Source organism: Anarhichas minor, unplaced genomic scaffold (assembly GCF_050575085.1).
Source record: "Anarhichas minor isolate MPS153535 unplaced genomic scaffold, ASM5057508v1 ptg000011l, whole genome shotgun sequence".
NCBI classification, from domain to species: domain Eukaryota; kingdom Metazoa; phylum Chordata; class Actinopteri; order Perciformes; family Anarhichadidae; genus Anarhichas; species Anarhichas minor.
This window is the reverse complement of record NW_027466457.1, coordinates 6,310,292-6,454,470: the sequence shown is the minus strand read 5'-3', so window position 1 is coordinate 6,454,470 and position 144,179 is coordinate 6,310,292. Positions and strand designations below refer to the sequence as shown.

Here is a 144,179-nt window from a genome sequence, read left to right as displayed (position 1 = left end):
TGTAAATGTTCTCATTCGGATATAAGACAATGGCTTTTATGTAAGATTATGCTGCTTGTTGGGCCAGCACTGAAAATCAAAAACACAGGCAGGTCTAGGAGCATAAAAGATGTTATTATTTCCACTCCCTTTACCTTGGCCAGTTTGAGTGTGCCTGAAGTCTGGTCAAACAGAAACTATTTAGTTTGATCTGAATCCAGCCCTGTAAGTGGATATGTGCTGTATCCAAAATCCACAACCGAAGACTAAAGGCAAATATCTCCTAGTGTCTTGTACTTTGGTTGTACTTTGTACTAGGATTCTGACTGAAACTCCATCACAAGGCCCCTTCAGGCTACTGATAGTCAATAGGCCTCTGTGCCATGTGTGATGTTATGCTGCAGGCCTAATTCTCTGCTTTGATAAAGCATTCAGTTACTACAGAATATATCAGTTTCAGTTTTTGACGTGTAGATCCTAAGTAAAATCCCCTTTTTTCTTTTTATGGTCATTGTTTTTCATCCTCAGTCTTCTTATACTGTGGTCATTTGTCATCGGGGGGGGGGGGGGGGGGGGGGGGGATCTGTCATAGAATTGAGATTGAGAAGTGAAATTTTGGTTTCTTTAGCTTTACCGGTGAAATGTCACAGCAGTCTTTTAACTTCATGCAGTAGCCCAAGGACACGAGAATAAAAGGCCATTAGATTGAACACATGCGCAATGTTCAGCACTTTGATATTTGAGTTTTGACGCAGGTTCCACCTGTGATTGACCCATTCACATGAGATTGTTGTCCCAAGTTAATCCCTTATTATTCCTGTTTATAAACTATTGGGTCTGCAAGTAGTTCCCGACACACTACTGGCAAATCATCAAGATGCAAAGAATGACATTACTGCTTGGTTTTCAAGTATCGGTCTTAGTTTTCAGTGCACGACTTGCTCTCTCTATTTTGCTCATTCGGTGCAATGTCTTTCTTTTTTCCTATTCATTTTAGATGACTCAGGCTGGCAGTTAAATGTATTTTAAATATCTATAACATTAAATTAAAGCAAAGCCTGTTTGGATGATGCACATTGACTCACTCACATTGACTGCCAACTGGTTTAACGTGCATCATCGTGTTGGCTGGAAAAAAGTCATGTCTAGTTGCCTCCAGGTACTCAGACTATCATAAAAATGTGTTTTGGATTTACAGAGAACTTTAATTCAATGTCATTGTAACTGTAGATTGCCCTGAGGATGCTATAAGTCAGTGAAATCAATCGTTTGCCAAATGTGATAAATTCTTAGACTTTTTGAAGCTTTTGAGGATGTTTCTCTTTTGCTGTGCTGCATATGTTGTAGCTTATTTTTACGTTATGGATAATCGTGGGAGTGTGAAATAAATCGGAGAGCTTACTTATGTAGCTACTGTGATTTTTATCAGAGGGTTATTATTGTTATTAGTGTATAATTTCACACAGAAACAAAGATGTTTAGACATCTGCTCTTTATTTCTGGACAAAAAGAGAAGAGCCCATACCCAAAGTGGAGTTGGGTTTATGGTTGTCTCAGCTTTTCTTGTAAAGGCAGCACAGTTGTCATTTTAACCCCTATTGGATGATGCAGCTGGATCCGTGCATGGTCTGTGTTGAACAGCAGCATTAATGAGCTTGACTGCCACTACAGTAATTGATGCAACTTTATCAAAGCTTTGAAACTGCACCCTCTTCTTACACAACTACTTGTCAAGTTGTGTCAAGACATGAAAACAAATTGCTCAGATCAGGTACAGCAATTGTGGCTATGTGGCATTCCCATTTATGACTTGATACTAGAAATACCCTATGTGGTGAAATTGTTTCCAGTCTTTGCAGTGACTCTACAGTAATTGTAGAGAAATGATGACAGACGGCATCCAGGACAGGATAGTAGAGCAGATACTCTATGTAAATAGACTATATGTACCAGATGTGTGTGTGCCCCATGTCAAGTCACGTCTAAAATACTTGACATGGACTAGCTCTCTAAAGACTTGAGACTTGGTTCAAAAAAACGTAAAACCGGTCTGTTGTGTAGTGTGTTAGTTAGATTACATTATATTAAAAGTTATAAGAAATATTCTAACCTTAAGAAAATGGAATTGGCTTATGGATCTAGGGATGAGTGTGCTTGTGTGAATGTGTAATTGTGCTGTACTGCGGCAGCATCATTGGACCTGTAGGGCTGAGTGAGAGTGTGGTGCCAAAATAATTTTAAAAAAAAGGAGTCCTCTGAAGTCATCTCTGCAGGCTCCTCCTGACAGTCGTCAGAAGTAATCCTTGCAGGTTGAGTCCTGTGTTGTCAAAAAATATCTTTTCAAAGGATGCATCATAGAGTGATTTTAGTAAACAGCGGACGTAATATGCACACGGGGCGTTAATATCACAAGGGCCTTCAACGACAGATGGTCAGAAACAAGAGTGACCAGGCTAGATCTCAGCATGCACCAGCTCAGAGCTTCTACTGTCTCTGTGTCAAATACTGTCGCATTCATGTGATGAGCCGTATTCAGACTCCACAGCACTGGGCTATTTCTAGCTCAGTATCTCACTCTTATTATTTTTACATGCTTCCACCCGAGATCTCCAGTTGGCTTGACATGACTTAATTGTGTTGACATTACTAAATACAAGAGCATCTTCATTTTTTGTGTACATTAGAACTGAAACAACTGGCAGCTATTTTGATAAGCAGTTATTGTTCAAGCAAGAATGCCACATAATCAATGGTTCCAGGTCTAAGCTGTGAGGATTATCTTTGGTTTTGGACTATTGGTGGTTCAAAAGAAGCGATTTAATGTTGCCAGGAAATGGGCTGGGTTTTTCCAACTCTCTTCTGACATTTTATTCACCTTATGATGCCCCGCCCATTTCCCCACTTCTAGTTCAAACGCAAATTTTTCTCTTTCTTCTGGTTTAGCGATAGTAGTGTAGTAAACAGTGAATGATATTTGGGAACATTCAGCTTGTCAAAATCAGTCAACTGCATAATTGTAACTGTGATGTTCACACACTAACTTACACCCTGAGCCTGCATATGAGAAAAACTGTTAAATGAGTCATTTTTAAATGTAATACAACAGACACATCAGTTTGTGTTGGTGCATGACCATTTCAGTATTTGATAAGTTACATGGGCACTAGGCAGTAAGTACTGTACAGTGGACATTTTAACTGTTTTACTGATTTATTTCATATATTCTTGATGTATTTATTCTTATGTATGTCAGGTTGATATGAAAAAAAACAAATCTCTCCAGACCTGAACATAGAGCTAAGCTGTTGATGCTCGTCCATTTGTTTTCTCCCTGTGAAAACATTGTCAACGATGATGTATCTCTGTGTGGTTGTACTGGATGCTGAGCTTGCTTTTAGTCTCTGTTTTACCTCTCAACTCTGTTCCAGAAGTATGAACAACCTGTTTGTCTGTGAGTGAGTGCACTATATTTTCAAACCGACGAAGAGGTTAGACTCAAGCCATGCGGTGCTTTTTGCTGCTCCATCTCAGCATAAATGCAAAGAAAAAGGTACAGTCTGTTTTCTGTATCTGCACTCAAATGAATATATCTGTATGTTAGCATCGCTGAACAGATCTGACATCCTTTGGTTTTATCTATCCACCATTCAGGTGCGTCTTAGTTCTACAGACTAAGCCACTGTAATTAATTGCATGATTCATGTTCGCTGTCTGAACTCATAATCTAGGGCTCTTTGACTGTCTTAGGTCTGCGTACACTGACTGCTGGTTTCCATGGCAGTGTTGATGCCCTTGGCGAGATCATGCAATGTTCAGCGGATAGATGTTCTAAAACTGAGACTTCAGAAATCATGTACACATTGTGATCATAGGGAACTCAAAGGTGGTCTCTCTGGTGTCTTTGGTGGCGATCCTGTAAAGGCAATATGTAGATTAAACTGTATTTACTATGTGAATACATTTTTATTGCTTACATCAGTAAAGATCAGCTTGTAAATCTCCCTGTTGCTGAACTGACTCATTGACTACTGAGTCCTGAAATCACATTTATATGGCAATTCTATTTGTGTCTGCACACTAATTTATCCTGGAGCTGCATGTACAACCAGATGCTGATCACTGGGTTAACACCATCGATAGTCTAGCACATTATCCAGTGCACATGTCTGACCTCCGGTATCATGTGCCCAAAATAATCTGTCCATTGTACTACATCAACTCTGTTCAGCACGCACCAACCAATCACATTCCCTGTAGCTGGCTGCGTGATTCTTCATTAATTAGAATGGCAGGATCAATGTCAAGCACGAGCCAGTGATCAGGCAAAACCCTATTCATCTGCTGGAAAATGTGTTCCAACAACATCCCTAGTATTGACCCGGTATCCAAGCTAGCCTGGAAGCTACGAGTGAACTTAGTATGTTGCAGTTCTCCATGGGACAAGACGGGGATGACGTGGTTAAGGCGGTGGAAGTATGAAGGGGGTGGTGAGTCGAGTATACTTTAGCACTTTACTCACTGACGTTCGCACCACTATGCTATGCTAGCCATTGAAGGTAATCTGAATGTATACACATGCTGCTTTCACTTTTTAATGATTGTAACAGTGAATCAAGACCTACCGAGTTTTACAGGAACAGTGTTGTTAATTAATGTCACTGTCTTGTGTCTCGATGGCCAGGTGATGGTTCACTTTTACATTGTAATCTGTAGGCTTTAGCTTCTATCTTTATCTTTCTGTTTTTGCTTTTGCTTTTTGCTTTGACACAGTTGGATATGTGCAGGTATAGAGAAATGAAGAGTTCAACCCTCACTGAGTCATCTGATTCTAGGTCTAAATGGGTCCTGTGCCTTGGCAACCGTCTGTAATTGTCATGTAATTCTTAACCCTTTCCAAGTCACTGATGGAGTATTTTCCTCCTTGTTCCCTGTCGTCTGGAGGTCTTGGCTGCTGCTCGTACTCAGGGGGATTTAAACTGTTGTTGTGGTTCCATGCTGTCCGTGGTGTGATGTGAGCAGTTGTCACATAGCTTTGCACCCTTTGAGGGGATTGCCACGCGACCCAGCAGCAGGCAGACATCCTCTGATCTGGTCTGTTTCTGGGCTGAGCTAAGTTTAGAGGCCTACAGAGAGGAGTGACCGGAGAGGATTTCAGGGCGAGGCACAGAAATGGAGGCCTCAACTGCTGCTGTATCTGCTGTGCCCTGTATGCTCTGGTCAGTGTATTATTAGGCCTGGCATGAGACTAAAGTTTGCACACACTGCATAATTCAACTTAGTGTCTGGCTAAACCTCAGTAAATTTAGCACTACTGTAAGTCTGTATGCGCCCTTCAAAAAAAGTAAACAGTCAAACTTCAGGAAAGTTTATGGACTCTGTTTGTCAAATTCACACGTTCACAAAATCAGGTGTATATTCAATCTAAACCTTTTTTTTTGTGTTGAGTAGCAATTGTGTGGTAATAGTTCTAAAGCCTTGTTTTATTTCATGAATGAACCGGAATAGGTCATAGTTTCTAAATCCGTTTCTAAATCCTCTAGAATGACTGTCACGTACTACATGGAGCTATTTTCAGCCCCTGTGCTTGCCATGCAGTAATAGGAGGGTACTATCTCATCAGTCATTCTCATGATGCATCAGAATCACATCTTTCTAGTCCCTTTAGAGTCCAGTGTGAAGGGGAGAGTAAAAACTATGGCGTCAGTGACAAATATTCAACTCAGAAAATAAAGCAAATGACCATTTCTTCAGCATTTTTCCATTAGTGAACACTATGCTGATCATTTTGTTACAGATCAAAACATGTCAAAGCATTAAGAAATTATGCGTAGTGACAATACAATGTACAATTCAGCTTTGTGGGTTGTTGGTAAAACTCCATGACAAGGCTTTAATACAACAATACATAATACATACTCAACCTGCTGATGATCATCAAACAATGTTGATACAACAACTTAACTGAGATTGAATCTATATTGCACACGAAGATAATATTGAGCAAATTGTTTTAAATTGATTTAAATATCATGACTTTGGCACATTATTTCTACACCTTTTCTATAGTTTTTTATGCATTCTGTTAAACTATATCTAGTATTCTCTCTTATACTCCTAGTTATTATAAATGAGTCTATATTTTGACCTTGTAGTTTTAAGAGGTTTTATTGTAACTCCTCAAATTGTTGACTTGTCAGCCAAAACATACCTCTCAGCAGAATCTAGCAATGTCAAACGTCAACAACAAACCTCATTTTCCCTCAAATGCAAATCCCACCTAAGCTAACGAGACTGAAGTATGTGCTTGTGCCTGCACCACTGTTAGCATGCTTCATATCCTAAATACTTCATGAAATGATTCAGGGTAGACTGATGATGAAGCCACTCTAAGGCCTATTGAAGCCCTCTGCACAGTCCTACATCTCTCTGCTGCTTCTGTGGCCTACTGTATTATTATTATGTCAGACTTCTGATTGTACCTCCTTAAGGCTGAGTGTATTCCTCAACTAATTTTTTTTAAATGGATCACTTTAATATATGAAGAAGTTAGACAGGTCCGTTGACCATTGCAACATGGCCGCAATTTAGTTTTTATGTGGATATAAGCTATGAAATGCATGAACCTGAGTATAAGATTTGATGATATAGAACTTATTGCTGTATTTAATCATATGCAAATTGACCGAACTGTGAAAATTGTTGTTACGCCCTCAGTTGATCAGCTAACTGCGTTAGAGGTGCACTTGCAAATCTAACTCTGCATATCAGAGTACTTTCTACAGATGCTTGTAATAAAACTCAGCTTTTGAGTCTTAGAGACTCATATTTCAGCATCATGGTACACAATAATACATAATAATACATAATGAATCTATTGTAACTTTTCAAATAGACAGTAAACGGATAGGAATCTTCCTAGGTGTTGATCATTGCCCCCTGTGATCTTCAACTTGAAATTGAGACGGCTGATTTGCTTTTTTTAAATTGGATTTACACCCTGTTGTTAGAAGTGCGGCAGACAGGCGCTTGCAGCAAATACACAGTCTTGCAATGTGCTTCCAGTTCACTGCTCCTGATATACCTGCTTTTTAAGTAGAAGCCCTCAAATGACCATTTCTCAAATAGTTGGCTGAGACAGAGACAGGAAAACAGAACATTGTGTAGTTTGAGAAGGAGCCCATCACTGAGCAGAGCAGGGGAAGGGTAGACTCTATTAAACGCATTCAAATGTCCAAAGAACAATGTGACACTAATGATAAATTATTGCTTTTTCCTAATGCCAGGACAGATATAATAGATTGACTTAAACTGTTACTCAACCTTTTGGATTATTGAGATAGATTACAGAATTAAAAAGATGGAAATGGTTGCAATCAATTTTCACATTTGCTTTTACTGGTTTTTTTCACCCATAAGTGTTCGTAATTTTTACATTTGAATACAAGTGAGATCAGCAGCTGATGGTTTAATTCAGTAGAAGATTACAGTATGTTGAATATACTATAGCTGTATAGAATAGTAGGACGGTGAACTTCATGTTTATTTGTTGGTAGTTTTGACATTTCACATCTGTTTCAATACAAGCTGGTCAAATTAGGATTTATTTTTACAAGAGAAACATTCCAATCAAACACACTGGAACTTGTACTCCACTCAGTCACATGGCTTCCGTCTAAATTTCTGCATCTTCTTTTTCCAAACCCGTAGACTCGGTGATCTGTTTGATGTTGCCCGGTTCAACCTTGCCAAGGGGGCCGGAGCTTTCTTTAGATCAAATCTAACAATGCCTATTGTGATACGCCTGCTTTGTCAACTCCGTGTGGTGACAAGATGAGTGTTTCTTGGGGGGACGAGAGGGGGACGCGAATAGAGAGGCGAAACATAATCGCTGCGTTGCCGGGGTAACGCAGAACACGATACTGCAGTGAGAGTCGGCAAACAAGGTGGCTGGTCAGGCGCCGCTGTAACAGAAAGAGCCCAAAGCGGTTACCTGTAGCCTCTCGGATCAGCAGCAGATGGGACGGATCTCAAAATCCTGTCGTGTCAGGGTTTTCCAGAGCAGTGTCACAGCTATTTTCAGTTCCGGTAATCCATATATGGGCAGAAGGAAATACTCCACATTGTACAGTCAGACTTTCTACACATTGATGTGAATATTTTCTGAACAAACGCTTTCCGTCTTCAAATTACCATCGCCCCAAAGTGTAATTTCTTCTCTCAGCCCTCCATCCTCTGAAACACCTGTTTCAACTGCTGACCAAAGAAAACCATATTCGGAAATGAGAACACGAGTGGCACCCGTCATTAACCCCGGCCCTCTCGCAGGGTAAGAGAAAAAAAAACCCTCATGTTTAAAGATTGCTGTCTTCAGTTAGCCTTACTCAAGCACGTGGTCAAATACCAAAGAGCTGCATGATGGGATCTTATGAATGTTCCACATTGCACAGAGCTTTATCTGAGCAGCCGCACCAGAGACCCTGGAGAAGGGTGCCACGGGCGGAGCTTTGTTATCTTTCAGCCGTAAGCGCTATATGCTGGGGATTAAGATCACTACTCCAAGACAAAGTAATAAGATGCAACTGCTGCTCTTCATCTTTTTACCGAACAGCGGCATCCTCACAGACTGCCCTTCTATGAACGAGATGGAGGTCAGAAATAAACTTCCATTAAAGGCTCATATCTTTCATGCAAATGATCCTCTATAATGGAAAAGGCTTTTTTAGTACTGCCAGTTCCCACTAAGAATCAAACCTCCACTTGACCCACTTGCCCCTTTGTAAAACTTTTGTAAGCTGTGACGTGTAGTGATGTGCACATGGATGAGGTCGGACTGGACAAGAGAGACGAGATGTTTACGCTAGAAAAGCTTGTTTATTCACAGAGGCCAGTGGAGTAGCTCTTTTTTAAAAACAAATGTTGAAGCCATCTCCTGATGGTGTATGTGTATACGGTTTGACATACAGTAGGTCATGTTTTTATGTTTTTAATTGACAAAAGCCAGAGTTGAATGATGACTGAAATCATCTGTTAAGACAGCTAACATGTATTACCAATGGTTAGCCTATTAGGGTCTGAAGCCAATTTGTCTAATGTTTTTTGTCTTTACTTTAAAATTTTTGCTATGAACAAATACCGATGTTATATGAGAGCATTCATTGATATCTTATCTGTTTGTGCAGCCTAATCTCTCAGGAATACGTGAAATGACCACGACTCTCATAACAGAGCGTTACCTGGTGGTGGCACATGTTCTAATGATGTGCTGGCACCACAGAAACTGTGCCAAATGTAGGCTTGATGTTGCTACAAAATGTCCCTTCTACATCCTCTATACTGCATGTGACACAGAGCTGTGAGAGTGTTTGCCATGATTTGGTTAATTATCCCTGCTGCTGTTCAGCTACTACAGAGGACAACAGCCAATCACCTTCGACCTTTTCATTTCAGAAGTAGTCTCTAGAGCCCACGTAGGGGGGAAGGGAACGAGGATGCCGTAGCTAAGTGTGATCAATCAACACCATGTATTACAGTTGACCAACTCGTCCTGCATGTGTGAAATTTGAATAATTCATTGACACCCAACCCTTCAGGGGATATTTTTAAAATTGGATTATGAAAATAGATGATTCTGTGGGTTTTGAGAACAACTATATGTCGGGTTATATACATTTTAATATGAGTTGTAAACAAAATCATAATTTGGTTAATTCTGTGTTTTCTTTTGAATTCCTCCAAACTATGTTTTTTATGATTAATTATGAATATAAGTATTAGTGCTATGAGTAATAGCAGTGTTAAAAGAAGTTTGGCCTTTGAGATTAAAATTTTCAATTTTGAATCAGCATTGGCATTGCTAGTAGAAGCTGCAGATTGAATACATACATTATATACACATCCTAAATATATTTCATGGAGCTGCTAAGGGATCTTTTGTCAGACACAATGAACATGTTGTAATGGGAACATCAGTCAAAGTGTTTTATTACCACATCTGTGCTTTTTTTATCTGATACTCATAAGTGGTTTGTCCAAATTCAACATCCGGTCGTGAAGCATATCTTCAACAATTTGTATTTGAAACCGCAGAAATGTCTTTTTGTGTTCTTTCAGAGCACCACGGTCTCATGTCAAGGTCACTCCCATGTCTCTCAATAGGCTACTTTCATTGTATTGTTTTCCTTTATGCCATGCAGTGCTTGAATCTATTTGCAGCAGTGAGACAGAGCAGCTTGTTGGGAAAGTAGAATGATAGTCTGTGTGCTGCAGCAATAATATTTCAAGGCTGTTGTCCCCTGCGGTCTTAAGGGGTTCAGCCAATTTGTGTTAGCAAAGGTCAGATCCATCTGGAGTGATGTTTACATTCTGGGGTATCCTCCTTCCTCAGGCGTCCATCCGATGAATAGTGTCACACACACTGGAAGTCACACAGCTTTGTCCGAGTACAGTCCGCATTCCAGCCAACCTACAATACTCGGTATGTGGGGAATTTTGTACGCTCCATTTTAAAATGAGAGGGAGACGGACAAAAGAGCAGTTGCATTGATTTTTCTGGTTCACTGTCACCCTCATTAGGGTCTTTGCTGCACATACAGTGCTCCTTTATTTTCTCCTGCTGTTTGGGTGTAGTGTGACTGAGATGATATTGTTACTGTTTTTTGTGAAGGTCACATCTGCAAGTTGTAATGGCGGATCTCTGTGTGGAGTTTTCTGGTCTTTGATCGAGTAAAACAACACTTGTTTTACTATTTACATTCATTATTTTCTCAAACACATTAAACGTTGCCACTCAACTTTTTTTTTGTAGCTTTCTTTTGCGTGGGTAACACGATGCACACGGAGTACAGATTGCAGATGTGAGTCGTCCATGGACATTAGGGTCAGGTTAGCTGGCCTTCAGGCCTTAAATTAAAGGTCTTTGTGGTCTGTCATTGCTGCCTTTCAGGGCAAAACATGCTGTGACAACCGTCGCTGTTCAAACTCACGCGTATAGAGCCAGTCAATGATGAATAAATACAGGAGACGATTTTAAAGATGCAACTAGCTAACTAGCTTCCAGAATTGCAGTATTTCCTCCTGACCGGTCAGCTTTAGTCAGAGTCTGGACTGGACATTCACCAGATCCCTGCCGAGCTGCAAGTTCATCACGGTTGAAGGATATGCAATACAGCAAGGTGTTCCTGATTTTGAGTTTGTTAGTGATCGCTTGTCAATAGTCTGCTTTTTAAAGTCATCCTTTTCATAAAATGACTTGTTATTTTTATTCAAAGTTTTAAAAGCATACCCAACTGAGTAGATTAATTTAAAAGCCCTTATATGAGTGAATTCATCGTTAAAACATGACTAGTGTACCAGATCTGGTCTTCATCAGAGTCTGCTTACCTGTTGTCGGTCTTAAACTGGACCAACAGTAGAAAACTGATACTTTGGCAGATTTACAGTAGAATACAGATGAGTTAGATTCTCTTCATCATTTATTGTGATGTTTGTTTGGACACATCAGTTGCTGGCTATGAACAACAGATCTTCATCTTTGTGTTAGTCGTTTATCTAATGGCGTGTGTAAATTATTTGTGTTGACACACAGTTTCAGAGAACACAGCTGCAGTCCATTTACACAATGCATTATGGTCTGTTTACTTCATCTATCAACTGCTGTGCCACTGAATACATAATACATTGCAGATGGAATAATTATCATTAGTAGTAGTAATAGGGAAAACAACAAGTAGTTGGGTTTGAACCTTACAAAAATATGTATTCCTTAGCGTGTTTAATCCCGGGCCACTTGGTAAGTTTGTCTTTCGTTAGGTGCTTCACAGGTCGCATACATTGGGTTTTGCTGTAAACGGTGACGATGGGGATCGCTGAGATTGGCTCCGAATCAAACCTATAGTAAATGCAAAATATAGACATTTCAAAGCTGCAGAGATGGATATCAATACTCCATTATTTGGCCCTCTAAGTGGCTCCTTTCAAAATACAAAAATTCAATGTTGATTAGAGCTGAAACGATAAAGCGATTAGTTGATTGACCGGAAATTAGAAATGGACAACAATTTTGATAGTTGATGATTTGTTCACGTATTTTTTAGCTACTCACGTGAAAGGTTTTGCTGCTTTTCTTGTTTCTTAAATGAAATTGAAATTGTAATTGTTAACTGATGTATTGACTAAATAATCTGCTAAATAATCAATAATGAAAATAATCATCAGCAGCAGCCCTGCTGTTAATATCAAGATCATGTAGAAGAATTTGAAAAATATGTAAATGGTCATACAATAATATTGCAGTGGGGGAAGTCCAAATGCACTGCACACAACAACTGGTTGTAACTGGCAGAGTAAACATTGTTATTTTCTTCTGTTTGAATGTATTTCAGCTTGGTTCAGAAATGTGTGTCCTTTTGACAGCATGTACTGTACGTGGGTATATGTTTGTATTTGTTAGGAAGCATTTAGATCATGTGGTTCTGACGAACCATTGTCGTGAGTATTGTAGTCCACGGCGGTGGTCAGTGGTGCGTCAGCGTGTAGGTGCTTAACAGCTGACCACTGGGAAAAGGCGACCGTTACATCCGTCCCATGATGGTCGGACTCCGCCTCCCAGATGTGCTCAAAGCATCGGCATAGCCACTCAGCAGTTTTTGACAGATTTGTTGTGACGGCTAAGTTTAAATATAATCATTGTCCCAACAACTTTCCATGTCCACTGACAACTATACTGCAAGAGATCTCAGATGACCTTTTGCAGAGGTTGAATAGCAGCATGCGTTTTGAGCAGTGGTATGCAAGCACTTGTCACGCAATTGAACTACCACAAAGAATAGACATTGTGTGGGCTCTCATGCTCTATAGACACACACACACAGCCTGTGCCCCAAAGGGATAAGCCACATTGAAGTGTACATCACATTATATCCATTCTGACAACACACCCCAGTGATCATACACAATTAAGAGCAGTTGATCTAATTATTTCAAAACGTCTGCCTGTAACCACTGAGGGCATTTTACAGTTACCAGATCATAAATATTAAATTTGGATTTGTGCGTGCACTGAAAACAGCTCAGCGGTGACAGAGAGAGTGCGGCTACAAGGAGCACCTCCCTTTTCTCCGTCCACTCCTCTCCCACCCTTCCACAGAAGCAGCCCATGATGTAATGTTCCTGCTGCTGATAGAGCAACCCCCTCTCCTGCTTTTTTTTTTATTTTTTATATTTCATTCCCCTCCCCTTCCGATTTGCTGCTGCCGCTGCTGCTCTCGCTGGTGGTGATAGTGGTTGTGGATGCGTGCGTGCGGTGCCGGTTCAGCTGCATCCCTGGGCATCTCTCGGGATCCCTGCAGAGCTCCTTTTCCTCTGTCACCACTCGACAGAGAGCCGCTCCTACAGAGCACTGCAAGACCTTGTCCTCTGCTGATAAAAAGGTAATCTTTCTGGGTCATGACAAAAGAAATTCATTGTAAAAAAAGAAAGGAAAAAGGGAGTAGAGAAGAGAAGAGGAGAGAGAGTGAATTAGGGAGTGATAGGCGGGAGGTTGACTGAGTGTCCAGTTGAGTAAATTGGTCTGGTCGCAGAAAGCTTCTTGTCGCCACGGTGCTGGTGCTGGATGCCATGGCAATTGCTCCCTCTGTGCGTGTGCATGTACTGTAGTATGATGTTGGTTTCCATGGTAAAGATGACACGGATCCCATGCTGGCTCAGAGGTAATTCAGCATGTGTCGTGGAAAGCTACAATTACATTTGGTTTCTCAACTCCTGTGCTTTTTTTTTTATTAGAGAAAACCGAAAGCTTTTTTTGTTAATACTCTTTTGAAAATATCACGTCACTGTTGTACTTTTTTGGTTATAAAGAAACAAACAATAGATTTCTTACTTCCTGAGAACATATGTCTCACTTTGATTCGTCTGCTCGACAAAAACTGGGCGTGTATAATGACATTCATGTAGCGAGATGAATGATGCGGCGCGTGTTATCTGCATGCAGATTTCTGAGTGCTCCAGAAATTGAACAGTGATTTGCGGTGCTTTACGTAGACGCTCAGCCAAACACTTTTCCTTCTTCGTCATTGTCTTTCAACGGGATGTGCAGTTCTAGCAAAGGACCACAGAGGGTTGGTTGTAAATATACAGTAGGTGATTTTTCAGGAGTTGTTTCGCCTTAACTCTTGCACAGTATGAGATGCTAACTTAATATTTCATGTCTCGTCTGCCCCACATGTAGATGGCCTTATAACTAATTTATCCTCAGGATTTTCCCCGTGTTTGAGTCATCACTCACTTCCACTTCCTTTTGTCTAATGCTCTCCATTCATCTCATTAGGCCATGTCCCACAGTACATTATAAGTATAACCTTTCTCTTTTGTTGTAATCATGTAGATGAACTAGTAAATCTCTAAATCACTATCTCATTAGCCCTTTGGGATTGGGATATATTCTGGAGAAGGCTCCCAGTTTGGATTAAGTCAAGGGAAACCATGTGGTACTTTTGGGGTTATTTTATGATTTCCCTGTAGGGAAGGGGTCATGTTTACAGTAAAGGTAATTGGTATTTGAGACTCAGCAGACACAGCATATTATCCCTGAGGTCATTACTCTTCTGCTGAAAATGGGTTATCTACCCACAGCCTGAATGTGACAGCTGAAACGTAAAGCACAAATATGTCATTTTCACTGAAAGACGAGGTATCGTCACCACACTGTGATTAAGTGATGAAACTGCCAATTGGCCATGATTGCGTTTGTCTTTAAACTCTTACCATCTAAGTAATCAATGATGTTAAATGTTGAATCTAAAATAATTGCAAACCGCTTCTTTTCTAGGTAAAGTGGTGAATCTGTTCTGATCAGCTTCGTTCTCTTTAAGTCCTAGTGGCTCCAAAAAGGTCCACTATATTGTAGAGAAATCGAATTAATTTTGTATATTCAATCAATATATATTGTTTTTGCCTGCAACTAACAATTATTTTCTTACGTGTTTAATAATTTAGTTTTTAGCACATCAGAAAACTGAAAAATGCCCACTGCCTTTTACAATTCCTCGAGGCCAAGACGACGCCATTAATGCCTCATTTTGACTGATCAAAAGCCTAATTTACTCTATTGTAAGAGACTAAAAAACAGAAGAAAATTCTCAAGTTTGAGTAGCTCGAACCAGCGAGTGTTTTTTACTTGCATAATAATTGAATATCAAAAATAGATGCTGATTTATTTACTGCCCACAGATTAAGCGATTAAAGTCTGATCCTTGCAGCTTTAATACATTTAATTCAGAAATTGTATACTGTCCAATGAAAACCACGTTCCTGCATCTTTCTTTATACTGCTTTTAGTTTTAGAAACAACTTATTGTGGTAAAAAAGATAAACATTAACAAACCCATTGGATTATCTAAAAAAGTCAAAGCTGAAGACCGCTTTCTTGTCTCATGGAAAGTTGCCATTGTGGAGATACATGGTTTATAGGCCCTTTGCGATAGAAGATAGATAAGACGGATGATATAGATAAAATAGATTAGAAGGATGGATAGATAGATAGATGTATAGACAGACAGACAGACATTAGCCTATGACATGAGCTTTGAGAATGTCATATCGACTTTGTTTCATTGGTGAATCCAATTTCTTGCCACTGGACCACAAACAATTGCTTGATTAATTCCCCACTCTGTTGCACAGATGATGACATGGTCGTTACTGTATGTGTGTGTGTGTGGGGGGGGGGGGGGGGAGGGGGACCTGTGGTAGAAAACGCTGGAAAGTTGAGCTGCTGCCATAGACATGGAGGGCCTCCTGAGGAGCATCCGAGCTGTTCTTCTTGCTCTGTCTGTTGAATGCCATTGGCTCTGGTTTGTCAAATTGTTAATCCAATAAATAGCTTGGCAGTCAAAGCCACTTCAAACATATTTCCTCGTCAAAAAGATAAACACAGATTATGAAAGTATTGAGGGGAAAAAACTGCCACGTCCAGAGCAAGCACCTGAAAGAGCGCATGCATTGATAAGTCACACTTCCAGCATGACAATGTATGATGATGTAGTAGACATGTGACTGGAATTACCGGGAACTGCAGCAACGGTTTTCAGACTAGTGAGTAATGGATAGTATGGTGACATATGAGCATGTATGCAACAGTGTAATGAAAGGACCAGGGGTGAGTCATGTAGATGGCTGAAAAGCTCTCACACACACTCCCCAGGGATTGTTCATTGGCATCACCTCCCTGCCAGAGGGCACTCATCCCACAAACCCTCTCTGCTGGAGAGCTACCGTGTCAGGAGTGGTGGAGTAATGCCTTTGCTTGTGTCATGCCGTGCCATCACATCTGCTTTTTTTTCCACAAACAAACAAAGCTTTGGAGGAAAAACCTCAACATCCCAAATATCAACACCAGACCATCTGAGAAGAGGGTGATTGATCATATGCTTGGTGTATTACACCACATCAGACATGCTGAACCAGTCACACTCAATGAGTCACTCACCTCAATTGTGGGTCACGCTGCCATCTCAGCTGGTACGTTTCCGGACAGCTTATTCACCTCAATTACAAACAGGAAAGATTCGAAATGTAGCCTGTTTATTTGTGACAGTTCTGGGTCAACCATTACAAACTTATGCTGTGCATCCAAGCCTTTTTCAAATCCCACACAAATAGATTTTTATTTAAGTGTAGATCCAGTAGTTTTAAAAGATGACAAACACGTCAGGCTGAATGTTGGTTAAAATCGGTATAAAGTGATGCACATTTGAGACATTTGATGGCACATTTATAAAACAAGTTTTGAGTTTGAGTCCAAAAAAGACGTGTGTGTTTGACATGGACAAAGTGTGCAAAAGTGGAAAAGGGCACCAAAAAAGCTTGTTTTCAAGTAGTTCTCCCTGTCATCAGAATCACTAGTGTCGTGTTTTTCAGTGGCCTCGTGTTACATTAAGACTGAGACTGAAAAATCAGGCCAAAGGACAAACGTAAGTGGTGTGAGGACAACTTGTGACTTTAGTATCAGTTTTGCTTTATTACTCTGGGATGTTTCTTTTAGACGGTAGCGCTGAACAGATGCTTGAACCAAGTGTCGACCATTGTTACAATGTATACTGACAACCTGTAAGATGCACAGCAGTGTTTTTGCGTAGATTTGATTAGCTTCACTTCTTGTTCACAGTGGTTTTAGAGCTGAAAACATTCTAAAATCTCAGTGTCGTTGCCCTTCTTTCCTACTAAAATAAAATATATACGAAAACGCTTTAGGTAGCCTAGCCGTGGAACGGCAAATGTGCATTTCCTTGCATGTTCCCCTTGATAATGTATAACTGCGAAGATAAAGGAAAAGAAGAGGGAAGATGTGAACTATGCTTTTGCCATTGGCCACATTTTTCTGTCTCATGAATCACACAAATTAGAGTGTTTCGACATGTTGAACAGTGCTGTGTTAAGGAACACATTACTGCTGTAAAACTGTCTAGATGACACAGTCAAACAGTGTAATGGCTGAACACAGAAGACATGGAGCTGAGAGTTAGGTGTCAGGGTTGTCTTCAGTGCTTCTGTCAGCCTTAGTGACTCTTAAGTAGCCAAGTGCTGCTATCCGGTGTGTTTCCATTAAGCTAATATGTGGAACACGAGGGCTTATCGCAGAGCTGTGATTCCTAAACTGTTCATTCATTTATATAGAATGACCTGTCGGCACTTCTGCCAGCTGTGTGTGAAACATCTTAATGAGAAACAATCAAACTTGCATTTTCATGTTGAAATGTTTCTGCGTTCATCAGGCTGGTGTCTGGGGTTCTTTTATACATTTCATTGATCATCATGTGTTTTATAGATCACCATCAATACTAAGAATATCCAAGCATACAAAAAAAACATTTCTATCAATTAAAAAAAATACAATTACAAAATACTGTTTGTACTTTTAGAAGATACCAATATTTACAACTGAAATACAAATGATCGTAAATACAAAGCATATAATAATAGCCCAGAATATTTTCTTTCATATGAATTTGTCATTTGGTAAAAAAAAGGTTTAATTTCATTCCCCAAAAAACACATTCTCTACACTTTCAACCTAATTTTCAGTAGTAAAAAATGGTAGTATACTCAAATGTCTTCCATTTCTCATCTTCCCAAAACATAATTTATAACCAGTTGCAACCAATGGACATTTCTGCTGTTTTTCTAATTGCCGTATATGACAGTGGGCTACACTTAGTGTAGAACTCGGGGAGAATGGAGGCAGTGAAAAGCGACATTTTGAGAACAGCGACATCAACAAGGTCACAAACAATGAGATGGCCGGTCTGTTTGACCGGACTGAGCCACGTGTCCCTTTAGCGTTCTATGGATTGTTTGCAAAAGGTCGTCTGCATGGCGGTGGCAGGTGGTCCAAGTCAACAAGAGGTGTGTCACCAGTCCGATGTGGCACGGGATATCTGACTGACATGGGCTGTAAATAAGACGTCCACTGAGTATCTTTCTTGTGGCAAAGTACGTCTCAGGTGACCGCAAGGAATCTTGACTCTGCTCAGATATACGGAGCCGACGTTCAGAATCCCAACACCTCAAACTTGGCATCGCGTCTCCCTCTTTAGCAGTTGCCTAAAGTGTATAATTAGAATCTGCTATTTTAGAAACCGGCGTCCCCGTCTCAACACCCCGCTGTCTTACGCCTCTCTCTACTTGCACTGGGAATATTTTTGGAGAAGGCATGTGAAGTTACTTGGTGACACTTCACTTTTAACAGGACTTTTATTTAACACTTTGGTGTACATTCATTGGAACATCAAGCATGCACGTCTGCTTTTTTCTCTATGATGCCATTAGAATACATGTTCAACATTTAATAACGATAGTTTTGATAATATCAAGGCACAAGTACCAAATAAATCTCAGCTTTTTTTGTAAAGAAAACATAAAGAGCAGTATGTGAGCTGAATTTCCACTTTACAATTCATGAAACGGCCCCCTGTGAGACCGTTTCATCACTTCTGTTTACTTTCAATGTCACGGCCTGAAAAGAAATTTCCTTGCCAATGTTGCAAGTATTATTTTAGAAGTACTTCATGGCCTATCTTTACACACCGGCTCTTATTTTCAACTTCGTATGCCTTTGATGTAGCCTGTAGTACATTGCCTCATTGTTGGATTTGTCATTGATAAAATACTAAAGCATCTGTTGTATTTCATGCCAGCAGGGTGGCAGTGTTGCAACACTGGGGATATATGATTAACTTGAAAATGAATGGAATATGCCTAATGGACGAGTACATCTTCATTCTTGAAACTAAAGGAAAAGGAGGAGTGCGTATATGTACCAAAAAGAACATTTTTCACAGATGTATCATTTGATTCATCAAAAAAGGCCACTGTGATGGTTAAAGCCTTAAATATGAAGTGATCTAGCAAATGTACAGCATGCAGTAGGTATTGCAGTAGGCTTATTCATTGTTTATTGAAAAATGAATGAATTAATGAATAAACATTGTATGACACAACAGTAAATAATTTCAATTTTAGGGTACAAATGGTAGGAGTATGAGAAGAAAGGGTACCATGTTGTACTTGGTTCGTGGCATATTCTCCTAAAGTTTTTTTTTAAACCCGGTAGTTACAGTTCAGGTCTACTCATTTCTGAGCATTTTGATCTTGATCGTTAAAGAAGTGAATGGTTTATGGATGGCCGCTGATAGCAGATTTGACGTTTTACGACGTGATTACTTTAGATTTTGTTAACTTCTCACTGATATTAAATGCACAGAAAGTGGTTAATTGATGACTGTGATTTGGGAAAGTCAGATTCTTTTTTTTCTGGTTGATTGAAGTTACTGGTAATTACAATCATTAAAGTCAGTCTTTATATGGACGCAAGCAGCTGGCTGAGAGTGAAACATCTGCAGTCCATCACAAGGCAACCAACTCCCATGAGAGCTAAGAAAACAAAGAGGCTATACTTTCAGCGTGATTAGGACTTTGTCTCATTTAGTTTCTGCTCACATTGTAAATCCAGCCACGTCATGGTACGTTGCATAAATATTTTTCTTGAGTAACCTCAAAATGTTGCTTTTGCATTAGGTGCCAATGCTTTCCCAATAGCGGACAGTCAGCAGTCTTGTGACCAGAAATTCCCAAGATACATCTGAAAGTTTTGTTAAGTTTTATTTATTTAACCAAGATTCACATTTGCATTCTCTTCATATAAGGACACTTGCTCTTTATTGCTCCTCTGCCATGAGCAGCGCTGCAATAGTCTCCTACTTGCGCCGTGTAACATGATTCTCTAAAACGTAATAATATTTCCACTGCTTCCTAAAAATATGAGGAATATTTAAACTTGCACAATGGTGGTTAAAGTCAAAAAGGAGTCACGCTCATCCTGTAGAAGAGCACCTCACTTCGACTCCCTCATGTCTCCCTCCCTCCCTCTGACAGTGTGTGATGGGAGGAGCTCCAGTGTGTTGAGTGTCCAGAGGCAGGCTGTAGTACGAGACTGTGTCAGAGGGAGAGTGTGGACCTGCGGACTCAGAGCTGTCATCTACCAGACCTTTAAACTCTGCTGTTTCTGTGGAATTTTTCTTCTGACACTTCCTGGAGGAGGAATCAGTCTGTCTGTGTCACCTAAAGGAAACCTTTTTTAGATCTAAAGGGGAGTTTTTGTTTTCTCGGCTGAGTGGGATTGAGTGTAAGTACTGCTGTTACAGAGACTACCCCTGTGTTCATTAACTGTGTGGTGCCGGGGCTTCATGAATCATTGATGTGAGAACGCTGCAGTGTTGGTTACCTATTGAAAACGTGCCTGTCATATCCCTGTTAGAGAATTATTGAGAAACCTTTTATGACTAAGCCTGCGTGGGGTTTGTTGTTAGTTTCTCTCTTTAAAGGGAAAAGTGGGTGTGAGCAGACACAAAACAGTCCTCCGCCCTCTCCAGTAGGTCTTTATCGCAAGGTGATAGCAGGGCAAGGGCATCATTAAAAACCCAGTCTGAGTCCAAGTTTCTGTATATGTGTGTGTGTGTGTGTGTGTTGTGCGTGTATTTGTGGATGATAATGTATGTGTAGGAGCAACCCTTGCATTTAGAGATGTTGGTCTTGGACTTGTTCTCTTTGGAAACACAGCTATTTACCTGGGTGTGTTCGTATTTTAAGGCTTGCTGGCTTGCGTCTGAGTGTCTCTAGTAATGCAGAAAAAAGAAACAGAGGATGGTTCTGACTCTTTAAACTGAGCCACCACTCATCAGGAGTGAGCCTGTGACCGGGAGGGGGGCCTCTTTCCACACATAGAAGTTAGTGAATGTGGCAGCCAGTGCACACACACACACACACGCTTTCCCAGCCTGGAAACTTTGTGTGGATCCACAGCAGTGTGGAAAAGCTGATGGGCGAGAACAAGAACATAATTATCCACACAAAGTCTTAATTGTCTTTGGTGCGTGTGGTTGTGAAAGCTGAGAGCCAGCACAGTCAAATTGTTGGGGAGGTTTTTAGGGGTTCATGGTGTGATGCTGGCAGCCACAAGACAGAAGCATCAGGTGTTATTGTGTGAAATTCAAATCTCTCACCCACGCGCTGCTGTCAGCACAATCGAGGCCAAATTGTCAGATGTGTGGGCGGTGTTAATGGACAAAAAAGCATTAATGGAAAAGTTTGTCAAAAGTCGATGAGGTCCATTTAAGATTTTTTTTTTTTTACTCGTCTTGATACGTTTTGACTGCGCACTGCCAAGTGCCTTTTACTTGAAAAGCTCTCAAGCTCCTTTCCCTGTGTCAATAGAGTTTGACAAAGCAGCTGTTATGTGAAGCAGAAGAAGAATAGTGTTATTTTCCATTTCTTTGGCGTGGGCTTAGGTTTTTAGTGTTTGATTAATTAAACACTACATGTTCTATTTGAAGATCAATCCTAGTCATGTTTTAAAACTTACAGTATAAAAACGTTTGCATGGAATAATAATTAGTTTTATATCTAAATTGACTGGATATATTTTCTTCTTCTCCCTAATTCACTAATTTATTATTTGAATTTCCTTTTGAGTCCAGAAAAGTGCTTTACAAATAAACACATTTTATTATTGCACTTTGTTACCTTTTGCTGTTATCAATACACACATTTGTAAACTTTTTTTTAGGATTTTTTAGGATTTTCTTCTATTTTAATCAGGTTGTTTTAATGCACATATTGAAAATGAGCAGACAACAGGAGGATGTAAACCCACCTTCAGACACATATCCTTAAATGATCAACAAACAATCAGAACTGGAATAAATAGGAGCTTTCATGCATTGTTTTATGTGGCTGATATTATTCCACAAGTAGGTGGAATATAATCAGCCGTGCTATCTCATCTGTGGCAGAGGGAGTTTTTGTTTTATGGCTTTGTATATGGAGATTTATCTGTCTGCTGGAGAAAAGCCGGTCTGTGCTGACCTTGGCCTGCTGTTTTCTTTTGGTTTGATCCACAAAGAAAACAGCTGGCAGTTGCATTCTGGATACCAGCGGCCTTGACAATGAACCGCCTGTATGATGCTGTCAGAAAAGCTTTGGCTCGTTGGTAAAGCACGGTGCCTGTAATATCAATACCTCCAATCCAGACTTCTTCAAAAAAATGTATCTCATACCATGGTGATAGTCACTTGCAGAGAAAGGCTGAGTATATCAGTGTTGCAGAGTTTAACTGGAACGCTGAAACATTCCTTTGCAGAGTGAACATTAATCTGATGCGGTGCTGTTCTACATCAAGTCTGCTGAAAGGAATACAAGCAAAAGGATGAAATGATGCGTCTGTGTTGTAAAGCTGCTCAAAGCAGTGAGCAACCTGTTGCAGATTACTAAATCTCTTCAGAGGAGAGAAGACAAAGAAGAAATAAATCTCAATGTTTTATCACAGCTGAATCCCCGATGCTGGCCCCATATGCACATGTTTCCATTTTGGCAGCAAATATCCCAAGGGCATTTTCTCAGCATTAGGCTACTCTGATCCTTCTCCTTCATCTGTTCAGGTTGACACTCTCCCCGTCATTGTGTGTGTGAGAGAGACATTGTCTTGATTTTCTTTCAAATGCTGTTTTGCCCTCCATATGGTTTAGTGTCACTAATGTTAGATTTCATGACAATAACACAGGTTTAAACAATATCGTTTTTTGTACATAACGGTATGTGTGTAATTACAGGCCAGAATGTATGTGACAGGAGCTCTGAATTGGATCTGATACTGTTATTTCTCTCATGAAATTCAAGGCCTGTTTTTAAACTCCAGCCAAAATATCGCATGCTTCCTTCCAAGACTAGAGCTATGCTTACTGCAGTAACACAACATGGGCCACATAAAAACAGCTACTCCTTAATCATATAGTGTAGTGTTGTCCCTAATTACTCTGCAGAACAGATACTGTATACAGGCTTGTAGAAAACCTGAATACCATAAGTAGAAAAGAAAGTTATTTTTAAAAATGTTGCTTAAAAAAAGGACAACATGTTACCATTTCTGCTATTTTTATTGATAATGTTTTACATCCTGTTTGTTATGTGAAAGTTGGGAATGGTCAGAATGACACTGACCAAGTAGTGTCCTTGGTCAGCACTATAAGGGATTTTTTTCCCTTGTTGGTTTAAAAGTTGAGATTCAAAGTTAATTTTATATCTCGGAAAGAGCGGTTGACACAATGATCCCAAAAGTCCATTTTGTTCTGAAGCTTTTGATGATATTGCATGATCTTCATGTCTTGTGATCTTATCTGACTCTGACTAAAATGAGTGACAAAGGGTTAATAGCTGAGGCAGAGGAGGAGTGGGCTGTGGAGTGGCCAGCCACTTGTAACCTAAAGGTTAAATACAGGCCTTCAGGGAGTCCTATTACTGTGTACTCACTGATGGGAACTCTGCAAACATGCATTCTAGGAGCACAGCGGGCTCCTCTGTTTATACCCAAACCACCACTGTGCCACGATGTGGGAAATGACTGTGGACATGGAATGAGGCCAGATCTCTGTATTTTCTCCAGTGTCTCACAAACCGTCAGACCCCGTATGAAACGTGCACCAAAACACGTCACATACGTATGAAGCGCTCCCGGATCTCGCCTTGTCCTCGCAGTGCCTTATTGTAACTGTACACAAGCCTGTGAAACATCTTTGGGAAACCATGTGTTTGCATCTACGTCAGCGATTCTTGTGTGATGGTGTGAGCGTCGCAAAATTGTCTTTTCTGGGTGTGTTTACATCACCCTCCTCCTCACACCTGTTCATCTTGCATGTTATATGTTCAACAATAAAGGTCTATTTCAATCCTCGTAGCTATGTGTACGTCTGCGCCCCTGACGGTGGACTTAAAGGATGACTATGGAGTGACACACACAGCAAACGTGCATCAGGTTGTTGTTAGCGGTCGGATATGTTTGTGTGCTTCCTGACATAAGTACGAGAGTAGGACTGATTAATGGGATCAGCCACCAACCGAGCCTTGTTTCGCAGCCTGTCCCTCCCCCACCGCTGTGATTTGATATCTCTGAGCATTCCGGGATGTGCCCTTTACTCTGCTAATGCTGCTACTGACCCCTTCAGAAATTCCTGCCGTTACCCTCTGATCAGATGTCTAATTGCCTCACTGAAAACAACCTGTGCTTTATTTGTCTATTAATGTATCATTCTGTACTAAGAAGTAGGTTGCAGTGAGATATTTGATGCACATTACTGGTTGAAACACTGGTTGTCACTCTTCTGACTGACGGACAAAGTTGTTCTTCTGTAACCTTGGACACAAATAGTGATGGGTGAGGCACGTGCTTCTCAGTCAGACATCCTTGCTGAAAGTTATGAAAGAGAAATGTGCAAATAAAGATGACAGGGGGGAGGAGTGATGCTGGTATTTAGTTATTTCATGCTCTGTTAAGATCCATGGGGGGGTGAATGTGTAGCTTTTATCCCTTAAGAACACTCCTCCCTTTAATGGTCTGGACGTATGTAATGTAACCTGCTCTGCGCTGTGTTCTGCTTGGTGTCCCCCCTTGTTGATGTATCCCAGAGTTGGAATGCTAAACACATTCATCGCCTCAAAGGCTTTGTCAGATATTACTTTTTTATGGCAAAGCAGAGAAAATCTGACTTTAGTTAGCCAGATGTTTAGTGTCTATGTGACACTTAAGGGTAGGGTTGAGCATTTTAAGTGATTTCTATTCGACTACTCGTAAAATGATTATCGAATACAAAAAAAAGCTACCATTTGCAGGTCATCAGAAGACTCTGTTGAACGATGGGTCTTCAACTCCTATCTCTGAATAACGGTTACATATGACTCCATGGTAAGAGATCTCCATGAGTCTGTAGCATGGACTGTGTATAAGATGTGGACGTAGTCGCTGTGACGTCAACCATTTGTTTTGTGGACTTGCCGTTTTGAAGTCTTGAGTTCTGCATTTTGGCCGTCGCCATCTTGGCTGTTTGCAACCAGAAATGGGGGTGGGAACGAAACCCTGAATAACACATTTTTAGGCGAACCAAAAAGGTTACAACTAACTAAAACACACTGTGAAAGGGTTAAAGCTGTAATGAAAACACAGACTCCAAGACAGGACAACGTCGGGGTAATGACCTGTCATCACTAGGTAGCTACTCCCTAAAGCATACTCTGCTATATCGTCTATTTTACTCAAAATGGGACCATAATTTACAAAATGAACATCATGCTGTATTGAAGAAGACTTGAAACTAGAGATGGCGACCATAAACTCACAGTCTCAAGTGATAAATCAAGTCATTTTCCCATATACTTCTATACATTCTGATTTATTTTTGCAACAAGAGAAGTGGCCCCCTGCTGGCTATTTGAAAGAATGCACGTTTAATGCACTTCCGCATTGGCTTCACTTTTCAGAACAGGAGGTTGTCTCCTGGTGAACAGCAATCGCTTCCTTGTCGGCACTTTGCAGATCAGCTCTCAGTTTCAGGTCAGCATACTTTTTCTGAAGTGCCCGTCGGGTCGTCGGTTTCCTTCACCTTTCATGTGTACAAATAAGTGTAACATCACGAATGTGGAGCGACTGTTGGAAAGAGTGCACCTTTATCCCCATTTTTAAGATATTAATTCTTTTTAATATCTTGTACAGATGGATCCTTGACACTGAAACATGATCTCTGTCCCTCAATGCGTTATACCTCTAGTCCAAGAGATGGAAATAGAGATAGAGTAAGGGGGTTAAATGTAACAGAGACCACAGGACAGCAGCAGCAGACTAAAAGCTTCCTGTGGCAGTACAGAGTGTAAGCCAGCCGTGGCAGACAGCCTGGCAGGGCAGATGTTTTAGGTGAGAGGCACAGTAGATAGCACCGTTTGAATAATTCATCAGATGGGATTGAAGATGTGATATATTAAGACACAGCACACAAGCCATCTTATGGCCTCTTTCAGCACTTTTTGTGCAGCGTGAGTGGCTGCAGGGCTCAGATCCCCGTGCATCTCTGCTTACTCTCTGGCAGTTATCCACCAGAGTCTGGCCAGTGGAGGAGACAGTTATAGATGTGCTGGCTCTTGGTCTAGCGAGGCCTCCAGACATCTGGAGGGGGTGAGCTTGCAGGTGCAGTTTAAGCTCACAGGAACTTAACGCTCCCCAATATGATTTCTTCTGTGGTCAATGGGTCTTACTGGTTTAGGTGACTGAATATATGTTATCTTGTCTGTCTCTACTTTGACAGGGAGTTTGTGCTGTGTATAAAATGATGATCTTACTGTGTTTCAGTTTCTTAACTTGACAATACTACATGAAGTTTACTTTGTGAAATAGAAATGTATAAATATTTGCTGTCAGTTCAGAGAAAAGCATTCAGTCTGTGTCCTCTTTACCTTGTGTTTAGTTGTGACGCAAGGAAAATAAGTTTTATTTATTCTGTCCCTGCTCATGGGTCAAGTCACTGACCTTACATCTTATAGTTTATAAATAATGTCATGAATCACTTGCCCCATAGTGATGTCAGAGCGCAGTATGAACTTCAGCGCAGCCTGTTGGGTTTGTGGGAATCGAGTTTCTTTGAGAAACATAAGAAAGTTAGAGGTTTACTGACATGACTTTAATATTTTCTTAAAACACTTAATCTTAAACAATGTTATACTGATACACTAAATGGGACTTTGGCCTTCTTGTGTTAAGACAGACTATGTCTAACCCTTTTGGTGTCTGAGGAGAGGTCACATGCTCTGATATCACAGTGGACACGCTCAGCTTTCGAATAACAGATCATTTCACCTCCATCTTTCCATGACATCAGCTCCATCTACACGCATCCAGCGATGGGGGCCTGGGCGCTGTATTGACCTGTCAGGAGATCGTATCTCAAACGCACATTACGTATAAACTTCAAGGTTCCTTTTTAAGTCACGAGTACCTTCATATCTTCCCAACTCTAAACTAGCGATTTGACACTAATAATGTCACAAACTGTGTTGTAATTTAGTCTTTGTTGTTATTTTTTACTTACAATTGTACTTCCCTAGGATGAACTAATTTATACCATGTGCACAGCGATTAACAAATCATGTGATATAGTATATCTGCCTGTATACCTGCAGCCAAGCACACTGAACTCTGTAATCTGATAGGTTGCTAATCCCCTTATTATGCTTGTCTGGTTAAATAGAACAGTCAGTCAGCCATTAAATCATCTAGCCTAGGGATCAATGTGGGCCCCATCATTTTGCTGTGTGCTAGGCCGTGTACAGCGTGATTGAAAAGGAAAATAGAAAAGGGCACAGTCAAAAATGTGAAGTACAAACATGTAAAATTTTATCTAAACTGAACAATGCTACCTTGACAAATTTGCCCTTGAGTGGCTGCATTAGCATCGTCTATAGAGTGATACTCTTGAGTGACAAGGGCTCGCCTCCCCCGTACGGTGTACCAGATACGCTGCCCTCATGGGTCAAAGCTGGTCGTCTTGGATGTTGGATGTCAATGATTGGAATTTACCCCCAATATCAGTGTGCTAAAGATTCACAAAATGGCTTGGATGACTGGGATACCAGGGCCTAAGTGACTCCTGAGGAGTTGGAGGGAGGAATGTGCAGCTCACTATTGATCTTTACTAAGTGAGGTCACTGCATGTGGGGGGCAGCTGCCCCACTCTCAGACCCCACATAAAGGGGACGGACTACCCACACAAAGATATTTTAATGTGGTTTATCTGCCAGAGAGGACTTGACTTGTGCTTGATATCAACTTTTTAGAAAATACTGAGGATTGTAGCCAGAGATGAGTAGCAGACAACAGGCATAGGAAAGCTAATTGTCTGCATTATATTTGTTTTTCATCATTTGTTTAGTTTATCTCATGGACTAGATTTAGCGAGTATCAGACAGCCAGTCTTTACATTATCAGCTTTTTTTATTTCCCTCAATGTTTTTAAAGAGCATTACATCTGAATCCATTGAAAGATGTCTTGTGTTTCTGAGTGCATTGTGACTATGAAGGAAGACTACGTTCAATGGTGAGAGTTGTGAATGCTTGAATGACGTTTCTGAAATATGCAAATAATCAAACCAAGCTAGAGAGATATCCAATACTATTTGGTAATATTAAAAAAACAACACAAATGAGTACAGATTTCACTTTGCTCGTTGTAGAATGCCAAGGCGCGCTCGGCATTTGCTCGAGTTAGGGGCATCGTTAATGAAAATGACTTTGAACACAACCGGATTAGCCTTGAAACAGTTCTCACAGGTGTCATTTTAAATGGGCCGTACAAAAGATGACTGAACCTGATTACATCTGCTGGGATGAACACACCACTCCCTGGGATATCATTGTTCCTTGCTTTTCATTTTCAAAAGGGTAAAAAAAAAATAAAACATGATAGCTGTCTGGAAATCATCCACATCGGTCTTTGACTAAACACTATTGTGTTCCAGTTGTACATGTTACACCTTGTTTGAAAAGCTATTCACATGGTATTCAAGAGGCAGTAAGGCGCATCATCAACATAATCCAAACAGCTCCTTATAGTTTTCAGCTGTCCAGCTTAATAGCCGATCCTACTTTTACGGACCCACAACTGATACCTGGGCCGATACCGAGTCCCGATCTGATACAAGTGTTTGATTAGTAAGCCTATGGCTCAGTGTGTGGATCCCAGTGTGGGGTCATTCTTTTATGTGTAAGGTAACATCAGGCTTGACTTAAACATTACTTCCCTAACTTTGTAAAACTAAACATAACTCATAAAGCATAGTTAGAAATATTGTTCTTAATCAAATTAGTTACCAGATCGGCCTAATGTCACGATTAATGATTAGCAACTTGAGTCGGTAGCAGACCGATATCCGGTATCTGTCTCTAGAAGGGCAATGGAGACATCGTTCATGAGTGGGTCCCTGTTTTGTTCATTCACATTTGTGCACACCAGCATGGTGTTGACGCAATACATAATCCTGCCAATGATGTCGCACTATTCCACTGATTTACCTCCCTTTTAATGCCTAAAATGAGCTTTGCAAGTGTTTCATTAGGAAGGAAACGCATCCATCCCATTTGTTAGATCTCGAGGATACACATAATGAGTTCGGGTGAGTAACACTGAATGTAAACAACTGTTTACATAACTCCACTGGACACCTCCGCAGTGAGACTTGGGAAACCTTGAGCTGCGAGTCACCCACTGGTTCGATCTTGAGGGTTACGATCTGCTTCTTAGACTCAAAAAACTCTTCAGTTGTATTTAAGTCGGGTCTGTGGTTTGCGCCGTTGATTGGCATGTAGAGAAGCAGAACTTCTGAGCCTTTTATCGGTCTCATGCAGTGATGGATGTGTGCAGCTCTTTGCCCAATGGCCTATAGCCTGAGCTGCCTAAGCCTCTAAGCTACTGGAATGCGTACAGCTTCTTGCTCTGGACTTCAAGGGAGAACAGCCACGCCACTTTGTTTACAGCCTTTCATGGATGCCACATCAGCATAATCAATTTCAAAGAGGATAAACATTTCAATGCATTGTTGTTGGTGATTGAATGGTCCGTACATTTACACGGGCCCAAATATTATTGTAGCACATTATCTATTAGACAATTCACCTGAAAAAAATAGCTAGAGTTCAACACTATTTGTGATATGAAATATTCTGAACCCGGGGATCGCTTAGCATTTTTAAGAAGTTATCATTAATATTCCTGTTCTTTTTTTTATTAATTTTTTTTCATGTATTTATCTAGCTAGTGATTAATTTCTAGTTCATGTGTTAAATACTGTCCTGATCAATTAAAAACTATAGAGTTATATATGGAGTAATTATTACACTTCTTCACATACAATTGTATTTAAATATAACCTCTGCATACCATAGTTGTGTATCATAAACGTATCTACTCTAACAAATGAAGATAGTGAAGGTAAACAAGAACAAGCGAGATAAAGTACCTCAGGCTGATGCCGTGTTATCAGCACTTGCTCTGTCAGGGTCAATATTTCACTCCAGTAAATGCAGACAGAGTTTTATGGCAAACAAGTGGAGACATTTAGAATGGGAGTGAGTGTTTCAACAGGCCTGACCTACTTACAGCAGCCAGAGCTGAAACAGCTCCTCACCTGTGTCTGGCAGACGCCAGGACACCTCGTAAAAACACAGGCCCTCTATCTTAAACAGTGCACTGCACAGTATTCTACTGTATTTTTATACGTGACATTGTACACTTTTATTACGTATTCATATTTCTCTCATAAAATATTTCGGTTTACTGCACTTGACTGCGTATACGATCACACTTTCTTTGGCTACACAACTTGCTATCAAGTGACTACTGTGTGTGACACCTCTGTTTAGTTGCAGCTAATGCTCACAGAAAGAGGACAGCATTCGTTCCATGTGTGTAATAGACAAGAGAAATGGAAAAATGGTTACATACTGTAATTTCATTGCAAGAGGTTCATATGTATATCTCATCACTGCCAGTCATAAATATAGTTTTGGTTTTCAGCAGAAGATTTTGACGTAGGAAAGCCCACAAAAATGTCACCGCGATCGTAATACTGCAGAATAGACAGACGTGAGACGGCGATTGTGAAGTTTGCTCATGAGCATTGCAGTGTTGAGAGCGGAGAGACTCTGCTCAGCTCCTGGAGATGATTTGAATTTTCCAGCAGCAGCTGAGATTGAGAGATTTAACCTGCATCAATTTGCAGGTGATGTCAGATTCATCCGCTTGTGGTGCAACATTGAGATTTTATTTTATTTTACATGTGCTTGGATGGGGATTAGCAGAATACATACCTATACTACAGATGCACCAATACAATACTGATATTGGGTAGCGGTCTGATACTGGCTCAAATAGCTGGATCGGGACAATAGGTCGATCTGGTATCGGATGCAATTATTTTAATAAATAACCATTCATTTACATTATATTTATGTTTTATATTTTGTTTTAAAAAGTTAGGAAAGCAAAGTTTAAGTAAAAGAATGACAGAGTGAGGCACACAGGTTATTAATTACACACCGGTAGACCCAAAGCCCAGGTACTGGTGTCGAGACTGAAAAAGTTGGATTGTTGCCTCCCTAACATATATTAATGCCTAAAACTATGTAACGAGTCATTCAGGAATAACAAGATGGAGCCACAACCTTAGCTCTTCAACTTTGTTACCAGTGAAATTATTTTTATTACATTTTATTTGTATTTAAGTTCAACAACAAATCCAGAAGTATTAAAAGTTTCAAGCTCTGGCATTGCTCGCAGAGCCCTTGTGTTCACCATTTTATATGTAATATTTACTGCAGTATAAATATTTATTCTAGTATAAACAATTGGGGTGAATGCAAATGTGACCCGCAGTATGGCTCTTGTTTTGCCGATCCAGCAAATGTCAGGATATATTATGTTGCCTAGAAGAAAGTATTTCTATGGGGCATACAGATCAGTTGCAGTTGTTGAATGTCAAAATCGTTCACCTTTCAGCTTTTGACCACTAAATTTGTAGACAATGTGGACAGATTTCTGTAAACTTCATATGCTCGGGAATCATGTAATGAGTCAATAGACTGAGTGTTAAAACGCTGCAGATATAGATGAAGAAAATTATCATTCCAGTAATTTACTAATGGCTTTTAAAATGTGTTGCCAACTCAGTATTAGTGTCTGAAAGGAGTATTATATGATGAAACCCAGGATACTCTCAAAGATGTAGGTGTTCCCTTTTCTCAGCAAAGGGTGTGACAACAGTGAAACAGACCATAGAAAAGAAATAGGGCATTTCAGCACGATCAACAGGGCAGGCTGCTTCCTAAAAGTGGATCAGCTTACACTGGATTGTTGAAAACTGAAAAGACTGCAGAGAGAGAGAGAGAAAAGTGCGATTTTCTGCCAGTTTATCCTAAATCCCTCAGTGTTTACCACGTTAAGGGGTTCATTAATGACAACACATGAATAGTTTTAATCCAGGTTTATGCCCTGTCTGATGTGTTTTGACAGGGAGATTTGGCTCGAGTGCGCAGGAATTAAAGGGCACAAAGCCAAGAGAGGCAAATGACTCACACACAAGCTCTCGTTGAATCTAGTATTTGCTATGTGAGATTAGTCACTCTCAGGTGATTTCCATCTTCATAGATGCATACAAGTACCAATAAATACATGTTGATTTGGATGAGGTGCCTAGAAATACTTATTATTACCGTTAGAAATGAAAAAGGGTTTCTTTGCCTTTTCATTTGCTTCTCTGTCCTTCTCTGCCCTTCGGATTGTTAATGCACTTTTCTGTCTGTCGCAGAGCCCCTGCTGCTCCTCTTTCACCCACTCCGGCCTTGATAGCGATAGCAGGCCCGACGACAGACCCTGCTCTGCCGCTACTTTACATTTCATCAGCAAGCTGCCTGTGCTGGCTCCACATCTGTTATGGAAATTTGCACAGAGGGGAAATGGAATGAAATAGAATATCATTTCAATTATTTTTCACTTCTGAAACCGGGTTGATTTAGGCTCTTGTAAAGGTTTCAAAGACAGAGGTGATGAAATATGCTCATCCACTTACACAGCCATATATTACTCTAATCTATCAATACATTCTTAGTGCCTGATAGCTTCAAATTTGGGACGTTTTAAGAAGTCAGCACTTGTGATGAAATTCACGACCTCTGACCGTGTGTCACAAGCCCCAAAGGAGAAGCAAGCTTGATGAATTTAACTCCCCTGAACTGTTGAGTTCAAAATGTCCCATATCTCTGTTCAATAGTTTAATAAGATTTTAATTAGGCAATTAAAAGTCTTTGGAATAGCATATGGTCATAATTACAGCTGTATGGTTCACTCAGGGATGAATGAGCCTTTAATTACTCTTAGCTGGGTCTGGGGATTGGACTTAATGGGTCGAGCAGGAAAAAGAAGGTAATTTTTCAGACTCCACAGTCATCTAATCAGAAATACAGACTTCTGAATTTACATTAACGTTGGAACCGGGTTGGGTTGCACCAGCTATTCGTGAATCCATTACTAAGTTTGTGCGTAAAGTCTTTCCTACAACAAACGTAAACAGGACACGGTTTTACGGGCGCAAAGAAATCTACGATTAGTAATATTCATGCAGTGTGAAGTGGTTAATTTGGTCATTGTGTCTAATGTTATTGGCATGGCATCTCGAAGAATTACGTGTTTTTGTTGAAATTGAATTAAAACTTCCCAGTTTACATCATTACAAAACATCATTTTATCAGGTGTCACTTAATATGTGTCGACTATATTTTAGATGACTTCTTTTACTTTTTACAAGTCATATCAGCAAACTAAAGTCTGTTTTAACAGTACGTTTATTTAGATGTAGAAATTACACCTGGAAGTTACTGGCAAACATAGTAGCATCTCTAGAAAATTGCTTGTTTTTTTGTTTTGTTTAGGAACGACTAAATTATTGTAATGTGAGAATACCTTGAAATGTAGGACGTGTGATTTGTCACACTGCCACTTTGACCCGATGATGTGGCAGAAGCGCTGTAACGTCTTACTCATAGATTGGTATCTTTAGATCTGGATGAGTAGTTTCAAAATAACCTGAGAGGCAGTCGGACCTGTGCAGAACTGTGTCAACACTGAACTCCCACACCGTTCACCTGGTGAATTAGCCAGCCAGTCCATATGTGTGGGCGTGCTCCTCCATTAAAGCCTCTCCTTGACAGATAATGTCCTCCACACCTCACATCTGCTCCTTCACACATCCGAGAGCCCTTCAGCAGCCTGGAGGTGTCAAGGGGGAACAAGAGGATCTGCTGATCACAGGTTGAAGGCCACAGCACGTGTCCTGGGTTGTCTGAGGGGGTGTGACGTAGGTGGCCAGCGTGTGTGCGTCTGTGTGTGTGTGTCTGTACAGGTGGTTTCCTGGGATGGCAGGCATGCCAAGAGGTCGTATTTATCAGTCAACACTTTTCCAGTCAACAGGCTGTGTGTGGAATCCAGGGAGCCTTGACCCTCCTAATCTACTCGGGTGGCAAACGCTAATGTTGGTGCCACCTGTTTCAGCAGTATATACGCAGTGCTGCTATATATAAGACTCAGAGTCTTATAAGTAGTGCTGTCATTGGTCAATCTCTGCCATTCAGTGGCATAGTGATACTGTTACTGTATACCAGGAGCTGTATTACAGGAAATGACTCGTAAAGGGTGCTGGGAATTTCCCTGTTCGGTGAAATATAAAACGCATTTCGTCTTTGTTGGCGTACTCTACTGTGAAAAAGGAAACGTCCAGTGGTATATTCTGGTATATGATATGCTCTTAACTTATTGCGATAGTTTTATACAGTTAATTGTACTTTGCATTGAACTTATTGTGCAAGCTTTCAGTTTCATTTTGATGCAGTTGACCATGTGTGGGAGTTTTACTCCTATTACAACCACATGTAACTCACTCCCTATTCCCAGCAGAGCCTCTCATTGCGTCATTTAATGTTTTCTTCCCCTCTTCAGATATTTATTTTCACTTCATGGACTGTCAATACTATTCGTTATATGGATGATGGGCTAGTGAGCAAATCAGTCAGTCAGTCAGAAAGGGACAACTTTTGTGTCACTTATTTCTCCATCCAAAAGCACAACATCCGGTTTCCATTCCTAATTTGTCACCCCCACACACACACTTACTGTCCAGATATGATAATTTAGGTGAGGGAAGCCCTGATTTGATGCTAATGTTAAAACCTTTTTCAATCATTACCCTGCACTTAGAGCAACATACGCTTTGTGAGCAGTGGTGAGTGCCTGTTGAACTTTCTTTGGCCCAGGTTTTGCCTCTCCAGCCACGTGCAGGCTGCCCTAACCCTCTGATTGATGGAGGTTGTTGGGGTTGGTCACAGCTTGACGGGAAACTCTGTGTACCTTCGTCAGAATTAAAGAAAAACTCACTCTCCATTGCATGTTCGGGAAAAGATATATGACGTATCTGTTTTTATTTGAAGTTGACAAAGTGTAATTTTATTATCTATTTGAGCATCTGTCAAAGCTAAGGTTCCTGTGACAAGAACTGATTTTAAATGACTAAAATCAAAGCTGTGCCTTTGATGTTTTATTGTCTGTGGTAAAAGTTAAGTTAATCATATGCAATGATTATGTCAAACTGATCTGATAAGGCAGATATGTTGCTGGAGGGGATATAGAAAGTAACCCTGGAAAGATTTAAGAGGAGATCATAGACGGAGAGATGGGAGAGTATCATCCATAGCCAGAGCACACTATCACATCTGTGTCGGGAGTGAAAGGGATGATTCAGTTTATGCATCATGCAGGAGAGAGCGGTGAAGTGCAGAGTTGCATATAGATTTCTGTGCTGTCAGAGGGGCCCTTGTTCTCTCACTCACGCTGAGTCGAGCTCTCTCCACGTATCTCGGTTGGATTCAGCTTGATGCATGCGGGCCTCTTTTTCTGACTGTCACACGAACCCCAGAATTAATGTTAGCTTTGCAAGTGGTGTCTCACTTTGAATTGTCCCACACAAAGGACGCTAATGATGCTTATGGCCACCCTCCTTGTCTATTGCATGTTCCAGACCACTGACATCACGTCGGCTGCTGGCAGGGGGCATTGTTCCAAAAATCTTCAGACAGTGACCGAATGTTTTAGAAGCAGAAGCTCGTAACCTCGTCTGCTTTTGTCGTCATGAACATTAAGACTCACATTCCCGCTGCTGTAGGTTGAAATTCTTCAATGCCCAGACATACTTGATTATATTTTGTTTTATACCTTTTACAAATCTGGACTGTGTACAAGTGATAAAAGGAATGATGGATTTTGATCCATTGGATCTCCGATTGACGTATTTAAAAAAAAAAGAAATTTCAGAGACATTAAATGAAACGTCCTAACTTAACTCAGAGGAATAAGACATAATTTGTCCTTAGCTTCACTAAGTGTTATTTGTCCTTTTGGAGACTAAATTGACAGAAGAGAGTATGTCTGCCTTTGTTTGTCAAATTCAAGTTCAATGTGTGTCTCTACTGCTGTAGAAATAACCCTCTTTCTGTCTTGTTCTCTGGCCTTTATCATGGCCTTCCTGCTCCTTCAAATGTCATCTTTCCAGCTCAGATTTGGAGAGCTCTGTGTTTGCAACAAGCGTCAGACTGCTTATTGACTAAGAGTCAGGAGCCCCGTGATAGAAACCGGGAATAGCTTGACTCACTACCTTTTCGCTATTGATTGCCATACCTCACATGAAACTGAATCTCCTGTTCGTTGCATTTAATGAGGAGCTCCCTCTGGCAGCTGTACTGGAGTGATTGCAGCTGTAACAGGGATGTCTATATTGACTTCCCCTTCACGTCTCACTACGTTCATTTAATCAGCATTATTGGTATAATAGTTGTCTTGTGGCTTTGTTCTGATGTCTTAAGAATTGTTGTCGAAGCTACAAAGGAGTTTGCAAGTGTCAACTTAGATTAAAAAAAAAACGAAATGTTAATCTGCAGTGATCTGTATTTATTTGAGGAAAACTGAATAGCAGGACAATACAAATATTTAACAAATTTCCTTTGTCTTTGGACAAAGGACATTCCTATTTCCAACTGCAAGCATTCAGAACTAAAGCCCCGTATGACCTGTGGGTGTCAAAACAACCAGTGGTATCAGTGGTTATTTTGTACAAACGCCATCTCACCGCTCAGTAATTATATTAAGGTTCAACCAAAGTAAACTGTGAGACAGAAACTCCTCTGTTTCCTATGATATGAGCTGTATTGGGGTGTCACACCTCTTCATTGTCTTTGAGCTCTAACAAAGATTTCCGAGAAATCTCTTCCCTTGCCTGCTCATTGCACAATACAGCAGGTACGTGCAGTTCAGATAAGATTTGGGAGTGTAAGGTTGTTTTGTCATAAGCCGACACTATCAAATGTCCTGACCTGAGCATTGTGCTCAAACACGTCCTGCAGCAAAGCTCATTCATGTAGTATATTCTGTTAATGATCACTCAAGTGATATATCTGTTCTGAAGAGAAACTAAAAGCAGCTCTACATGACCTCAGATCTGTAGATTGGAGAGGTCAAAGGTCATCTGGAGCCCCACGGATGTAAAGAGTTTGAATTAGTCCTTTTACACTCAAACTGTCAAATGTAATGTGGCATGATTGTTTTTTGTTTTGTTAAGAGAAAGACTCACAGCACACTGTCACTTTAAAAGACATGTGTTTAACACCTATTAGCTATTGTACAGGAGGGTGCTACAGTTGCGCCCATTATAAGGAACTATAGTTACCAACGATAATTGTCATTATCAATCTGTCAATATTCTTTGATTGATTAATGAATTGTTCACTGTACAAATTGTACATTATAGATTGCTAATATGTCTGAGGGGACATCCTCAAATGTTTGTTTTTGCTGGTTCAAAGCAGCAAAATTAAAACGATTCATCAATTATCAAAGTGGTTGCAGATGCATTTTCGACACATCAATCAATCCACTTATTCATCCAGATCAGCAAAGAACCCCACACATTTGCTTCTACAAAGCACTAATTTATTTGTTCCTTCATTCTTCACAGATCTCAGCTGAGACCCGGCGGTGCCGCGTACGCATGGAGGCTGATCGGTGGAGGCTTTCTGTCTTGTTCTGAGGTCTCAGCTCTTTATTCCAAACCAGCATCATCTTCTGCAGGCCCAAAGGAGTCACCACAGTGCATAGGCCTTCCATTCAAGGAGCCTTGAGCTGCGGAAAGAGAGAGAGGGAGAGAAAATAAACACGGCTTTAAAAAAGACGCTCTTCATGAATTCCCCAAAAACCTAAAAGGCAAATACTGCGAGTTGGCTGGCGGTCCTGAGGAGGCATGTGGACAATGAGTATGGCTTGGCTCTGTCTCCCAGCCTACACTGTCTTCCTTGTTGGTTGCTTTCATACAGCTGTCACGGAAAGCGATGTCACTCCACGCCTCACCTTCTCCTACAGTAAGTTTTGTTAACTTCTTGACTATAGAATTACCAAGACATTGCTTTAACGTACTACTACTGTATGGGATGTTTCTCTCACTATTTAGTCCCAAGCTTTTCTGGCACCATATGTAGGCCAGGCCTATAATTCTCTCAATCTCATTGGCCTGTTATTTATCAGTGAATAAAGGATGACTTGCCTTGGGTGGGGTGGGGGGTGGGGGGGCCTGGGACTTCAGTTGGGGCTTCGTGAGAACGTTTTGCACGAACAGCAGCATTTTGCAAACTTGCTTAGTCTTGGTCCGCGTAGTGAAGCTTCTACGAATCACATCTGGGAACTTGTATATAACTCCAACAGAAACAGCAGCTGTTTTCTAAACTATTTACTATTTAGTAGTTCTAGTATATAAGAAAGTAAACCGACCATTGTTTACTCTCACATCCTGCCTACAGCACTGATTATGTAGTTCCCAGTGGTGTCCCTGTTCATTAACTCTGTTCAGTGAAATGAATCAATACACTTCATATGTGTCCATTGTAAGAGCTAAAAGGATTTAGAGGGGTGAAATGGTGTTTGTCGACTCTACACCATAATGATTTAAAATCCATGTAAATCCGCACTGTGAATGGCAGCTCCAGCCGGGTGGCTCTGTTGCGTACCTACAGGTCAGACATAATTACAAAATGAACAGGCCTATTGTGCTGCGACTTACTTAGGGCAGTCTGACAGAGTCTCACAAGCACTGAGAGTTATTGCTCTTATATAAGATGACAGGATATCATTTCATCCAGCAATCTTACGAACATAACAAATATGATTGTCATATTTCACCCTTAAAATATGTTGGGGATATTGTTGAATTAGTCCTTTGTGCTGGGTTTCTGCGCAGTATGATTGGATGTGCTCTCTTGGTAGATGGTGCCATGGCCACTAGTGCCAAGTAGTGATTTTATCATCACTGATGTCATTATTCAAATGATGTACCAGTGCACTTGAGATGACAAGTTGGATTTTATACGTGTACTGTGCTTTAGTATCTCTATAGAAAGGTTTACAAAATGATGTATTATGAGATCAATGCAGGTTTTCAATGATTGAACTGCGGTTAGTGACTCACATTCATGCCTCATAAGAGTCTTATTGTCAGGATTGTGTTGACAGATATTTCTTACTAATCTATTATAGACGTGGTTAACATTTCCAGTGTGGGGCTGATTTTGAGCCAGGCAAGCATTCAAATAGGTTATCCATCTTGCCTGCCTGAGCCTGCGCCTTCCCTCATGTAGGACCTCTATACCAACAGGTAATCTCTCTCACCTGCCAACCTCAACAAAGCCCACAGCTCTGGCCCCAGCGGAGCGTTTCACAACAACACACCATCAGTCACTCACTGAAAAGAAGCTTCACGTTCACACTTCTCCCCGTTCTGATGGAAATATTTGCTTTTAGGGGGCGTGCAGCTGTTGCTAAACTCCACCGTAAAACATGCAAAACCTACATGTCAGAAGCCTAGAAGACCAGACTGTATAGATGTGCTATGGATTCAGTGTGAGGCTAAGCAAGGAAGGAGCTAACCAGACTTATTAACCAGAACAACCCTACATATTTCCACGGAGTGGTTGTATCAGGTCCTTCTGTCCTATCTTGACATGGTAAAGGGCTCAGGTACTTTAGATCTACTCGCTGACTTGTGAAGTAAGTCCGACAAAGGATATCTAAAAAGGCTGATCTCTTAGATTTTTAGCTTGATGTTTAAAATACCCGTTTTTAGGGTTTTCAATTGTGATGTAAAACAAAGAACGAGCTTCATCCTGCTGATGAAGGTTAGCTGGGCCCGGTGGTTGAAGTTGTCTTGATGTTTTAATGTCGGTTCTGCTACACTGACATTTTCCAGCCTCGCGCAGAAAGGCTTTGTCACATTGTGTTTACAGTATCAAAGCAGAAAGCAGAGCTGCGGGCCTGCGAGACCTGAACTTTATACAGCAGAAAGCGGCTGGCCTCGTCATGGTTTCTGGTCCCCTCTGTCCTATCGGGATGCCAGTTAGCTTGACGGTTTGCATGCCTTAACCTCAGTAGTGTAAGCGGGCTGGAGCTGCTTGGCTGCTTCTCATCCTGTAACACTTTCGTATCCCCTCCAATCCTCTCTTGCTCCCTCTGTCCCTTGGTCCCCGCCTCTGCCTTAATGAAGAGGGTAATCTACCATGAATAATGAATGGGGATTTGTATGTGTTATGGTGTGAACGCTTTTCTGGTTCTCATTATGCGCCTATCAGAACAGATCATGGGTTCAAGGAGTAGAGCCTACATCTGCTTTTCTCTCTGCTTTTGTTCCAGGCTTTAATGCAGACCATGAATGGCTTAGTGGGTTGGAACACTATTTAAAGGCACACCTAGAAGCTGTCTTTGCCTGTTGATCTGTTCAGCCTTCTGTTAGACATCATGCGTATGGGCAGTTGTCATTTAATTTGATTTAGGGGCCATACCCACAGCCACACTGGGACTAAAGCATTTTGAATTATTCAAAAGTTGTCCTGTCTATAGACCAGTCGAATCAACCACTTTCAAGTAATTCAAAATGACAACAGTGTCAAGTGAGATAACAGCTTTTCAATACTGTGTCAGTGCCACAGAGCTGAACAGCAGTTGTTAATGCCTTGGGCTCTTGAAAGTTGTGAGGGGCCTGTTTTTACTATTTTCGGACATTTGGTAGACCAAACAATTAATTAATAAAGAAAATAATTGGTTGATTGAAAATATTGGTCGGTGCAGCACTGACTGGAAAACAGCTAATGAAACCAACGTTTTCAATTTGTAATGTTAAACAGAAAACAAGAGCAAACATATATTTTCTGTCGATTTACTAATCAATTAATCAACCAATCATTTTGGTACTAGACTGTTATGTAGATTACGTTGAAATGAACAAGAAACTACATCCACTTTTCTTGGTTATTATCATCCTGTTTTATAGATTCAACCTGCATCAGAGTACTGTTAGGTGATTTATTAGTATTTAAACACACATCAGTAAGTACAACAGATGGTGTTTTTATGATGTTTTAATATGTAATACTCAGTAATGCACTGTTTGTGTGATGGACCAGCCTCCATCTCAGTGATTGTTGTCAATCCATCATAAGATGACAGATCATTGATCCTGATATTGCAGACGTTTATGACACCCACCTTGTCTAATCCACCAGGGAGCAGGATATAAATCAAACTCAGCAGATCCTGTGAAAGCACTCTCATTGTATATTAATTTTCAAGGTGTTGTGAGGACACTGTGTGTCTGCTCCTAATGTAAACACACAGCGTGGAGTCAGGTCAGAGGGCTGCTGTACAGTTAGAAACATGTCATGACCTCATGCACAGTCTCTTTGTTCTTGATGCTCCAGTCTTGTTCAGAGTAGGGGGTCATAGTGAGTTCCTGATAGACCAGCAGCTGGTTTACATTATTGTGGCTAATCCGGGGTCAGTTTATGTTGATCCCTGACCAACAGATTTTCATGGGAAAATAATTCTTTATAGCTGAGGTGCAGGCTCTTTTACAAAGTACAGGTTTAATAGATTTGGAGGAAGGTGTTTCATTTAAATGTTCACACATTATGACGTTTCAATCTCCTCATTACTGCTGTGTGGGTATATAATGCACATGCTTCATCTCTATACTGGAGGATTTTATAGGCATTTACAGTATGTGCAGCATTTACAATATGACTTTCCAGTCTCTGTCTCCTGAAGCTGTGTTCAAAATTGCCACCAATCTCAGCATCAGCATGGTGCAGCGGAGACAACATCCTGCTAACAAGCTGCAGTCCTACAAGTTACCAATACAAACAGCAGGCTCACAGCTTGCCTAATGAATCTCCTGGTGAATTGACCCTCTTGGCCTGTTGTCTTAATGCCTTCCAGATGCTTCAGTCTCTGTCCTTCAGCTTCCCAGGGCTCCTCTCCCACACAATTACCCATTCAGCAGCAGCTCTTAATAGCTAGTTTAAAATGACTTGGGGATAATTTAGTTAGCACTCCACTGTGGCCTGTTTTCTGTCTTGATGTCACCAGACAATGTAGTGGGAGTTCTGGCACTGACCCAGTGGGACTCCTGTTGGCACTGAGGCTTCCTGTCGCAGCGGTCATTGCTTCCTTCTCAGCAAAGGGTCATAATCACTTTTTCTCAAAGCAATTGGATTTACGATGAGGGGTTCATGTGTTCTGTCTCAAGCAAAGTCATTGAACAAGTACACAGTGGACACATGAAGACAAAGAAAAAGACATTTGGCCCTGGTGTCTCTTTGCTCTGCCCGAGCAGGTTCTTCCTTACTTCTCTAAAGTATCATTTCTGTCGTGTGTCTTTATTTTCACAAGCTTATTATAATATTCAGATGTCCCAGCTCAACTGTCCATCCTCGCTCCCTTTAACAATTTAAATATATGGTAACCTTTGACATCGGGAATCTCCTCAACACGATATCTCAGGAATGTCTTGAAATTCTTCTGATACAAGGATTTAATTTTTGAGTCTTTCTGTTAATGATTTCAGAACATTAATGATCAAGGTACAGACAATATTTTTTCTACATGACAAATTGATATTTCAATGTGTGTACAGATGATTCCTTTCTATTAAACTGCTTCCGATTAAAGTTAGATAAATTGCAAGGCGTCATCTCTTAGGTTTATTGGTTTAATGAAAAAATCAAGAAATGCTACATGTTGTTACGGAGCAGTTTATGCATCAGTTTATTTTCTCGCTTGCCAGCATTCCTCATATATTTCTATAGAGATGAGAATGTAGGTCATGTTGTCAGAAGACTGTAAATGGGGCATCTAACGTAAAGATGATCCATCATGAGTCTATTACATGCGCTTGATCTCAATATAGAGAGGCGGTCATTGTTTACAGGTGATCTACTTGTGAACTACGACCAACACTAATCTATATGAAATTACAAACTACTTTTTAATCGGGAGCTGTTTCAGATTTTAAATGTTGACAATAATTGTTGTGGCTCAGTCTGTCTCGTTTGCGAGGAGAAGTTTACTGATGAACAGATTTGTATCCAGTTGTACGAAGAGTTTGTTGCCACTCGTACACAGTATATTGTCACTGCATTCTATTGTAGTCTCGCAGCAAGTAAACAAGAACGGGTGCTTTAAATGAGGTATGCAGTCGTCTGATCTTCTGAGCATACAGCTGTAAGAGCCGATAAAGGCAGCTCCCTCATAAGGCAGGGCACTGATTGAATCAGCCTGTTATAGTTGCCCTACAATAGAAGGCACTTAGATCTCTGTCACCAAAGTACAAATTACTCCACAGTTCCCCTCTAGAGGGGATGTTCCAAGCATTTAATAATCCTTATACTTTTTTTGGGACACAGACCCATCAAGAAATCAGCTGTGAAAATGTAGAAGGATTCCTTTAAGCCCAATATAATTAATTTCCCCCTCTAAATAGATTAGCAAGCCAGTCTAGGCGAGTGTTTCAATCCATTTAGCAGTGTCATTTGCAGAAATTACTTTTAATTACATAATAATGGCAATGATCTCACATTGCTTCCAGCTGCCAGAGGTTGAACTACTGAGTGTGCAGTGTATGCACTTCAATAGAGGGTCAAAGAAGTGCTCTGAACCAAACAAAGCTGCTCTCTGTGGATCAGAGGTCTAGTAACGGTCAAACAGTGAGGTGTAAAGTCCCCCAGCTTGTGAAGTGTGAACAGAGGGTCGTATACCTGCTTAACCTTTGACCCGTGTTTCCATCAGTCAAGCAGAGACAGCGGAGAGGAGTTGAGTTGGTTCTTGTCTGTTCTTAAGTTACGTTCTGTGAGAAATGTAGAAATGTTGCATTAGTTACTTTAAAGATGTGTTCATCCAAACTACAAGACTATAGACTCATAGATAGACAAATATATGTAGGCTGTAGGCAATAGATTTTAAAACAAAACATAGCCCTGTAGATAACTGGAAAGTTGTATCAGCTCCCAAGCAACAATTGAGGGGGTGTTCAAAAAATTGAAAAGTTACAATAATATGTCTTTCTTGAAACAATGTCCCAGATACTAAGGACAATTCAAAGACCACTGGGACTTCTTCTTTTGTGGAAAAGAGTTCTGGTGAAAAATGTTGACAGCGAAGTCTGACTGTCCAATAAAGAGCGTTTGTTCCTGACTATAATTTTTAAATGCACCAAAGAATAAAAATCACTCACTAGTCAGGGTAAGTGAACGGATGGGTGATCAGTTAAAGGAAAAAGTATCTAAGTAAGATGTTGGGCCATCAACAGCTTCCTTGTGCCTCTGCATTGACTCACCAACTATCTGTTGCTCTACTAGAAAGATGAATAACTTTCTTCCAAAGATGCTCCCTAATTCTGTAATTTGATGATGGCGGTGGAGATCGCCATCTTTAAACTTCAGTCCAAAACCTCCCACACTGTACGTGTCCAGCTGAGTTGAGATCAGGTGACTGTGGAGCTCATAGCAAAAGTTTGAAATCATTTTCATACTCATCAAAGCATTCAGTGACCCCTCTAGTTCTGCATCGACCCATCTTACTGAACTTGCGTCAGTCAGCAGAATATAATCACTTCAATAATCTCTTGAAGACTTTCCACTTCCAAGAGTACTCACTCAACTAATATGCTCTCTCTCTCTCTATCTCTTGATCCTTCTCTATCTCTCTCTAAAAGAAAAACGTTACGCACTTATGTCACTTCATGCACCTAGTGTTCTGGCACTTGTGTCAGATGTAACAGGAGCAAAGGAAATTATTAGGAATTTAGTCTTTTTGTAATTTGTGTGAACTGACCCTTTAAACATGTCTGGAAACGTCCCTTTAATTGTAAATAACTCAAGCAGAAGTTTGAACCTAGTAGCCGTTTTGACATTCACAGAACTTATATCCTGTATGGTCACTGTGAAAAGGCTCATGTGACATCCTGAATGAAGCGGTGAACATCTATAGTAACAAAGCTTTCTAAATAAGTTCCCTGACAAGACAAAAAGCAAGACGGACAAGAGGTCTAACAGAGTGAAGATGAACTACGGTGTAGCGTTACTGTACGTTGTACCTCTTCAGTAGTTGACATGAAGGTGACTTGGCTGCCCTCTCTGGCACCCTGTCTCTGTGGCTGCAGTGGATAAAAGCTGCTCTTCCACTCTTAAGTGCTTCCTCTGAACCGTCCTGTCTGTTTCCCCTCTTTCTGATGCACCACAACATTTCTGGGGCTGCATTGTCATGAAATGGCCCCTCAGGAATAAAACAACAATGGAGGGGATTCTTTAAGAGACTGTGGCATATGTGGAGGGGAGAGTAGGACAAGTTCAAGAAGGGAACAATCATTAGCTTGTGATAGTGATATTGTTTTAGTCTTAACAGTCTGAACAGTGTTCGACCTCGTGCAGTTATTCTGTCTGGGGTTTGTGGTCTCAGGACTGTGTTGCTGCTTTTGACTACGGCTCATACGGTCCAGAACATATAAAAGTCAGCCAATGGACAATTCATAAGGCTGCAACAGAAATCCTCCTTGTTATATTCCCTGAGGAAGTTTGTGACTCTACATATATGTATATTATAGTGAAAACAGTTGTCCTAAAGCCCAAACTTTTTGTTTCATTATAATATAAATAGAGAAAAGCAGCAAATCCTCACATTTCAGAAGCTGGGACCAGTGAATGTTGGACATATTTGCTTGATAACTGACTTCATTGATGAATAGATCATCTCTCTTAATGGTATGTTCAATGTCAACATATTATGCTGCATTAATGCCGTCAAGACCTCAAATCACTTTTAAGTTACTGTTAAAAGTAAATATTGTTAAAGTTGAAGAAGCCAGTTAGCGTGTTTGAAACGTACGTGGCGTCTCAAACATGTGAAAGGTGAGACCAATGAAGGCCTCTCCCTCCATGACGATAAAATGAGTAAAGTATTGATGAGAGCAGCTTTAAAGATATTGCTGCAATTTGATGCTGTCACTTGACGACGGACCTGTTGATTCTTAGGTCCAATAGGTCCATACTGAAGATGATTTATGTTTTTCTGAAGTTGTGAATGGAAAGCTTTGTGCGGTTGCAAACCCTCCTGGATCTCTTTAATGATACTCAATTAGGGGCGCTATTGTTTTTCTTAGTCGGCTGTGGTCGTTAAGTATGACAGTGGTAATCTGGCTCCAAAGTGTGTTGATATCCACCTCTGTTGAAATCCCTCAAAGCTCTTGTTTTGGTTCAGGCTTTGGCCTTTGTCTCTCTCTTTGTAAATGTCTGAAGACTCGGTGGGTATAGGGGACGAAACGGCGCTCCATTTATCCTGCGATGATAGTGAAAAGGAGAGAGAATTGTCCCAATGCGTCCATGTACCGTACAGTACAGTACACCGGAGCCTCTCGTGGTTTTACTGACGGATTTAACTACAGTATGGCTGTTGCCAAGGCGATTGACTGCTATTAACACAATGTTTTCCCGAGGGAGAAGAAGTCTCAACCTCCTGTACCTCTGAGGTGAGGTTACATCAGGTCACACGTACTGCAGGGAATAGACCACATGGTGCGCTTATTATACAACTTAATGACACCTTACCCTCTCTGGACTGGATTAGTTTATGGCAGGAAGTGCTATAATTGTAATTATTACAACCAGCACCTCTGGTTGTAATCCAGTTTGAATCTTTCAGGCCTGTGATTCTGGAAAGTGAAAATACTTCTGACAATAGTAAACTGACTTTCGCTTCTTATAATGATGCTTTATCTCTTTTTTTTTTTTGCATTGCAGATTGGAAGTGTGACTATGACTTTTTGTTTTTTTTAAGTTCAGCTCCATTGTTCCATTAAGATATTAGGGTTATATTCAGGTACACCATCCTAAATTATGTGATTTGCCTCTTTTGGTGATTAATCATGAAATAATTTGAACCAATTTATCACATTAGTTTGAGCTTCTGGAAGATATACTTTGCTGGAGTCTAAAGAAAATATTATTAACTCTGGACAGGGCCTTGCTTTTATTAGTTATTTTTTTAAAGATGACCCCAGTCATCTTTGTACAGTCCCTTAGAGCAGTCATTTATATATATCTCACAGAAAACAACATTCCTCTGCAAACATGAAATATTAGAAGACCTTCTTCAATAGAAAAGTGCTTTGGTCTGTTATTTTTAAAAGTCCTGTATCAGAGCTTCAGTACACGTCAAGTTTCCAACAGCTCCCTGCTTCTGTTTATGCTGGCATACAATTAAGGCAAGTTGTTCAAGCTGGGCCAGCAGTGAAAGCCTCCAGGCTGCTGCATATCTGAGATACAAATGGGCCTTTAAAGCAGTGATTATGAGAGTTGATGATTTAACCCTTGGCTTTAGTCGGGGGTGTTAATGTGGTTGGAGCAAATCATTTACTTACTGTAGGCGAAATATGAGACATATTCTCTCCCTGATGAGGAGCTGACAGGATTTAGAAGTTGCAGTTGCACACAGAAACACAGGCATGTTGATTTATCTTCATCAGTATTCATTTATCATACGTCAGTTTTCCTTTCTCGTTGCTTGGTATATTGAATAATGCATGACCCTTTGCTGTGCTGTAGATAGTAGATAAATAGTAGTAGGTCTGTAGCCCCACAACGTCAAAGTATATAGTAACAGTGTTAGACGTGAAACAGAGTGAAATGACTTTGATATCCAACAAAAAATGTTTTTCTGGAGCAACCTGGTGGCCTAGAGGTCTGAGATGTTAACTATGTAGTTGGAAATCCCCAATTTGAGTCTGAGTGGGACCTTCGTTGCATGACATCCACCTCGTCTCCTTTCAGCTCTCTACTGCGTACTGTCTGATAAAGGAAGAGATGCCAGAAGAAATGCTTAAAATGTTTTCTAAATATATACGAAGACGGGTGTATTATGGGTGTATTTTTTATTTTCTGAAATCTAAATTCTCATCAAACTGTTTCGTCAACATTAAAACACGGAAAACGTTTCCTGTGTAGTTGTCATGGGAAACAAGGCAACTCCGTGAGGCTTGTCAGAGGTGACACATTGGGCTGGTGTGTCTAATTAAAACAGAATATCTAAAGTCGGTGGTGTTCATCACATTTTATGGCCACACTCAAACCATCGAAATGCCTTAATTTGCATATTCAAGTGCCTTTTTTTTGCATTTTCTGTCCTCAGTAGCTTCTAATGGCTCATCCATGAATTACACCATATGTTTTCTCCTCTGTCTGTTCCTGTCCAGATGCGAAGGAGAGGACAACCAGAAGTTTCTCAGTCGGCGGAGTCTTCAACTTCACCTCTCTCCTACTCAGTAAAGAAGACAACACGCTGTACGTTGGCGCTCGGGAGATCCTCTTTGCTCTCAACCTCGCTGACATCAGTGCCGGCAAGCTACAAAGAAATGTAAGAGCCAAGCGCCTGTAAACCTCTGTAATATATACACTGTATTGTATCAATATGAATGTAGTTACAGGATCCCAGAGGTACAATATGGATATGATTAGGTCCCAGATGTCCAATGTGAATAGAATCCACCTCACTGTATTATACCTCCAGTATGAGTCTGACAGTGTTTCTCTTCTGCAGCTCACGTGGAAAACTCCAGAGAAGAAGAGAGACGAGTGCAGTTTCAAAGGCAAAGACCTGCAGGCAAGTGAACTGTTTATGTAAAAGCTCCATTAGCTTAACTCCAATAACCCAAACTGCATTTACATGACTGCATGTTTACCTCACTGGTCACGTTGGCCATTGTTGCAGTGCACTTTGGAGACAGACCCAGGGAAAAAAAACCTGGAAATTCCCTGTCAAGTTGTAACTTTCCATTCTACAGCGAAGGATTTTTCCTTTCCTTTCAAACAAACAAAATGTATTTTGTCACCTTACTCCACTACGACTTCCATATGCAAACATGCAGACCCAGAACCTTGTGGATGTCTGATTACATATTTGTGAGGGGGGAGCACATTAGTAAGAGGAATGTTTTTAATATTGAAAACGATCTAAGAATTGCCAGATGAAAAAAATAGCACAAAAGTCGGAGTGGAAAGTGGATTTTAATATTGAATTATGTATATCCTTTAAAGTATGTTAGCAGCTGTAAAGAACATCTCAGCCATTTTCATTAAATTCTTTTCTGTGTTTCGAATGCAGACGGATTGCTTCAACTACATCAAGATTTTACTCCCTCTGAACAGCACTCATCTGTATGTGTGTGGAACATACGCCTTCAGCCCCACCTGTGCTTACATAGTAAGTGTTTACATGAACCAGACACATCTGTTGCACTGACCTGCATTGCGCAACCTGTGCATGTGTTGAGGATCTAAAAACCTGCGTCATTCCTTGTTTTGTTTTTTTAAAGACGTTAGCCTGGTGCATGACTTTATACGTGGTGTTTGTTTATTAAATTATAGAGGAAGAGCATCTAATATCTAGTGCATGCTGCTTCCTGCCTCTCAGCTCACTTAGCAGTCTGGCTGAGGCCCAGCTAGACACAATATACTCTACGTACATTATTTTATTATCTCCTGTGTCGACGGATCCAAATATTTAATGCATGTAAGCAGATTATATAAGGATCGACCCAGTTTGTGAACTTTTTTTCTACAAATATTTTTGAAGCCTTTTAAAACGATCTACAAACATACAGGGATGACCTGTGCTTCAACTTTATCCAAAGACTGACTGACCACCAGACGCACGGCGGTCACTGTCAGAGCAGGTTACAGCTCCCGTTTTCAACTGAGTGTGACATGCAATGTGTGTGTTTGTGCTCTCCAGAACACTGCAGACTTCTCCCTTGTCAAGAGTGATGCCGGTGAGATTGTAACAGAAGATGGACGAAGCCGCTGCCCCTTTAACCCTGGATACAAGTCCACTGCTATCATGGCTGGTAGGTACCAGAATGGCTGTTGATAAAATCAAACTTTGTTTAAAGTCCCAGTGAAGCAGAAGTCAGAGTGTCCTTAGTGTCCGTACTGTGACGTATTCCCCAGTGAAACAAAACAGTTGAGTGGTGTGCAGTTAAAAGAGGGATATAAATCAAATCCCTCACATCTGATTGGACCGCTTAAAAGTGGACGGGCTTAGAATGGAGCCTGATATGGAGCTACAGACGACTGTCGGCTCCACACAAACCTCCGTTGTCGCAAAAAGTTGCAGATTGTTTGATGGATGGATGACATCATGATATTTGTGGGTGAAATTGGTCGGTACTAGCTTATGTGAGCACACTCCCTCTTTTGTTTTAGACGAAGAAAATAATTCGGATTTTGATTTAAAATTCGAAGAAATACATTTTTTGTAAATAGTTTTTGCAATAGTTGTTTAAGTAAGTGCACAATATGATATATGTGATCTAAAAGGGTTGAAAATGAAACTTTTTCATTTCATCTTGACTTTAGAAGAAGAAGCCACTGTTGGAATCTGTAATGTAATTAGTTACAGGTGGTTGATATGGAGACGACTTGGGGCGTAATCTCTGGATTTCATTACTGTGTATGACGCAGAAGCCTTTCCCCCCTGTGGTAAACACTGTGATTATGCTGGTCTTCTTCATTGTGTTGCAGATGGAGAGCTGTATGCCGGTACAGTCAGTAATTTCCAAGGAAACGAACCCATCATTTACAAGAGTCTAAGCCAAGGAACGGCTCTAAAAACAGAAAACTCACTCAACTGGCTTCAAGGTACAGTGCTTTGGCCGGAATGCAATGCTTTTCATTAAATCTTCATGTATTAAAAAAATGATTTGATATCTCATATTATACAAGATATATGACCAGCATAGCTGTTTGTGCCAGATATGCTGTATGAGAATAGAGTTTGACACCATTAGAAATTATATAGATAACAAATATTTAACTACAATCTGTCAAGAGTCCCTGTTTCAATTGAATTTTCTATTTAGTGTGTTGATGTCAGAGGGAATAGGGACGTCTGTCCCTGGATGCCTGAATTTCACATACTGTAGGTTGAAAGCATTTTTCACGTTGTCTTTCTTTCAGACCCAGCCTTTGTTGGCTCTGCCTACATACAGGAGAGCCTGCCCAAGGGCAACCTAGTGGGCGATGACGATAAGATTTACTTCTTCTTCAGTGAAGCGGGAAAGGAGTTTGATTTCTTTGACAACACCATTGTGTCACGCATTGCTCGCGTGTGTAAGGTGAGTGATGCTTGGAGGCAGACGGTCCACGTAAACGGGCCTTTTTCCCCTTTAGCTAAATATCCTGTCACCCCCTCACATCACTACAGGGATCTATCAGACCAGGGAGGGGGGTTTGTTTGTGCATTTCATGTTTTTGTGTTCATATACAGGCAAATATGCAGTCTTCTGAAAGCTTCTTACAGCCTAAATAGGATGGATCTATAGTCTTTCTGAGCAGGATCTCTTGTTACAGAAAAACATTCCTCGTGCATGTTTCCCTCTCTTTGATTATTTTTCTCCAGATGCTCTCCTCCCTCAATTCTTATCGTGTTTCACCAAATATTTCTGTCCAAACAGGAGTCTGTAAGTAAAAGTGTAGCACACTGTAGCACCACATCCACGCGCAGAATTGGATTATCACCTGCTGAAATACTTAAACCCAGGGCTTTTGAACTAAAATGCAGACCTTACACAGCATTTGATATCTTTTCGGGTCTTTTCAGTTCTGTAAACATCATTAATACCACAAACCAGCTCTCCAGATCAGACTGCTGCTTGTCTCTGTGAAAATAATCATGTTTACCACAGTCCAAGGAGAATGAAATAGAGTAGCTGACAGTTTTACGTTAACATCAGAGAAATGTTGGCTTACAAGGACATTTGTTTTTATTTTAAACTTGTCCTGTGACACTATCTAATGTGTTTTTTCAATATTTTTAAACACAACTTTAGAAATTTACATGGAGAGCGAGGATTTTTTTATCTTAATGTTTTATAGAAAGCTGTTACTCTGCCTACAGGGTTATATTTGCAATTATCGTTTTTCCATACATCCAATAAAAAAAACTGTTAACAGAGTTATATAAATATTGACTCATGGTTCATGTTGATGATACATTTTCTCACATATGGTTATTACCCAACAGGAAATTAGTAATAATGGGTCACTTTTTGGGAGTGTGCTCCCCCAAAAAATGTAGAAAACAAAGCTTTAAAATTAGGTAAAGCTCTGAAGATGGCTGGCGTTTGTTCCTTTAAGCACCATAAAGTGATTCCTGTTCAAATAAATTGTAACTTTAGATCCGAGCCCTCTCTCCCTAGGCCCTTATTTGACTTATAATGTCGGCAGCACTTCCCCTCTTTGTTGTTTATTCAGGTGTTTAGTGCAAATGTTCCACTTCATAGAGGCTAACTATGGAATTATAAAACGTGTTTTGCTTGAAACAAACAAAGTAAAGCATGTTGTCATCTGCTGGTTTTCCCAGAAAGAAGCCATCACTGCCTGCCATGTGCATGCTTTGTGAACGGCCCTTTGAACAAGGGATGCTTTTACAAGGGATTAATAAATGGGATGCATTTGCTTCAATTATTCAGCAATCAGTTTAAGCATAGAGTGGCATTAAATTATAAAACTAGGTTCAGCCAGGAGGACTAGAGAATATACTGTATGTTGCTCATTATCTGCCTGGGTTACTGCAATAAGTAATTGCTTCAGAAGCTCAGTATTGGTCATGTGTCATTTCCTCTCTGATCCAGAGCTGCCATTTCCTCTGATTAATGTAATACTAAAGTGGACACGATTGAAGTTTCATGTTTAAAGGGTTTTGGGTAGTTTAGATCATTTAGTATTTCTCTTTGGTCCTCTGCACATTTGTAATACTACTTATTTCTTCCAGCAGCCAACTTTCATCTTGTAAGATCTAAGACTGCGAGAAAACTGGAATAATTGTTGCCATGAACTGCAGACAGTATGGTTGGTGCAGGACATCACCCTCCCTTTAAATGCCAGGTCTTGAAGTAGAAGTATAGGCTCTTGGTCTCCTTAGGTGACGCATCAGCAGCCATCTTTGTGAGGCCCGCAACTCTCTGTGGATTACATTCTGTTTTACAGTCATACATCACATACTGTAAAACATTTTCACATTGAAGTTCAAAGATGTAGTTGCTCTCCAATTTGCGCAGATATCCTGTTGTACGCTCTGTGTAGTCAAACAGCATGTTAAGGAGGTCCCGTGCCACACATCACTGTGAAGGCTAGTGCCAAAGGCGCTGAATCACAGCGGTAGTGTCAGTGAAGAAGGATTGCTCGGGAGCAAAGCCTCTTTTTCTTTTTCATTTAAAGGCATTTGCCCCCCTCAAAGCCCTGAGTGATCTTTTTCTTTTTTTTATCTAAGCCAGTTGTGATGATGTATATTGTTTTCGTGACCTACAAATCTGTTGCCTCTGGGTATATCTGTGTTACAGGCACAATTGCATAAGCTCATTAGGATTTTACAATACGAGGTTAATGTTTTTCAATTACGTCAATTCAAATAGCTTCACTTTTGTCCACATTTGGACATTTGCATCTTATATTATGTGAGTTATGCCACATACCATATGGTGCACATTATTATTTCATGCCTTTTACAAGCCTGTCACATCCCATCATATCCCACTTGAGTATCAAACCATGTTTTTGTTTTTTTTCAGAGGCATTGTCCATCTCAGACAGGTGTCAATCTTATATACTTGCACCCTCTACTGGCCACATGTTAAACAGCTCCAAACCGTCAATATCTCTGTTGCAGGGTGACATGGGAGGTGAGAGGGTTCTGCAGAAGAAATGGACGACCTTCCTGAAGGCTCAACTCTTGTGCTCTCTGCCTGATGATGGCTTCCCCTTCAACATAATCCAAGACATGTTTGTGCTGACACCCAGCCCCGAGGACTGGAAGAACACTGTGTTTTATGGAGTATTCACGTCTCAGTGGTGAGGACCGACTTTCGCGGCTTAGATTAATACACCACCAAACTAATGTGGTGTCTCTTTGTCTGAGGTATGCTTTAAAAACGTTCTGATCGAAACCAAAGTGCAAATGCAGGAGAAGAGAGGAGATGCTTTGTGTCCGATTCAGCTGCTAGTTACTGTCCATCTTCACTCCCTGGGCAGTTAAACATGGCCGCAGTGTTTCTAAAATCAGTTAGTCTCTATAGAGTTGTTTAGGTTTTCAGTGTAAAACATCCCCTCTATAATGTCTGAAAGATTAAACAAGATCAGAATGTAATAAATGATCAATCCGTATCGTTTATGTCTTTGAAGGTATAATGGTGCTTCAGGAAGCTCTGCAGTGTGCTCCTTCACTATGGACCAGGTGGAAAAGGCGTTCAATGGGCGATACCGTGAGGTCAACAGAGAGACTCAACAGTGGTACACATACAATCATCCGGTCCCAGAGCCTCGGCCTGGTGTGGTGAGTAAATACCTGCTGCCCTCTACTGGAGAACCTGTAGACAAATACATGTCAGTACTCGGCAGTATTTCATGTCATCTTAACGAGTTTCACACGTTCCTGTCTGCTCACCGGTCACATCCTCAAGGCTCAAAACGATATCCGTCGAGCTGTCCTAATGCCCCACCTTTCTTCCTAAACATCAAATCACTGTCGTTTTAATTTCCTGGCAGGCTTATCACAGTTGAAAAATCTAAGCAAAGGAAACATTGAGGTGCTGAACAGCTGCAGTATGTGTCGTTATACGTGATTGAATGTTTGTAAATTACTCAATATTTTTGCCTTCACAGTGTATCACAAATGCTGCCAGGGAACAGGGCATCTCCTCCTCGCTGCACATGCCGGACAAGGTGCTGAATTTTGTCAAAGACCACTTCCTGATGGACAGCGTGATCCGCAGCCAGCCTCTCCTGCTAAAACGTAATGTTCGCTACACGCAGATCGCTGTCCATCGCGTCCAGGCAGCAAAAAAAGCGTATAATGTGATCTTCATTGGCACAGGTAAAAGACTCCTCACCCACAATCACACATACACTAAGTTATTGATCACTGTCAATAGTTCTCAATATTCACAAAGAGTTTAATCTAATCTCAAGTTGTACTGTGTCTTCTAGATGATGGGAGACTTCATAAAGCCATTAATGTCAATAACAAGATGCACATCATTGAGGAGATGGTGCTCTTTCGTGATTCCAAACCAGTGCAACACATTGAGCTGGACACTGAAAAGGTATAGTGGAGTGCCGAGAGAGGGACAACAACCCCGGCTTGTTTTGCAGAGCTTTCTCATGGTGTGAACTAATAGCATGCTCAGTAAATGCATTTATTGGCAGTTTGCAAATTCCATGAACCATGAAGAGCGGCAGCCTAAAGCAGACCTCATGTTCAATGAGCTAATTACATGCAACTGTCTCTCAGGGGATCTGCAGACAGCTGGTGTTTTAACAGCTGCAATAGTGACACTTCTTGAATCCTGACTTGTCTTTGACACTCAGATTTGTAAATTTGGGCAAAGAAATACCTATTAAGCCGGTATTAAGAAAAGCTAAATGTGCTGTATTTAGATCAGGAGAAGATTATGGATGAAATAAGTAACCTATTATTTGGGGCACTTCTTTCCGGTCCCCTGCTTTGTCATCTCTCGTCCACAGGGTCAGCTTTATGTTTCCTCTTTCTCTGAACTGGCGGAGGTCCCAGTAGCTAACTGCACTAATTATCAGAGTTGCGGGGAGTGCATCCTCTCCAGGGATCCTTACTGTGCTTGGAATGGGAGGCAGTGTGTGGATGTCAGACTGGCTCCACCAAGCAGGTATGCATCCCTCTGCACAATAATCTGCAAACAGTTTTTTTACAGCTACATCTTTTGAGACAAACATGTCTATCAAAATGTAAATATAAGATGGTTTCTGATTAAATATAATGTCTTTCAGTGCCTTGCAGCAGGATGTAGATGAAGCTGACACGTCAGCTATTTGCAACAAGACAGTGCCAAGCCCACGGTTTGCTAAACCTCCACCTACACGTAAGTGAACTCCTCTTATAGTCAGATTTACAGAGCAGCACTCTGTTTTTTTTCCACGCTTTGCCTTTCAATTTGAGTCTTGATTACAAATGTGTTCATTTGGTATTTTGAATTCTACACGAGATAAGGTGCAGAGCTTATTTCGTGCCGTATCTGACTCAAGCTATGTCTCTGCTTTGCCTTTCCACAGGAATGTCTTCATGCCAGGTGATCATTATCCCAGCCAACACGTTCAAAGTACTCCCTTGCAAGCTGCGCTCTAATTTGGCAGAAAGGAGGTGGGAGTTCAGTGAGAGTGCAGGTCACTTCCATTACCCCAGCCCAGAGGGGGGATTGGTAGTGGTAGCTCAAGCTGACAGGCAGGAAACCTATGAGTGCTGGTCAGTGGAGGAAGGCTTCAGACAGCTGCTGGCGAACTACTGTGTGAGGGGCGAGGCCAAGCACGAGAGCACCACCCTGAGAGGCCGCTCACGTACGCCACAGGTCTCCCAGGAGGAGTTCATCATCCTGCCAGGAGAGGCCCGCTCACCGCAGATCAACACTAAGACGTACTGGAACGAGCTGATTGTGGTGTGTTCCCTCCTGGCGTTTTCCCTGGTGGTCTTCTCTCTATTTGTGGTCTACAGGAACCGCGACGACATGAAGTCCATGCTCAAGGAGGGAGAGTGCCCCAACATTCAGCAGAAGAAGCCCAGGATAGTGGTGAAACCGGCTGAGAACTTGCCGCTAAACGGCAACACAGTCACAGCGTCGGCGTCAGATCACAAGGGCTACCAGACCCTTAACGACAACTACATCTGCAGCACTCCCCCGCACGAGTGCTCATCGCCCGACAACAGCAGGAGCTTCTTAGAGTCGGAGAAGAGGCCTCTGAACTTGAGAGAGAGTCATGTAGAGATTTCTCCCACATGCCCACGGCCAAGAGTCAGACTGGGCTCCGAGATTAAAGACTCTATAGTGTGAGGCCGGCTTTGTGTTGTGTGGAGGGACTCATTTTAAACTGAAAGAAAAGAGTGCACTTGCTGAGAGAGACAAAGCCCTATAAGAGGGAAGACTGAGGATCATTCGACTCTTCATGGAGAGACATTTCATTTCACAGATTTTGCACTTTTTGTTCTGTCCCTGTGGTCCATGTTTATTTCATTTTGTTTTCCTCTCACTCCCTCGTATTCAAGTGCATTTGAAGCACACTGAAGAAGTTCCAGTTTGCCTTCAGACTTTTGATGCTTTCACTACGGCTCACAGGAATGTAACAAGCGAAGAGGCGGTGTCACGACTAAGATTCACTGATTTAGTTTCATAGCATTGCCGCTCAGTCCGTCCATATAATCTACTGGCAATGCTTTGAAAGGCAGAGTAATATTCAAACATGTTCCCACTAACGGCTTATAGTGTTTACTGTTTTAATTGCATTCTGTCATCTGTTAAGAGCCTAACCCTTCCCTGAGGCTATGCACTATGTACTGGTCTGTATCAAGGTAAACACTCACACCAGAATATACACGAACAGCAGCCGGCAGGCGAGAAAGAAAAAAAAAAAAAGGGTCCTGTCATAGATTTTTTAGATAGCCAGTATGCATTCACACAAGTATACTCATTGTTTAGGCTTGAATATAACACAGCAACAGAGAAAGAATTAAGAGTAGAAGAGTTGTGCTAACAGACTGAAAAGGTTGATTAAAAAAAACACAGATATTTATAAAGAGAACACAAACAAGGATTCACCTCAGTGGAAACTCTACCCACCTCAATCACCGCACACCAAAAACATGAATATTATATAGTCATAAATGATGACATGCTATGTTTTTAAGTATTGGTATTATTAGTGGATACAAATATTCCTCCGTGGAAGCCTGACTTTCAACAGGGTTTTCTTTCACCAAATGTGATAAAGGGAAAAATGTCATTCCAGGTATTATCATGCTGTTCTTCATGAGATAGGCAGTCTATGCAAAGCAAATAATGTGAAGTGGGGTAAACACCGAGACAACCTCACCTCGAGACTGAGTTAGCACAAAGGTGTTGGCGCTCGTAATTACTTTAGGATCGGCGGCACTGCAAACACACACCCCCACACACACACACACACAAGCGCTCATTACACTAACTGTAGGTATGCAAGAGATTTTAGCTATTTTGGTGTATTTTAGTGCAGAATATTGCCGAAATGTTTCTCTTACAGAGAGGCATTTTTCATATTCTTTAATTTTACAAATAACTATCGCTATTCTCAAAGGGAAATAATAATACATATTTAAATAATACACCTATTCATAATCTGATTTAAATAACACATCCGTGTAGCCTCAACTTTGATATACATATTAATTGAGTGTTAATGAGTGGAAGAAAATGGCCTCTGCTTGCTTAAATGGTTTGAAAGGCAACCATAAAAGCAATAATTGTTATTCTCATCCAGTAATATAGTTATAATTGTGCATTTTAATGATCTTGATTAGTCATTTACCTTATTCAGAAATAATGAATTATAAACCATATGATCCAACAAATTTGTGGGTCAGAGGTTGGAGCAACTTGAAAGCATTTTTATACAATATAATTGAAGTCTTACTTGAGTTGAGCTCTAGTATTTCAATGTGGCCAGCAAAATTACAATTTCACAAAAATGCAGGAAGGCATTCTGCTTGACTCAGAATGCATAGGATTTGCACATGGTGTTGAAAAGCCTTAGTATAATGCAGGTTATGGGTTTGATAACAAATCTAAAACGGATAATGCCTTCTGAAACAATAATCAAGAGACGTGCCTCTTGGAGAGATAAACTAACCAGGTAGTAGTGCTGTAGAGTCAAATGCTACACTGTAGCTGTGACAGGACTGGCCATGCTCAGACACAAGATGGAAAACATTGAATACGTGTGATTTAATACTGTCAAGTTTGTACAGTATGTGCTCATGAGGTGTTTTTTTATTTAATTTTCATCACAGTGGCTTCAACTTTAGTCAGGGACTCAATTTTATTCTAAAACTGTAGCACATGAATTACCACTGGCTGATTTTAAAAGACTGAATTATTGACAAGTATTATGTAACATTTCCTGTAAATGGCACTGAAAAAAATGACTCAAAGGCTGGTCAACTATAAAGATTCACGCTTAGACTGTTAATAAAAACAAACAATTGGCCGCTTTTGGTGGAGTGGCTGCCGTCAGAACAATATACAATTGCAGAACAAATACAAAGTGGCAGTGACTTAGTGAAATATGTGCAGGTACTGAACATGCTTTCATTGAATACAAGCCGAAACTATTAATGCCACAGTGAAAGTATCGTCGTCTGCTATCTCTTAATGAACCACTGTAGTCTGGCCTTTTATTTGTGACAGTACAAGTTGCTCAGACTCTTGTCAACATGTAAGTAAAAAAAAGTTTTTTTTATGTAAAATTGTTTTGTAAATTCAGCTGCCAATGTAAAAATATTGTGAATTGTATTTTTTTGTATCATACATCACTACTGTTTGTTTTTTCTTTTTTGTATTGTATATAAAAAGCACTTTATTTTAATTTTTCAAATAAAGATCTAATGGATCTTTTTTTTTGAATTATTACATTAAGTAAAACATATTTACCTATTATTTATACAGATGACTCATTTACATTCATCTGCATAACTGGCTACAATGTTAAGATTTTGAAGGTTTTAATATTATGATCTTGCTGATTTAATCAGTTAGGGTGGCGTCAGAAACACTGCAAACCCAGGGGAACAAAGAGGCGTGTCTCTGATAAATCTCTCATGCACCACACACCTTAAAGGTAAATAGAGGCTCGCACTTGCGTATCTGTTCTGTGTGTCTATTGTGTTACAGCTGCACACAAGGATGACATCTTAACTCTTGATGACGCCAAATAATTATACCGTAGGTTGCTGCTGCAGTAACTTGATAGAATCCAGGTAGGCAGTGGCACATTGGGTCCATTGATTCGGATGATACCCGCCTCCACTGAGATTTGGACCAATGAGTGGCTGTGAGACTTTAACAGAGGCTTTTATTTTGGGTTGGCACGCAGCCGAAGTCAGCTCGTGAGGGAAGCCGCGGCTGAATTTTAACTTGACATTTTGACGCTTTGTATGTGCTTTTATTCATTCCAACATGGAGCGACCCAGCCTTCGGAAGTTGTTTTCTGCTTGTGATGTGAACAAGTCCGGTAAAATAGAGTACGAGGACTTCACGGTGGTCTGTCTTGAGCTCAACGTGTCCGAAACTGAGATCAAAACTCTGTTCGACAAGTTCGACGCAGACGAGGACGGATGCATCGACTTCAGCATGTTCTCGTCCAGGTTTCAAGAGGTTTCGGAGACTCTGGACTTTGCGTCTTTCGGTGCCGGGTCGTCCCGGAACCGAGGCTGCCCGTGGGAAGAGTTTGAAGGCCGGATAGATGCTGAGTCTGTCCTCTCTGAAAGGTAAACGCACATCCGGCTGAAGCGTAATTAACCAGAAAAGTGAGCCAGCGGCTATTGCTGCTTCTGGGACCTTTACTGTCAGTTAAGACGTCGGCTGCTGCGTAAACACCTGTTCCTGGTGCTATTTCCTTATTTTATTAAGCAGCTAAAACACGGATTTGTTTCATTAGTTTTCAAGCGTGTCGGATTGTCCTTTTGTGGTGACTCATAAACCCACACACCAACAATACACGTCAATGTTTAATCTAATATGGATGTAAGGGCTCTGCCCTGCAGCAGCGCACATAACGTTAGTCATGATGTTGTGTGACTTTAAATGAAGACCTATCGGTAATGGAAACAGAAGCCAACGCTGGTTTAACACTAAAGCTACCCTTTGTTAGTAAATGAACAGTCTATTATGATCATTAACTATTTCCTACAAGTTCAAATGTGAGAAACAAAATGGATTACAGTGACAGAAGCCTGTTACTGAGCTTCAGTTGTCATCATGTGTCCCAATTAACAGGTGGTCAAGTTATGTGCTGTCGTCAAGACAAACAATTAAGAGGAGAAAACACGACAGAAAAAAAGACTTGCCTTTATTATGCCATCATAATTAACAGTTGTTGACCAAACTGTTAAGATTTAGAAAATGAAAGCATCCTGTCGTCAACCAGAGTTCAGATGGATATTACGTACATGTATTCATTTTGTATGGAAGTTTATTCATATCAAAGGTAGCTGATGATAGAATTTGGAAGAGACAGATTTGTCAATTTGTTTTCTCCAATTGTTTTTGGCAGACCTCACTACATTAGGAGTGCAGACTTTGCTCATTATTTTTGTTTTGTTGCTACCTGGCTGTTCAGGTCATATACTATATTTTCATAGTTATGTGTGTAAAATGATTGAGTTTAATGCACATTCGGCTGTTGCTGAGCCAAATGGTGTGATGCTAATCAGGATCCTATGTGGGATTTAAACACACTGCCTTTTATGTTTTTTATAAAATGGTGTTCCTGTTTAAGTATGTTTGGAGATATATATATATATATATATACACACACAATCGGCACTCCGCATGTCCAACTGTCAACAGAGGTGTTGTGCCCTAAGCCCTATTGTTGAGTGAAGATTGAAAGTGGATGATGTTGGTGTGAGAAGTTTATATTGATGTTTGATCATTTTTTTCCCACTATGAAATGTACACCTTTAACATCCACCTTTCAGGCCCACGGGGGTTGAGTATTTGATTCTAGAAAGATAGATTTTGGGTATGATGCTGAGAAAATGCCTCTCACCTGTCATTGCTGGAAGTAACCATTTGTTCTCCTCCCACAGTCTCAGGGAGCAGCTGGCTGGTCTGTACCAGGCCATTCACATTTCTGCAAACACAAATCTACTGCAGCAGTATGAGGACATCATCCACTCTCTGATCAGTCAAAGCCAGGACAACAGGCTCGAGTGTGAACAGCTGGAGACCAGTATAAAGCGGTGAGGGTGACTTTCAGCCTATTGACTGTGTGAGGCCAGTACAGCTCAGAACATACGACCTGTGAAATAGAAAGAAACAGCATGATTATGACATAAAGGCCCATTATTTAAACAATAAACCACATCACACAACTGTTAATGATGATAAACACTCAGCTCATGTGGCTATATTGTGAGCAGTGACATTCAGTATTATCATTTGAAAGTGAATGTTTAAAATTAAACTTGTTGGACAGGGTGTTTTTAGTTTTGTTGAATTTATTAAATAAGCATAACTGTCCTTACTGCAACCTAACTGCTTGTAGATTTATTTAGACTCCAGAGCAGTGGTGAACTGCTGCCCTCTACTGGCTGTAAACCATAGAAACTGGACTAACCCTGTAACTCGATTCCCTGGAGTCCACTGCATCTACCGGGATTAACTGTTTGACTTAAAGCTGCTTTCATTGATTTCAGCCCATTAGACTAGAGGACAGAAAAACATCAAAACAAGCAGACTGGTAAACAACTGACATTATTGCCTTTATAGTTGACGTGTTAGCAATTTTCACGACATGTTTCGGGCCACCAGACAAATGTAAATCCAATGTTCACTCTCTTTTTGTCTCCGTTTTGGTCTGAAACAACAACAATGTGTCTTCAGCTACAAGAGCGTCAACCTTTTTACCAGCTAATCGTTGGCTTTGCCTGTCTGTCATTTGGTGCTGGATAAAAAGCAACGAGTGGGTTTATCAGTTGTTGTTTTTTTGTTATGGAGATAAGCTCAACATTAAAACTGATTTAGCACTATAAGCAATCCTATGAGTTATTTGAGTCAATGTAAATATCAGTTCAAGTCTGTTATTGGGCCCTTCTGCTGCTGCTGTAAATTAGTGTGTCAGCTGGTAAATTGTATGAACACAATAATGTATGAACAGCATTCAAGAAAATTGTCCTGATGTCATGCGTAGTAGTAGTAGTAGTAGTAGTAGTAGTAGTAGTAGTAGTAGTAGTAGTAGTAGTAGTAGTAGTAGTAGTAGTAGTAGTAGTAGTAGTAGTAGTAGTAGTAGTAGTAGTAGTAGTAGTAGTAGTAGTAGTAGTAGTAGTAGTAGTAGTAGTAGTCAGCAGAGAAAAGATTACTCTAATGACTGTAATCACAGTGGTTATTGATATTCAAGCTGAACAGTGATTGTATATATTAAAGGTTATATAATATGTGAGTTAAGTCTTTTAATAATTTCCTTTACAGTAAAACTGTGAAGTGACCCCTCACACAGAACCTTTAACCGCCTCTTGAATTTCACTCCTACACAGGAATAAACCCTGTCGAAGCTGTTTTTGTTAAGCTTTCTGCGGTTCAGTAACTACACGGCATGAGAAAGGTGACATTCCTTATTCAAGGAAGTAGGAAGACAATAATGTGCTGCTCTGCTTTGTCCTTTTAGTCCTTTTTAAAACTGGATATATAGCCAGCTATTGTACCTATATTTCCACTATGTTCAAATTAACAGACCTTTGAAATGTTTGCATAAAACTTACACCGAACTAAATGAATCATATATATATGAGGTCTTACTGAGAAATCTGACGGACAACATTTAGCACACCTGTGGAGCCTGTCCCTCCCTCGGCTCTGGTTGGGTCGTGCGTTGTCTGACGAGAGCAGAGCAGTGGCAACTGCAGCACGTTTGAAGTCGAATTGGTCAGGTAGAATTGACAAATGGATAGTAGGTGAATCGACTCCTCTTCTTGTTCCTGCTGTATTAATCTCTGGGACTGCTGTTGGAGAATCGGCTTTGCTTCAGCAGCAGTGAGACTGTCGGCACAAACTTTAACATTCTTTCCTGTTCAAACAGAACCGAGGAGATGAACAACAGTCAGCTGTCAGAACTGGAGGACGATATACAGAAGCAGCTTGTCAAAAGCGAGAAGAGGGTGAGGGACGAGGTAAGTCTGACGCCTGCATTGTAGTGGATGATTGCTCCTATGCTTTACTCTATTTATAGAAAGTGAAACGTATCCAACCAAATGAAGTGGCTGTCGTAAAAACAGCTGCATTTATTCAACAGTACACTGAGAAATGGACAAAAAAATAGTTCAAAGTGAAACTTTCACTTCACTGGTTCTTGTGAGCTACCTGCATATTTGTGGTGCAGCACATAGCAGCAGGTTACACGTCTCCTCACAAAGAGCCTCTGTATAGGCAGATGAAAGCCCCTCTTCAAGGCCTGAGCCGGTCTGCACCTCTAACTACTTTGGTTTCATGTTTGTAGGAGCGTAAAAAAGTGGAAGGAGTTATGGCGGCCATGCAGAGGAAGCACAAGAACGAGGTCACAGATCTGCATGCGACTGTGGACAGACTGCTAAAGGTAGGTTTTTCCACACGGCATGCATTTATTTTGTTTTTGCACAGTAAACGGATTGTATAAGGATGATTATGTTTTCTTACGTCATGAAAAAGAGAGAGGGAAAGCCACTGTAACTGAAAGGCAACACAAAAGCTCTAGGATATGCAGCTGTGGCCCAATTTCTGCTGCACCTGAAAGACAGAGAAAGTGGTTAAAAAACGTGACTCATTTGGAAAAGGTGGCCTTTTTAAAGAGAGCCTTAAAAGACCGATAAATACTTGGTATGTTATGTCCAGCCATTATGAGAGCGGGAGTCAGATTGAGGAATTAGGGATGCTGCTTGGATGCAATCAGTGCACGGACAAGCATAGAGGGTCATGTTTGATTAGATGCTGTATGTAAACAACTTGTGGAATGCTGTTGTTGGCTTGCTAGCCATGCTGGCTCCTATAGTTTATGCTTACAATCCAGCTACATGTAATTTCTTGTCATGCCTGCTTTCCCGCCACAGCACACGCATCACTAAGCAAAATCTGAGGGGGGGGGGGTGTGTGTGTTTGAGGTTTCAGGTTCAACTCTTGAACCAAGTGCTAGTAGAATGATACAATTGGTAAAAATGGAACACTATTGTCTCATAGTTGCAGATTGCGAAGACCAATATCGAGCAGTTTAAAGAAATGCTCAGCAGTCTTCTCCTTTTCACACACACATCTTGGAAAGCTGTTTCCACGGAGAGTGTAAACACACTTACTTAAGCTATTGATTGCATGGCAGTAGTCTTCTATTCATCACTGAGATGAAGCAAACCTTGTTGTCTCTACATTATCAACACAACAAAATGCTTGTGTAAATGTCTTTTCTCAAGAGCCAAAAGGACTTCAACCATTCAAAGGAGGAGTTGGACGGACTGAACATACGGATCAGTAATCTCTCACAGGTACTTCATGCATTAGTTCTCACACCAAGTCACATGTATGGAGTTGTTCCAGTTATTGACTTCATCTCCTCACAGGAAAATGAGGACCTGCGAACGTCTCTGCTACAAGCCCAGACGGACATCGCCGTGCTGCTCTCGGAGCTGGACAAGCTGAAGAACATGTACGCAGACCAGAAAGCTCAACATAAAAGGTGAGGCAGTGTATTTAAGCTCAGCTCATGTCTGTTGACACAAAATCTAATCCAGCTTCCAGTACAACATCAACAGCACGTGTGGCTTGTATTTCTTGACAGAGAAACGGATGAATTGAAGAGCATGGTTATGGAATACCAGTCATATTCCAATCAGATTCAGATTCTTCAGTAAGTCTTTCACTTGATAAAGCTGTCTAATGTGGGCATTTAGTAAGTGATTTCTTTTTTTGGTGTATAAATCAAGAATGCAGAGATTTGGTCATTTTAGTGTCAATTGTTTCTGTGTTACCATAAAATGTTAATAATTACCATCCTTTGATTTAAAGGTTTGGTTCACCAAAATTAAAAACATCCTCGTCCCGTATACCTCTGACGGTATCTCGCCAAGAAGGATAGTTTTGATTTTAATTGCTCAGGCTTTGAAATAATGGCCTCTGAGATTTCTGTTGACACCAAAATAGTTTTTTGTGGAGCTCATTAAAAGATAGAAATAGACACTAAAAATATTCTTAAAAAGATACATCTGCCACAATTCTTTAACTGCCCCTTATTAAGCATTTATGAGCGGAATAAAAGCAGGATAAATGGTTTATAACACACTATACGGAGCTGTAAACCGATATAATGTATATAAGGATATAACTCTTGTGGGCACCCATGTACGGATGCTTTTGTATAAACAAATATGAATGACGATTAATAAAACAGAGTTTTAGTAATATCAAATGTGTCTTCATTGGAGAAATTATAATTATTAATAAAAACTGTACATTTAAAAATGTTCTCTTCTCTATACAGCTACATTATATGTGTGTGTTGTAAACCTGTTATGTTTAAATAATATGCTTCCTAAAGTTAAATGGCGTAATGTGTGAACCACACCGTTAACATACTTTGAATACCAGAAGAACAGGGTTTAGTGTGTTTACTGGACAATGCAGAGTGCATGGGGTGCATAGTAACACAAGGACGGTGTAATAGTTTGGCTTGTGAATACTTTTGTGGTCCTTTTTTTTTGGTTTAAATGTTTTCTTACTCTGCGTTGTCCAGTCTGTAAAATACCAGGTTAAGTTAAACCACATACAAACTACACTCCCTGCATTGTCATTACAACATGTTTACCAAACAACATTTGTAAGGAAGTAAATGTTTGCACATGCATGCGACTCAGTCTTGTATTTCCTTGAACACGTCATTAGGGAAACGAACAAAAAGCTGTATGACAGTAACGACGGGCTCCGCTCTGCGTTGGCCAGTGAAGCGGTTGCAGCTAAAAGGAGGGTGAGTCCTTTGTTTGCTGATGACATATTTCCTCATACCTACTGGCTCGACATCAAATAGAAACTTACAGTGAATTGCATTCACTAGTTGTGAAAAAAGTGTGAAAAACGTTTCCTCCCTGACTTTCCTAATCTGCTCAACAGCTGCCCGCCCGAAATGAAATCCCAGCCCGAAGGATGAAGCCCCTCCGACAGAGCACACTCAACCATGGCAGGTATATACAGTGTTTAACACACTTCTGTGACTCTGCGGATTGATCTCTCTGTGAGTTAAATTGTCACAGCTAAAGCAAGTGTGTCGGTGCTTGCAGCCCGGAGCAGGATCCCAGCAAAACAACCTTCTCTCATGTGGCCACCTGGGCTGATAAGTACCTGGACAGTGGAGTCTCGCTGCCGATGGACACAGCTCAGAGCTCAGGCAGCGATTACGACAGTGACGACAGCAGGGGCTCAGTAGAAACGGTGCACCACAGTTACTCATATGTCCCGTCTGATGTGGAGGTCAGAACACCCATCAGGTCTAAATACTGGGCCATGTTATGCCAATATGCTGTTGAGCTGTGACAACTTTCAATGAGTATTTACTCTGTCTGTTACAGATGTCAGAAATGAAATCTGAAGCCGCAGTGTCGATGGCTCCTAGCAAGGCGAGCTCTATTGCGTCATCTATACGACGCCGTTTGTCTGCATTTTCCACAAAGGTACAATAGCTGTTTTATGCTTAGTGATTTTTAGCCCCAAAGAAGTAAACATTTGGCAGTTTAAAAAAAAATAAACAGATAAGCGGAAAGTTTGTGTAGCAGAAATGTTTGCAATGTGAGCATGTTGGCATGCTACATATAACTGTTGTTTGAACTGCCATTTAAATTACTATATTCCAGTGTGCATTTAAACTACATGTGGAAGTTGTTCCTGTTCCGATGCACAGATTGTAAAGCCCTCTGAGGCAGATTTGTGATTTTATTGAAATGCTGTACAAAGAAGTATATACAACATAACGCATTATTTTCAATCAGATTTTTTCTATTTTAATAGTCTATTGACATGCAGGTAACTCAAATCATTTTTTAAAAAAACAACTCGACTCAAGGTCCACTTACGAGGTTTTTCTGGAGGTTTCCAGCACATCTCACAGTTTTCATCAGCAGATAGTTTGTTCAGTTGTCATGAAGTGAAGTATGGAACCTAGATCTTGTGATGGCCGTATAATGGCAAAGACAGACTGACGGATGTGATGGAAAGCTCCGGTAGAACAAGAACCTGGACCTATGAGTTTAGGCAAACGACTTAGTTTAAGAGTAATCATTCGCCGTCAACTAACTGAATGCTTACTGTTCTCTTTATGAAGAACACTACAGACTGAAAGATTTTCAACAAAAAAATGTAGTAAGCTTGTTATCTTTTGTGGCGTTTCCGAAGCCTTTAGAAGCCAGCATAGAAGAACCTGAGGAACCCGCTCCAATGTACCGTCTGGTTTTAGCCGGAGACGCGGGAGCTGGAAAGTCCAGCTTCCTGCTGAGACTGACGCTCAATGAGTTCAAGGGAGACATTCAGACGACGCTGGGTAAGTGCCACAGAAAACGCATCGCATTTCATCAAACACTGACACAGTCTTGAGTTCAGACATTTAAATCAGCTTTTTTTTTTGGTTCTCAGGAGTGGATTTCCAAATAAAGAGGATGCTTGTGGATGGAGAGAAGACGAGCCTGCAGATATGGGACACAGCTGGGCAGGAGAGGTATTGCACCGGCTCGCATAGTGTTTATCAAGGAAGTAGCAACATGAAAAACATGGTGTTATCAATTAAAACTCGCGACATGTTATTTTGATAATGACTGGAGAATGGGGGAAAAATCAGTGTTTCTTTTGACTGTAGGTTCCGTAGTATCGCCAGGTCTTACTTCCGTAAAGCTCACGGAGTCCTGCTCCTCTACGATGTCACTTCAGAAAGCAGCTTCCTTAACGTCAGAGCATGGGTGGACCAGATTCGGGTAACTGTGGAAATGCTGATTGACGAATACATACGGCACCTAAAAGCGGTAATATACTTTACAATGTCCTTTTTGTTTTTATACAGGATTCAACGGACGAGAAAATCCCCATGTGTGTTATTGGAAACAAGGTGGACCTGCGAGAGCAGCTTCCAGAAGGGAGCTGCGTGAGCAGTTTGCACGGAGAGAAGTTGGCCAAGGTGTGTAACCTTTCATTCCATCCGATAGAAAAGTGTTTATACAGACGCCCGGCCTCCCGGGTGTCTAAATAAACTCACTCCAGTCAGGTATGTCGACGCTTTGCTTGCAGGCATACGGCGCCTTGTTCTGCGAAACGAGTGCCAAGGAGGGAACCAACGTTGTGGAGACTGTGCTTCATCTAGCGAGGTAGGAGGCCAGAGAGAGAGAGAGAGTTTGAGTTATTCTTCAGGCAACACTTAGACTTGGTTTCCATTCCCGCAGAGAAGTAAAGAAAAACGTCACACTGAGGCGGCAGTCTGATTCTCAGGTCAGACTGAGTCAATCCAACCCAAAGAAGACGCTCAACGCCTGCTGTGGGCTGTAGATGGTTGATGTCGGTCGATCCGATGGAGCAATGAAGGACACCAAATGATTTCTATTGTCTTGTATGTTTTAATCTTTGGAATAGTTAACTATCAAGCCTTTAATATATTTTCATGTTAATTCTCTGATCAAAATGAAGATTTCTGTCGTTGGAAAATTGCACATTCACAAATATAAATGTACGTAATGTAATCATGCTTACTTTTCTTAGATGATGTATATATTTGGTAGTGATTTTATGAATTAAATAAAGGATGTTTCAATTGAAGTTACATAGTTTTTGATTTTGTCCGCTAGAAAACTGTATTTTTAAATGAATGTACCTTTTTCCCCTTTGAGACCAATCTTGGTTCTTAAGAAATCAAGAGAAAAAGTACACTTTTTTTTAATTCAGCATCAGCGTGATCAATATTACATCGTAGTTTCAACGCCTTCAATTATTGGAGGACTGATCAACTATTTCTAATAATTGTGATGTAGAAAGTGTTATTTGTTTACTAAAATTACTCTTTGCAGTTTGGTTACATTCTTTACAAAAGTTCCAGCCTTTTTTTTTTTTTTTTTTTTTAATTCCTTTTTCAAATAAAACTGTCATAACTGAAAAGATGAGATCTCTGCAGGTATTTACTTGATGCTGTATGATCTATATTTTCATAAATACTCTACACTTTTCAGTCAAACTTTTTTTCTACCATAAATACAACTTCAGGCTGCTTTGCAAACCTTCTCAAGTCTGCAAAGTAGAAAAACTCTTTACAAATGAATTAAAGAGGACTTGAGATCAAACTCTGCACATGATGTCGATTTTCAAAGTGATTCCCGCAGAGGACTTCAGTTTCTTGCAGTCAGGATCATTGACATCACTAAGCTGATCAAGGCCACAACCAGAGCTCCGAGTATAAACTTCCAGGAAATTCCCTAAAACACAAGAAAACGGTCAGTCAAAATCCAGTCTGTTGGCTCTCAGAATAAAGCATCGGAGATATTTCTGTTCTTACAGACGATTTCTTCTTTGAAGGAATCAGAAAAGGTGCGATATTCTCTCCAAGCATCTCCGCTGGCTTCGCTTTCCATTCCTGAGTATCTTTGCCTCCTGATTGCCTTCTGACGAGTTTAGATAACTCGGCGTGGATCGCCTAAAACAAAAAAAAAAAACTGCTTTCTGTAGTTCGTGTAAAGTTGCAGTTTTGAAAATGTCCACCAGGTGAGAGCAGAGGTCTGAAACACAACGCCTTACAGAGAAGACCTCCAAATCATTTTCAGTTTTGCTTTTAAAATGCACTTTAAACTATCTTAATTCAAGTATTTTGTTAATACTTTAATTGAATTCTTAATTAGAGGAAAACTGTCATAAAAGTTATTAAAGTGAAAGAAGCAATACATGCATTGGGAATCAAAATAATGTTACGGTGAACTGTATACAAGTGTTTTTTAAAGTAAAGTGTGGAGTCTGTTGTAGCTGCAAGCGGGACTCTGGCTCATTTTTAACTTTGATTTACTACTTTTGGAGCGCAGGGCTTTGGAATGACAATATTTAGCTTGTGTTTTTTTAATCAACTTTTTCGGACGACTCTGAGCAGTGTGGTCACATCTGTATACTGCCAGATGTGCAGTTTGCCAGATCCTCTGTGGAGCATTTGGAAAATTAGACAAACCACACAAAGGAGACAGAACAGGCCTTCAACAGAAGTAGTTTTCTCTTTTCTTCAGGTTAACCTGTAAATAACTGTCTTTTTAAATTCTGAGAACGTTTGTGAAATATTGTGAACTCAATGAGGCGGTAACTTTAATTAATTTAATTTTCATCTGTCTTTTGTGTTATAATTTGCAACAGTCGGATGATGGTTGTTTTTGCATTTTTTTGAATATATTTTATATTAATTATAGACTATATACAGACATACAATTTGTTTACTGACATAAATTGGTGCATAAAGGAATATTTTGGGTTATGTTTTGTGATCCTTTAACTTTTCATCTCGTCATCAGTCAAAATATAACTTTCAAGTAGTTCAATATTTTTAGTTTATGAACAATTACCTGCAAAACGAGTGACATTTCCATCAGCCAAACATGATAAGCTACTTTCTAAACATCAACATGTTAGCATCGTCACCGCTGGTGACGTTTACAGAGCCATAAGCATGGCTGTTGAATGCATTTTATGGTACATATACATGGTGTTTATGTGCATTTATTTAAATTCTGTTGTTGGACACATTTGTAAGAAGTCAGTATATTGTCAGATGCTGGTTGGTTATATATATATATATATTTTCATTTATTAGTTAATTTATTAGTTCATGGTAAAAATATAACTCCAGGCTTGACGGTGATTCTTTAGCATTGAAATTAAAAATCTTGGCAGCCTGTTTTTTGAGTGACCTTTCCTCTGTTAGGGATGGATGGGATTCACAGGCAGAGTTGGAAGAAAGGTGGCGAGGGGGGAGTGACTAGCGCACCCACATAATCTCACCTTGGTGGTCGGCTCCAGTTTCAAGGCCCTTTTTAGCACCTCCATCGCCTCTTTGTATTCCCCCATATCTGACTGGAGCTGGAAGAGAATAGAAAACTGTACAGTGGGAGCAGAGCTGGTGGACCCATAAATCAAAACAGGGAACAGACAGCAATAATACAGCAGCTATATTAAAAAAATAATTAAATCTAATCCCATAAACAAATTCCTCTTTCTTCAAGGAACTCTCCCTGTCATTTATGCCTTGATAAAGATCAAATGAGATGCAGTGATGTTGTCTCTCAGTAATAACACGACAGCATGGGCGCCCACCTTTCCCACCCTGAAAAGGGACTTGACATTGTTTGGCTCGAGGGTCAGCACGTCCCGGCTGGTGTGCAGCGCCTCGCTGTACTGCTCCAGTTTGAGATGAGCGGTGGCCAGGTTGTTCAAACACTTCACCCGGTAGTCCCGCACCTCCTCCTCCTCAACCTTCACGCCACGCTCGCCACCATCTGTGCAAAGACAGAGACACACAACCTCTGACTTCTGCTCTGCTGTGGACGTCTCACGTGAATCTCTTAATTGGTGACAGAGAAACACTTTGACGGAGATTAGTTATCTAATCTTGGAAGGGACTTATTCAGAAGTCTTGCCGAATATGGAAAATAGTTGAACTTTTAAAGAGAAACTCCCATCGGGTGTCATTATAAGGATAGTTAACGATCAGTTTTTTTATTCAAATGGATATTGAATCACTGTCCCTGCAGTAAAAACGGTATGGTTTCATCATTAGACCCAAGCATGTCCAGCTGAATACAGTAGTGACCCCGGTAATGAGCCCTTGTTAGTCCAAAGGATTTTTTACACTTGGCGCTGAGTATGGTGGGTGATAAATGTCAGCAGCTCTGGGACCACATCTGTGTGGCTGCACATGCTTTTTATTACACTTTTAATCTCAAATTCACGGTTGAATTACGTCAATTACGTTTAGGATGCGGTTCCAAGTTGGATTCTTTAAAGCAGCATTCACTGATTTTTGGCCACTTAGAGGCAACGGCACTTAAAAATGATCACCTTTTCAGTTAATTAGGTGAAATTGTTAGCCATTTGCGTATTTACATATCCAGAAAACACAGAGCAACATAAATATCATTTCTATGTTGTGTTTCATAAACTCATTTATATTAATCATGCTTTATAACACATTATAAATCATTTTATAATGACATAAGGTCAGGTATTATAATTCTTCATAATTGCTGGTAACTCTGACAATTTGTTATCGTGTACTATAATTCCCATAGTAATAATACATTTTACGTTGCATTATAGTCATAAGTTATTTGCTTTAAGTAAATTGAGGGATCATAACACAATAAACTGAGTACTGGTAAGGTACTCTAATTTGACTCACCTGACGGATGGACATTTACATGTCGATAATCTAATGCTTCCCCAAAGAATTCACTCTAAACACTACATTGACTCAAATAAATACCCGTTATCTACAGCTTCAGGTAAAGACAGTTTTAGGTATCTATATTTTGAGACAATATTTTGAGTCTTTAGAGTGTTTTTCTTGGGGGCGGGGCAGTTATAAACTGTTAAACAAATAAATTAGTGTTGTTCTTGCATAGATTTAATGATATTATTTATACTGCATTATAAAATGATTATAATCTAAAACAGCTATGGAAATTATAATTCAATCTGATCCTTGCAAAGTGTCAGTGAGTGACATTCAATTATCAAATATCATGATACTTGGCAGTTACTATATAGACATTATGTTTTATGTGTTGAGATTTATTTTTAAAGCATTGTGGTACGATTGCTTATAACTATTAGTATACAGTGCTAAGCAGATTGTAAATACATTGTAACTAAGTCATTGTATTATAATACAACATATAAATATGAATTAGACATTGGAGCCATAGAAAGTGTTATCAAAATGTCTTTCCTATTTTTATTTTTTTGTTGTAATGCCCTATAGATTTAAAATTCAGATGCGGTTAAAATGATTTTAAACTTAATCCCGACTAACATTTGATTTACTTCCATTAAGACAGTGACCTGTACAATTCTTGTTGAAGATCTGCAGAAAATTGAGTGTGATCAAGTCTAATGTTTATGCGAGTGCATGTTTAGTTGCATATGATTCCAGGTTAATCAATTAAAATGATTTATAATTTCCACGTGTCATGAATCATATTTGTAAAATAGGTCTGATGGGCCCAAAATGACCCAAAAAGAGGTTAAGATGTTGATAATTCTGCTTCCTTCTCGTTTTTATTATTATTTTTCTGGTGATCTTCTCATCCACTAATCACATGATCTCGATGCCCTGATAAACTTCTCTCTCCAGTGTCACAGTGGGTTCACTCTCTGGTCCTCTATCATTGAAGCATTATGAAGCAATCCATGTTTTTCTCCTCATTGTTCAGTCACATTTCCCTCTCGGGCCCTCCCTGCCTCGTCAATGATTAGAAAGATTAAGGAGGTGGAAATAATATGAACGTTGATTAGCTTTGATTATGCAAAAGAATTAAGCAAAAGCATTTATGGTGGCGCCGGGCTCAGATAGATGTGACTCTGCATGGTGATGGTGTGATTAGTGTGTTGGCAGACTGCAGGAGAGCACTAAACTGTTATGTCACTATGGGCTCATGTAGAAATGTTGTTTTTAAGGTCTCTATCAAATCCTGCGTTTTTATGTTTCTCTCGTGTGTGTTCATTTTTATCTGTGTTCTATTCCTATTTTCACTTTTTTTCTGTGAAGATAATGCTCATGTCAATTACTACAACACAGTCCTGGTACAGACGACAGTAATAGAAACAGAATATATTTCCTATGAATGAATTCAGGTTTTGACGATAGGTTACCTCTGCTGCGTGTGGTTAACACATCCAGAGCCATAGAATAGGCTCTGACAGCCATGCTGTATTCCTCCCTCTGGAAATGAAAGTTTCCTCGCTCTCGTTTCTGGTTGCCAATGCGGATGCAGTCTGCGATGGGCAGAGCTAACGGGTCCGGTTTCTCTCTGACATCCAGCAGCTGGAGCTGGTAGAGTAAAGGAGCCCAGGCTGGAATATCAGGCTCCCTGCACGTAAACAAAGACAACAAACAAACACATAATCAATATCACTCAGGGCGGAGAGTGAAAGAGCCAAGAGCATCAAAGATTATTTAAATCAATCAAGAAATCAATCTGATTGCTGACAGCTTCAAGAAAAGCAGAAGCAAGCTGGTCAACATCCTGCAGAAGAAACTCAAAGCTTTGTAACTTGCGCTTGACATTTGATGATTGTGTTCATAATACAGTGTTTAATGGTGGCCATATAGACGCATCTGCGGTGGTTATATTAAAAACTAAGAGATCCAGGGACGACTCTTGTCTTTTGTCACGGCCTCTTTTTGAATGTTTCGAATGTATTTCGACAAACACATGAGCATAAATACAAAATATTTGTGATATCAGAAACCAATGTACAAACTGTAACAACATTTGTGTTCTTTTAGTTGCTCTATTACGTTTGACCGTATCCAACAGCTCACTCACACCTTAAAATCAACACATTTAAAAGACGTCTGAGTGACTCCGGCTCATTTAAAGCAGACAAGAATTTGAAATCGGTATGAACCTGTGAGGCAGCGACGGCTTCATCTTACTCGAGAGTCACTCAGAAGGAAAGTTAATTTGGTTTTTCAATCATCTGGCTCCTGTGACCATATGGCACACAATGGTCCATTATCAGTTACTCTGTGGAGGCTCTGGTTCCAAAGGTGTGTGTGTGTGTGTGTGTGTGTGTGTGTGTGTGTGTGTTAGAGAGACAGAGAGAGAGAGAGAGAGAGAGAGAGAGAGAGAGAGAATGAATACGACAGCTTGAGCATATTTTTTAAAAGCTGATTTTGAAGAGGGCTATTATTGATTGTAACAAAGACAAAAACAAGTAAAAGAATACTGCATGTTTCATGTTTAAAAACACAAACATGATTAGTTGCTTTTTAACTGTAATAAAACCTACAATCGTAACGATAAAAAGCAAAATCTAACTTTAAAGTAGATCCTGTCAGTTTAATGAACTCTATAGAAATCATGCAAAAGGCAGTTCAGCTTCCTGCAGACCCCACCAGTGACTGTTTGAGTGGGCTAGTACAGGGAGTTGTGAAAGGTCATGAATTATTCATACTGGTTGTGTCAATGAAACAATTTATGTCTGTCGAACAGAATTAGTTGTATCCCCTGTTACTGGGAGACTGTGGGATCAGATTCCCCTTTCACCTCTCCTCTCTGGAGACCTTGTCCACTGTCACAGGAGTGTGAAACCAGCAGCTGAGCCGAGGCCTCAGAAACCTGAGCCGGATCCCTGCGCTCAGGACCGGAGGAAGTATAGCGTTCAGAGACGCTAGCATTTAGGGCCATCAATAAGTAGATTCAGGTATTTTAGAAGCCAGTCAGAACTATTTTTGACAGTAGCGTTTAGTCCTGGTCGACTTGTTTTTGCATACCACAGCATGTTTACTAAGGGTCAGAGAAGACTTGTGTAACAGGCTTTCAAGAGCAGCAGAGAAGAAGACAGTTAACTCATTTATAAAGAACGTACAGCACATGGCTTGGGTCGCACCAGGTAATGTTAGTCCTTCTAAAACGGGCCTCATGCTGCACATCTGGCGATTAGAAACAGATCCTCGTTACGTGCTAATGTCGTGCGTTTTGCTGGCGTACTAAGAATGTGACACCATCACCAAATGATCCACTGCACAGCTTGTACAGCACATGGACATGCTGTCGTTGTCCTTGCACACTTTTCTCTACCCTTATCTGAAAATATTACACAATATTCTGAGGGCTGCGTGTTACGCAACGGTGTGTGGCATATAACAATCACACACACACACACACAGCGTCCCGCCTTCTGATAGTGCCTGGCTGCAGATTAAATGGACTTCTAAGAATTCATCTCTAAACCCACTGTTTATTTTAAGTTACTGAATAATGCACACTAAATGTTTGTGCTTTGAAGCGAGTTTATACTGAGCTCGATGTCTTACCCAGAGCAGAAGCGATGGAATGAGAAACCTGGCTCAGTATGTCAGTTCACGGAAAAAGTCCCATAATCTGAAACCGTGACAGTGCTTGGTTTGTAAATAGTAACTCAGCAGCAAAACCATTACTCATTATCATCATTAAATATTGATTTATTTTTTTTTCGTACAGAGGAAACACCCACTTCACCTCTCATTACTCACACAGACCTGGATACATTAAATGAGAAGTGATGAGTCATTTCTTAATCGATGCAGGCGCAGCTGCTTCAGTGCTAACTGCTCAAACCAAATGTGCCACATCAAAACTTCATGAATCCCAAATGATGCGTTATCCTACAAAGGAAACACAAGCCACACACACACACACACACACACACACACACACACACTGCCTGCTCACTGCCTGACAATTCTTCACATGCAGGATTCAACAGGTGACCTTTGAAGCATTATGCCATTAAGCTCAGCAGCACACGCAGTAAGCAGAATACCACCACAGTATACGGAACGCAGAGTTAGGATTCATGTCTGAAATAATGCGAGTCACTGGGAGTTGAGCGTCCTTCACCGGCATTAAACAAAATGGGCATGACTGGCAAGCTGTCGAAACTAATCTGGGAATGTAGTGCGCTGACAGATCTATGAGGTTTACGGTGTCATGTGGGTCATTGGCGATTAGCACCACACCAGTGTGCGGCGGCGCTGAGCTCAGCCAATGAGCCCCCAGGGCCTTATTAGTGCAAACAGGAAGCGGAGGCTGGTCAGCAGGGTGAGATACCTCCACAAGATCCCAATGAAACCTGAACCTGCAACTTAAGCCCGGGTCCAGGTTTTCCTAACACTGAGCTGCAGAACCGGCCTCCTACCAGCCTCTCTCTGCTGCTCTTAAAGAGACTCATTCACTTAACACACAAACAAGATCTTTCTTAAACATGAATTTATTGATTTTATATCAGGATACAAGCTCCACCACTGTCTAATTAGATTCAGGTGAAACAAGTGTCCCTTAAGCAAAGCTAGTGAGCCAGGATGCACAATATCAGGACCCTGTGCGACCTAAATGGAATGAAGCCATTTCTGATGGGACCTTCCTGCCATGACACGCCAAAATATCTGCTGGGTTCACGCAGATGCTGCTAGCTTGGTAGTCAATTAGCGGGTGCATTGTTACATATTTGGAGTAGTTGGTTATTAGTTCAGTTAAAAAAAAAAACACATTTTACATTTCAAATTTGAATCATCATATCAGTGTTAATATTTTATATATATTTTATTGAGATGTAGCTACCAGCAGGGTTGCCACTTCTGTAGTTCTTTTCATCAAATGGCAAGCTTGTTAGCATGCTGACAAGCTTGCCATTTGATTTTATATATATATATATATACAGAAATGACAAATAAGATACAATTTCAATATTTATTTCAGCATATTTGCATAATTTCACTCCTGTATTATTGTTTACAATTTACAGAACAAGTATGTATTTCTATTTCTGTTTTTCTCAGTAATTATTCAAACTCATCCCGAGGGTGACATGTATATGTGAACCATCCAATAGTTGTTGAGATATTTCCTTTGAACCAAAACTGTCAAGAAAGTGTAGAAAGTTTTTACAAACCCCAAATACCTCTGCAATAATATTGCATTTAGTATATCACAGTGAGTTGTGAGTAATTTTTGTCATTTTTCCTCGGTTCCCAACCATCTTGCAGAGAAATTACCCTGATAGTTGCCTCATGTTCCAAACCAGAGAAAAGGTCAGTGAGACCTTCTGCAGGACGGCTGTCTGAAGATACGAGACATTTGCGGTCTGCATCTGAGTCTCTGTCATTTCTGAAAGTCAACGTGTGGATCTCATCCACATTTGTGTCCATTTTTGTGGAAAGTTTTAGTCTCTATTTATCTGGCTATGGCACAGGAAGATAATGTCACCATTTTTTTAATCCTGCCTACAAACCTGCGATTGGCTTTCTTCAATTGTGAGAAGCCGTCGTCAATGAGCACAACCCCAGACCTATTTATACTGGTCTGAAACCAGACATAAACAACATAATAATATAATACAAAGTAATATAAAATACAACAATATTTTATACACACCCTCAAAACTAATTCCGTCAGTTATTTTTTTCCAAATTTCACTGTGACCTACTTCCACAACTTTCAATAACAAACTACAGAACTTAAACAAATGTCTAATCTACATTGACGAGGCCCACCGTGCTTTTACTATCTGACGTTTGCGTGACGTGGTTTTATTTCTCGTATTATGACTGACTGAACAAATGTTTCCCTCTTCTTGTGTTCGTATGGATTGTGGTGATAAGGACGAGAAGCTCTTCCGACCTGTGTCATGGATAGATTATGAATTCATTACAGATGAATGTGATACATGCGTTGCGGTTTAGCAAACTTCCTCATCGAGGTGCACGATGCTGCCGATGACTCACTCTGTTATCTGTCAAGCTTGCCCCTCGCCTCTCTGAATAAAAGGAAAAACTCCCACAGAGGGAAAACTGTGGTCACTTTGACGTCACGCTCTCTCCGTTTCAAATGATGGAAAGGCCAGTGATGCACCTCAAACTGGTTTCTATGGTTACAACCTCAGATAGTGCACTCGTACACTGCAAAAATGTGCTGTGCAGCTTGTATGATAATACTAAATCCAAGAGGATTTATGAGGTTGTTTATTTATTTTTTTTACAGCAGTGAAAACAGGTCTGCTGCTGCTGCTGATGTTCAGTGTCTGTTCTGACTCTTGGATGGACACACAGGACCAATACAGTCGTGCAAAGGAGCTTAGCTTTAATCCGGGCACTGGTGTGACGTCACAGCTGTTTTTCCTCGCTTGCTGCAATTCTAGTTAATTTGCAGCAAAACAGCCTCGTACAGTGGAAGATCTTGAAACTAACAGTGTGAGACCTTTCAGCTGCTGCCTTGCAGCTTGTGCTTTCCTCTCCTTTTTGTTTTTATTTCCTCCTCCGGCAATGAGCCAATGAAACTGTGCTCGCAGGGATCAAGGGCAGCTACTGCCTACATCCTGGCTGCTGAGCTCCTCAAAAGTCCCCATATAATCTACAGCAGGTTTCCTTAGCCTGTTAAAATGAATCCAATCTCAGCCCTGGACTACCTGCAGGGTATATAGTGGCTGTTTAAATAGCATGGGATGTGCAGTCTCCAGTCCATTTCAGAGAGACTCGTTGGTCACACGGCTTTATTTGACCTGCTTTAAGTAATAAACGTACAATAGTTATCTGCAGTACGCAGGGTAAAAGCCAGTACCAGTGCCTTGTGTAAATGAGTCTATTTGAAACATGAAGGTGTGAGTACAGAAAACATCTGAGAACACCTTTAAAGGGACAGTTCATGTGTTTTGAAGTGGAGTTGTATGTGGTACTTAGCCATAGTCAGTGTTTTATCTACAACAGTAAAGTGAAACTTATACTGTTTTGTGGCTCTGAAGAGAGCGTAGATAAGTTTCACTTTCTGTTCAGTGACTTATCAAGTTGTTACGCTTACGATTACATACTGTACATGGTGCCCTATTAGCGGGCATTCAGAACAACAGCAGCCCCGCGTTAAAACAACACGCGGTGCTGCGTTGGTGGATGAAGCAATATGATTCAGGAAGTCCAGTTGAAGGACCAATAACATCATCAGGCACCAACACATTACACAGCAGTTTATAATACTATGAGACAATAACTCTGGAAAGTTACCACAGCAGCAATTTATGTTTGTTCATGATGTTTGCGAGGCAAACAGTAGAGGCACTCTGTTCATCCACAACAAATGCGTGCTTGCATGTATTTGATTGTACTGCTCAGATTTTAGAAGTTTGGTCTCCACCAAATATCCGAGTCTCCAGTTTTTATGAAATGTTCGACTTTCTTTACCAATCTATTGTTTACTTCATCTCTTTTATCGCGTGATGAACGATAAAAATGTTTATCCATCATATCAAGCTTGTTTCTATAAATGTTTCATGTCTTGAATCAAATTAAAATCTAAGAGCAAATTTACCAATTTATTAATCAGACTGATGTCAACTGTGAGCTCCACCTCTCTGCGGTGAATAAGTGAGTGAGTCAAGGAATGAGGGAAGTTAAAAGTGTTTAAACAAAAGCTTTTTTCTGACTCACAGGGGAGCAGGCTAAGTTTCAGTTTCTACCTTATGCAATGATCTGAAACCTCTCACAGGTTTGGGCTCTGATCTGTGGCAGAATCAAGATGAATAATTCCTCAAAAAAACAAAAGTGCAAAGCGTTTGGTGTGCATTATGGTGGATGAGAGCAATCTGTCTTACACAGAAATACATCACCCGAGGTCATTTTCTAGAATATCAGCCTCGCCGTTATCTGTGGAAGAGATCTTATCCCGGGATTGACTCTAAATCCCAAATCAATCAATACGAACAAGCAGAGGTCTCTGAGGTGTGCACGGTGCGGTCAAGTGGCCATTTCTCATGCAGCCGCGGGGAGTGAGGTTTAGTTTCAGTCGATTCTCAGCGAGGTGAATGTGAAGCTGTAGTGAACGGCAATGACAGCTCGGATCTTTCTTTGCACAGACGCTATGTCTACTGATTACGTAAACCGAATCACTGCCAGTTTTAGGTTTCACTTGTGAACTTCAAAGCTTTCTAAGTTCCTACAAATTATGAGCGAGGAGCCAAAAATCCTGCTCTTTTGAAAGATGAAAGTCCTCGTCCATTACGGTTATACTCCACATAAAATGTCTGTCTACTTCAGCGGACGCATGAATCCCTGAATGTTGCAGGGGTATTTTGTGCCTTGTGTTCAGATGAGCAATTTAATTTGCACTCAGATCAAAAATGTATTTCTTTCCATCAAAATAAAAGATTTTGGCATAAAATATGCATTCATTATCATTCTGCAGGGTTGCTGTTTGCCTCCCTCAGAGGTTACAGAGTTGTGAACATTAACGTTTGTCATCACAAGCTGCTCATTGCTTTGTTTATGACATTCAGGTAGGGGAATAAATGTCATAAAGAGATATTGATCAGAAATTAATTTCCCGTCTAAGTCCGAGCTGTCACACATGCATGTGCCGAAACCAGATAACTCCCACCGAGAAAATGTCACCGTGTCTCGGATATTGTTTTGCAAATTGAGCACACAACAAACGGACAGCAGCTATCACGCTCCCTGATTGATGATTTAATGAGATGTAACTTAAAAGCAGCATTTGCACCTGTACAGATACACCTGGCCTTCACGTCTTTAATGTTGGACATCCGATGAGTAATTTACAAGCACATACGTACATTATGTGCACATGTTGACTTTCTGACGTTGTGTACATCAAACAAAAACATCATCATTATCATTCAGTCACCCTCCTGTCATATCGCTGTCAATGAGAAATAGGGCTGCCTCGGTGTGCGCTTGTTATCTAACCAATAAAGATCCAGTTTCCTTTCAGCAGCAGCCGGCTCTACCTCCTTGTGCAGCCTGTGAATCAATAGCAGCCCATTGAACTCATGACTTATTAGTCAGGTTGTCACGGAGGAGCAGCCGGAGTCTGCTGGCCGAGTAAAGCAAATGTAGCAGGGCCATTAGCGCAATCCTTTAGTCTTTCTCTCTGATGGCTGAGCACAGCAGTGAGACCTGGAGCATCAATCCTCTCCAAGAGCCACATTTCTTAAGAACAGGCCTGATTTTACTTGTTTTTGCTCGTATTTTATATGCAAACTGATTTTGTTTTCTTGCACAGATAATGCAGTCTTACATGAGATTGTATTGTCCTTCATCATATGGAATATGAAACATAACCACAGAGCAACGAATCCCATCAGTGCTATCAAACAACTGAGATTGTTTCATTTAGAATGGAATTTACTTAGTAAATCACTTCAGCTTAATCACTGCACATCTGATTTTAATTTTGCAGCGAGGACGTCAGTGGGAGTCTGCCACTCATTAACTTTGAGAAGAATATTTTGTGAAAACTGCGTGTGCGTGTGTGTGTGTGTGTGTGTGTGTGTGTGTGTGTGTGTGTGTGTGTGTGTCTGCTAGACTGCTGCAGACGACTGATGACGGCGTAGTGACGTCTCTGCGAGATGAGTCACATGCCACGTCCCCACTGACGGTACCTCTTTATCACCCGAACACAAACACACACACACACGCACACACACACACACACACACACACCCACACACACACCAGTGCCACTTGTTACTCTGCTACAGATCTCTTTCCTCTAGCTCGCAGACAGCATCCACCGCCTCACATCCCACCCCAGCAGCAGCAGCACCACACTGCTGTACAGACACATACGCTTATTTCCTCAGGTACACAGTTGTCACTACTTCTGCCACATCACATGATACATTTAGCATCGATACAGACTTTTTATAAACTGCATATGTGTTCACAGTGTGTCACTGTCTTCCCCCACTACTATCCCATCTGCTCGAATTCCACTGGAAAAAACATATAAAGTGGGTTCAGGAGTTGCCCAGACAGTCTGCCTGAGCTTCTTACAGACATTGCATTATTTTGTAGTTTTGAAATGTGTGTCTAAAATTATAAAATCATAATAAGAAGTGACTTCTTAGAGCCACAAATGACGAGTGGGACTGGGTGGTCCTAGAAGTCAAAGATTGCCAGACACAGCTTCTGTTTTTCAGCAATGACGAGGGGGATTGAAAGCAGCTATGAATACAAAGCCATAGGTACATAAATAAAACAGGAGAGTCAGAGCCGGTCTATGCTTGAAACAAACTAACTCGTACAACATGTTGTAGGCAAAAGTGTCTATAGCTGTTGTTGACGTACAGAGGGGTGTGACGCAATAATTGTACAAATTGGCCTCAAGGCACATTTTTGGTCAAACTTCAGACCTATACGTGAAAATTGATGAAAATGTTTTTGCAACGTAAAAAAACTAAGTAAGGGTCTATAGCCATGCAGCGGCTGTACTTAGACACACCACTACTTTGAGCTACATGCTAAAATCAGCATGCTAACATGACACAATCACAATGCAGTGCTAACATTCTGCTGCTAAGCAAGGGAAATGTTGACCCAGATCACCATCTTAGCGTTAACGTGTTCGGATGCTAACTTTTGCTAAATAACACGTGAAGAAACAAAGAGGTATAGCGAAGGATCTGCATAAGTTGTTGGGTTCGCAGGTGGGAAGCTGGCGAGAGTCTTATGATGAAGCTCATCTCTGGCAGGTGAAAAAATGGAGAACATGGCCGCTAACAGTGTCAGTGTGCGGGAGGGACTGAGGGGGCCGAGCCTCTAAGGATTTAAAAAAACAAATTGTAAACGATACAGCAATATGACACAAGATAAGACTAATAGACTTTTCATCTACCACTATGAACTTGTAATGGCTGAAATAAAAAGGTCCTGTGGTGGTTCGGTCAAATTCTTTGTTGTTTTTGTTGCCATGTCAATCCCAATGGGAAGCAGCTTTCATTACGCTAAGTGACCTGTTTGCTCTGATCCGTTGCCTTATGTAGCGGTGTGTTTACATTTAACTGCGGTATATTGACAACATTGAAGGTTTTAATTTGATTAAAATCACACATCATGTCTAAAGGACAATGACTGCAATGCAAAAGGTAATTTGGGTATCCAAAGAGGGACAAAATGGGGACAAAAATAAATGAATGATACATTTTAACAAAGCAATGTAAATGTACATTTAAACAACCACACATACAGAGCTCCAACCAGTGTGGCGGTTATGTAATGCAAAATCAACTTTACACCACCAGTAAAGTGGTATCTACTCTAAAAATACACGATCTACCTTAAATTCAATAAAAGCACATTTCAGTTGAGGAGATTTACTGTCCCACTAAATACCACGGAAAGCAGAAGTGGATATAACTGCGGGCAGTGCTATAATATGACCAAGGCTGTGTCGATGAGAGAGATAAGCCTGCTGGCAGTAGGGGAAAAAGGTAAACATCCAGGGAGATTAGATGAGGGGCATGTACAGTTCAAACACTGGTCTGAGTGGCAATGCTGCGGTGCTAAAACAACCCACCATCTAGTTTTCAGAATTTAAAACAGATAACTCAGATCAGATTTAATTCATACATAATTTAATTATTATTTAATTCATATTTAAGCTTTAGGTCAACACATGAAGCTTCAAACTAATGTGGGAGTGTTTTTGGCAAACAGGAGAGCCAGGAGAGCCTGAGCCTGATTTTATCTGGAGCGTGCTACAGCTGTCGCTGCTTGCTGGCCTGCTCCTGGAGCGTGAGGTCTGGGTGTGGTTTCTCGTCAGCCTGCTGCCTCGGGAAAGAGACACACAGAGGCCAAAAGCTACAGTCAAACTTGTTTAGGTCCCAGGACCATGCAACAAGTTGTTGCTTGAATCCTGAGAGGAAACAGCAGTGTGGAGAAGAATGGTTTATCATTATGTTTTCCACAGTTCTCAAAGGTCGCAGTATCTATTTGACCCAGGTGGCGATGCAGAGTGAGTCACACTACCACCAGCACAGAGAGGAACTCCACCTCACAGATTTTATGTGCAGACAACATGCTTACGTATCTGGAGACAGGGGAGGAGGGCTCGTGTGCACAAAGTGACAGACACCAGCACAACTCTGTGGCGAGTGAGTCACTGTACCTGTCTGCTGGCGAGTGCTCCATGTAATGAAAAGCAGAACTGCCAGTTATTTGCTGTATCGTGTTACGTTGGGCGATAAGAGGAGAGAATGGTTTATAAGAAGAGGAAGAATACACGATAATCACAAAATGCCCAAACTTCTGTCACGTGAATCACTGTGACATCAATCACATTTGACAATGGCAGCTACGCCTAAATAAGTATCCTTACTCATCATCAGACTTGATCCCATTGATGCCATTCCTGGCTTAACTCTTTCTCACGTTGCCTCTTTGCTTTGTGAGTCTCTCGGCCTGCATGCCTTTCTGCCCTGACAAATGTCACTGTTGCCTTTTTCAACTGCATTCCCCGCTGGATATGGGTGTGCCTCCGAGGAGAGAGACTTCCACACTTGCCAACTTCTTCAAGAGTGTCAACAGAGATTCCCCTTGGGCAAATTCACGAGAATATGTTTCTCTAGCACACAAATTCCAATGTAATATGTTTTATTCAACAATTGGTTTTGATACAGGCTGGATGTTCCGCAGGTCAAATTAATTGTGACCTGATCCACATTTTTCCCTGACGACATTCCTTGCTAATTTTTAACAGTCATACAATTGTACAAATATTTTGTGCACTGTCTGCTTCCCGAAACAAAATTATCGATTGTTTGATCGTGAGTCAATTTTTGAGTTTTTCCATCTCTTTGGTCCAAAGTAATATGTCTCAAGAACTGTTGGATAGATTGCCAATAGGCATGTAAAGCCATTCATGTTCCCCAGAGGATTAATCCTATTGAGTATTGTATTGATCCCTTGGCTTTTCCTCTATCACTAAAAATTAGATTTGTGTTTTTTAAGTATCGGATACATCACCGTGACATTTGGTGCACACATTCATGGTCCCCTCAGCATGAATCATAATAACTTTTGGTGATCCTCTAATGTTTCCTCTCGTGTCATCAAAACACCTGGATGGGCATTCCCATCAGCATCGCCTTTCTTTGTGTTTAGTGGTAAGTAGCAAATGTTAGACTAAGATGGTGAACATGGTGAACATCATGCATGCTGAACATCTGTCATCGTTAGCATGCTGACATCTTGTTTGGGTGTCTATGATACTTTTCAAATTGCCTGATTCCTGAAGAAATAGTTAAAATGTTTTACTTATGATTCAATGTTCTAGTTTTTTGGATGCTATATTTTACTATTAATGTCAGACAACCTGTCTCCGTCTGGATAAATGGAAAAACGTACAGGATTTTATCAATCTATTCTTATTGTCAATAAACCAAATGAAAAAACCAAGCACACACCTCGATGTATTTACACCAACACTATTTTAAACATCACACACTATTTAAACTGTACTGCCTACTAACAGATAATGAATATTCTGCAATAACCATCAATCATCAATTGAATTAGTATACTTTCCCATGAACTACAGCTTCACTTAACTTGCTCCAACCTGCCACTGTTCTGCCAGATCAGTAAGCCTGGTGTAATCAAGGCTCACCTCGCCTGGGGTCAAAGAGAGGGAGATTCCTCTATCTCCTCCCCCAGCAGGGCTTGTTTGTTCAGAAACTGACAATGATAGCCATCTGGTGTGTCTCCAAAGTGTCTCTACTTTTCTAATAAATTCTGTTTGTTTAGTATGTGATTATCTATACTTGCATGTTGTGGTTCACTCAGACAATTCAGAAAGGAGACAGTGTCCCGAGAGTCAGTTTCCTGTATCTATGTCGCGTTGGTTTCGCCACTACCACGCCCCTTTAGGACTGCCAGATCCTGAGGCTATTAACTCCAAAGGGTGAAATAAAAATTACCACAGATTACGAACAATTCTTATACCCCATAGTCACTAAAGTAAATATTGGACCATTTATCACAACCCACCTTTCTCTGTCTCAGTGACACACTCACAAGATATTGCAACTTACATTTCTGAACGCCGTCGCTAACTAAGATTTGTAATACTAAATATGGCCCTTGTCTGTGTAAATAGCTTTTGTTAGCAAAATAAAATAGAAAATACATCAAACATATATAACCTAATCTGCTTTCATCTATCCACACGACGTTCACAACAATTCCAAACGGGGTGGCAGATAGGGTCGCAGGCGAACACAGATGTGGAACTTAATCTGTTGGTTCACACCATGGATGTACAAAGAGAATGTCTCTTTCCCAATGTAAGTCTATCGGGGAAAGTCTTTTTGGCATCACGTGACGGACACGGAAATTGTAATTCCACCGTTTAGTCAGTATGTAGAATTTGCTTCGAAAGCTTGGAGGTGTTCCTGTGGGCCTGGCCACTACAAGTATTTTATTATCTGTTTTATTCCATGTGGGATACACCAGGATTCAACTCTGGGTCCCGTAAAGTTCTTTCTGAAGATGCCACCAATAGACTGTGGGGCAAATTGCCCAATTCCTATATTTGTATGTCTTATTGTATTGTGACAGATTCATTTTTTTTTTACTCTGCTTTACCTTTTACTGCGTTTGTGTTAGTTTCGATTTACCACTACTTAATTTCTGGTTGATTTACACTAAATGTAGCCTTGGCTAAACTTCAGGTTTAATCATACATATCACACAATCCCATTGTGACATGTTACTGCAACAGTAGAACGATTAACTGGCTGACACTGTACATCTGGACTTGGATTAAACTATTCATTTAACTACGACACATCCCAGTGGTCTAATTAAGTCCAGTTCAACATGTGCCACTGAAGTAGTTCTCATTCGTGCCAAGATTTAAAGTACACCAACACCTTCGCTGCCAGCAGCGGGATTTAAGCCTCTGTTTATGTTTGTTGACAGCCAGCCAAACTACCCTTAGGCTACAGCTCAAGTCTTTAAATGTGTTGTGTGGCGTTTTACATACGGCTAGACACAAATTATTCAGAAAATAAAGCATCTGCCATTGACACTAAATGTTGACTTTGGGGTGGTGCAGAGCTGATGAGGCAGACTACCTGGAGGGTTTATGAGTTTTAAAGTTGGGCCTGTCCAGAGATCAACAGATGTTAGCCACCACTGCTCTCTGATAATGACTTGCCTTGCAGTTTGTGTATGCCTCAGTTAGGGAATACCTTTGACGTATGCTGCGGTTCCTCGAAAAGGCGAGTGTGATGTCTTTTGTCACCTCTCCCCTTTCGGATGCTTTAATGTCACAGGAAACACGTCAGAGATTATTTCTGTCGATTGAGTCCCGACCGGCTTGTCCGTTGTAATCAATCAGGTAAAAGCTCCAGACTTTTCTGGGGGTTTTATTGTCTTTGTTTTCACATTTTAAGGAGTTGCAGCTCAGCCCATCACCCACACACCAAGCTACAGACCACTCCACTGTGCTGTGTTTAATCATACTGTCTGACACGCTTTGCACACTGTTCTGATACATAACTGTGAAGTGCTCTTAGCAGCACTGTTTGCAAAAGGCGACTGACAGAGTTCAATCAATGCCTCTGCCAGAAAACACAGAGAGGCTAATGAGATTTTCCCTCATTGTCTCTAATTTTACAGCACAGACACGCTGTGACTGTCAAATCTACCCTGAAACATGATGTCTGTTTATGCTTGAGATACTCTGTGTCAGCTTATTTGCTCAAATAATAGTTTATTAAATACGTTTTGTATTAACTTCAACAAGCAGGTCTGGCAACATGCCATGATTGAGAAGTTAGAAGCTCTGTGACATATTAAAAACACTTGTTCTCATTCTGTCTATTAGTTAGATGAAAACACCGATATCCGTCTCATGTCTGAATGGTAAATTAAGCTACAACGAGCAGCCTGTAAACTTAGCTTAACACAAAGGACTCTAGACAGGGAGAAAGAGCAAGACTAACTCTGTCCAAAGGTAACAAATGCTGCTATAGTCACCTCTGTTAAATCTTTACAAAAATCAGAATGTAAACACTGTTTTACGTGGAGTTATGTGCCGGACTAACTTTTTGCCGTGACCAGAGACTTCTTGGAGTCTCTGCTGATTATCTGGCAACTGCTCAGAAAGAAATAGCTTTGCATATAATTGTAACAAAACATACACATTTTATATACTTTTGTCCGGACTAAACAAACAAGATACAACATGTTAATTAGTAGATGTTCTTGTAGGCATTTCCTCCTGTTTCCACTCATTATGCTAAGCTAAGCTAGCACACAGACATGAACGTGATGTCGATTTTTTCATCAAGAAAGAAAATGTATTTCCCAAAAGTTCTCCATTATCGGATGACCTGTTTTTATCTTGGAGTTTAGTTGAGTTTGTAACATGCTATATTATTACGTGTGTTCTTGATATTCCCACTCGCCATACCAAAGTATTTACAAATGCATTTAGCTTCAGTGACCGGAGAAAATTACATTCTGAGCAACCAGTAACCTCTGTAAGCAAAGCATGTTTAAGGAGTTAGCATGAAGCTCTGATTGTCTACCTTCTGACTCGACAGCACACAACCCTAATCAGCTGCATCAAAACAATCATTAACCAGCCTCCTGTTGCCTCCTTCTTTTTCTCTGCCTCCTTCTTTAACACGAAAGTTAAAGTCTAGAAAGGGCGAGAGTCTAGACAACACCTAGACTCCTCGCTCTCACACCCCATGTCCCATCATCCTCTTCACAGAGCTCCTGAATACAGACAGTACCTCACACACAGCACACAGAGCAGACTGAAACAGTACAGCACACACACTGGAAAACAATACTTTCACAACACAATGTTCAGACATTATGTTGTCAACAATGTTCAAATGGTCTGTGTTTTATTTTCAGTCTGTAAAAATGGATGAATTTAGCTCTGAATCCTGCACCCTTTTAAGGCTTTTACGGCCCCATGATAAATCTGGGTGCATGTTTGTTTTTATGCATTACTCCTCTGTACAGCCACTCCTGTTGATGGTACAGCATGTCCTGCATGCAGCTGAATGGACATTTTGATATAACTGCTCAGCAAATGTCCTCCAACCTGCAAGCAGATTCTTTATTATTATTTGTTCCCCCTGGCGTTCTATATCTGCAACATTTTGTGCTGTCCACTAACAGAGCACACATGGTTGTAAATTGGACTGTATAATAATGTTTAATTTCCTCTGATGGGTGTGGGCTTACATAAACACTGGCATGGAGTTGATATAATCACTTTCAGAATTAAATTAATGGCCACAATTCTGCTGTTTATGAAAGAGCTCAACATACAGAATATTACTGTCTGTTTAAAAAGTATTTTAACAGCGATAACTACAGAAAGTAACATAATAAACCAATGAACCAATTAAATCAGATTTAACGTATTTGCTTTTTCGTTTTTCCTCCAATCACACCTCAAAAAACTAATATTTTTATGGATATGTGACACAATCTCATCAAATCAATGTTGTACATTAATGTCTTCTTCTCACGTGTTCAGGTTATCTAAAGTAAACATGAAACTATAAACAATGGGTTTTCTTCAGTGACAGACCAATCTCCACTGTGTTTATACTGGCTCTTTAATGGTGTAAAGGTCATAAACCTGAGCCATTGGCCGTAATATAAGTGGTGTCCTCCCATAGGTTGTGAGGTTACAAGCACGCCATTGATAGGCTGCCTGTGAATGGTGTTTGGAGGAAGCCATCTGCTCCTGTTTATGGTTCATTAACCCCGTTACCCCTGGATAACCAGGCTGCTCCCACAGCAACAGGTACAAGAAGCCAACTTGAATACAAAATATATCTGACCAAGTCTTGTTTCTGCTTCAACATGCTCCTTAATTCAATAGTTCACCGTTAAACAACAATAACTGGAAAATCCTTACCTTCCCAGAAGTCCATAGGCATACAGTGAATCTGCCAGGAGTAATGTGATCTCACCCTTTTGCATGGACATGACACACTCCTCCAGGGCCTACAGGTGTCAAAACACAACATGTTACTTAGAGGACTGACAGAGCTTTTTACTTAATTACACTAAATACATTTAAGCATAACGTTGTTTTGTGCATTTCAATGTCCTTTGACTAAACATCTGATTTTTCAAGCATGTGGACCAGCTCTTTAGCCCTGCTAGCTCTTAGGATCACCGTGTAGGTCAGTCGTTTAAGACTGAAATACCTCAACAACTATTGGACCGTCATAAAATGTGGTGCATATATTTGTGGTTCCCAGAGGATTAATCATAATGATTCTGACTCCTCAGCTAGCTCCACCATGAGGTTGACAAAACTAACGACATTCCTAACAGCCTCAGCTGCACTTTCGGTTGTTAAGATGGTGAACAAGTTAAACAATGCACCTGCTAACGTCAGCATTTGGCTTAAAGCACCGTCAGGGGGCGACTCCTCTGGTTGCAAAAAAGAAGTCAGATTGTATAGAAGTCTATGAGAAAATGACCCTACTTCCAACTTGATTGTCTTTATCGCTAGTTTCAATCTTCTCCAATACAACATGATGTCCATTTAGTAAATTATGGTCCTATACAGAATGAAACAGATGATAAAACAGGATATGCTTCAGAACAACAGTCCACAAACCAATGGGGGACATATTTTACCTCCACTTCTTATATACAGTCTATAGTTGTACCAAAGTACAACGTCACAGAGCTGCCAGCATGTCTGCAGAAACCCATCGGCTATCGGTTTGACGACGATAAGCATCTTGGGGCAAGGGGCTATATTTCTGGGGTTCTGTGGTAGACAGCCGATACCCGGGCCAAGACTTCCCTTGCCGTGCACTGCACGTTGTTTACATTCCGATTAGCAACTTGAGATGAGCGACTGGAGTTGGAGTTGAGAGACCACCTGTACGACCGGATTGTTTCACATGTAGCCAGTTTACAAGCTAATTATAGACCAATAAAAATCTAAATAACCATTAGACGATAGCTAATGAGTTCCAAGATTGCATTCTGCCTCTTTTGCTTTCCACACGCACTGTTAACCTGCATTCAACCAAAGCCTGCTCGACCTGATTAGTTCATACTACTTTGTCTACAAACGGAAACCACAACGCTTTAGATACCAAAGTCTTGTCCCGTTGCATGTATATGAATGCAGAATGTGTTTATAGAGATTAGTCTGCAGACTCTTATTTGCCTATTTTCACAGTCTCTATTGGTCACCATTGAAGTGTGACGTAAACACGATAAACTATGCTGTCCGAGACAACTGAGGAGTTTACCTGGTTTACATCTCCCTCTCCAATAACAAAGACAAGCTTGCTGTCCTTCTCCACCACAGTGCGGTCCTCCAGGACACATTGCATCTTCACAGTAACCGCTTGGCCCCAGGTCGGGCTGAGGGTGTGCGGGGCCCCGAACTCCACCACCTTCTTTCTCAACAGCTGGTCCTCTGCGTGAGGAAAGAAGAGAAGGTCATGCAGGAGGAAGCAGGGTTAATCTGCATGTTGGTGGTAACACGTGCTCAGAAACAGCCACAAACACGCCAAGCTTGAGTTCAGTCACATTTTCGTCACTTTACTTCTTTTGTGGTTTTAACCCAAAATCAAATATAAAGGTACGATTTAACTAAATAAGAAGCACTATACTATGCAACATTACTAAAACCAAGTCTAAAGTGATTCAATGATGCATCCTCACCTGTGATTTCTTGCCAATCGTCTGCCACAAACAGCTCCTCAAAGGTGGAGGAAGTCCACTCGGCCATCATATATTCTGGAAAGAGACTCTCTGCTGAGCTGTCTCTCTCCGACACATCATCCTCTGTTGATGGGTCTTGAAATCTCACCGTCTTCCAGCTGTTTGTTTTATTCAGTTTCCTCCGCTCCTTGCATCCTGTGTCTCCCCTTTGCTCAGGATCAGAGGGGGTTTTTACCTCGACGCTTTTACTCTCATCTGCACAGCTCTCTGTTTCAGCCTGCTCTTTCCCTCTCAGCTCCTTGCCTTCCTCTGCAGGCCCACAGGGCAGCTCGGTGTGACTGTCCCCATCAGCATGCTCGGATACGGCCTCTCTTACCTCAGGCACTGTACGCTCCACTGCAGGGTCTTCATGCTCTCCACAACATGGCTCTGTCTCCATTTCACTGCAGAGAGCGATGGACGCCACCTGCATTAGCCTCCAAAAGAGATGATCCTCCTTGTTCGAGCCAACGTTCCACTTAGGCGGAGGTTAGTAGTTCTGTTGTAAGCCAACTTCTGCCACCTTCACTCTGTCAAAACAAATAGAATATCTCCAGGAGGTAAAAATCCATGTTGTGTTTCATTAAATCCAACTCAGAAAGCATCCCTAAATCCTGCCTTCATCTACAGTTTTAATAAAAAAGCTTTGTCTCGCCTGCAGCTTCGTAGTTTCTGCAGTCCTTGACCTACTCTCACTCCTGCTTGTGTCCGTCTTAGTCTACATAGTCCAGTGATGTGGCAGCAACCAAAAATGATCAATATAAAGAAACTGTGCAACGCAACAAAGCACTCCCAGCCGGCAGGCTTGTGCATTGGTAATCTGCAGGATTAGAAGAGAAAAACCTAATCTGCCAGAACGTCTGTAAGCTTCTTAATGACTTCACCGTCGTGCCCCACAACGCAGTTTCCATGAATGCGGTCTACCAATAAGATCTCAGGAGATATAAACTATTACATAATTTGCTTTGAGTTATGTTGGGAGTTTTTATTTTCTCTTTTCAGGAAGTGCCACCACACTAATAAACTGCAGGCTGTAAAACTGACACTAGATTACACATTAATTACACGTTTTTTAAAGGTGTAAATCTGCGTAAGGATAAACACCTCATATGGTATAAAGTTAATTTGGGTATATTCACAATTCGTCTTCTTGAAACGACTCAGATGTACAAACATCTATTGTTAAACATCCACTTGTTCACAGGGGGATAACAGGATTGAGACATTGATTTAAATGTCACTAGACTGTTATTAAGGCATTAGTAGACATTATGAATGCGTCATTTTCAGCAAATGAATAACAGATAATGTTACCCAGTTGTTACATTGGAGCACCACTGCAAAGTTATTCCTCACTGCACGTTTTACTGAAGGAAATGACAAAAACAACAAAATATCACACATTATATCAAATATTTGTCTGTCATGTCACTGCAGGAGCAGTAGACTAATTTAGACAGAAAACATGCCCCAGCCATGTTGTCAATAAATACTGTTTTACTGACTGGGGGGCTACTCTTTAATCCACAGCCAAAGCATGTTGTCCATCAGGGATTAAATTAATCCAAATTCCATATATTTTTTTTAATTTCTCTGACACAGAGAAATAATACACAAACCGCAAGTGAAGTTCTTACACAAGTACTGTGCTTTAATACAATGTTGAGATACTTTTACCATACTTGGGTACTTTCATTAAACTGTGTTTGACTTCTGCTTACTTTTGTAATATTTTAAGCAAAAATGCCAAACCTTCTCAACTTCTGAAATGTGAAGATTTACTTCTTTTTTTGTGTGTAAACTGAATATCTTTAGGTTGTGGACTGCTGGTCAGCGAAAGCAGGATATATTATTATGTCTCCTTTGACTCTGGGAAGTTGTGAGGGGCATTATTTTTAACATCTTAATTAAAGACAAGAATCAAATAATCCTTTGTGATCTCATCAATCGAGAAAATAATTGGGAGATAAATCAGTGATGAAAATAATTGCAAAATAAATTTAGATAATGTAATAAGCACTTTTGCTGCATAAGGTTTTCTTGTAAATACCTCTTTAACCTCAGCATTTCTTTACATGTAATGCAGTACTTTTATTTTGTTGTGTTTATTTATTGGTACTTCAAATGATCCACTTCTTCCACCACTGACATAGTTCAGTAATAAATAAAGTTTTAACTGGTTTTGATTTGATTACAATTACTATACGATGCTTATTTGCACAAACAAACAAATACTAATGTTTCCAACGTGGCATCGATTTCTCACTCGTACATGTTCATGCAGGTGTATTAATACTTCCTCCTGTGTGTGTGTGTGTGTGTGTGTGTGTGTGTGTGTGTGTGTGTGTGTGTGTGTGTGTGTGTGTGTGTGTGCGTGTGTGTGCCGGCCCCGCCCACAGCCTCTCTCCTCCGTGACGTAGCAGGCAGTATGTCGCCAATAGTCTTCAGTTGTAGAAATGGCAGCGCTGAGACAGGAGCATCGGTATGGGCTCTCCTGTGGCCAAATCCACAAAAACACCCCGAACCAAACTCTTTATCACGTCAAACTCACTGACACTGCCATCCGGACCCTCGAAGGCTACCAGAACCTGAAGGTAGGACAAATCATCGTGTTGAACTTTGGAGCTTGTGTGTGTTGTTTCAGCTATATCTTCATTTTCTTGAATCGCCTCCCAACTCCGTGAACTGTAAAAAAAAAAATCCCAATTTGGAAACGCAGTTTGTTCTTCCCTTTTGGTAGAATTAAAAAGTATAGTTTCAATAGTTCAGCAGCTCAGATCACATCGACAGAGCGTTGGTGGCTGATACATGATTTTGGCTGTTATACAGTAGAGGACTAAGCTTTATTAATTATGATCATAACAGGCAATTCAGTAGGCTTTGATGAATGAAAGGATTTCATTAAATTCCCCTGTAAGCCCTGAGTAAAAATTGTTTTGTGCGGAAAAGAAGAGGCTCGGGCTATTTTTCAATTGTGCATGTCTACTTGTTTACCAAAGCGTAATCTCCCGGAAAAAACAACCAGTATTAAAGTTCCCAAATGACAGATTTGCGCATGTGCCCTGAGCGGTGAAAGCTTGCTGGTTTCTCTGCTTTTCTAAACATACATTGGATTTAAAATTCATTATTTAGAGTATAGGCGACTACAGATGATTCTCAGTCATTTTAGGTTGAAAAAAAAGGCAGTTTTTTTTAGCTCGTTTTGCTCACGTGAATAAATTAATGAACAAGCTACCAAGCGAATTATTCGACTGCTCTGAATCCGGAGACTGTTTTATTGCTTTTATGGTCCATTAGATCAAGATAATTTAGTCTCTCCAAATGGTCTTTCCTAGAGCAGTGATTGATAAGTCAGTTAAGTCCCACAGTTATTACTGCAGTTAGAGGTTCATTTGTTTTTAGTTGTTTAGTTTGTTTTTTTAAAACAAAAACTGTAAGTGTTGCCACAGTGTGGGAAAAAAAAGCGTGGATATACTGAGCTGTATAGTCTGCATCGGGCTCGGTGGCAGGGCTCGACAAGTTGTCGCTGTGCTCTTGTGTATTATTGTTTTTTGCCCTTTACACGCCTGGAAGCCCGCCCAGCTCCGCAGCTCATTGGTCTGTGAAGCAGAGTAAACTCCAGAGCTCACACAGCCTGACAGCTTCTTCCAGGCCGGAGCAGGCAGGCAGGAGAGGCTACTGCAAAACTTCTCCAAGTGAGAGACCACCCCATAGAAAATATTGTAACAGACCGCTGGACTCCCACTGAGATGTTGTCCTCAGGAGCCTCTGAAGCTGAAAGAGTTCATGTTATTAGATGGGATTTGTTCATAAACTGTTCTTATACTTTGTATCAAATTAGGGCTGCAACAATGTATCTTTATTTTCTCAAGTAATTCTTCGCTCTATGAAATTACAAAAAAATACAGAAAAATGCCATAATCTTAATTACACAAATGTGAAATATATTCAATTGGCTTTTATGTAAGACTTAGAAAACAAGCAAATACTACTTATTGACAAGTCAGAACCAGTGAAACTTCGCTGCTTTTGCTAAAAAAAAATGACTTTAACAATCAATCGATTATCAAAAATAGTTGCAGAGTAACTTTCTCCTGATCGACTAATCATTTCACAAATTTCACAAAGCTTACATTATTTCCTTTTAACGTCTTGTTTCGTCTAACGAACAGTCCAAATATATCAAAACAGTTGCTGATTCATTTTCTATTGATCCTGTGATTCTGTAAATTGTACCACTATCTAAAAAGACACTCCTTATATAAAGGTTTATTATTGTGAGTGATGGCATCTGTCACTAACAACTTTTGACTGGCCAGGTTGTAAAATATCCCTTTGGCTAGTGTTTATTGTTTCTGTTTTGTAATAAGGCATTTATAAATGCTGGTAATCCTGTAATATTACTCATGGCTTTCTCACTCTTTAATACTTCATCTTGTCTGCAGTTATAAAAAAAGATTTTGACAAATTTACTGTGGCAAAGGGTATTTGTCACAACCTGGCAACCTCAACATTGAAATTCTTATTAATACAAATTACTAATACATAACCTATAACTGACATCTATAAAGCTATTACACGGCCTTTGTAAAAGGTAACTTATTAGACAGTGGTACCAATTAATTGGCATATTGTTTCAGCTGCAGTGAATACTCCAAAATATGAATAAATTGTTGTAATATTTCAAATTATCATATAAAAATAAGCTTCTTTATTCATATTTTCCCTATGGCTGTGTTGCTATTATTTATTATTCCATTCAATATTAAAGCAATCGGATGATGAAGAAAATCTGAACAATTCTCTTCAATAGGGAAGACATTTCCCCAAACCATTAATAATAAATCAAGAGCGCTGTCAATCCCAGGCACAGCTGTACTTCACAGATAGATGTCTCCATCTATTAACTATGTATCATGTTGCCTCAAAGGCAGGTATATTTTATGATTTTAATATTTATTTATCAGTTGGGGGTAAAAGAACAATATGATGTTGTGGAGCATAACGCGGTGGTCTTGGAAGGCACTGCAGTTATAAACCACAGCACACAGGGCTTATAAAAAGTGCATTAATAAAACATACAACTTGTTTCAGAAGTAGCTTCGTCTTTTCTCTGGGATCTGTTGTAGCTTTTATTCATTTATTCATCTAGAGGGAAAATCAGCTGAAACACACAAGTCACTTTGACTGACACAAGCAAAGTTGTCTGTGGGCGATGGATTGATAGATCACACACACATTCCTCAGAATATTAGGGCCAGAAACCCCTGAACTGTAGATTTAATGATATAGAAATAGGGCAGCAATTCATCAGGGCAAAGACGGATGGGCAATGGCAATTATGGCAACGTTTTGTCATTTAACGAGGAAAGTTTACCAATCCTTGTCTAATCAAACCTGACTGCTGTTATCTACAGAAACCCACTGAGCACAGCTGGAACACTGGCGATATATTTTCACTCATAATGTATGAGCTGTCCATTAGATTAAACATAATTCCTGAATCAGTGACCAGTTTCTTCTTTTTCTCTCTCTCTCTCTCTCCTCAGGCATCACTATCGAATCAGCCAGCGATTTGCTTCAAGGGAAGCCAGGGGGTAAGATGTTTAGCATTCTCTCCTTCATGCCTGAGAGTTTGAATGCTCTAATTAACTGTGATCTGCTGCGGAGCTCACTTGTGACAGTTCTTCTGCACATTGCATGCATCCACGAAGAGGTTGAAAATCCACCGACTGTCATTTCTGTTGGTGGTTATTTTGTTGCATTGGACTGTTTTCTTTCTTAAAAGAAACGGAAACATCCAGCGATCAACGCGGCGGGTATAGGGCTGCTTTGAATGCACCAGAAGCCCAAAGTCTGATGGAAAGGTGTCGCTACTTTGCTCAGTTATACGTTGTTGTGTTAAATAGCCTGGAGTGCATGAGTACATACAGAGACAAAGTACGTCATCTACAAAAATACTTGGCACTACAAACAAGAGGGCATTCCTGTAAAGCGTCTGTAAAGAAGACAGATGCATGTGCCGGCCAGATTATCCGGGCCACTGTTACACCCTCCCTGGGTCTGCCTGCTAGGCTGCTACACATTTACCACAAAATCGGCCACGTCTAAAAGGAGCTGTTCTAATCCCTGCAAGAGCCGATTGCATTGACGAAAGTGACTTCGCGCTGTACACAAATGCCGGCCCTGTGTGCTCACACGGACCCTGGAAGCCCGGAGACAGGGTACGCTATACCCCCAGGCTGCTAGCCAGGTTACTGGGTCAGGCTTGCAACTGGGGAGGCTTTGTTCAAGGAGGGGGAGGAGGTATAGGGGGGGTTGGCGAACCCCAGGGAGCCCCCGTGTCTCCATGCAGACATGAAAGATTTGAAATACGGGAATGATACATGAGCGGTGGAATTTTTCGCCTGGCAGGAAGCAAAATGTGTCCAAAACATAAATAATGTAAACATGTAATGAAACATCTGTAAAACGAGCAGCAGATTAACCTGCTTATGAGAGTCTTTCTGTGAAGAAATGTTAAGTGAGTGCAATTTAAGTGTTCTTTAATCACTGAATAGGATTTGGTGATTATATCACGTTTGGCACATTACATATTCAAATTGCTTTGCGGAATTCGAGCACGAGCTCCCTCCCCCTCTGACAATAGTCCCCGAGCTGGACGATTGGGCATTAATGAGGTAGCTGCAGCCATTGGTAGTGGGGGAGGCCAGATTAAGCCGTTAGTGGGGGGAGGTTGTTGGTGAACATGGCAGTCTGGCATAAAACAGGCTGAGGAGATAACCAGTATCTGTGTCTCCAGGTTGGTGGTTTAAAGCATCACAGATGCAGCTAGTTTTTATTTGCTGAAGCTCATCTCTTCCCCAAAAGCAGCGTGAGCTTCAGGAGGTCATGTGTGGCGAGGGAAGAGGTTTGTGTCAGGTGCCAGCTGCAGAGCTCCATCACAGAAGCCACGACTGCCTCTCTCTGATCTTTGTCCTCGCTCATGTCACATTTCCTGTAAAGGGGCACTTGCAGGGCCACAAAAAACCAGAGGAATTTTTCAAATCACTGTCTTGGCATCACTCCAGGGCTCAGCGGCATCAGGGGCCAGGGCTCCATATCGAGAAATAGCACGCTGAGGTTTTTTCGGCTGCCTCTCTCTCTGACCCTGCAGCATTTATCCCGACTATTGTAAATTGTCTGCCAAGCTTGTAGTCATGCGATGAAAGACACAGGCTCTCCCGATGCCTCGAAAACTTGTTCAAGGCAACTGTGAAACTTACAAATTACAATATAATAAATTCTGCTTTTCAATCTAGCTAAACTCTATTTTTACTCGCCTAAATGAGGCGTAAACAGACTTAAAACGTGAAGACATTGGAGGAAAGTGAACCGAATGGGTTATCAATAACTAGCGTTTAGAGCAGCGAAAGAAAAGGCAAAAAAGTGTAGTCTGTGATGCAACTATGACGAAATTAGAGAAGTAAAAGCTGCAAATTGAAAAGAAAATAGGTTTCTGGATAACTTTGAAATAATCACCAGGGATTAAGGAATATATTCAGAGCATGGCCTGGGTTCCCATGAATTTCACATCGTAGTGCTTATTTTCTCTCAGTACTTGTGACGCTGCCTGCTTGTTGGCATGATCTATATCTGTGTAGTAAGAAATCAAGCTTGTGCTAGTTTATCAGATACAAGCTGCAGGGTGCATATTGATTAGGAAATGTGTTCTGTCCATTGCTATTGTGCTTTTTATACTGCTTTGTCTTGATATTTCCACTCAAACTTCTGTATGGGTTAGCGAGCACAGTATCTCACCTGTTACACTGCAAAGTTGTGGCATTGAGTGGTTCAGCATTATTTTTGTACCACTCAACATAATGCTGCTGTAGTAAACATGGGCATTGCGTTTGAATACTCTACGCTGTGTCGGGTGTGAAATCAGTTTCGTTTCCTCCTCAGTTCATGAATGTTGAATTGCAGTTGCCAGAGTAATTGTTTTTGTTTATGGCCCTGTCTGTATTTATGTGCACAGCTGTCACATGAAGGCAGCGGTGTTGGGATGAGGGGAATGTAGAGGTGCTCTTAAAGATATTCTCATGACGACTGTGTGTGAAGGCTGAGCTTCCCCTGGGCTCCCTCCCGCCGGCCCTCTTGATTATTTTGCCATTTCACGCCATGTCTTGGCTGAATCCTTGGGAGACATCAGGGCCTCTATCTCACACACGGCTGCTCTGACTCTACCCACCGCCACCTCGCCGCTTTGCTTCACCTCCCGCTCGCACTGCAAATAAGCTTTTGCAGTGTGTATGTGTGCATGCGCACATCTTTTTTTTTTTCTCCTTTTTTTTCCTGGAAGCTAATTAGAATAACAATAACAGGAATGTGGTTTGAGAGCCTTCCTCTCCCAGTGGCATAGCAGTGAGAGGGAGAGTTGTCCCACGTGTTCCTGAAAGGGCACACGCCGCTCTATTCATCCAGATGTGTTAAGCGAGGCAAGAGTCTCTGTGTTCTCCGCTCGTCTGACGCCGAGTGTGTTTATGCAGAGCTATTTGGCCTTTGGATCTTTGGATCATACAGTATATTTTAGGAACGAGTCTCATGAGATCCTTCAGTAAAAGAGGAATTTGCTTTACTTAGCTCCTCTGTCATTATTGTGTTCTTTTGCTTCCAATAAGGGATTTCGAAGGCAAGGTTTTAGTAGAGTATTGTACGGTTGCAAGAGTGCTGTAAAAGATTAGAAATAAATGGCACAAACTGGACACAAAAAACTGAAAAAAACTAGAAACAGTGGAAACACGCACACACAGTTGTGTGTTCTTGTTGTGACTTTGTGTTGTTTGTTTACATTCCAAGATAATCTGGAACCCTAAAGACGAAAGAAGGAACTGTCACCCTGGGAAACTGGAAATAGCAGCGAGAAAGTGCCTGTTTGATTGATTATTAAGTAACAGGCTTGTTATCCCACAACTCAGCGAGCAAAGCCTTGAAAGATTTGAACAACCATAACATATTACCACTGACATGAAATGAGAGACAATGAATGGGGGGGGGAAAGGAAATGGAGATGCTGTTTGACAAGGAAATGCAACAGACAATGTTCTGTGTGCTCATTCACCCCACAGGCTATTTGGGTATTGGCATCAGAATCAAAATCTGAGGAATGACTAAATATAATGCTAATTATGCTGTGTGTAATTGATGGCAGTGTGGTGCTCTCATTTACTTAAAATGTCTTGTTTTTGTGGAGACCCTGGCGGATTGTGTGACAGTGTACATTTCACAGTCAGTTTTCTTGTTTGTTGTGTTCACAGAAAAGTCGGTAGCTGTATAATATTCACATCGCAAGATACTCAATTAATTTCAGCAACATCTTTTACATCGTTCAAGAGAACTAAGCCTCATTTTGCCATCTAAATGAATTCAAACCAGGAGTCGTCAAGATCTTTAAATATGTAGATTATCAAAGCAAACCTGTTCTTTTTTAACATTCAATAAGTCGTTTGGTATTGTAAAAAGAAAACAATGTTGACAATAAGGAAACAGTTCATACACTGGCATCTGAGGAGTCTTATCACAAACATTTTATCCTCAGATTTAAATGCGGCACGACCGGATATGAGCAATACCAACATTACAAGTAAGCATGGGCAGTGTTTTTGTGTACAGTCGAGAGGAAGCTTAACCCCAAGAAACTAACACCATGAGGTATTGTTACCCTAAAGACAGACGGCTTTAACAGGCTTAAATACCGTATTTTCCGCACTATAAGGCGCACTTAAAAGCCTTTAATTTTCTCAAAAAACGACAGTGCGCCTTGTAATCCGGAGCGCCTTATATATGGATCAATTGGTTAATTGGTTGATCCATACTGGTTGTACACGGCGCTCTGTCAAAATGTTTCAGTACGACTGGTAAACTACAAAGCCGCACCGCGGTAAACACCGGTACTGTGCTTACTCCTAGTCCAACACCACTTGTGTGTATAAAGACCCCAAAATGGCACCTTTCAAGAGACACGCTTACGACGCTATTCTATTCTATGCGCCTTATAATCCGGTGCGCCCTATATATAAAAACAGTTCTAAAATAGGCCATTCATTGAAGGTGCGCCTAATGAGTGCACTATTCTGCTCACCTTTTGCAACCTGATTTTACACACCACATCTCTATGCATGTGTTGGATTTCCCCCTCTTTTATCAGGTTTGGACATAAATTCCAAGTAATGGGAGTATAGTGCAATGCTCCAAGTGGTTTGTGGGATTGCTGCAGTAAAACAGCCTAGTTGTCAACAAGGGAAACACATTACTGGTGTCAGTGCGTCTGGGGTCTAATAACTAGCGTGTAACAGGAATTTCCTAACTGGCATCATCTAATGCAAATTAGGCACGGTTTAGATGGGGGAATCCATTCACAGAAAAACACAGTCTGAGTGATTGTTGTTTGTAGTTTTTCCTTACATATTGCGAATAGAGGAAAAAGTGGCCTAACATTTAACATAGGCTTTAAAAACCTCCATCCCTAAAGAGGAAGGCACCTACAGTTAGGAGGGGTGGGGAATCGGGGGAGGGGAGACGGAGAGTGTTTGTTGAGGTTGACAGATTAGCCCCAGCCTCTTTGGAAAAAGACTGATTCTGCTTGGCATAACAGGCAGTACCTTGGGGGATGCTCGTCAGTTGCCCATCCCCATATCCCCGCACGAACTCCCGTCAGTCCCCACCCCCCTTTTTCTTTGCTTTCCTGTCTCTACCAACCCCCCTCGATGAATAGATCCTCAAGCACAGGAACCACCACATCCATCCAAGGCTCACTGGAAGCATGATGTAGACTGGAAGAGGGTCATACGGTTTGCTTTTAACAAATGAGTCACAGTGGAATTGTTGATCATACTGTAGAAAGCTCGGGGACAGTAAATTAGCATAAATAATGTGACCCCTGCGTTTTTCTGAGACACTGCACTTGCTTGTCTGCATGTGACAATGTAACATGGCTGACAGTTGAACGTTTTCTCCTGTCAATGCCTCAACTTGTGGAGTCCATTATATGATGTATAATCTGAACTTTGCACCAACATATAAACCTTTATATAATTAAATAGGAACAAATACACTTGCTCACGCCAGGATCCATCCCCCTCTTCTCTGCTGAGTTGCTCGTCACATTCCAAAAGGAAGACTTTTTAGGGCCATCCCTCATGCACTGGTTCTACTGGGAGCCACCGCCACCCACCCTCCCCTCCCTCCCTCCATTAACACCCAAACCCCCAATCCCTCCCTTTACCCTCCAACAACACACAGCCACACGTCCCCGCTGTTCATGAATAATCCAGGCGGCCCGACAGGCCATTGCACTCAGCTTTGTGGGGGAAGAAGCTAGAACAAAAGACGGGCAGCTCACAGAGCAGCTATGGCTGAGTAGGCTCAGATGAGAAGACAATGGTAACTAGTGTCAGTACAGACAGGGGCAGGAGGCACAGGCTTCAGAGTAAATCACATATCCAGGCGCCTGCTCTCATCTCAATGTTGCCATGCCAAATAGCAAAGCTGGGAACCTTGCCTTTTTGCTTTCATCTGGAGAGCAAAGAAAAGAAAAACAGAGAGAAACGATCCTCTCGTCTTTCCCTGCAGATGTTTGGACTGGACCAGACAGTAGATCTCTTTCGTGAAGCATTTTACTTCCTCCCCAGATAGCAGGGTTAAGAACTCTGTTTAACCTCATCAAAGATGAGCAGGTTAAACATCCGTGGGGAGTTAAAGATGAAGTTTTACAAGGACATCACTGGCGGTGTCCTTTGTCCTTGTTCAGCCGCTGAGCCCCCTGCCAAGATTTTCTGTTCCAGTCCAGTACACACCTTACAACAGCCTGAAAGTATTTGACATCTCCAAACACACAGGGCCTGGAGTAACAGATGTGGCTGGGCTGAGGCCACAGAGGCAGTTATTGTACCAGCCCGTACGCCCCATGGGGGGCTACACTGACGAGGTGTTAAGGATTGCTGTTCTGATGCCATTTGGGGTCTTTTACTGTAACTGTCCAACGGCTAAACTTTACTTACATCATGCACACAGCTCTCACTACTCTGTTCCTTTTTAAATTGTATGTAACTGACATGTGTTATTAGTACACTCTGATGACAATAATACCCCGTTAAGCTTTGCTCAGATTAATTCATCATCAGATTAAAGGATTCTCACAATCATAATTAAAATATTATGGAGCATAAGCAATTTAATTATTCTTTCCCTGGTTCAGAGCTGGACAAATAACGCTGATTTAATAGTTATTTCCATAAAATTAAGAACTCCGACAGTAGGAATAGCACGTTCAAATTATACATCAGAAAAGATTTTAATATAATTGAAAATGTAAATAAATTTTTAATAACTACAATGCCATTTTTTTTATAATTAAAAGAACTTGAGTAAAACTGAGTTTAAAAAAAATACTTGCCTCTTCGTGAAGGAGTCACTTGCAGGATTCTGTTTATACATAATAAGATTAGACTCATTTTGTGCCTCAGAGTCCCAGAACATCACCCTCTTACAGTATACAGTATGTGTGCCATACAATACAAGTATTGATGTGGCCATTAATAAGCATGTAACACAAAAATGCACTTGAACCAATTTTCTGTCTGGATATGTGTCCATGACTCACCAGTCCTTGAACTGAGAGTACTGGAAGTATATATTTCTATGAGCTGTTATTAGCAGAGTCTGAACTCTGAACTCTGTCAGCCACTATGACAGCTTCTGTGTGTACTTATTGTGACTCATATTTAAATTGAGCATCATAAGTTCAGTGTCTTTGCTTCTATTGTTGCTTGTTCATTGATGTGTGTACATGGTGATTCCACAAAGTCTCTCTCTCTGTTAACATGGAGCCTAAACCATCAGCTAGATATTTGACCTCTCTCCCTGCATCAGCACTGTGGGAGTGTGAGGCCTCCTCAGCCTAAAAGAAGGCAAAACGACAACACACGAAAAAAAACACATGGCCTCAGGGGATCAGAGCAAAGCTCCACATGGAGATGTCTATGACTCAGCGTCTCTATGCAAATCTGCACCTACTACTTGACTGACAGCAGCGTCAGGATCACAAACCTGTGGGCACAATGGTGTCACTGACTAAACACATGAAAAGTCAAAGTTGACTCAATCAGGCTGAGTGTGATGATGGTAACACTGGCCACTTTGCATGATTTGGTTGTGATGTTAAGTGTATTCTATGGTCACTGTTTAATGCTGAAATCTGTAAATCTCTTGTTGTTCAGACTACAACAATGTTGTTGAGTAGGTTCCTCTTGTTGTTCTTGTTGTTCTTGTTCCTGTTGACTGACCAGGAAACGAGGTCATGAATATGTTATTTCCTGAAGTGATAATGATTATCAAGTAAGGAGGGTGTCTCCTAAAACACATAAAGGTTTCAAATGCACCACCAAACAGATGGAGAAAGTCTAATAATGACCCATTAGTTAATAAAACACATTTGATTTGAACTTTACTTGTTTTTACCAGTGGGTTCAGACCATTAAAGCAAAACAATATAACGTTAAAAAGAAGAAAGAATACATTCTTCCGCTTACAAAAGAAAACTTCAACACAGAGCAATAAAAGCACCGTTGCTAAATGCAACACACTCTGGTGTTCTGCAGCCACAGCAGTACTTGGTCTGGTATGGCCAGTAGCCGTAGGGTGGCGACAATAGCCTGACTGATACTGAATATGTTGATGCTGATATCAATATTTGAGAGATATCTGATAATGGCCAATAATGTCTTAATCACCTAAAACATAATTTTTGGCATTTCTGCACTGACATGTCTTCTTTGTTATTGGCCAACATACTGTATACACCCATACCAAAATATCTGGAATTAGTTTAAATCAGCCAATATATTGGTTGAGCTCTTGTGGCAACTTTATGTAGATATTGCTCTGTAACTGACAGTTCTGACTCAGTTTGTTGACTTAAGGATCATTCTGTTCCACTGTAACACTATTTGTTTTAGGGACCGATGTTCAGTCAAACTTTCTCAAGATAGGTTTAAAAGCAACTTTTTACAGGAATGTTTACATTAAATCTTCTGCCAAAAGACAGGTAGTAATTTGAGACACTTTTGTTTCTGTACAGATTAAATAAACCAGATATAACATGCCAATTAGTGAGTTTTAGGTGCTCGTCTGCAGATTTTGTTACCTGCATAGTGTAAACCGTCAGGCTATCCATTTCCCCGTTTCCAGTCTTTGTGCTAAAGTCAGCTAATTGAGGGCTGGCTGAAGCATTATAGTTATCGTACAGACATGAGATGAGAGTATCAATTCTCTCAACAAACTCTCGGCAAGAAAGCGAATCAGCGGTTTTCCAAAAAACTAGTGCTTGAAGTTTCAAGTTTAGAGTCTCGTGTTGTGTTATTGTCTGTGAACCTGATGTTACACCGACAGGCTCTCCTTTAGGAGTCAGAAACTGGGAACTAATGGGTTAAAGGACATATGGTTATGTAGCTTGAGAAGGAAGCTGTGAATAAAACGGGGGGCGACCTCTGAACAGTCTGACCTGAGTGACATTGATTAGAATTAGAATGTGAAGTGTGCACGGTGGCATGGACGGGGGTGACGGGCAAAACTAATGCATGACTGGAGCGGGCTCATACTGCTGCCATCGACTGAAAGAGGGGACGTGGTGGCACTATTGCGATGCTAAATGTGTAAATGTGCGCTCTCATCTCATCACAGGCTAGCTTTTGTTTAACAGGACTGCCGTTTTTAAACAAATTCAATTGCAGTTCTTCTGCGTGTCCTCCTCCACGTCAATAACCCAATTTTAGTGACTTGTTGCTTCTAATTGTGGTCGCAGCTCCTACTACTTTACTAAAGTAAAAGGTCCTGAGGACACGGCTGGCCTCTTGTCTCTGCTCACTTTGATGCTTTTTTGGTTGATCGTCCTTAATTAGCGTAAAACCCAAAGCAGACGTACGCGGGACTCGGCTTTACCACTTCATGAGAACGGTCAGACATAAATAGGTCAGAATTAATGGTCAGCTGTGTGTCTTAAGTGTTCATGGCCTTGTGGGCCGCTTTGCGTTTTGTGTTGACATGGGTGGGCTTGTGCACATGAAGGGAAGCTGGAGGCTGATGGGGGTGGGGTGAATAGCATGCATTTGGGTTTTTAGAAGAGGAGGAGGGGTGTCGAGGCGAGGAGCTGTTCATTGGCTCCGTGCTGCAAAAAAAATGCTTATGGCTTTGCTGCATGACTGGGCATTTGTGACAGCTATAGTCCTGCCTGCCACATCTGCCGGGGACACTGTGCTCTCGGCCAGTCACTTTATAATCAATCACTCATGACTGATAACTAAAGAGGCAGCTTCAAGTACACCTGACTGTCGTTGTTTTTGAGACCTGCAGTTGAAAAAGGTCCTGTGTGGTGTGAGCTGTTGCAGCCATCTCACATTAAGAACAACTCATCAGTAAGCACGCGTTCATGCTGGTAAAGAATGGGTGATAATCACGGGGCTTCTGTTGGATCTAGGACACTATCAACAAAAGTAGTAAACTGTCCATTTTCAGGCTGAAACACAGCTGCAGGCGGTGTAGAAGAGAGCCCCTGCCAAATGTGTTTTAAAGGGCATGTTACCTGTTGGTTAATGACTTTCTATGTTGAATTGTCCTTTTAGGGGAAGTAGGTTTTTGGGTCATTTTATGTAAGAGGTTGCTGACTGAGATAGACTTCACCCTGCTGGCTTGTTTGTTGCTAGGGAGCGGCGGACAGTCTGTGACAGAGGAGGTTAACGTCTAAGTGAAAAAGCTGTCTGCTATACTATTGTTATGTTTTGCCTTTCAGACAGGCTCCCCCCATGACTGGCTACAGGTCATCATCCCTGACCTGGGAGGTACAATGTAGCCTCTGTGATTGGCCCAAGTGGAAGATTATTTAGGTCACATTTATCGAGTGAAAAATCAAAAAGAAAACGAAAAACAGTGAGTCAAGTTAGCTCTAATCGGCTTAAATAAAAGAAGCTGCTTTGTTGATTTACTTTATCCAGCGTTTTTCCCACTTTGAGATTACATTGAATCAGATCAGATTAAATCTGGGGAAAAATAAAACGTGCTTATTACATAACACATGACTCAAATTAGCAATGCGAGCAGATACAGTACACTGCAGCATGTGAGCGTGTGCGAGCTCAGTCAGACCCAAAGACAGGTGGTTCGCAGGAGATATTATTCGTCTCGCCAAATCAATTTGCAGAATTTCTTCCATTGTCTTTTATTTAAAATGTATATCTGCAGTACACATTCTAGCCAGCCTGAATGTTTGTTTTGTTCAGATAAGTGTAGCGTACTTATACAATTGTATCTAATATGAAAGGCTACCATTCGTTTTATTTGTTTAACTGATGAAAGGAAATGAAAAGAATGAGATAGCCTGTTAACTCTGCCAAAATGTATTTATTTGGTCCCATTTATTAAGTGTATACGTTTTTAATAACACATGCATACAACAAAGTTGTGCTTTATCAAACGTATATTGCACAAATTCTCCTCTCTCACAATTTATAGATTAGAATTATTCTGAATTGGGTCTCGATGGTTTGTCATTTTTAAAAAGTGGGTTCTCAAGGAATACAAAGTTTGGGAAACACTGTGCTAGAGAACACTGTAAAATGAATAACTATTTTCAATTTTCATTATAAAGATATTTTACTCCTCTAAATTCTTTTTTGCTTGTTTCTTTATTTGTCCTGACAGTACGTTAAGATCCCAGCGCCAACACCTGAATCTCCTGATGGACTGAGAGTCTTCTCGTTCTACCTTTCCAGTGACAGCAAAGACAAGCCTCAGTCCAGCTTCGACTGCATTCACCAGTATGTCTCGGGGTAAGCAGCACACATAACTCTTTCCACAGTCCGACCGCAGATGTAATTTGCAGTAAATTTGGTGTCAGACTTTGGCCGCAGGGCCTCACCAAACAGTGGCGTCTCTCTTCGGTGCAACAACAGACAGTACCACTGTCAGGCTATATTCAAATAAGACTACAAAAACACCAAAAGGCCGTCATGTCGCAACTGACCACAAAGGTGTGACCGGCAATAATTGAGAACAGAGAGCTAGTGTTTGTGGCTGCAGTGTCAAAGGGTTAGATTTTAACCTTTATAGATGATTTATAACACAGGACAAGAATTTACAAGCAAGGCACAGTTCACAGAACCTGTTATGTGAGTGTCACACAACATCAGAAAGGATTGTATGACAGCAAGAGTCTCCAGTGCTTGCGTTTGACAAATGGCCTGTTAATAAAGCCAGAGAATTATTAAACATAAACTCTCTCTCCTCCTTTCGTCTCCCCACAGGGAGGGCAGGGAACACCTGGAGGGCCAGGGCAGCATTCAGGACAAGATCACAGTTTGTGCCACAGATGACTCCTACCAGACGACCCGGGAGCGCATGTCTCAGGTGGAGAAGGACATCTGGAGCCGCTCAGCAATTGAGATAAAGCCGGGGCCAAGTAAGCTTTTGCTTAATATCTACATCCTTCAAGCACGTAGGGATCAAGGACAGATTTTCCATGTTCCCAGAAAGCTTCTAAACCATTGCTTCTCAACATTTTATCCTACTGATAATTGCCATATGGTGTGGAAGTTATCACATAATTGATCAAAGCGCTGCGTTGCAATCATTCATGCGAGAGGGATGTCTCTCTGTCTTGTAATTTTCCTTTCATTTTGACCAGATTGCTCAGGCGCTGTGCCAGCTCGCCTGCCAGCACCATTAATGTGATTGAGTTTGCCAGAAGTATGCGCTAACAAGTCTCATGCTGATGAAGTTTTGCCTAAAATGTAATTACACTGACTGGAATTTAATTAATTTTCATTTGATGAAATACTTCTAAATATCATCTAAAGAAGAGGCCACGCTTAACCTGGAATGATCCGGGCCTAACATGCCGGATCTTCGACTTGCAATTCATGTTTTCTATTCATTGCCGTCACCTTGTCTGAGTCGCGTAAATTGACCATGCTGAAACTTTATAAATGATCTGACCATTTAGAGGTCCTATGTGGATTTAAGTGCTTGTGTGGATCATATTTTATGCACGATAACATGTTGTGTAGACAAACGCTACAACATGATGTTTGGGGTAATTGCTGTAGAAGCCAGCTGTTGAAACGGGCTCCAACAAATTGTATTGCCACGCTTTGCTGTCTCTCAGAGGCTTTTACAAAATAAACTTAATCTGGCACATGCATGCACTTAATGCAAACGTTAGAAAAGACATTCAAATCCTGGTTATAAACACGCAGTGACAGGACATCCCGTTTTACTTGAACATGTCATTTCAAGCACACGGCTGTCGTTCCCTTCGCGTGGACACCAGAGAGAGAAATAAATGGGTTACGGCTCACAGCACGTTTCTTATGCAGTAGAGAGCACACAGTTGTTTTGTGGTGACTGGCTGTCTTTTTATGGTACAGTAATGCTCGACTCATCAGACAAAAATTCCATGTACTAAATCACAATTACAGGTTGCAGAGTAGAAAAATGTCCACAAATTAGATAATAATGTATGATTTAAAGTTCAGTTGCGTCAGGGGGAAAGAAGGCACTGACAAATAGGCAGCCGAAATGAGTGCACACTGGGTGTCAGACAAGTTGGTAAAAGTTTTTCAAAATAATATGTTTTGAAGTCATTCATTTCCAATTATTTTCCTCCATTTTATAGATACATTGTTGCAAACAGTTGCTATTTTTATTGTTTAGTCATAAATCCGTCCACTAAAGTGTGTCAGTTACTTTAGGTGAGACATCAATGTCGTCAAGGGAATAGTATCATCACACTGCGGTTGCCTTGAGGGTCTCAAGACGTCTCAAGCTGCTTTCATCTATCACCCCATCAAACAACGGTTGTAGTTGCAGCTTGGTTGAAATGCGGCAGTACAGGTTGTTTCAGAGCAGTAAGGATATGTGCATGAAATCTTTATGACTTGGTTTAGATGTTGAAACAAGCTCCTGCAAGACTGTTACAGTTGGCAAAGTTTATTTAAAGTGACTTTGTTTGAACCTTACAAGGAACACTGTATATTGCTAAAACTGAAATCTAAAATTACTTTTAGAAAGTGCAACGTTTTAACAGTATAACTGTACTGTAAAACCCCTCATATGAGACCTCTACCATGCTGCCCCCGTGAACACACTGTTAGTATTCGACCTATAGCAACCTCCAAAGTATGGCTTAAGGTTGTAATGAGATTACGGTCTGCAGATATCTATAGGCACTGCCTGCACAGGTCAAACTGCATTAGTACTGCAACAGGAAGAAAGGGCCTCTCTGTGTTAGTTGCTTTAGTTTCCATACTCTTCTGTTTACTCAGCAGTGGGCTAACCCTACTGTCAACCGACACAGAAAAGGGCTCAAGGTATTTAAATAGCTTTTTCAAATTGGGATAGAAGTGTTGCACGTACGCTATCTGTTGCTTGTACGTAAAGATGACAATAGAGAGATATAACGGAGATAAGATGTATTGTGTGCAGGCCTCGCTTTTAAAAGCTGGGTGTGATTTGTATAACTGGCCTGAAAACTGCATTGGCAATGATACGTGCTATTACAGGATACCGTCAACATATTTGAGTCCTGTTATCAGATCAGTTACAATCTCTTCGGTCTTCTCTAGTTTTGTCTGTTGTGGCAATAGTACGGCCATTCAAAACAGCTTTGGATTACTGCCGTGATAACTTTTTGATTCAACAACTTGCCCTTGTTTTCCACAAATCTCCTGTTGAAACTCTGCTATGCGTCCCTTTGTTTTGATTTTAGGTAAGTGCGTGAAGGTCCAGAGGAAGCAGGGTCTGGTATCAGGCTCAGATAGCAGCAACAAACACTCCCCCAGCAACAAGAGGAGCCTGGTTCCCAGCCCTGTGGCACACCGGCCCTTGAGGGATCGCATCATTCATCTCCTGGCCCTAAAGCCCTACAAGAAACCTGAGCTGCTACTGTGGTTGGAGAGGGAGCGAGCCAGTCCAAAGGACAAAGCTGACCTGACCTCGGTTCTGGATGAGGTGAGACATCTGGCACATTGCTCTGTCAAGACAGTCGACTAATGATGAAATATACTCAGATGTAACAGAAAATACCAAAATATTGATGCTTTTAGCTTGAGTTGATATCAGCTATAAAAAGTTGAAGTCAGTAAGTCTATTTCAGGCATATTTCCTGTGTTCACAATGTTTGAGTGTCCCACTGCAGTTATCAAGTGCATACTGTGCCACCGCTGTTGGTAGCAGTAATTAGGGCTGTGCTTTAATTATTTTTTGAGGAAAAGATTGTGTTTTGATAGTGATGTGGGTGTCTCCAGCTGGGCTCTGACTACTATTAGAATTAAAAGTGGCTGGTTTGTCTCGATTTATATCAGCAGGATTAAGTTGTATAAGGGTGGGGTTAAACTGATTACCGCGGAATAATACAGACCCACTTAGTCGCAAACAGGTCTTTTATTTAAATATAAGGTGGAGTTACGGCAGGTTAACACAGTGAGGTACATTTACAACCTCCGCTGGCCTCTTTTCCTGTTGTCCCCTTTCTGTTGATTTATCTAGATTGGGAACTGTCTGTTTTGTAGGTTGGTAAACTGAACCCTAAAGACCACAGCTACTCTCTAAAGGATGAGCTCTACAGACACGTCCAGAGAGAATGGCCTGGATATCTAGAGGAGGAGAAGCAACTCATCCATAGGCTCCTGCTCAGGTTGGTATTGAGTTAGCCATAATACACAAACATTGTTGTCATTTTGCTTTATTGAGAGAGTTGGAATGACTTTTTTTTAAAGCAATAGTTCGATATTTTGGGAAATCGATCCAGTTAGATGAGACGGTTTCATGTCTACGCTAAATATAAAGCTACAGCATAAAGCCTGGAAACAGGGGGTAACAGCTAACCTGGCCCAGCATGGGGGTAACAAAATAAACCACCCAGCACCTCTAAAGCCCGCTAATCAACACATTATTTCTTGTTTGTGTAATCCATACTAACACAGATGTTTAGAGGTCCTGGTAAGGGATTTTGTTACCTTTGGACAGAGCCAAGCTAGCTGTTTCGCGTCTTTGTGCTAAGCTAATCACCCGACACACACACGAGAGTGGTATGCATCTTTTCAGCTAACTATGTCAAACTACTACTCTAAAGTTTTTTTAGAGACCTGTTTGGGCAAAGGACTAAGGGATGGATGCATTTTGACAGTGCTGGCGTTAATACAAAAAGGCCACTTAATTAATGTTGAGGTCTGCTGAGATCATGTTGAAAGGGGAGCTTCAAAATCACTACTTCTTTGCACTGATGAACCTCTTAATGGACACATCAAAGCATAGGAAAGTATTCCCTGCACCGTGTTGCCAAATGGCATTAGAATGGAAGGTTCAGAGCAGCAAGGCTGAGCTTTTTAGGGTGAGCTTCATTCTCTCATACATTTCCTCTGCTTGCCAGTAAACATGCAGGCCATGTGCTTCATGAGCGTTTTGGAAAAAGCTCAAGTCCTGTTGGCTGATTGCACAATCCCCTCTGTTCACCACCCCTGCTCAGTGCAAAAAGCTTACTATTGTAGTCATCAAATTGTTTGCCAAGTGTGATAAAACTGTGATGCCCTGTAAATAGTGTCAACTCCAGATTTATTTGCTCTAGTTTCTTCATTTGTAGGAGTGGATTCTTCTTATTCAGACTTTCTCACATCTTTCATTCCATTGACAGTAATGTTTAATTGTTCCAAACTCCACTCACACTGGCCATGATTAAGGTTGCATGAATCCATTGTGGGGTGTGACTTGTTGTAGCGTCTGTTTGAGGAAGGAGCTGTAGGAAGCAGATTAACAGAGAAGAGGGTTTGGTCCTGCTGAGGTTAAATCTGCTGCGATTGTTCTGCTCACTGGACGTGTTTAGTCTTTGTGCTTGCCTCCTGTAGACTGCATCAGCAGAGACAACAAAACAAAACAAACTACACAGGCTAACCTTACAAAAAGGTTTGATAAAATGTAAAAGTTCTTTTTTTTTTATGTCAATAATTGTTTCTACTGTGGAAAAGCTGCCACCGCTGTCTTCTCTCTGGAAGCCGTGTCATAATAAATGATAATTGCTCATCCAGTGGCTCATAAATCTGCCAAAGCAAGCTTTATAACCTACATACTGCCTTTTTCTATTTAGCTTTACAGGCAGTTTTCCTCGCAGTTACTGTCCAACTAAAGATGCTGTGTTCTAAATCTTTCTACAGGAAACTTCAGCCTCTCCACGCTAGCCAGTTGAAGAGTCCCCAGTCCAACCCTTCATTCCTCAAAACTCCCGGGGACTCTCCATCACATCTCAGTCCTGCCAAGAATCTCTCTGCGGTAATTATTCACCTTGAATGAACTGCATTCTGCTACTTCTTCTTCCTTATACGACTGAGAATAGATAGGGCACTTCCTCTTTTGCAGATACATTACAATAAATATGATAAACTGCTATATCTTTGTGAAGTTATATTGAGCAGCTTCAGACTAAATATGGCCCTCACTGGAATCAAATAAATAGTGAGACAATTTGGGAAATATGCTTACTCGCGTTCTTCCCTGAGTGTGAGATGAGAAGATTGATACCACTCTCATGTGTCTCGTACAATAAATGAATAGCTGGCGCATGTAGTGTGACGCACTGTTTCTTGGCGGGGATTAGTTGTCGGCAATCAATGCCCCCCCTCCTCTGTAAAACAGTGAATTGTTGTTTTCACACCTCTATTTCCATATGGATAATACAAATAAGATACTCCGTGTTAACATGTGAGCTGTTGTTACCTGTGGACAGAGCAAGGCTAGCTGTTTCAAGTTCTTATGCAAAGGTAAACTAACCAGCTGTTGGCTGGTGTGGCGTCAATCTTCTCAACTAACTCTCTGCAAATACAAAGGAGTTAACTATTCCTTTAAAGTAAATATCTATTCATGCACATGATACAGGCACATTTGGCACATCTCATGTAACTTGCACTCAAAAGTAAAAGCTAATCAGTCACTATGTTCTCCTTTTTTCCCCCTGTAGAAACGCCCATTGCCCTCGGACCCATCTAACTGTCAGACCCCCAAAAAACAAAGACTATTAGACCAGTGTTTGCCTCTGCATTCGCCGTCTCATGGAGAGCACGGCACCAATGGGGCTCGTAGCTCCTCTAGTCATGGAAACTCGAGAGTACAGATCAAACTGGAGTTCGACAAAACTAGCAATCACCTCCAAGGGAGTACAAACGGTCTGTACTCGCCGCACAAACTCAGCGGGTCATCTACGATTCCCAAACGGGAAAGGACAGAGCCAACTCCTACTGCACCAAGCCCTAAGCCCCCACACACTGACACGTCCATTTGCACTGACCAACAATTTACCAACGGCCAACATAAAAAGAAAAGGTCCAAAAAGCACAAAGACAAAGAACGAGAGCGCTTAAAACCAGACTGGATTGAGACGAGTCCAGACCTGAAGCAGAACCGAGAAAATCTTAAAGGTAAATGGCCTTAAAACCATAAAACTGTCTCTGTAAGGTTTTTCTCACACTTCATGTTTCCTATTGCTGCCATGAGTCTGTTTTATATTATTTGGTTGGGCCATAACATTATCTTCTTTACTTAAGCAAAATGAAAACTCAGGTTTGAGTTATAGTCGCTGCTGGAGGCCAACAAGGAGCAATTGATACGTTTAAATTTGAAAGAGCAGTGAGTGTTGTTAGGATTGTAGTACTTTCTCAGCACCGCAGTCCTCACTCTCTGCTCCAGTCTGTTGATGATTGACTGTGAAACAGCTGGGTGACCTACGGTCGAGCGAGTCAGCAGGCAGCATTGCCTCCTACTCTGGGGCTGCAGACGTCACTGCTCGCCTTGGATCAGATCTCTAATCGGAAAAAGAGTGATAAATTATTCCGTCAGCCTTGATATGATGGGCACATCATTGCATTTGCATTGGCAGATTACTCTAACCGTTTTTTTTTTTCCAATGTGTGTGCGTGTGTTTTTCCTATCGACAGACCATGAAAGAGAGAAAACACCTGTCAATCGAACCTCCGCAGAAGAACTGCCCGACTATTTAATGTAAGATTCAGACACACTCTCTGCCCTGCTATAAATCCAAAAAGGGATTTATGATTCAGGAATGAAATTAAAATAATTGTCACATCATTAGTGGGTCCTCATACATCGTTGTTTAAATCATTTGTCACTGAGCAGTTTAGGTTTCAGAGTCTAACCCACTGTTGTTGAGAGAAGAAAACCGACCCCCAAAAGGGTTAGGATCAGCTTCAAAACATTCACGTAAATAGAGTTAAGCAAAGCCATGTCTAACTGAGCTGTCACAAAGCTTCCCTGAAGCAAACACACGACCTTATGTTTTACATTTATACATCTGGTCAACACATCATGCTGTTAAATCAGTGACGTGTCAGGCCTCTGGCTCTACCGTTCTGCACTGCCATCTACTGGAACAAATTAGAAACAACTTCTTATGTTTTTTTGTTTTTTTTCTTCAGAAAATACAGCGCCATAACAGCACTGGAGCAGCGGCAAGAGTATAAAGACGACTTCTGCGCAGAGTACGATGAATACAGAGCTCTTCATGATCGGATTGGGGCTATCACAGAGATGTTTGTTCAGTTGGGCTCAAAGATCAACACTCTCTCCCCGGGAACACAAGAGTACAAGGTACTGTCCGGACCAGGAGCCTTTAACTGCTCTAACAATGAACTGATCAGATACATGGCACCCTAACACGACTTTTCTTTTGTTGTCTTTTCAGCTTATGGAGGTCCAAATACTACAAAAGTACCGAAAGTATAAGAAAGTAAGAGCTGTTTGAATTTTAACTGATTTCATGTAACTCTTGTAGCACTATACACTGGGCATCACGCCAGAAAGACTCATATGAACATATTCATTTTTAAGTGATAAAAAAACAAAACATTTACCAATTAAAAGAAATCAAAAATAGAATAAAACATTATGAATTATCGATATGTTCACCACCTCAGTCTAATGTGCATTGTGGCTTGCCACATCACTTAGATTTTATTGTGAGGAGTATTTTGGAACAACAATTTATACAGGTCAGTAATTCTGCCTCTGTCAAGGTTTTTATACTGATAGTTGTCTCAGGCAACACGTCCCATTAAAGCACCTCACGTCATGTCCCCTGGACAACCTCCCATGTCATTTAGCAAGACATTTGGCATCTAACGTCAAGTCAACCCATTCCTTCTTTATTTTGGACATGGCTTTAATAGTTCAATCCCCTAATATAACTAGCCTACTGACACAATTACAATTTCACTCCGTTGATGAGAAAAATCTGCCTTATACAGCAACTTGGGGGCTTTGATTATGCTACTGAAACACTGAAGTACCCCCCCCCATGATGTTATGATGTTAATACGATGCCGACATGCGTTACCAAAAGCTCACTTGTGCCCATTTTTTTCTTTTCAGAAGTTCCCTGGTTATCGGGAAGAGAAGAAGCGATGCGAGTACCTCCATCAGAAACTGTCGCATATCAAAGGCCTGATTACAGATTATGACCAAGCACAGGGACTCTCCTAGTAACCTGTTTCTACCCTCAGCAGGGTGTAATATGACCGGACAAAAAGACTCCTAATGGACCCAAAGACTGCCCAGCTGGGTCCTGCAGTCGCTGAGACACTATTCACTTTACTTCTCCGCGTGTAAATGGAATCGAGGAGCAATGTTCTCTTTCAAAATTGGGCTGAGACCACCGACTCGTGATCAAAGGTTGCCCTTTAACATTATGGGTTTCAACTATGATTATCGCTGGATTCTGTTCTGCTGTAAAAGTGAAAGCCAAATCCATTTTTCTGAAATGTAAAGCAGATGTGATCCTTCCTGCTTGATTTGATTTTTAATCTATCCTTTATCTCGTCAGAACTAAGAAAAAATGTGTTGATTTATATTAAAAAACAGAGTATATAATTGATGGTACAATCAATCTTAGGTTGAAGCAAATGCTACTAAAGTCTTTATATTTAACAAACAGAGGAATCTGTTTAAATGCTGTTTGCTGACAGAAAGTCAACACCCTGAATTGCATTAATTATTCATTTGTAACAGTAATAAGATCACATATTGACAAAGATAAGGTCACTCCATTAACAATGTATCTCCCTTCAGACCACATGCTTACAAAATGTTAGCGGCCATAAAAAAAAAGAAATATATATATATATATATATATTCTTGCAGGACCGGGACCGTACAACATGTGTCTCAATCCATCACGAGTTTAAAGCATTATATGCAAAGTTCTTTGGGCATAAGGAATTTCACCATGTAGCTTTCTGCCAACGTCCTGTGTCATTTCGAAGGAATGTTGGAATGCCACAAAACCACTCCTCCCAGTACCTGAATGCTGGTTTCAAAATGGTGCTTCAGCACATCTAGTGTTAGATTCACCCACATGTAGCCTACCACAAACTGCCTTTTCATTATCAACTCTCTCAAGTGTTCTGGTTGCAGGTTTGTAAGTAATCATGCGTTATTTACGCTGTAGATGAATGACTACAAGCTCTGTGAAACATAACTTTGTACTCTACATGCAGTTCAAAAAGCTTACGGGGCATTTTATCTTGTTAATCGAGCTGTCCACGCATTGATTTACTATGATTTTGCTTTGGTTGAAGTATTTAGATAGATTGCAATAGAGATGCCTTTAACAAATTGGCCCGTACAATTTGTCGTCGGTCACTCAGTTCATACCACTTTGGTTCACTTCGGTGTAAAGAGCAGGCGGACCTCTAGAGGCTGCTAGCGGGTCTGTTAGACTCATTTTAGGCTTTCTGTCCCAAGGCAGGTACATCTGAATAACCACAAACTGTGCTTTTATTTCCCCTTATAATTAGCTGTAGCCTGAAGTAGACAATAGAGATCAAATGTCAGTGTTCTCTGTTCTCTCTCTGTCGTTTGCATCGATGTAGCTGCACTCACGACTGTCTTAATGATGGCTTAAAATGAGAGAATGAAGCTAATATTTGCCTTAACATGTACGTCAGACATTTCCAAGATTACGCCATCCCTGTTCAGACATGTTCTTGGTTCAACCTGCAATTCAGAGCATTCTCAGACCTTTTCTGTAAATGTATTTAAGTTTGAAGGAATTTCAGTTTCTGGATAGTTGTTACTGGATAGTTGTTGTTTTGTCTGTGTCGTTCTTGTTTTCTTTTCCATGTGTATGTCTTAATTATTTTCTATTTCTGTCAGATAATCATGAACTGTTAAGGGATACAATTCAATGTCCAATCCTGGCAAGCACTACTATCAAAAGAAAGAATAATTGCAGAAATATCTACAGAATAATGTGCTCTGCAATGAAAATACTCAGTGGGCTTATTGTCAAATACTTAGCGGCTCTTTTGCAAAATGTAAATGTACTTTTATTTTTACTTTTTACATTTGATAGGTTACTTCTGGTATGTTTGAAGGATTTGAGACTAGCAACAGTTGCTGTGTCTTGGCACATATGAACAATTCAAGGAAAGAAATATTTATTAGCACTGACTATTGGAAATATTAGAATTGTGAGCGCAGATTTTGAGCTTTAAATATCAAAGCCAGGCTTCTTAAAGCTCGAGTACAGCTACAGAAATCTTTTCGTTTTTTGTGGGCTGTTTGAATCTCTTCTCAGGACAAGAGGTCACCCTATTTTACAAATCGTTTGTTCAATATGCATTTTGATGAGCTCAGCAAATGTGCCACATAGCTCCACCCAACTGGAGGAAAGGTCTGATCAGTCATAATGACTGAAAAGAACAGTGTTTTGTTCTGGTACTGGATCTGGACATTCATGTGGAATGGTTGAAATTAAGTTTAAAAAAAAGACAAGATCACAATGCCTGCTCAGATATACAAAATTTCTCACTCAAAACAGAAAGGTACTGAAACAGTGTTTTGATGGTGACGGGATGGAAACGTCCACATATCACCATGAAGACCGTGAGACCTTAAAGTACTAATGATTTACTGAACCGATTCTTAAGGGCTTCCCATGCACCACTTAAGTAGCATTGGTCAATTGTAAAACACATCAAACAAAATGCATCATGGGCAAAATATCAGTCTAGTCAGTATGTATGAAGATGATGGTACCATTCATGTTGACATAATGTTTTGGGGGAACCAGACCCTCGGTGTAAGGGGCCTCTGAAGTGCTAACTGTGTTTTTTTTTTTACTGTTGCAGGAGCTAACTACTGATGGTGCCTTTTTCATTCAAAGAGCAGACACTCTGCATGTAACTATCATTGGTATTCTGGAAACAAAAAATAACTCGGGCCAGCAGTATTTACACATCTGTAGTTTCACACTGTTGCCAATGTTCAAAGTGCTTTGGTCATCGTTTTTTGATTAAGTTGATATCAGATGCCTTTAAAATGTATAAAGTGTATTGGCACTGACATTTTTCAGCATTTTAGAAATGCAAGGTTTTCCAGGACACCAATTTAACTGCATGTAATGTAAGCTATGTGCATACAAGTATATTTGGAAGAAGGACCTGGATTTTGTTTGCATTTTCATTTCCAGTCCAGCAAACTAATACCGGTGCATTTAACTGGTGTGTCGATACTGGGAACACAATGTCTCAATGGAAATGTGAAATCAGATATGTTGCCTATTATGAATCACTGCCACCTAGGAGAACAAATGAGCTTATTTATTGCTTTGTATGCGTTTGTCTTTTTATGGGATTCATCTTTGCATAGTTCATTCTTTTCAGCAAAACTTAAAGTATGGTGAAAGGGAAATGGAATATATTTTTGCAATTTTTGATGGCGGATGCTTTATCACAATGCCATCCTCTTGAGAAAAGCTTTCAGAAAAAAAAAAGATGTATTGTTGTCTCAGTCTAAATGAAAAATAAAGCTCTTTTGAATTCAACAAAGTGTCACGATTCCTCCAGAGGGCAGCGTTACTCCGTTTATAAAGTGAACCACAGCGGTTTTACGTTGGTCACCACAGTTAAAAGATTATCGTCATTGAAAAACAAAACATGTCGTTTTTAAGAACCACAATTTACAATGTCTATTTATTTCAGTGTTTTATTAACATGTCAATCAACGGTGACAGTGACTACAAGTCACTACGTGTGATAATAAATGTCACGCGCACACGCAGCTTGGAGAGAGAAAGTTGAAGGTTTCTAATTGATCCTCTCACACTTGTTTTGTTTGTGCCACAAAGATTGATAAAAATAACATACAAACCCAAGCACACAATTCATAGACAATATATTAAGAATTTATTTGTAATCACATTATCAAGGGTGTTTTAGTCTTTTATATTAGTAACACCATATGCAAAGTCCAGGACACGCTTGAATGGCAGAATGAAAAACACCTAACAGGCGAGATGAAGGGCCTTTTTTCACGCACAACACTTTAAATGTGTCACAGTAGGATAAGCACATGTGTAAATAAAGAAATCAGTAATGGCTGGATTTCATCTAGCAGTTTTGATTTCGGGGTCATGGTATTGTGCATGCTGGCACACGGTCACTGTTACTGGGACACTTTGATAGAAACAGAGCCATTGATTGTGTTAATAGTAAAATGTGCATTTTTCCTTCTATGACAAGTCAAAATGTCTGCAGCTATTCACAGAAATCTCTCCGCTGCGTTTCCCCTCTGGAAGCACCTTTGAGTGAGAAGCAGCTGATTCATCACTTGAATCATTGAGGTAAAACTTTGAGCAGCATCTTATCACAAAACATTAGAGCAAAGCAAGACGGTGAACTTGAAGTTGCGTCTTCACTCAGATTAAGATTTAATTTTTTCTAAGAGATGTATAAAAGCAAATGCAAAAAAAAGCTTGCATCAGTAATAAGCCCTTATCATATAAGTAACGTAGATACAAAACCGCTGGTGTTAGATGTGGCGTTAGAGAAGACAGGAATGCACATAAGTTTAGCCTTGGGTTGTTTTTAAATTACGAAAAATGAACACGGCTTCTCTGTAACCTTGATTTGCTCCCTTTTAAACCAGTGTTTTAAACTTTAACTGGCCCTTATTCATCGTGCCTCAGAAGTATGATGCAATCAGTTCAATCAATCAATCAAAACATCTGTTACAAAACGATCAAATCCAGTCATCCCTTCAGTGTAAAACATAAATGCTATTCAAACCTAAATGTTACAAAATGTGCCTCTGACGTTGCTTAATCTCACTGTGAACCAGGTTGACTTCGGTCCCAAACGACAGCTCCAGTGAAATGACACTAAACCCTTTTAAAGACCTGACACAATAATTTTTTTTTTTACGACAGTTCGTCAGTGAGGTTTAACTCCACCCTTCTCATGGTTTAAGTGTGAACTTGGGCTGCACGAGGGTTACAATCCCAATCACTGAGGACATCAAACCACAGAATCCCACCACTCCTGCATTGGACTGATATAAACCCAACCTGTGGAGGGGAATGAAGAGGTCGCATATATTTTTCAGCACGTCCACAGCAACAGCAGGATGCGATCTTAGGCTCTCCAACAGCAGAAAGAAAAACGCGTCAAGCTGAGGAACGACGGCTTCGGCTACTTCAGGACTCTCACCGAGATGCGTCTCCATTTCCTGTCTAAAGTTTTTATCTCTTGCCCTCTCCGTCATTAGCTGGAGGACGACATAAACATCTCTGGTCAGACTCATAACTAGCGAGAGGAAGTAGCAGCGCGAGGAATTCAGGCTCCAGCGTTCCTTGTCGATATCGCGGATAAGACCGACACTTCTGGCCCAAAGTACATTGTCACAGATGAAGTAGAGGGCGCGGTTGATGTTGGCCGCGGTGAGGCACAGGCACAGCACTCGGTCAGAGAGTCGCATGGTTCGCTTAGCAGCCTCAATGGAGTTTATTGTGTTTCCCAGCCTGAGCACTGACAAAGGAGGAAGCAAAAAGGGATATTAGAGCAGTAATCAATCTATTATGAAATGTCAGGTCAACATTTCACAGTAGCAGTCCACTAACGAGAGCAGTTAAGCTCCATATAAACCAAACTACAGTGTCTTTCATCTTATTACACTTCCCCTCTGGGGGAAAGAGCACGGTCGTCAATTACTCGGTGTGTTTTACATGCTGCGATGGCACATATTCTAGCTCATGCTCTTGCATTAATTGATTTCTGAGACCATAAAGCAATTTACTAATTTTTTATTCGTTTTCACATATATTGTAAAAGCAACATAGTACTCAATACTCAAAATATTAACAGAAACATAAAAACAGATTATTGCTAGATATTACAAAGCTAGCTACATCATATTAATGGAACTTTATTTTGAAATAGGACAGAAAGGATTGCCAGACCTTAGTATTTGAGCTGTTCAAGGGTTAAGATGGGACATCACCTCCTCCACCCAGCGCTTGTGAGATGATGCCATTACTTTCTTCCATATAAGGAGCATCAGACGTCTAGCTAGCAAGGTAAAGAAAATGACTCTACTTCTCACTTGATTTATCAACTTAGTTAACATTGTTAACATGAGTTTATGGTCTCAGTCGCCAGTTTCGAGTCTCATCAATGCAGCATGATGATCATTTAGTAAATGATGGGCCCATTTAGAGTAAAGCAGACCATAAAGCAGGGTATGCTTTATGGCTTTATGCTTTTTGACGGTCAAAATCCAACATACCGAACTTGAAGCTTCAAAAGCACAGTCCACAAACCAATAGGTGACATCGCTTCTTGTATACAGTCGATGGTCTAAACCAGGGTAGAGTTGGACCAGTTAACTCGCAGGTAGATGTTACTTATGCCTTAAACTGCAACAGCCCATGTCTAATGCCTGTTGATGAAGACTGAACCAATGTAATTCCAGCCTGCCAATTTATATCTGATACAGTAACTCCCAACTCTTCATCCCACTGCCTCGTTAAGGGATTCAGTGATGGGGAAGCGAGCCTCTGAATATTATCATTTAGACACCAAACCCCTGCCAACTGGCTCCATGTCCAAACATTCATCTAGCCAGGTACTCTGTGGGGTTGTTAGAGAGAAGTGTGTTTTAACAAAACTATGCATCTGCAGATATCTGACTGGGGAAGATTAAAGTCCTCTAACTGTTAATATGTTAAATAAAGCGCCCTTCCTTGAAAAGATCCTTCACACACTTGATCCCTATCCTATGCCACATTTGAACTGATGGATCAGTAAGAGATGGAACAATTCAACGTATTGTTTGGCTTTATTAAACACCGTTTTAAAGTTACTATTCAACAGATCCTTGTACTTGTAAGTGACACAAACACTTTAGTGCTTAAAGTCATCTTTACTAACAGAAACAGGGAAGTTCAGGAGCAACATGCGACGTGCTTGAAAAGAAAGCTTTAGTTATCTAATCCAATTCTCTCTCCGTTTTTAAAATGGTGACCCCTGCATGCCTCCTTCAACCACCATCACTGAAGCCAGACAGACCAGACACGGAGGCAGGAGAGCTCCGTGACTGACACTCTGACGCACAGTGGAGATAATTAAGCGGTGCACAAACACAGTGTGGCCTGGTTCACTTTGACCCCGAGAGGCGTACGGTCCGTCTTGCCTGACTCTGCTCTAAGGCATCGCCCTATTCTTCACTTCTATGTGGAGTCAAGTCTCTGAAACATTGTTATTAATATTCAAACCACGGCGTTGGCAAAGAGATAAATGATTCATGGAAAGACTCCCACATATTCTGAGGAATGAACAATCAGCATTTAATGATAAATGGACACTGCTACTAGAACCTCTGTATAAAGAACAAGTTGTATCAAAGATGTTGTATTCCTCATTGCAACACAGTCCGTGTTCGGCCTGTGACAACAAATTGAAAAGCAATACAAATGTAACCACAGAGTGTCAAAGTTCAAAAAGCCCGGGTTGTAAAGTAAATCTATGAGCTGTCAAGGCCAGTTTTAGGGTAATCGGTTTAACAGGCACAGTCGCTGCAGGTCTGGCGTGTCAGTCACCAATACACCGTCTATCTCAGCTCACAGGGGGAAACCTGTGGACTTCAACACAGCCACAAACAGATAAAATGCGTGCGTACTTTACCACCACGTGTGCTACGGCACTTAGGAACAATTGTCAAGAACAAGCTCATTCTTATTCTTCTCTTTTCTACTCAATTTAAGAAACTATTTTTCCTGGAACAAAGGCGGCAGTTCCAAAAGTTTAGTGAAACGGACGAGGTTATTGAATTATTGATCAGAGGCTTGACGGACGCTGGAGAAAAGTCAAACAGCTTAAGCCGTTATTTGCTGCGACTCTGCTCCTGTCTTGTGGGCAGCTCATCTTGAACCTTGTTGGTGAGACATCACTGTATTTAGAGAGGAAATCAGCAGCAAGACGAGGACAAAGAAAACGTGTCCCAAATGGTTTTGGAGTGAAAAGAATGTTGATTTCAGGTTATTACGCAGCAGCAGCCCACGGTGCAGCTACAATGGTTTGCTAAAGCCATTCTCTCAGATGTGAGAACTTGTTTTGTAATAGTGTTTGTGGACTTTCTTTGGACAAGCTATTTGAAGACATCCCGTTGGGCAATGGGGAATTTTAAGGGACATTTTTCACACTTTGGTCCAATGTTTTAATGGAAAATGGAGGGCAGCAATGTTACTTTCAACACAGAGCTTTTACTCAGCTGCAAGTATCATTAATGGCAGCGGTGGGACTGGATGTGACACGAGGCGCTTAACCTATATGGCTAGAATTGGACACGTTGAACCACAATAACTGAATCTTTATTTTAACTTAAACTACTGTAGCTCTTGAGTAAACCCTGCCTCTCACTTCACAGCTATACTCACATTTCCGTCCAGCGCTCATGTTGGCTTCCAGACTTTGAAGTTTCGCCACAAGGTCCTTTCTTTCCGCGTTGTTTCGTAGTAAATATATCGACAGCGCACATGCATATTGGGTCGCCCTGAAACAAAGAAAGATGACGAAGAGCGTAAGAAAAAGTAGAAAGTTGACGTTCAATTAAGAGCTCTCTCGATACTTTTGTTCCTCGCGTATCCAGTAACGTTTACTCAACTTTTCTGTCAATAAAATACAAAAGGTGGACAGTTTACGAGCAGGTCACAAACACTCTAAACGACTCACCTGAATATCCGGTCCCTTCCTTGGCTTTGGCTCGTGAATTTTACAAACCCGTCCATGGTTAAAATGGGACAAGAACAGCTTGTTCTAGTTCGCTAAGACGGAGTTGCACCCTCGTTCAGAGAGACGGAGACACGTTAACGTCAATGTCTCGCTACCGTTTGGTAGAATGTCACTTTAAATGTTGGCAATGGTGGTTCTTCAAACGTTGCCAGTTAAAACTCAAACAGATCATCTGAATTGTGAAACTTCTTGCACGTTCACACTTAGCTAATTTCCCCAGTTGGTTTGGGCGATCAACACAGATGAGCCCAAAGTACTTGTTTCACTACGGACAGCTTTGCAGACGGACCAAAAGCCGAGCGGGTTTTGTTCACGGACCAGCGCGGAAACTATATTTTACTGAATAATAATCCCAGTTAAAAAAGAAAAGTTTCACAAACACATGACAGTAAAAGGAAATATATTAAAATCATTATAAAAAATGTAAATTTTTAACCCTTACCTTCAAATTTACTAACATATTTTATCCTTGGGGTCAATTTGACCCCAGCAATTTAAACCTCCAGAAAATGATTATAATTAAGATAAGATAAGGCTTTATTTTATTTCTAAGTACATATTTTTGTTATCTATAATATTTGGAATGAAAAACAATTTCTGTTATCAAGAATAGTAACATGTATTATGAAGAAAAACAAACACAATTTCAAAAATGTAGATGACATTAGCAGGACTAAGTCTACCCTGTTGTGGGGATACCATAGATGGGGACCATAATAACTTTCCATAATAACTTTCCAATTTTGGAAGGTAGTGTGTTGAGAGACAACAGGAGGGTCAACACTGAGGGTCTCATTCTCATCGGAGGAGGATGCCTCATAATCAGTGTCCTCCTCAACATCATCCTCTGTCTCAGACACGTTCTCCTCTCTGTCACTTTCATGGTCAAAGAGATGTGACGACACTTCATTGACAGAAAACCTTTCCTTAGAAGACATTTTCAGTTGAGAGAGAGCAGAAAGAGAGAGCACACAGAGCACCAAGAGAAATGGTTTAGAAGGCTGCTGTGCAAGCTTTTATATGTTTGCTCCACCCCTCTGTCGTGTGAACCATATTTTCCCACCCCCACAGCGTGGGAAATATCAAAGTTCTTGCGAGAATGATGTTTTCCTCTCCCCCATGTCGTGTGAACTATCAGTGGTTCTCGCACTATTATGGTTATTATAATGTTGATATTTCTTATATGTGTTATACAGCTAAAACAGCCTGGGGTCAAATTGACCCCAAAGAACACCGATGCGTACAGCATGTGTACAGGACATTGAAAACATATCATAATGTTGATTTTATGTTTACCCAGTTGTCCCCATTAAATTAGGAAAAGCCATCAAATATGAAGCAAAACAAATGATGTCAATCATTTATTTAGAGACGCTAAACATTAAATGGGGTCTAATTGACTCCAAAGATAATAGGAGGTAGATTTGTATGAGATAGTCTACATGCACGGCTGTGTTTTAAACAACAGGGGGCAATGTGGCAGTTGTTAGATAGTTGGTCTAATGCAATAAACTTTTTAATTAAACTTTATCAGCTCAGATGTTATAATACAGAGAATAAAGGAGAATCTGGATGTAGCCTACTGGACTTAGCACTCAAAGGTTATATCTTAAAAAAATAGACTGAAGATTACTATGTCTGAAAATAAACCGTAGATTTTGAATATATTTGGCAGTATGAGCTCAAGAGGGCATTTGGGAAGAGAGAGACCTTTCCTTCAATAACTGCAGTAAAGACTGGAAGAATATAAGATGATTCAACGCTGACAAGTAATGTTAATGTGGAATAAAGCTTTGTCAACAGTTACAAGTGTTAGCTTTATAGGAAGGTGAAATAATCATTTGGTGTGTACTTAAATGGCAACCAGCCTTAATAAATAACATTTTGCCATTACAAATTTTTCACAAGTTGAATGATGAGTTATTATCTTAAATGTACCAATAGATTAGTCAAATGAAGTGGTTGAAAGATCCAGCTCTAGTCACAAGTACAATATTATCTGATTGCTATAAGGAAGATGTTATCCTAAAAATTAACTCCCATCCTTTTTGTTTTCACACTACCGCATGTGATTTGAGCCTTTGCTATTTTTAACAAGTACCCTGATTGGAAGACATGTGAAGGCTTCTGTGAGTTTCTTTGTGAAAGCTTGGTGAGGTGTTCATGACTTGAGAAATATATAAAATTTTGCTAACACGTGTCTCTACTGTCAACGGTTTGTCTACAGCCAGTGTGTCAACTGTTAAATAATCTGTCTAAAAATCCACATATCCATTCCTCTATTATGGAGGTGTTCAAAAGTCAGGCTCAAATGTAACGTTTCCAAATCCCAGGAGGCTCTTTGAAGAGAAGGCCATTGCAATATCAGCCCGACTCATTTCCATAGACGTAAAGCCAATGTATTAGTGGTCTGGGCTTGAACAAGTGACCTTGAAATTATGTTTTATGCCGGGCCCCTTGAAATGAATGTTTTCTTATTTAGAGTATATATTCAATTATAATTTTTTATTTCACAGACAAATATATAATCTATTTGAAGAACACTAGAATGACATTTCAATGCTGCCTGCCAATCAACACATTTGCCTAGTTTCCACCAACAAAACGATTGAAACCAGATGCAGTGGGCCGTTCACAGTTACCTTAAAATATGTAAAGTAATGCGAACAGTATTTAAGTGTAAAAGTGCTTTCCAACGTCGAAAAGTTTAGTAGAAGATGAGGTGATTTTCCAAGTGTTTCAGTATTTAATTTAGCAACAGGTTCTCAAGAGACTTTGCAGATATTAAAAGTAGAGATATGATGAAAAATAAATGAGCAAGAGGTTTGAAAAGTGTACCAACAAATATGGCATTCCCCCAAAAGCATCTTCTTGGATGCACAGCATTACTTGGTGAAAAAGGAAACAAGACAAGAAATATTTAATCATACGGAAATACGAAATGAAGCATTCACTAATAATGATCAACTGCAGGAATAGTACATGTTTTCTAAAGACGTAACAAAACAAATCATTTTTGGTTGATAACAGCTGTGATACAACTACTCCACACACAACAGAATAAATTAATATAATATGTCGTAGACTGCAGACATTCACTGTGTAATTGAAATCGAATCAATAAACCATGTATATTGAACATGGTTTATTTTGGTTTGATGGTTAACACTCATTATACAACAGTGTGCTCATAAGCAGGACCGGGACTTTTAAACATGTATCACTTTTCAGGCTAATAACTGTTATCATCGTTATCTACTTTGTCTAGATTGTAACAAACTTTGCATCGCAATGATCAACACATTTCCACAAAAAACATTTGAGTTAAATTATGAATGGTTGTCAGAAGCCTTGTTTCTAGCTTGACTAATGACCATTATATTTTAACCCAGTTCATCCAAACACAATGCATTTCAGTCACATTTCAGTTCATGTGTTTTGTGTGTGAATTCTATAATTTGACAACCACAATGTCATACCATAACAGACAATCCCTATTCAATTCAGTATTGTCCTCCATACATTCATGTCTTTACAGAATAAGACAGCTTTTCCAGGATGGCCTTGTGAGGGAGAAGACCTTGTGAGGGATTATCGATTTTAGAAAGCAAAAGAGGTTTTTCATGCCTGCTTGCTTATGTTTTTCATGGTTAAGGACGTTATGAAAGGGTTTAAATATAGGTTTGAGTTCACCCTTCTCTCTCCCTCCTCCCGCCTCTCCGTTCACTGACCAGACGAAGGAGCTCTCTGCAAGAACCAATCTTAACCCCCCACCCTACTCCCCTTGACGTCCATCTTCACTGGTTTTGGGCATAATAATCACAGCTATTCCCTTCAATTCAATCAGATATATCTACAGGCCACCTAATTACTGTGCAACCACTTCTACAACACTTTTCTGAACTGCTGTCAGTAATCTGTTTTGACTTTCACTGTGTAGTGATCGTTGGTGATTTTAACATTCGTGTTAAGGACACAGGCACCGAAGAACCGTGTTGTGTTCTAGATAACTATGGACGGACTCAGCATGTGAAGAAGCCCACACACATTAAGGGGCACACTCTGGACTTCATTATCTCAAAGGGTCTGAACATTTCTAAGCTTGTGGCAACTGATGTCGCTCTTTCGGATCATTCCTGTGTTGTCACACAAATGTTCAAACAGAGGCAATCACCATTTAAACATGTATTCATTCTTTTCTTACACACCTGTCCTCTCTTGGGTCTCAGTCAATGAGCTTGTAGGCTATATAATTAAAATTCTAAAATTACAAATGTCATCGATGCTATTTTACTCAATAAGGTGAAGGCTGTCTCTGTCAGTAAAAGATCTCCATGGAGAAATGCCACGCTGATATGAATAGAAAAAGGAGAGTGTCAAAGGGCTGAATGCAGGTAGGAAAAAAAAATCCAGATCCATAATGAGACTTCACATTTATAATTTGGAACTGAGAAATGCAAAAGAGTCCTTCTTCTCTGACATCATCGCTAAAAACATTAATAATGCACGTGCCTTGTTTGCTAACGTCGCCAGGCTAACAAATCCTCCTGTGTGAGGAGCCTCTGAACTTCTATCCACCAGGGCCTGTAATGAATTTGCCTCATTCTTTACTGACACAATTCAGAAAATTAGACAAGCAGTCAGTCCCTCCATATGAGGTATGTATATGTGTTGTCCCTGTGTCCAACTAAAGTCAATTAAAATAACATTTTTATGCAAGCAACTATCAATACCTGGAAGATTGTATACAACATTTGACATCCTCCTCCTGCTGCTTTGATATTCTACCAACAGGCTTTTTCAAAAATGTTTCAAATTGCATGGCCTCAGATCTTTTACAAATTGTGAACAGTCTCTTCTCTCAGGTGTCTTCCCACAGGCCCTGAAAACTGCCTTCATCAAGCCAGTCTGAAAAAGGAACAATCTGCACATCAGTAATGAACGATTATAGGCCCATTTCAAACCTATTTTTTTTAATTAAAATAATTGAAAAGGCTGTTTTTTCAACAGGTGAACAGCTTCTTGGCACTAAACAACTGTTTTGGTGTCCTCCAATCAAGTTTTCGATTACATTACTGAGACTGCGCTTGTTAAGGTCTTCAACACAGACACTTAAACACAAATAGAGGCAGAATATCAGTCTTTTATTAGATCTCAGTGCTACATTCAACATTGTCCATCACGACAGATTTCTAGACCGGCTGGATAACTGTGTGAACTGTCTGTCACAGTACTAAACTGGGTTGAATCCTATTTAAAGGACAGGGACTACTTTGCGTCTATAGGTAATAACACATCTGATGACGTGCAGATTTCCCCAAGGCTCTATTCTGGGGCCTCTTCTGTTTAAGATTTCCATGCTTTTTCCATGCTTCCACTGGCTCAGATTATGGAAAACAGCAAAATAAGTTACCACAATTATGCAGATGACACACATTTGCATAACCATATCTTTATAGCTTCCTGTCTGTCATATAATAGATTTCAAAATACTACTGTTGGTTTATACAGCACTGAATGGTTTAGGGCCAAAATACATTTCTGATCTTCTGCTACATTATGAACCATGCATACCTCTCAGGTCGTCTGAGACACGTCTGCTTTCTGTCAAAACTAAACATGAAAAAGCAGTGTTCAGTTTCTATGCACCATTTATCCGGAACAAACTCCCAGAAAACTGCAGGTCGGCTGCAACTCTCACTTCGTTTTAAATCAAGATTTTTCTGTTTGCTGATGTCTTTTATTATTTTATTTCTTACACTGCACTGTTTTATTCTTGTATTTAATATCGGTCTAATTCTATCTTAGCGTGTTTTTATTTTATATTCTTTTGACTCTTAAATTACAGTTTTTTACTGTATTTACATGTTCTTTTATAACTGGTTTCTTTTACACTTTGTCTGTTGATGTTTTATGTAAAGCGCTTTGAATTGCCTTGTTGCTGAAATGTTCTATATAAATATACTTGCCTTCACCTTAGGTCATATTCAGAGAGTTGTGTAAATTGCACTCTCTATCTTTAAAATGCTGTTTTATATATATATGCAGCAGCTGGCGACATACTGACTCAAAGATATTAGCATATGTTCACATGTAAGTCAAATTGTATTTTTTGTTTCTGAGGTACATTTTTAAACGTTAGAAGTTAATCAATGTGCAAGATTGGTAGATGTAGACAGATGTAAAACAATCGATAGACCAGACTAGTGCAACATCAAAACACACACACACACACATACCACAATGCATTTAGGACTTTAGACTTTAGGGCCAAAAGGGAAGAAAAGGATGTGGGAACATTTTTAAAAGTGTCAGTGATGGGATCAGATCTGATATGGTGTGGGAGGGTGTTCCATAATGTGGGGGTTATGACCTCAAATACTCGATTTCCCTCAAGCTGCTGCCTCAACCATAGATAGGCTACGAGGTCTTTTTCAAGTCCCTGAGGGATCGGGTATGAGTGTAGGAGTGCAGAAATGTAAGAAGGAGGCAGCCCATTGGAAGCCTTCCACACAAGTAACAGAAACCTAAAAGTCGATACCATGCAAATAATTCTGTGACGGTGAGCATGAACTGGGCTGATATACTCTGTAATCATCCAGAAGCCCAACAGCAGCTTCCTGCAAGTTTTTGCCAAAATGTGCAATGTTTTATTCTTTTAATTTTTGAGACTGACAGAGAGAGAGAGATTTGTCAATGGCTCCAGTTCCTTTTGAATGGTTCTTATGGGAACCACTTTCATTGCTGATGCTGTGCACGTACCAATACCACTGTGTAAGTGTTTTCAGTGGTGTTGTCTTTCTCCTTATACATGCTGTGTATGCTGAAGTGATGCAAAGTGTGACAACACATTTCACATGCATTTTTTATTTTTTTTTATAAGCTGAAGCCACAGACTCAGACAAAAGGCACTCTTCATGAATAACAATATTGACATTATAATGGAAGCTTTGTGAGGCCATGTGTTAGTGATGCCACTACACCTGGGATATTGAGGTACACGACGGAGCGCTATAGTCAAACATGTTAACTGAGAAATGCCCCGAGGAGGAATGGCAGGCTTTGAAGCAAATTTTTGTATTGGGATATGTACGAATTATGACGCATTATTCTTTGTAGGTATTGCTAAAAAGGCTGGATGAGACCAGCCTGAACCATGGAATTACAACTGATGCCACCGGGCCCAAAGATACTTTATACATTGAGAAAGAGACACCTGTAAATGTACAGATAGATTGTCTTTAAAGGTAAATCAACTTCCCACCTCCAACACTAGAAAAACACAAAGCTCCTACAAGTTGTAAAATACACTAATAGTCAAATCCAGAATTATTTGCTTTCCTCGATTCATGTGAATGAGCCAGAGAACGAGGCTGAATCAAGGATTGTGAGGCGGGTTTGAAGGAAACGGTAGTGGGCTTGCTCTATGGGCTCTATGGAAGCTGAAGATCACCTCGAAACATATATACAGTATATATGCCTTGCTGACTTTGCTGCTACTCTTAATGTCAATTGCTCACGTATAGTTTCTAATTTTATTTCTATTCTCATTTTATTTTCTATACTTCAATATTTCTGAATGATTTGAAAGTGGTGCCATACTTTACAAAAGCTTATAAAAGCTTTTTAGATTTTTAGAGTAACCTGAGAGCAAGAAACAGTTATAGACAAGTAAGCTTTAAACTGCAGTGAGGAATTAACACTTCAGCATGAAATAGATGTTTGATTGAATACAGTTAATCATGTCCTTGGCACTTTTCATCTGAGTACTGCATTTAATATATTACTGTATTCTCTTACCAATCATTTAAAGTCATTCAAACCCCGCTCCTTACACTCCATAAATGTTTTGGTTTTTTTACATTGTTATTGCTACAACTACGCCACATTCAGTAATATTTCTCAGGGAATACTTTTGATAATAATTATACATCTAGCAAAATATATGCATAGAATGCAACACACACAAGTGGTTAGCATAAAAGCAGATAATAATAATAATAACATTGATGATAAAACAATAGGAACGATTAATGATTAACAAAGAATACTGTAAAGGTAGGTTCACACATTTTCACAGCTGGGGTGTAGTCTTTGCAGTACAGCATGTCTTTTCAAATATCTAACATTTAAGCTTCCAAACCAGAGTTTTTTTTAATTTACTCAGACTGAAAAACAGACTTTATTGACAAAGATAAGTGGCTTTTAGGTCTTCAATTAATCTTCACACTGCTATCTTTTCCCAAACCTTAAGTCTGTCGTAACACATGTGGTAACACAAGAAGTGTCTCTAATGGAGACTCTCAATTATGTGAGCTGTCAACCTTCATGCCATCAATTACTGGGAGAAACGTGTAATTCAGCGTGTGTCCTAAAGCAGAGAGGCAATCAACACAAAGATTGACCAGAATGATTTGTCTTGACAATTGCAACTCAATAAATGTTGCCTTTCATTTCTGCAAGCAACATAAGAAAGTCAACGGATAACTTCTAGATACATGATGAAACCAATGATGGAATGGTGTTCAATGATGTTTTTATCATTTGTATTACTCTGATAGAGTTATCAATAATATCATCTCATGAAAATGACAGAAACAGGTTGAAAAAGTTGTTTTCTTTTTCAGTGAGATAAAACGTGGAAAATATTTCAGTGCTAAAATAAATTGTGTATTAGCTATATTCTATATCCCTCTATATATATATAGTCATAGCTATTTTTCTGCAAATGGAGATACACACTATAATCAAAAGTTACATTCCAAGTTTCCATCAGAGTAACTGCACAATAAAGACTTCCTTGTCATGCTGTTGTTATACAGCAGGCACAGATTGCAAAACAATTAACAGACTGGAAAAAATAATGTCAACATATTAGCCACTATAGAGCTACATTTAGCGTCAAGAAACACATTTAATTCTAACGCTTTCAATGCATACTTACATATTATTTTATGTCACTGTAGATAAGCTTCCTTCCAACAGTACTTGGGGCGACCGTGGCTCACTGGGTTAAGAGGGTTGTCTGTTAACCGCAAGGTCAACGGTTCAATCGTTGGTGGCTGGGATGTGTTGAAGTGTCCCTGAGCAAGACACTGAACCCCTGACGGCTTAAACAGGGTTAATTAACAGATGTCCTCATTGGCTTAACAGACGTACAATGACAGGGCTGTCATGAATCATGGTGCATATATGTATGCAAATGTCTACATTGAGATTTGGTATTGCATACATGGTTCAATCCTTGGCTGGGATGTGTTGAAGTGTCCCTGACACTGAACCCCTGATGGCTTAAACAAGGTTAATTAACAGATGTCCTATTTATTAAAGTTTTTCTGCAATTGCGAAAATACTATTTCTGAAACTTGGGTCCTCTTTGTCAAAACTCTACACACAAGAAAGAGTGTAGAGTTTCAAGATGTGCTCTAACATCATACTATCTTCACTAAATATATTCAGAGTGTGTGCCCTCCAACACTTCAGCCACTGACTCAACAGGAACAGTCTCAAATATGTCTTGAGTCACCACTCTTGGTCAAATATTGCTTTCCTTAGTTCTTGCATTTCATTTGATCAATGAGGGAAGTGTGACTTCTGCCAAATAAACAGATGAAAAACAAAGAACGAAAAAGAACAACTCAATAAATCAACAAATTAATTTAAGTGAGACCTGTAATAATTGTTAGACTGACCCAATTGGAAAGTTATTCCACACTGGGCACAAGTTGTAATGACTAGAAGGATAGCTCATTGGACCAGTGACCAGGATTAAAAAACAATTACAGTCTCACAAAAATAATATCTTCAACTCATATTCTTTTGCAGGACTTTTTGTTGTGTGTTTACTGTGTTCTTGTTTTGTTGTATTTACTATTGACTTAAAACAAAACAGAGACAAATAGTTCTAAATGCACAATATACTCTTGTGTGACTCACAGGACCCATACACAGTAGATCTCCACGATGCACACACTTTTCATTGCAATGAACATCACAGCTAAAGGCTTTATAATAAATACAAACAGTTTATCCTTCTGCATGTACATACTGTATATTGAATTTATCATGTCCTTGACTTTGTCCTTTGCTTCTGTTTACTCTTCATATATGAATACGCTTGTTTGAGAGGAAGTGTGCCTCACCTGGAAAGTGGACGAGATTAGTCAGCAAGGGGCAATGACAAAAAGTCGAACACTTTCCAGCAGCCTTAAAAAAATACACAGATATAGTTACATCCTGTTAGATCCGATTGGATTAGAATAGAGTATTTAGTATTTGCTTGTAAAGCACTTTGTAACTCCTTGTTAGGTTTTATATAAATAATCTTTATTATTACCGACCACACATGATATGTTTGTAGATTAAAACCTCCATTGCACAACATGGAACTAGTAGCCAACAATCTAGCAAAGTTTGGATTTCTGCTAGTAATTAGGACTAGTTGGTGAACATTTCTTGTACACATTTTGAGATTAATGTAATTGATTTCCTGACCAAACTAAAGAGAGGTTGATGAAGACAGAAAGAGAGTGCGACCGAGACAGATAACGACCAAGAGAAACTGATTCAACGCAGTTGCGGACCAAAGCAATTGATCAAGACATGACTTAGAAATTGATAACCATAAAACCATGAAACACTCAGCTGATTGTCGGAGACAGTGACTCTAATGTTTAGTCTCCTTTTCCATCTTAACACATCTGTAGACCAGAGCCACATACAACAGTAAACCACAGTGAATAACACAACAGCTGTTGTTGCGTCTGAAGAGCTACTGAAGAGTTACTCCTGTCTGACTGAGCACAAATGGATATTTAATGTTTCAGACACCACAGATGGGATTTTGAAGACAAAGTAATGCAATGTTACAATGGTAAGTTGAGAGGGAAGTCTCAGTTTTTAATATATTTTTTGTTTCTGGAGCTGATAGCACAGCTCTAAACCAACTTGTCTCATGACACTCGCTCCCCTGTAGATGCAAAGTTTCATTTCACATACAGCCTTCCTTCACACTCCTGGATTTTCACTTTACACTTCTTGATTGCCTAGTTTTCAAAGTGGAAAAAGGACGAGATTTGTGAGTGGTAAATGGATAAAGAAACAATATACTGTTTCAGATCAGATTTAGAAGCGGTTACTGTTCTTAGATGTTCTTCTTTATTTGAATCTATTCTCATCAACAGTGTATTCAGTCCTGATTATACCTCTCCATCCATTCCCAATCATGAGTGTTCATTGTTCATAAATTGTGCAAGCAGGTAAGCGAACAACAAAATAAAAAGGTTGATTGTTCCTGAATAACTCATCTCCTCTCGTTATGCATAAAGTGAAAAGAATATATTGCATATTATATGACTTCTTACGCGAGTCTCATTGGGTTTTAGGTGAAGACTTTGTCTGCTGTGGCAGTAGTGTCTTTGCTTGTTTGTTGCTTTTTCTTTTATCTCACAGTTTTTATGTTTTCTTTGATTACTTTATTTCAGTATTTTTATTTTCTCCTCAATTTATGGCAACAATAAGTAGGCGCCCTTGCACAAATCATTAAAACCTGGTGTCATAGCCCGTGTTGAGCCAGTAAGTTTAAATCTGGAAATTATCAAATGTAGATCTGACATGCAGCACTTCTCCAAGTTCAAAATCAAAATCCTATCAGTATGTATGATATTGTGTGTGACACATTGACAAGTGAATAAATAAAGTTCCCTGAGGGCCGAACAGTCAAATTTAAAAATGACAACATGCATACATATCTAGTGGAAATTATGCCAGTGGGGTCTGAGATATCACGTCTGACACAAAGGCTCAGTGGTACTGCTAGGCTTGGACCAATTAGTGTAATTTTGAAAAAGCGAACGTGAGGTCGTAAGAAGATAGATGAATGAAGAAAATGCAAACACTCTGAAGTTCAAACATTCATCATCTATGACTTTCCGTGTTTGTCATAAGAGGACAACTTTTGGATGATGGGGGACATAAAAGTTGGATGAAAATCAGTTCCAGCTTTGAAAATATCCAGATATGTTTGCTGATAATGTGTAGAACAGCCAACCTACTCAACAGGGAAGATTGAAATAAGTGGAAAAAAATATCAGGAACACAGCGGCATCGGCTCAAGCATCATCATCCTCATGTAATGGAACATCTTCTAAAGCCGCCAAGCAGGGATCTGGGATCATAAGAGTCATTCTGTGGGTTGATGAGTGTGGGCGACGTAATGGCTTATGCTTTCCCTCACACTGTTCTTGTGCTTACAAGAGATCTCGGTCAAAATCTATAGAGAACAGATTCAGGAGCACAGACAGCGCAATAATATGAGTGAGGCAGATGATGTCAGCCTGGATTCTATTTTATTATGCTGCTCAGGATCTCGTATACCCATTTATTTTATGATCAATTATGCATCTAGTTAAACTTTACTGTTTTATTTTGTATTTGTATTTAGTGATTCTATTGTTCTGTTTTATCTACATCTAGTTTCATGTCTTTATGTTCAGTTCATTAAAATTCCCTGAATACAAAATACACTTAATTCAACTGCTTGGATCAGGTGTCAGTCCTTCTCTTATGAGACAGGAGTGAAATTGTGTTTGGGTTTGAATATAGATGCACAGGAATCTTTTGCTGTTAATTATACTCAGATCTCTTCACTGGCTCCCTGTAGCATATAGGATCCACTTTAAAATCCTCACTCTCACTTACAGAGCACGACGCGGTCAGACTCCTGCATATGTGGCTGAACTACTTCGCCCTTATTTACCCGCCCGCGCTCTCAGGTCAAACTGGTTAAATGTTCTGTCTGTCCCACGCACTCGCCTTAAGACCCGTGGTGACCGAGCTTTTGATGCAGTAGCACCAACGCTTTGGAATGCTCTGCCTGCACCCTGTCGGTTTGCTGAGTCTGTGACTTTGTTTGAAAATCAGCTCAAGACGGTCTGTTTAGACTGGCGTTTGGGTAAAATCCATGCTCTGGCCTGCTTGTTTTTATCGTGTATTTTCTGTTTATTGTGCCTTCTTAAATAAGTTTCATGTTTTACAATCTATTCTTGTAAAGTAATGGCCCTTCTATGGTCACATTGTGTTATTTATGTTCTCTTCTTTGAAATACAGCTCATGTTAAGCACTTTGTGACTTTTGTCTGAGAAAAGCGCTATTTAAATACATTTTACTTGCTTATACTTATTTACTTTTTTGTATTGCTGCATGTGGCTGGTAAGCTATAAGGTGGAGTTTTTGAGCTCAGGTCATTAAACTTTAGAGTATATTTTCTATCACTTTGTCATGTTCTTTTTCTATTTCTGTCTTCATTGGGTCAACTTGGGTGATCCTGGCAACATGCACTGCATTCTTCTATATCTACAAAATATCAAGCTTTGTCAGAGCATGCAGAGCTGGGTAACTTAAGAATGCAAGAAAATTAGATGACATAACACTATGAGTAATGATAGAAATAAAGTTCATGTGAAATAACGGCACAGCAGTCAGTCAAATTATTTCACTGAGTGAAAGGAAGTTCAAGATATTAAATGTGGAGTTTGCTTTGAGCTTACTATTTTATCGACGAAATCCCCATTTTATAAACTGTAGGACTGAATAAATGTCTTGTGATTCTCGTTTGGTGCTCTCCATATGCAGGGACTCGTGTCCACGGGAGGACCTCGACGAGTTCAACACAGCAGGTCTTTTTTGACTTTTGCAGTGAATCTCTGAAATTGCTATAATCGCACGTTTTGGATGCTGCATGCTCCACATGGTGAAGGGGGAAAAAATGACTAGTACCTCTGCTCATGCTGCGCAGAGCAATTTCATTCTGCTCAGTATTAATTTTTGAGTCTCTTCATACGCCACACAACGATAAAAGTCTCTTTAAAAGAATGACGTTTTGATATTATCAATTGTATTGTGACTGCCAGTGTGGCTGCCTCTCTTGAGGACAGTCAACAGCAACATTTTGAGTTGTAACTGAACCATTCAGAGAGTTATGTTATGTCTCATTGCAAGACCAGCCAAGCTGGAGTGACTTTCTCGAGCAATATCCCCATGACTGGCGAGAGATCTGCTGCTGGGTTTTGGTTTAATAGTGTCAATACGCAATAAGACGCCCTTGGTGTACGTATCTGCCGAGATGAAACGCCTCATCATTCGCTGTGGCATGGAATATGTACTCCAGGTCACCAACAAGTATTTCACTGAAGATGTACCTGTCATCCACATCCTGTCAGTTTCCACAGGTTCAGCAACTGTGCCCTGCTCACTGCTGAGAATAAAAGCGGCACTAGACTGAGACATTTAATTTGAGGGGTGATTCATTGTATTAATTATTCATGAAATTCACTACGCATTATACACTCTGTGTAAATAAGACAAATTAAAGTTCTATTCCATAATTGTCTGCAGAGCCAGTCTGCCAGGAAACGTGCGCCATCATCCACTTTTCTTTCAATCAGGAGAGACAAGTGAGATGAAGGAAAGATAATTGTTTATTGTTAACAGATGATATGTGATGATAAAGTCTTGACAGAGTCTTTGGCGCTTGGACTCTACAGGGAGATTTGTATTCGAGGGGCGTCTGCCGGGGACGGAGAGGTGGAGGGGTGCGTAACATGCAACATGAACGTACTGAAGAGACAATCGTACTTAAAAGAGACAGCAGGAAGATGATAGGCTAACGATGTTATGATTGACAGCCCCGAGCAATGACAACAATGACATTATGAGCGAGCATGCGTGAGAAGGGAATGACAGATGTACAAGAATGAATTAAGCTACGGGCTTAGGCATGCGTGTAGAATGCGGAGCAAACACAAATGGTTCACATCTGTTGCATTGAAATGCTGATTTTCACACCGATCTGCAGGTTACCACCATCTGCAGGAAACGTTTCTAGTTTAAGAAGCATTTAAGTTATTATGTGCCACAACAGAGTCACACTAGAGATTAACTGATGAATGCTAAAAACATGAAATATCTTGATTCAGTTATGTCTTTATACAAATTCTGAACAATGACACTTGATTGAAACAAGCCTCTGAACACTTTGATCTTACAAATGAATAGTGACTTCTTTGGCAGTGAACACCAACGAAGAGATAAGCCTGATAGTTACAAGGAATGTTGAATTCAACTAAATCCCCAATTAAACAAATAGAGAGTGGTTTGATACGGAATCCTGTTACTCTATGACATTTCACTTCCATGTAATAGCTTTTCTAAAACTCTTTGATAGTAAGAGAACAAACCAATTATCCTCCACAAGGCGTGCAGCTGTTGGCCTGATCTCAACTCTGACTGCTGGTGTTGCAGGATGGATTGTTGACGTTCAACCAGTGATTCTCAAATCTAAAAAAGCTGAGTTTAGAAAATAAAAGATAATAGCTGTTTTCACTGGTATCACACATAGCGGTGGAGTGCTGAATGGAAAATGACAATACTGCAATTCTCTGCAGTCAGCTGTAGCACCTTCTGTGTAAATGCCACATGTTGGGTTTTTATTGCAAACTGAGTCTGCAAGTTTTTGTCGACGGCAAAATAAATGTTAGCAGGGTTAGTGATAAGATCACTGTAAGGAAAAATATTGGAAATTCAGCTTTAAAAACTCCTTGAGGTGCTGAGGTTCAAAGTGAATTCATGACCTTGGAAACAGCAGTTGTGAAGTCACACTACAAGGTCCATTTAGCTGTTGTGTAACTTTTGATCATTTGACATTATCTTCATCAGCAGATGGAGTTTGCATGCAATTTTCTCATTTTCTCTGTTTGAGCCATTTACAGCTGATGAGAAATGAACATGAGCTCAGTGGGAAGCCGTCATTGTTTGTTCATCACCCAATGCCTGGGAAAGGGCATCATTTTTATTCAACAAATAAACACTTAGCAAATATACATAACACATCTTCAATAACTTGCGGGAAAGAAACAATATCATACAAACGGACAAATGCTATTGATCTCTCTTTTTTTGCATATCAGAAACAAACTGAATAGTTTACTGTTAATTTTACAACATCACTGAATTTTAAAGTTACTCATTAAAATATTAAGCATTTTTTTATCCATTTCTTGGTCACAAAAAGCAACACAATTTATATTATAACACCCTAATAACACTAACACTAATGTAACAAATGGCATGATAGATCAAGAATATGTCATAGAGTTTTGTCTCCAGTGTGATTTTGGGCAACACAGTAAATACATAATTGATCTTGGACAAATCACGCAGTCAATAACACGACAGCAACATGCTGCTAAGATACATTAAATACATAGAACTGTATGCCATAACATTTATTTAAAAGGCCGTCATGGTCAATAATGATCATGTTTACAGCCTTCTATATTGCACACACAGATTTACAAATGACAATTTAGAACGGTTTCCAGTCAATAAGCACTGATTAGCAGAGGACCTCGTTGCAAAAAACTCCAACATGTCATACAAATGTAAACATTAATACAAGTTTATAATCAACTGATAATCTTAAATCAAATAAACACATTTTGTTTTCTGTGGTTTCTTTGACACAGGAAATAATACAAGACGTCTTGAAATCCACCCTGTAAAACCCAGATGTTGTGTTTGTTTGTTGAGCATGCAACAGCGTGTGTGTGTGTGTGTGTGTGTGTGTGTGTGTGTGTGTGTGTGTGTGTGTGTGTGTGTGTGTCCCGGAATGTGACTGGCTTTCAACCTGTGAATACAAGTTTTAGTTTAAAACCCACTGTTATCAAGAGTGATGCTCAAACAAATGTGCGCAAGGCATTTTCAGTCAATTTATGGTAACACCAAGCAGATTTGTCATCAGTTCGACCTGAATTGAACTTTCCCACACAAGTCTTTAAGCTTCATGG

General features: G+C 40.4%; 5 protein-coding genes across 5 annotated transcripts; 3 read left to right on the top strand and 2 right to left on the bottom strand.

The window, feature by feature from the left end:
- The first annotated feature begins 38,232 nt into the window (after positions 1–38,232).
- Positions 38,233–57,210, top strand: sema4ba (sema domain, immunoglobulin domain (Ig), transmembrane domain (TM) and short cytoplasmic domain, (semaphorin) 4Ba). Its single transcript, XM_076089897.1, has 14 exons — positions 38,233–38,350; positions 48,553–48,713; positions 48,897–48,959; positions 49,461–49,559; positions 50,091–50,202; positions 50,879–50,995; positions 51,314–51,471; positions 54,024–54,205; positions 54,536–54,686; positions 55,016–55,226; positions 55,340–55,455; positions 55,877–56,034; positions 56,156–56,247; positions 56,438–57,210. The coding sequence occupies exons 1-14, from the start codon at positions 38,233–38,235 to the stop codon at positions 57,208–57,210; spliced, it is 2,511 nt and encodes an 836-aa protein (XP_075946012.1).
- A 3,153-nt stretch (positions 57,211–60,363) lies between these two features.
- rasef2 (RAS and EF-hand domain containing 2) lies at positions 60,364–69,444 on the top strand. Its single transcript, XM_076089895.1, has 17 exons — positions 60,364–60,674; positions 61,998–62,150; positions 63,986–64,076; positions 64,403–64,498; positions 65,343–65,414; positions 65,490–65,605; positions 65,708–65,776; positions 66,808–66,889; positions 67,033–67,103; positions 67,200–67,389; positions 67,488–67,589; positions 68,308–68,452; positions 68,545–68,626; positions 68,765–68,879; positions 68,966–69,079; positions 69,190–69,266; positions 69,342–69,444. The coding sequence occupies exons 1-17, from the start codon at positions 60,364–60,366 to the stop codon at positions 69,442–69,444; spliced, it is 1,989 nt and encodes a 662-aa protein (XP_075946010.1).
- Positions 69,445–69,508: 64 nt separating this feature from the next.
- On the bottom strand, positions 69,509–93,877 carry fkbp16 (FKBP prolyl isomerase 16). The gene is made up of 8 exons (XM_076089896.1): positions 93,143–93,877; positions 92,725–92,894; positions 91,362–91,450; positions 74,788–75,005; positions 72,232–72,413; positions 71,920–71,997; positions 70,442–70,579; positions 69,509–70,361 (listed from the first exon to the last, which is right to left on the bottom strand). The coding sequence occupies exons 1-8, from the start codon at positions 93,612–93,614 to the stop codon at positions 70,275–70,277; spliced, it is 1,434 nt and encodes a 477-aa protein (XP_075946011.1). The 5' UTR covers positions 93,615–93,877; the 3' UTR covers positions 69,509–70,274.
- A 1,760-nt stretch (positions 93,878–95,637) lies between these two features.
- LOC142948015 (RNA polymerase II elongation factor ELL) lies at positions 95,638–118,750 on the top strand. Its single transcript, XM_076089894.1, has 12 exons — positions 95,638–95,775; positions 98,731–98,778; positions 109,913–110,040; positions 110,515–110,669; positions 112,977–113,218; positions 113,779–113,903; positions 115,417–115,531; positions 116,217–116,673; positions 117,190–117,253; positions 117,688–117,859; positions 117,954–117,998; positions 118,640–118,750. The coding sequence occupies exons 1-12, from the start codon at positions 95,638–95,640 to the stop codon at positions 118,748–118,750; spliced, it is 1,800 nt and encodes a 599-aa protein (XP_075946009.1).
- Positions 118,751–122,240: 3,490 nt separating this feature from the next.
- pex11a (peroxisomal biogenesis factor 11 alpha) lies at positions 122,241–127,612 on the bottom strand. Its single transcript, XM_076089060.1, has 3 exons — positions 127,276–127,612; positions 126,981–127,096; positions 122,241–124,074 (listed from the first exon to the last, which is right to left on the bottom strand). The coding sequence occupies exons 1-3, from the start codon at positions 127,329–127,331 to the stop codon at positions 123,506–123,508; spliced, it is 741 nt and encodes a 246-aa protein (XP_075945175.1). The 5' UTR covers positions 127,332–127,612; the 3' UTR covers positions 122,241–123,505.
- Between the last annotated feature and the right edge of the window lie 16,567 nt (positions 127,613–144,179).

Excerpts from the sequence above, each read along its gene's own strand:
- sema4ba (XM_076089897.1), top strand. The coding sequence starts at position 38,233 with ATGTGGACAATGAGTATGGCTTGGCTCTGTCTCCCAGCCTACACTGTC. Across the intron at positions 48,960-49,460 it reads TCAAAGGCAAAGACCTGCAG|ACGGATTGCTTCAACTACAT; the intron begins GCAAGTGAACTG and ends TTTCGAATGCAG. Across the intron at positions 55,456-55,876 it reads TTGAGCTGGACACTGAAAAG|GGTCAGCTTTATGTTTCCTC; the intron begins GTATAGTGGAGT and ends TCTCGTCCACAG.
- rasef2 (XM_076089895.1), top strand. The coding sequence starts at position 60,364 with ATGGAGCGACCCAGCCTTCGGAAGTTGTTTTCTGCTTGTGATGTGAAC. Across the intron at positions 60,675-61,997 it reads GAGTCTGTCCTCTCTGAAAG|TCTCAGGGAGCAGCTGGCTG; the intron begins GTAAACGCACAT and ends CTCCTCCCACAG. Across the intron at positions 65,777-66,807 it reads AATCAGATTCAGATTCTTCA|GGAAACGAACAAAAAGCTGT; the intron begins GTAAGTCTTTCA and ends ACACGTCATTAG.
- fkbp16 (XM_076089896.1), bottom strand. The coding sequence starts at position 93,614 with ATGCAGGTGGCGTCCATCGCTCTCTGCAGTGAAATGGAGACAGAGCCA. Across the intron at positions 91,451-92,724 it reads GAGAGGGAGATGTAAACCAG|GCCCTGGAGGAGTGTGTCAT; the intron begins GTAAACTCCTCA and ends TGACACCTGTAG. Across the intron at positions 72,414-74,787 it reads GTTAACCACACGCAGCAGAG|ATGGTGGCGAGCGTGGCGTG; the intron begins GTAACCTATCGT and ends GTCTTTGCACAG.
- LOC142948015 (XM_076089894.1), top strand. The coding sequence starts at position 95,638 with ATGGCAGCGCTGAGACAGGAGCATCGGTATGGGCTCTCCTGTGGCCAA. Across the intron at positions 117,254-117,687 it reads GAACTGCCCGACTATTTAAT|AAAATACAGCGCCATAACAG; the intron begins GTAAGATTCAGA and ends TTTTTTCTTCAG. Across the intron at positions 117,860-117,953 it reads CGGGAACACAAGAGTACAAG|CTTATGGAGGTCCAAATACT; the intron begins GTACTGTCCGGA and ends TTGTCTTTTCAG.
- pex11a (XM_076089060.1), bottom strand. The coding sequence starts at position 127,331 with ATGGACGGGTTTGTAAAATTCACGAGCCAAAGCCAAGGAAGGGACCGG. Across the intron at positions 127,097-127,275 it reads GGAAGGGACCGGATATTCAG|GGCGACCCAATATGCATGTG; the intron begins GTGAGTCGTTTA and ends TCTTTGTTTCAG. Across the intron at positions 124,075-126,980 it reads CATGAGCGCTGGACGGAAAT|TGCTCAGGCTGGGAAACACA; the intron begins GTGAGTATAGCT and ends CTCCTTTGTCAG.